The following is a 144,179-nucleotide window of genomic DNA, read 5'->3' on the forward strand; positions in this document are numbered from 1 at the left end:
GAAGATAATTAAAAGATTGCTTTTTCTGAGTTTGAATCTTTTCTGACAGCCTTATATGAGAAAGCCTCTTGTGTTGTCCAGGAATGATATTGTAGACAGATTAAGCCATTAATTCATTTTAGTCAGGAAGGAAATGTCTATTTTGATTGTGTTAATAGCTGGTCCAATGACGACAGATGGGTTCCTTCAGTTTTCAAGGATACGTGGGATGGTGGTTTTCAAAATGGAAAAAAATATGGAGTTCGAGTTGGAAAATCTGAGCTTGAGTCCCTCCTTCCTTTCCTCCCTCCCTCTTCCTGCCTCCCTCTCTTCCTGCCTCCTTCTCTTCCTGCCTCCTTCCTTCCTTTCCTCCTTCCTTCCTTCCTTTCTTCCTTCTTTCCTTTAACTGCATGGATTTGGATAATAAAAAATACTGCCCTTTGCATCACTTTCTGTAAGATGGAAGTGATAACCCCAGCCTAAACTGTCTCTCAAGAGCTTTTAGGAGGATTAAATGAGACATATAAGGTTTCACTTTATAAAGTATGAATTCTTATGAAAAAATAAATAGTGTTTATGTTTTATGTTCATGTCTTAGATGACTCTGGAATGAGAATATATAAGAAAAGGAAATAAATGTTTTCCCATGTATTAATATTCATTCATGTAATCATTTATCATTAAGCAAATATTGAGAAGCTATAATAGAATGTAGACTACTAAACCCTCACACTTCTATCATTTCATTTAATGTTTGCATCAGTCACGAAAGGTAGTTATTATTACCTTCATTGAAAATTTGAGATCTAAAAAAGAAGAGTAATTAGACCAAGGTCACACAGCTAGTGGCAAGGTTGAGATGGTATTCTGGGCCTTCCTGACCATAAATTAGATCGTGCAGTACACAAGCATGAAAATAAGTGATTTTTAAAAGGTGTTAAAAACTTGAGGTGCTTTGGATGTCTCAGCAGGATCCCTTATTGAGTATTAAGGATTTTTTTTTTTTGGGCTCTCAACACTTCTGCAAATTTCAACCTGCTAAAATTAGATATTTCTTAACCCTTGTCCTAAACCCGTGAAGTCATGTAGACCTAGTTTAGACTTGTGCTTGACAAGATGGTATTTTAGATTCTTCTGTCAGTTACAGCCTACCCACCAGTCACCAAGTAGAACAAAATGTGGAGTGATTTGGTGAAGAGGGTGACAGAGACGACTATGATACTGGGGCATCTGCTAATGATTCCATCAGTTTCTATCACTCTCAGAATGGCAGGGGGAGAAGCAGCTAGGTATTTAAGGCAAATATCACGGGACACTTGTGGTTTTACACTGTGAATTCAGAGTGACAACTTAGGCCCCAACCATTACCTGCTTAACTGCGGAACCCAGGCCACTCTTACTATTCTATTCTTTCTCTGATCTCCTTCATGTCTCGTGGTGGGATGAGAGGGGAGGAGGTTCTCACAGGAATTTATGCCAATCTAGGTCATGACTCACAGTTGGAATCTGCCTTCAAATTCCACTCTCACTACTTCCCTTGGACCGTCCCTCCTATCACCCTGTTTCTCTTCTACTAAGTAAGCTCTTAGCTTCAGCACCTTCTGGGCTTTTGATTTTAAGAGTGTTGTAGCTTCTCTATGTGGGGTATACATGGTTCCTGCTTCCAAAGCTATGATTCCTTTTCATCAGCACTTAATGGATTGCTGGGTGGATCCATTCATCCAACACCCCGTTGACTGTGATATCTAAGAGAGCCAGCCATGCTGGGGTTCTTGGAATGATCACAGGATAGGAGTAAGTAAAATAAAGCAATGATTCAATCATTTAATTTTGTCCCACAGATTACACCTTCTGAAAAAGGTTCCATGGCATCGTTGCTTGGGATTTGTCACCCTCTTTATAAAACAGCCACAAGGGCTGGTTTAAGTTTGCTTCAAGAAACGTTCTCAATAATGCACCCAGAAGTTTGGTTTCTTACTTTTTTCCTATTAAAATCTTTTCTAATGTTTGTTTATTTTTGAGAGAGAGAGATAGAGAGAGAGAGAGAGAGAGAGAGAAAGAACATGAGCAGGGGAGGGGCAGAGAGAGAGGGAGACACAGAATCCTTAGCAGACTCCAGGCTCTGAGCTGTTAGCACAGAGCCCAACGCAGGGCTCGAGCCCATGAACAGTGAGATCATGACCTGAGCCAGAGTTGGATGCTTAACCAACTGAGCCAACCAGGTGCCCCATGATTTCTTACTTTAACTCTTAAGGTCCAATGTGGACTTTTGTTCCTATTGTGTCAAACCTACTTCTTCCTTAAAATTTTACATGCTGACTAAATAACACTAAACAGTTTAGACCTTGAAAATACACCAACTCGTGCTGTTTTATTTAGGAGGTTACATTTGGAGCCTTTGGGTGATATGAAGTGAGTATCCTTTGAACTTCCACTAATTGAGAAAGGAAATAAAATAGACCTTGGGGCTCGAATGTAAGCTTTGTGAAGGCAGGGATGATTTTCTGTTCATTCTTGAATTTTGAGCGTCTAGAATGGTGCCTGGTTATTACCAAGTGCTCAATAAATATCTGTTGAGTAAATGGTGAATCATCAAAGGAGAGAGGGAGATCAAAGTAATTATTGTCTTAGAGGTCAAGGACAGAAATATGGGAAGATAGACATCAATCCTGGGGGTCATTAAGAAGGTAGGAGAGAGGCAGATAAATTGCTCTTGATCTCATGGAGACAGGCAAGGATGAGCTCAACCACTTGCAGCTGAACGCAGTGGCAGAGGAACTAACAATGGCAGCTCCAATGTGGTGAAGCCCCAGATTCTTAAGGAAAAATCTTTATTTACTCTCACCTTGCTAGGAAATGGTAAGAAGATATGAGGCTGACCTTTTGGAGTGGGATAAAGTTGTAGTACACCTGCCTCCCCACCTTAGTAGAGATCTAGCACTAGGTACATTGTGTGGCTGACGGTAGACTCTTCTCTAATCTTATCCACCTGCCCTATGGATGAGTCTCACAAAAATATCCATTAGTATATGTGGATGCAGGCTATGAGACCTTGAGCTGTGACATTGGACTCAAGGCCACTCATCTCATGTAACCATGGCAGATTACCACACAAAGAGAGAATGGCTCGCTCCCGGAAACAGTATACTTTCCTCTCAAACCAATAATGGTGGGCATGTCTCAGTCACTGCTATAGACAGTTGAACTCTGTGAGGGATGCTGTAGACCACTGACAATAACAACAGCTAAGGAGAAAAGGGTGTTCAGCACAATGGACAGCTTGTACATATTCTTTCCCCAACATGATCATAATTCTTTGGACCGAAGCCAAAAAAGCAATGCTGAAATTCTTGGAGTGATTATGGGAGAAGAGGACCAGGAAGAAAAGAAAGTAAAGAAATGCATTTTTTTTTTTTGCAATCTAGATAGATGCTTTATAATCTCAGAGTCATTCACTGTTAATATTAAAAACAATTTGTACCCAAGATGATGATTCAGAACCTATTAAGTGTTCAATGAATTCTCCTAGATGGTCCCTGCAGCCTTTAGTTAACCTCCCTGTAGTTCAACCATCTGCCATTCTATGTCAGTATCTCATTATTGAACACAGTTTAGATTTTCATCCTGCCCTAGAGACCCTTTAGCACCCACTTAAATCATTGGATACAAGAGGTAGTTGGGGTAGAGCGTTGGGGCTGCAGTTAATGGCTCCAAAGGTGCTATCCTCACGTACTTGTCTGCATACTGTATGCAGTTATGTGCTTCAGCCCCTGTAGTGGCTCAATCTGTGAATTAAGAAAAGGTGGTGGACCCTCACTTCTTCAGTGGAGGAGACAGAGGCTTAGTAGGGCTCAATGACTTGCTTGAAATCATTCAAATAATGCTTCCAAGGCAATATCTGAGCCCAGGTTTTCTGACTCAAATCCAGTGCTGCTTCATCTATTGGGGATGCTCCTTGGGATCTCTTGTCAAACCCATGAAACTGACTGGGTTCTTTGGGTTTCACTCTTACTCCCTGTAGCTCTTCACCGTCTTTCTGGGGCCAGGGCTCCAAGATGTACTTCTTGCCGGGTGACTTGCCTTTCCCATTGTTGGAATAGAGAAATGACACAAGTTTTAGAATCTTTTCTGACGCCGGTAAGGCCAACTTCACGAACCTACAACCTGTGCAGTAGGTTGGATCCCGTGCAGAGATCCCTGAGCTTGGCTTAATGATCTTCAGTCTCTGCCTTGAAATTCCGAATAATCTTTCACATAAGAGGCCCTGCATCTTTACTTTGCCCTGGGCTCTGCAAATTAGGTAGTTGATCCCTTTTTCAAGCTTATGACTTTGGTTATGTTTCTTAACTTCTCTGGACCTCAGTGTTCTCATCTGTAAATCAGAAACAATGTAGTTGTGTGTGTCTTAAAGTCTTCTTGTGGGGAATAAATCAGATATAACAGCAAATTGGCTAACAGAGCTTTTGTGCATGCATAGTCCTCAATAAATCTTAACTTCTGTACATCTACTCCAGGAGGGAAACCTGCTCGTTAATATCTTACTAAGTCAGCATGAAAAGGTTGGTTATATGTATTCTGAGTTTAGTTTTGTGCTGGATAATATAATCATTTTGATTTTTTCTGTTGTGAGATTAGATTAACTAAGAAGTAAAAGGGCTCCTTTTTCACCCAAAGGCACCAGTTCAGCCAAAGTGCAGACTTGGTGAGCAGAATGATGAGGGAAGCACTGTAATGGAAGCAAAGGCTAAGCAATCAGTCAATCCTCATTATTGCCAGGTCAGTACCAGGAGCACTCATGCTTCTCAGAGCAGCACTGCGCTTGATCAGCTGTAGTTGTCGGCCAAGGTGAGTGGTCAGAAAAAATTGTAAAGAATGCAGGAACTAAAGTTTAATGATACTTTTAAAACTTTATGCCTAGCACTGATCTAGCTGGTTCAAATATAGTATTTCATTTAATCTTCCTAAAGACTCCTAAAGAAGACACCCCATGAAGTAGATAACATTAGTAGTATCTTATAGTTGAGGAAACTAAGCTCACTGACTATTTACAGTTCTAGAGAACACCCTAGAATGGATAGTGTTTGGAGTGCATATTATTTGAGGACATAGCTAGAAGGGACAATAAAGATTATGTGGTGGCAAATGGATTTCATCTCATAAGTCTCATTCATTGGTAGGGCTGTGTTAAGAAGGATTATAGGATTCTACATGGGCTGGGTGGGGTAGTGTCTTGATCAATTAGCAATGTCTGCCTTGGGCTCTGGAAAAGTGGTGTAAGGCAGATATTCGCCATCTTTGGTCTAGTCTCCTCATTTTACAGAATACATAATGACCAAGAAGTTAATATTGTTACAGTTTATACTATAAACTACTGCCTAAGCTAGCTTTTAATCCTGAAGTCACTGATACTTACAGCAAGGCTGTTTTACCAAACAAATAAGCGATAGAGAGACAACAAAAAGCAAAATAAAACAGAAAGGAATATATTCATTGACATTACCAGCATCAGTAGAAAAAGTCTTAGAGCTTACAGGATTCTTTTTAAGATCCATAAAATCATAACCGAAAGAGCATTTCAAACCTTAGTATGCTTCAAAAACTAGGAAGCTTTTAAAAAACAAGTTGCTGGATCCTACCCACAGAATTTCTGAGTCAGTAAGTCTGGGGTGGGGCCTAAGAATCTGCATTTCTAGCACATTCCCAAATGAGGCTGATGATCCGGTCTGGGGACTATGCTTTGAGGGCTCCCTTTAGTAACTTTGCCTTGACCATTTATCAGATTCCTCTTAAAATGAATTATTCAAACATGCGGTTTTTATAAATTTGGGAGACTCAAGCTGTCACTCCCATGGGATTTATTAATAAGTTATGAAAATTATCTCAAAAGTTTTTGATTAGTGGTTGCTTCAGCAGCACGTATACTAAAATTGGAACAATACAGAAGATCAGCATGGCCCCTATACAAGGATTACATGCAAATTCTCGAAGCATTCCATATTTTTTGGAACCCTCATGCACTGTTGGTGGGAATTAAAAATCATGCAGCCATTATGGAAAACAGCTATGGAGATTCCTCAAAAATTAAACATAGAAGTACCATATGATCCCCCTTCTGGGTATATATCCAAAATGACTCAAAGTAGGATCTCAAAGAGACATTTGCATATCCAAGTTCATTGCAGCTTTACTCACGATAGCCAAGAGGTAGAAGTAATCCAAATATCCATGGACAGATGAATGGGTAAAGAAAATGTGGTATACACATGCAGTGGGATATTATTCAGCTAAAAAAAAAAAAAGGAAATCCTGCCGCTTGCTACAACATGGATGAATCTTAAGGATATTATGCTAAGTGAAATAAGCAGTCACAAAAAGACATACACTATATGATCCCATTTATATGAGCTATTTAAAGTAGTCAAACTCATAAAAACAGAAAATAAAATGTTTTGCAGGGAATGGAAGGGGGAGGAAATAGGGAGTCGGTGTTCAGTGGGTATAGAGTTCCAGGGTTGCAGGATAAAAATGTTCTCCAGATCTGTTGCAAAGTATGTAAATATATCTAACGCTGCTGAACTGTCCATTTACAAATGGTTGAGATGGTAAATTTTACGTGTGTATTTTACCACAATTAAAAAAATTGTTCATTTAAAGATAACACTTTCCCTGGAGGGCACAGTAATTCTTAGCTGGAGAGGTGTCTAGAGGGAAGCGGAGAGGCTCTTTGTGGCTACTCAAATATGAGCTGGGTACTTATCCTGGGTCTGGTGTTAGCAAGCTCCCCGCTATTATAGGCCTATGGATTCCCAACCTCTCCTACGTGACTCTTCAGAGTATTGGTACCTAAGTCCAACCCAGAGATTCTAATTTGGCTGTGATATGACCTGGATGGTAAGATTTTTGAAAGCTCCCTTGCTGGATGGTTTGAATGGTTACAGCCAAGGCTGTATAAATCATTATTTGGACCCGTGATTCATAAATTATGTTAAAAGTTAAAAAGGATCTCTTTGGAGCTCTGACAAGCTGTATATCCTCAATACCCCTCCATTCTGTTCCTCACTGAACCAGGTAATTCTCATTATTGTCCCCCTTCCCAACAAATTTGAGAAATGTAACATCAGATGATTTGTAATACCTCTTTGAGATAAAAATATGTCCATGTTATTGTTTTCTTTGGTAGGACTCTCCTGATCGGTGGATTGGGCTAGTTCCTATATTTGAACTGCAGTTACAGAGAGTTGAGTTCCTCATCAACTAGGTTTGCACATGACCGAGGTTCCTATTGAGGTTGGTGGGATGGTCTTAGTTTCAGCTGCATGTGTACACATGACCCAGTTATCCTTTTAAACCCTCACTCAAACCACACAGTCTAAACAGCATTTGGGCTTAAAATTAATTTGTTGGGGGCAGCTCGTGTTCAGTTGGTTAATCGCCTGACTCTTGACTTCCGCTCAGGTCATATCTCAAAGTTTGTGGGTTCAAGCCCTGTGTTGGGCTCTGTGCTGCCAGCACGAAGCCTGCTTGGGATTCTCTCTCTCCCTCTCTCTCTGCCCCTCCCCCGTTCTCTCTCTTTCTCAACATAAATAAATAAACTTAAATCAACTTGTTGAAGTATAACAAAATTCTCTTCTTTTGTTCACCCATTGTTTGTCAGGCTATGAATAATTTAAAGATGATCTGAAGAACAGAAAGATAAAATTTCATGGAGTTGACATTTGCATGAAGGGATTAGGCCCCGCCAAAGGGATTTTTCTTGACTCCCTAAAATTCAGCGGTATATCAGCGGGGACACAGGCAATCCTAAGGCATTACTATCCGGGTGTGCTCATTACCAAAGAACCCCAAATAGAAAAAAAAACTCCTCACATATTCAGCCATTGTAAGCCACTTTAGATACCCACGAGATCAGAAACCAGGCAGCACAGGAATCAGGGGACTTGCCAACTTAATGCTGTTTAATATTAATTAAACTTAATATAGCTCAGTTATCTGTTTTTCAGATGTTCCCAGGCAGAATACCAGAAAATAAGAAATAAATCTATATTCATATTATATGTATCTTTAAATTATGTAATCATAAATGTGTTCATAATTATACATTCATATTATGTAATGTATTATCATATATTCTCCATTTCCGAATATTTCTAGAATAACTGAATAGGAGAAATAGGAAGTCAACAATTTCCATGCAATCAGTTACCTGGGAAAATTCATTTGAGAATGTACAGGTGTCATCATCCAAATACACATTGTTAGTGCACCGTGAAGAAAGCTAAAATACTATGTGCCCTACACGTTAAGCATTCAGGGGTGGAAATAAGTAAAGCCACCTAGAATTTTATGAGAAGACATCACGAAGAGATGACTACCCACCTGTATTTTAAAACATGTCTAAGAGTAACCAATACCATTGGGCAATACGATTATTGGAGTGGTATTATCTTGGGAAGGAATCCAGTAACACATAAAGGACAAAAGAGAATAGAAATCCTGAATAGAAACAGAATAGAATATTCGCTGCATCCAAACTTTGATGGCTTCCTCTTTAGGAAGATGATTACATATATATAAGAGAACAATTTTTGTCCTTCCTCATCTGATAACAAGCATGTAATATTTACCACAGTGCAAGAAATACCCAATTTCTGGTGAGCAACCTGATTTATATTATAGTTGGTTTTTTGCACATGTAGATGTTAAGCCTTACTGAAATGTGTGTAATTAAATTAGCCTTCCCAGCATTAGCACTAATGTAGCAGACATTACAGTGGTTGTACACACGGGGGTGAGAAGAAACCGAGGTTAAAGAGGCAGAGAACTTGGATCCAGAGTCCTTGTCATGCTCTGAAACTTAACCTACAGAACAGGTTTCAGGAGATATAAAGTAAGGGTAAATCTGAACTTTACAAGCCAGTATTGTCAATAAATTCAGTGTGGAGTTTTGAAAATGTACAGATTCTCAGGGCGCCTGGGTGGCTCAGTGGATTGAGTGTCTGACTTCGGCTCAGGTCATGATCTTGTGGTTGGTGGGTTCGAGCCCTGCTGGTGGTCGTTCTCTGTGTTGACAGCTTGGAGCCTGGAGCCTGTTTCTGATTCTGTGTCTCCCTCTCTCTCTGCCCCTCCCCTGCGCACACTCTGTCTCTCTGCCTCTCTCAAAAGTAAGTAAATTAAAAAAAAAACACACATTTGAAAATGTACAGATTCTCAAGACCTAGCCCGTGATTTCTGTATAGATTAAGGCCTAGGATTGTACATGTGTAGAAACTCCCCAGGAAAGATTGCTGCTTCCACCTGGAATAACAGGGACTCTGATACTAACTGTCCCTCAGAAACAACTAAAACACTGGACAAAATATATGAAACAATAATTTTTAAGACATGGGACATCACACAACAAAGGGCAATAATCCTCGAAAGACAGAAAACCAATAAAGTGAGCTCTATGCCATCCCATATTACTGCCTTGAGAGTTTCCAGCTTATGTCGCTGGCAGGAGGGACTGAAGCTGAGCCTGCTGGTCTCCCCATGTTGGCGAAATGGACGTGGGAGTCCAAGAAAAAGTGGCTAGAGTTGGCATGAGTGGGGTACTGAAGAGAGAGAGAGAGCAGCATACTCAGGGACCCCTGGAAAGCTTCAGAGGTTTCCCTCTCCAGGCTTCAGTTGAGGACGGATCAGTATATGTAGGTAAGAAAACTGCATGCGGGCAGAGAAAAATGCAAACAGCAACTCCTTATAAAAAGCTGTCATCAGGGGCGCGTGGGTGGCTCAGTGGGTTAAGGATATGACTTCAGCTCAGGTCATGATCTCACAGTTCGTGAATTCGAGCCCCACGTTGGGCTCTGTCCTGACAGCTTGAGCCTGGAGCCTGCTTCGGATTCTATGTCTCCCTCTCTCTCTGCCCCTCCCCCACTTGCTCACTCTCTCTCAAAAATAAATAAACATTAAAAGAAAAGCTGTCAGCAAACTAGGAAAAGAAGATAACTTAACCTGATAAAGAGCATCTATGAAAAAACCTTACAGTTAACGTAGTGATGAAAGACAATTATTTCCCTTTGAAGGTCAGAACCAAGTCAGGGACATCTGCTCTCATCCCTTCTATTCAACATTTTACTGAAGGTTCTAGCAAGTGCAAATAGGCAAGAAAAATAAAAATAATTGCATCCAGATTGGAGATGATGAAATAAACTTATTTTTACTTGTAGGTGGCTTTGTCTATGTAGAAAATTTGATGGATACAAAACATATATTAGAACTAATGAGTTTAGCAAAGTTGCAGGTTACAAGAATATACAAAACTCAGTAGTATTTAAATATAGTAGCAACAAATATTTGGAAATAGGAAATACCTAGGGATAAATCTAACAAAGATGGGTAAAACCTGTATATTGAAAACCGTAAAATATTGATGACAGAAATTAAAGAAGACCTACATAAGTGGAAAGATGTACTTTGTCTGTGGGTTGAAAGATTCAATATGTTAGATGTCAGTTATCTCCAAATTTGTCGGAAGACTCAACACAATCCCAATCAAAATTCCAGGAGGCTTTTTTTTGGGGGGGGGGGGGCGCAGAAATTGGCAAGCTGTTTTGAAAGTTCATATGGAAATGAAAAGTTTCTAGAATCGCAAAACAAAAACAAAAACAAAACCCTTTGACAATGAAGGACAAAATCAGAGGGCTAACGCTACCTGACAGACTTGGCTAGCTCAGAATTCTACCCTGAGGCAGACAATTAGGAATATCCTGAAACTGTATTAAGTCATTGCTTTCCTATTTAGCGAATGACTAGCTTGATGAGCTAAACAGTATCCTGGAGGTATATGAGTTATGATTTAGTTGCCAGATTATCTACAGGAGGAAAGGAAATATGAAGTATGGGCACTAAGGAGGGATCAAAGACTTGTGTTTTAACAGAACCCATATTTCTTTTTTTTTCAATATATGAAATTTATTGTCAAATTGGTTTCCATACAACACCCAGTGCTCATCCCAAAAGGTGTCCTCCTCAAAACCCATCACCCACCCTCCCCTCCCTCCCACCCCCCATCAACCCTCAGTTTGTTGTCAGTTTTCAAGAGTCTCTTATGCTTTGGCTCTCTCCCACTCTAACCTCTTTTTTTGTTTCCTTCCCCTCCCCCATGGGTTTCTGTTAAGTTTCTCAGGATCCACATAAGAGTGAAAACATATGGTATCTGTCTTTCTCTGTATGGCTTATTTCACTTAGCATCACACTCTCCAGTTCCATCCACGTTGCTACAAAGGGCCAGATTTCATTCTTTCTCATTGCCACGTAGTACTCCATTGTGTATATAAACCACAATTTATACCCCAATGTTTATAGCAGCACTCTCAACAATAGCCAAAATATGGAAAGAACCCGTATTTCTTAATGCATATAAACAGAGAAGCAGTTGGGGCACCTGGGTCGCTCAATCGGTTAAGCTTCCGACTTCGGCTCAGGTCATAATCTCACAGTTCGTGGGTTCGAGCCCTGTGTTGGGATCTGTGCTGATGGGTCAGAGCCTGGAGCCTGCTTTGGATTCTGTGTCTCCCTCTCTCTCTCTGCCCTTCCCCTGCTCACACACACACACACACACTCTCTCTCTCTCTCAAAATAAATAAACATTAAAAACATTAAAAACAACTTTAAACAGAGAATCAGTATTCATCTGCTTGCTCTTATTCATTGTGAGGATTAAAACATGCAAATATGTTTAAAAAGGACACAACACTATGCATGTCTGAAATTGCCAGCATGTGAATGCAGATCTTTTGTCATGTGTATTTGGAGCTCATAAAGGATGGGAAAACTACCCACCTATTGCCCATTGTGGGGAGAAAGTACCCAAAAGGTGGGAGATTAGAGTTGTGTTTGAAACGCACGGCGTATGAAAGCTTGGTGCTCGGCCCCACATCCTGATCTTTGAGTTGGACATTTAAAGGAGGAGCATGTGGGAAAGAAGGATGTATAATCCAGGTAAACACTAATTACACTATTAAGCAAGGTTCATATAGTACTTTCTACTAGCTCAGTAGACTTTGGGCTTTAGTAGTGAGTTGTGAGGATTAAATGGGAAAAAAAGCATGTACAGAGCATGACATAACCGTATGGCACTTGTACTAGGACTTTTATAATGCTAAGTATGGTTTTCAAACAACCACCCCAAAATAATGTTAGAATTTAGGAGAGTAAAAGCATTCCCTTTTGTGAGCAGTAATGTAAACCATACAATTTGTTCTACTTCCGTTATTGCCATGGTTACCTGGAAGCTCAGAACCAATGATGAAACTTCGTTCTAACATTCTAAACATCCTATCAATTTTATATCTGATTCATCTGTGATGCTAATTTTGTTTCAATTAACTTCCATAAGTTGCCTATTTCTTTCTGGGAAGAGGGAAGAAGAAGGAAAGTGAATGAATGAATGAATGAATGAATGCATGAATGAATTATATATAAACAAATATATAAATATAAACATATATGCATGCATAATGTAAATATATATTTGTATGTAATATATACATTTATATTATATATAACATCTATAATATAAATATATAGAGCATTATAGCTACATGTTTATTTACATTTATTCAGTAAACATGTATGAACTACTGAGGCAGATTCTATGTCAACCCACCTGAAAACTAGCCTTGTATTATAATTAAATCCCAGCATCTGTGAGTGCACATGTGTATGTCTATCTCGTGTGTCTGTGTCTACCCTCGTTCCATTGAATCTCATTCTCTAGGGACTTTGAGTTAAAGGAAAATCCATCCTTTTTTGGCCAAAGAGGCTGAGGCGTTAGTTAATTAAATTCCTCGTAGGCGTCTTTCCTGATGCAGTAGGTACTAAATCCAGAGATAAGTTGTCTTGGCAACTGTTTTGGCGACTGTTACCAGCCTGCTTTTTAGGCTTGTGAGTAAAGATGTTTGAGAATGTAAATCACCAGCTGAGGTTTAACAGATTTTATTCTCACTTTCCCAAAGAAGCTGGACACTAATTGATAATATAGTACACTTTTATTTATGTTTGAACAATAAAGCAATGCTCATAGCTCAGCCCTTGGACGATTACATATATTATTCATGTTTTCAAAGTGTCATAAAGATACATAATATCAGTTTTCCAATTAAAGTTTATGACCAAGCTTGGTGATGGTTATAGTTTTTGGCAGAGATTTTTAATTTTCTTCAAATGCTTTCTTGGGATTCACAAAACAGCTTCAAGCATAAACATGTTTCGCTTGGGGGAACAGGAGGGGCAGAAACTAACACACATGCATATGAAGATCCCATATATATGCAGACATTTTCCAGGTAATGAATCTGGCAAAAATGGACAGTAGTCCTATTTTTAAAAAATAATTTATTTTTAATTAAAATATCCTTTTAGGGTTCACATGCACTGGAGAAATCGGCTACTGAGTTAATTTGTTAACTATCAATTTTGTGGCTAGCTAATGTGCACTGATGTCCGTTCTTAGCACTAAAAATATATGTGCCAATAAAACCATTTTTACTAGATAATAAAGTAATCCTCACTTAAAAGGCTTCACATTGAATGCTTTATAGAAATATAGGGTATTAAACAATTATGTAGGGTTGAAAGGAGCTTAAGATCTTTTGGTCCAACCTCTTTACTTTACAGAAGAGGGTACTGAGACCCAGAGAAGCCATAAATATTGTGTCTCCCGTAACTATGATCAGGCCACAGGTTCCCCAACATTGCCAAAGCAATATAGAGGATTTTTCCATCGTGGCCTTCCCTTTACTTATTTCTGTCCAAATTAAGATACCCTTTCAGGATATTTTTTTCCTCCTCATAGGAACAGCATGATATGATTTAATAGTTTAGAGTTATGAGTCACATACACCTGGGTACACCTGGGTTCAAATTCAAATAACTTACTTAAAAAAAAGAATCTAGCCTCTTTAATGTTGATTCTTGTATAATCCTTATGGTCAGGTAGCAGCTACCCTATCTATAAAATACGTGGCCAGGCTGGGGGCGGGGGCGGGGAGGTTCTATAACCTTGAAATTATAAGGATGACAAAGGATCCCACCAAGCCATGAGAACTTCATATTGCACACAACACATAGTTAGAGTCTTTAGCTCTACAGGAAAACGTGTTTCAGTATCAGTCTCCATTTAGTGTCCACAGGTGAACTGTTCTCATTTGGGGCTGCTTAGGAAGAGACCCCTAGCTTGCTATGGCTACATCTTTTTCCCTGTGACCCATCCTGTCCTTTTCCCCTGTAAGTTAGTCTGCAACAAAATATCCGCTTCTTGGTTTTTTTATCTTAATACAGAAAAGCTAAGAAGGGCTACAAGATAGTTTTTCTCTAGTAGAATCCACTTGTTCAGCTGTTTTTAAAACCCATTGCTTCTCAAGAATATGATATGGTTCCCCTGTAGGACTCATTCACTAGGGCAGTACTGTCTGATAGAAATTTCTGCAGTGATAGAAATGTTCTGTTTGACAAAAATGGTAGCCACTAGCCTCACGGGGCTATTGAGCACTTGAAAAAGGACTAATACGATGGGTGAGCTCAATTTTTTATTTTAGTTAATTTTGGTTAATTTAAACTTAAATATCCACGTGTGAATAGAGGCTACCATATAGGACAGTGCAGGTCTAGAGGTTGGATGGAGGGATATTACCATCTCAACCTCTCTTCCTTTTCTTTCTTCCCTTTCTTCCTGCTTTCCCGAACTCTCTCCACATCAGGTTTTTCCCTCTATACATGATAAAGTAACCCAGGCCAAATGGGGCTTCTTCCAAGGAAACATATTTTTCTTTTTACTGGAATCTTTTTTGAGACAGTCCTTAAACTGGGAGAAAATCAGAATATCAGGCTCTGTAGAATCCTGGTAAGTAAGTCCTTTGAGGCGAAGGAGGTCTGTGATCATCCTGTGCCCTTCAACCCACACTTTATAGGTAAGTATCCGCTCTGTCAGTTTAGAACACCAACTGCGTTGAGCATCTCCTATGTTACTGACATTGACATTTCTTGATATGTTGTAGTAATGTCTTATCCCCGTTAAATAACCTGATGTAGATCTTATTGCCAATAGCTTTTAGTGATTTAAGTCATTAAGTCTAGACTTCATTCTTAAAACAGGTAGTGATTTCATGATTTTATTTTTTATCATTATTATTTTTTATTATTATTTAATTTTTTTAAAAATTTACATCCAAGTTAGTTAGCACATGGTGCAACAATGATTTCAGGAGTAGATTCCTTAAAGCCCCTTACCCATTTACCCCATTCCCCCTCCCCCAACCCCTCCAATAACCCTCTGTTTGTTCTCCATATTTAAGAGTCTCTTATGTTTTGTCCCCCTCCCTGTTTTTATATTATTTTTGCTTCCCTTTCCTTATGTTCATCTGTTTTGTATCCTAAAGTCTTCATATGAGTGAAGTCATGTGATATTTGTCTGTCTCTGACTGACTAATTTCACTTAGCATAATACCTTCTCGTTCCATGCACGTAGTTGCAAATGGCAAGATTTCATTCTTTTTGAATGCCAAGTAATACTCCATTGTGTGTGTTTGTGTGTATATATATATATATATATATATATATATATATATATACCACATCTTTATCCATTCAGTGATTTTATTTTTTAAATTTTGTTTTATTTTTGTTTCACATTTTTATTTAAGTTCCACTTAGTTAACATATAGTGTGATTTTGGCTTCAGGAGTAGAATTTAGTGATTCATCACTTATATACAATACCCTCACCATGACAAGTGCCCTTTTGAATACCTTTTGCCCACCCCCCACCCACCACCCTGTAAGTTAGTCTGCAACAAACTCAGTTTGTTCTCTGTAGTTAAGACTGTCATGTGGTTTGCTTCCCTGTCTCTTTTTCTTTCCTTCCTATATGTGCATTTGTTTTGTTTCTTAAGTCCCACATATGAATGAAATCATATGGTATTTGTCTTTTTCTGACTGATCTATTTTGATATATATATGTGTGTGTGTGTGTGTGTGTGTGTGTGTGTGTGTATACACACACACATTCACTTAATCTGCTTGAAAAGTAATCCAGTGTGAAGACTAAAATTCATATATATGTATACACACACACACACACACACACACACACCTTTGAATCAGTATTTTTGTATCCTTTGGGTAAACACCTAGTAGTTCAATTGCTGTGTCATAAGGTAGTTCTATCTTTACCTTTTTGAGGAAGCTCCATGCTGTCTTCCAGAGTGGCTGCACCAGTTTACATTCCCATCAACGGTGTTAAGAGGGTTCCCCTTTGCCCACATCCACACCAACATCTGTGGTTTCCTGTGTTGTTAATTTTAGTTATTCTGACAGATGTGAGGTGGTATGGTATCTCATCCTGTTTTTGATTTGTATTTCCCTGATGATGAGTGATGTTGAGCAATGATTTCATTTAAAGATATTTTTTTAAACATTTATTCATGTTTGAGAGACAGAGCATGAGCAGGGGAGGGGCAGAGAGAGAGGGAGACACAGAATCCGAAGCGGGCTCCAGGCTCTGCGCTGTCAGCACAGAGCCCGATGTGGGGCTTGAACTCATGAGCCATGAGATAATGACCTGAGGTGAAGTCGGACATTTAACTGACTGAGCCACCCAATGATTTCATTTTTAAAGGCTTTGCTCATCTATCTCTAGGCCCTCCATCCCCATGTGTTGTGTAAGGATAGATGTCACAATCTTTTTTTTTTTTTTTAATTTTGTGTGTTCATTCATTGCACAACCACCATGCTTCCCTCATTCTACGAGTGCTGGAGGGAAACAAAAAAGAAACAGGATGAATACAGGCCTTTGTATTCTAAAGTAGAGGACCAAGTATTTCACATGTAGCCCCGAGGAAGGTTTCCTAGTTTCAGTAGAAATTCCCCTCTTCCACCTCTAGTGTCTAGTGTGTGGCCTAGAGATTTTGTTTTGGGAAGTCTTTGTCTCTAAGCTTCTGAAGACACATCATTTGGCAGTAATTTCTGAGCACGTGGCCAATGGTTTCTGAGGCTTACAGCCTGTTTCTTCAAGATTTGCTTTCTGGACACCAGCTGGCTCATGACACAGTCAGGTGGGAATCAAAAGGTGGGTAGGCTGAATACAGTCAAATGTCCATTGACTGATAAAGCTATTGTTCCAATAAATTACTTCCTAAAACTGCACTCAGATTTCAATTTAACCCACTGTGATGACCATGCGAATCTATTCAGCAATTTCCCCAACTTCTCTTCGCTGTCTGAAACCTCCTTTTCATATTTTTTTCTGATGATGTGAATGGTTTGTTTCCTGCACCCTGCTAAAATCCTTGACGTCTAGAGTGGTGGAGTACCCCATTGACTAGCAATGAGATCAACTAGACAAACATTCTAAGAAAATCGTAGTGAAGATAAAACTATTCACGATTCATTTACTATTTGGGTACTTTCTGTCTTAGGATCTCTGGTTGGAGTTATTTCTTTTATTTAACAGCCGTAAGAATTATTGGCAAGTTGTCCTTGCTATTATTACTTGTCGGTGAGGAAACTGATGCCCCAGAAGTTCAAGCAAGTTCTGCAGGGTTTTGTAGCTCATTGTTGGGTTGACACACAAACCCAGGTCAGTGTGGACCCAGGGACAGCTCTCCGCACCTTCATATATTTAATCTACTTGAAAAGTAATCTGGTGTGAAGAATAAAGTTCATACCTCATATTAGTTTCCGGTGCCCTTTTGGTGAATCTCACGTATCCATTACAGCAGGTCTGACAAAACTTGAAAATACAGATACTAGTTTGTGTCTTTGAAAAAAATATTTCTTAAACAATATCGTAAAGTAAAATTTTTCATGAAGTGAAATTTTCTATCATTCAATTAGTCCTCATTATGAATGTTTTTTAAAAAATATGTGGGTTGGGGCTGATCTCGTGGTTAGTGAAATGGAGCCCCGCCTTGGGCTCTGTGCTGTCAGCTTGGGATTCTCTCTCTCCCTTCCTCTGTGCCCTCCCCCCCTCATGCTCTCCCTCTCTCTCTCTCTCTCAAAATAAATAAATAAGCTTAACAAAAATATACACATGGGTCTGTGTATATGCGTATGTGTGTATATTGTTTCCTACATACACACATTTACATCCAGTCTTCACATTTGAATTTGTGTAGAAACTCAAATGTCAAGACTGGATTTTTCCTTTTAGTGTAAATTTTTCCTTTTAGTATAAAAAGGAATCTCATTTTCTGAAGACATTGGTTTAAAAGGTTGGTTGTTGGGGCGCCTGGGAGGCTCAGTCAGTTAAGCATCTGACTGCGGCACAGGTCATGATCTCGTGGTTTGTGAGTTCGAGCCCCGCCTCGGGCTCTGTGCTGACAGCTCGGAGCCTGGAGCCTGCTTCGGATTCTGTGTCTCCCGCTCTCTGCCCCTCCCCCACTCATGCTCTGTCTCTCTCTGCCTCTCAAAAATAAATAAAAGTTCAAAAAAATTAAAAATAAAATAAAAGGTTGGTTCCCAGCCTGAGTTCATGCAACTCTGACAAACACAATTAACACCTGGGGCCTTGTTCTCTCTGTCAAATGAGAATGATGGCTCTGTTACTCTTCTATTTTTTTCTCATGAAAGTAAAGATTTATAAATGGGTTTGACGTAACCCATACCTTCCCCCTAGAAATGAAGCCTGGATTATTTTGAGTACATTATCCTCTCTCGACCTCTATCACTCACTATTCAACAGTGATAAATAAATCACCCACTCATATAACCGCTATGTCCTGCCTGGTGTTAAAATTTGAAGCCTTCTTTTCACCATGGAGAGCCGAGAACCCTCTCTTCCTTATTTCCTCTTTCCAGAAATATCAGAATACATGCCAGCAGGCTTTGCATATGATTTGAGAAAGAGAAAAGCCAACAGCCGCCTGAGATAAACTTGTTTTAAGGAAGGTGCTAAAAAGCGTACAGCTTTCACTGAAGAGTGACCACAAGGTGGCAACCTCTCAGAACATCTGGGCTCACAGAAGTCCCGAGCGATGGCCCTGGTGGCTGATCTCGCCTTCCCAGCTCAGCCATATCCAGGTCAAGTGTCTGCCAGGGTGATAGCTGCCAAGAGGTCCATCAGCCAGCACGGATGGAAACCACTTCTTGACAGTGTTTTCTAAAAAGCAGTACCCACATCACTCTTCCATTTTAGAGTGTGATAGCTTTCAGAATACTTTATTTCCCTCAAGAATCTAAAACCTAGAGTGGTTAGAAAAAGAAGTGTGGGGGAGGACTCTTCCTTACATTTTCCTATTGTTTGAAGTGATTGGTTCTCAACCTTGATGGTAAGTTAGACTATCCCGTGGAACTTTTAAAAATCAATCTCTGGGGCAGGGTCCCAGAGATTGATTTTTAAAAGCACCCCAGGCGACTCTAAAGTGCATTCTGAGTTGAGAACGATCTTTTCAGCTCCTCGCAATTTATTCATTCATTCACTCATCATTTATTGCACACTTCCTCATGTCAGCTCAGAGCAAGGTGATGGTGATGATGTAAAATGAGATTCTACAATTGCCCCCAAAGACGGTGCAGGGCACCGTCTCAGTGATTCAATTCAATGGATGTCAGTTCGGCAAACATTTATCAAGTTCTTATGCGTGACAGGGACTGTGCTAGATACAGAGGGGGCTGAGATGACAGCAAGTCCTGCTGTCTAGCATTTATTTTCTAGTGGGTGGTATGTATAAATAATTCTATGAGGCAGGATTTGGTATTATTAATGTCTTACCGTTCTATAACCCTTCACAGTAACACAAAGATTGTTCCCCAACCTATATAACTCGAAGCTCAGTAATTCTTGAGATGTAAGCAGCTGGCTGTCATTATCTGAGGTTCAGAGAGGAGACCAACGTGCTTTGCCAAGAAAGAGTGAGTCGGTCCTCACACCCATGTCTATGGACTCTGTGGTCAGTGCTCCCTATCTCATTACGTGCTATGCTGTGGGGCTCAGGGAAGAGGGGTTGCTTTTGACTGCCTGAGCGAAGGTAACCATCCGAGGGTGTATTCGTGTATTCGTCTTAGGAGCTTGACTTCCTGGAGAGTGAATGGAGGACCATTCCTGTCCACACATTTCCTGAGATCCTTCCTCCGTCCAGTCAAAGGCCTCTTCTGATGCTATCCTTATGCTCCTATCCTCTGTGTATGATTTCTCACTTTCACCAAATTTCTCTTCTCTCCAATGTTCTGGATGTCTACTGTCTTAAAGAGAAAACTGAAAATATTTAGTTCCATCAGCATATCTGCTTGTCATGAGCTTCTGTCAATCAGAGAATGGTTTAATTAGGGGATTGAAAATTAGTCCAAATGTATACAAAGAAGAAGCCAGACAAGTCTCATTTTTAGAGGTCGCCATTCTGTTAGCTAATGAAGTGTTAAGTCAAATGCCATCTGGATTGGGACTGGCACATAAGATAGTCGATGATGAACATGTTTTCAGAATTAACCTCATGGCTGATTTGGAAAGTTAGCTCTTAAGAGAGTGAGGTGTGGGTGAAAACCTTCCTCATGTGCAGAATCAACGTGATATTAATATCCCTCAGGGTCAGTCAGTGTAGGTAGAGATTCCTGGGTCACTATTTTATTTCCCCGTAATAGCAGAGAATCCACTAAGTGATTGATTCCCAGAGGGCCCTGAAATTTCTATTGCACAGAAGACTTTGCTGCTGAAAACCTCACTGGGGACCGTGGAATTATCTATCCCTTCCTTAACGGCTTGGCAATCATTTAAGATTGTCCAGATTTAGGTGCCATAGCCTAATGGAAACACTAAAAAATTGGAGTATATCCAGGAGGAGACATTCATATGATGAGGAACCTGAACATCCTTCTAAAGAGCTGCATCTGAGGAAGTATAAGATTTTAGGCTGAGGAAGCAAAGATCCAGAAATGTGAATGGAAACATGAGAAATGTTCAAATATGCAAATATCTGTTTGTGGAAGTGAGGTTGGGTTCATTCTATCTGGATTCAGAGAGAAGGACAATGACCAGGGGTGGTAGTGACAACTTACCCTGATGTGGAAGAACACTAGAATTACTCAGCAATAAAAGGGGTTGCTTCATAACTCCCTTTTATGCAGAGATGTTCAAGAACACTGCAGTGGGAGTGTGGAAGTAGGGACTCCTCAACTGGGTAAGTAGATGGTTTTAATGAACTTTTTCCTGGAAATATTCAACAGGTCTGGCTATATCCTCAACAAGATTAAATTCTCATGTCTCTATGCTTATCACACTGTGCACTGAACTTTACTCTTTCAGGTGGGGGAAGACGCTTGATGGATGCTAAAAATTGACCATGAATGTGAAGTGGACAGGCAATCCATTACCCACACTTCTAGGTGTATAGAAAACTTCAGGAGTCCTTGTTAAATGAGCATATGTATAATGATTTTTCTAATTTTTTGATGCTTATTTATTTTGAGAGAGAGAAAGAGCATGAGCAGGGGAGGGGTAGAAACAGAGGGAGAGAGATGGAGAGAGAGAGAGAGAGAGAGAGAGAGAGAGAGAGAGAGAGAGAATCTCAAGCAGGCTCCATGCTGCCAGCACAGAGCCCAACATGGGGCTCAAACTCATGAGCCATGAGATCATCACCTGAGCTGAAACCAAGAGTCAGACGCTTAACCGACTGAGCCACCCAGGTGCCCCAATATAATGATTTTTCTAATGTCACATCACCTGTGTACTAGAGGGGGCAAGTTGTCCCATACAAACCTGATTCTAGTCTGTCCGTCAACCTCACCTTGCCCCTGATCTCTCACTCTTTTCATTAGAGTCAGACTCAACTTCTGAACACACGCTTCTTATGTCTGGGAAATATTCCCTTCTATTCCTCCACTGGCACCTTTACCTGCCTTACCTGACCATCTGCTCTTGCTTCTTCAGGGTCATCTCAGACGTCACTTTCCATAGGAAGTCTTCCCTAACTCCGAGGGCTGTGTTCATAGTCCCTACTCTCCCGTAGTACCTCCTACATTGTACTCCTCTCCCTTACATTCCTGGCACACATTACTAATTAGTGATGGCACACTTTCTTGGCTGAGCCTGGATTCCACTTCAGAATCCTTTTTAAGTCATTCCAGGAAGCCACTACTAATGAACCAGAGCGGATGATCCAGATGAAACCTGCCTGCCAGTCCCAATTTGGGGCATGCCTCACTCATGACACTTGCTGTGTTGTATTGAAATAGTTCATGAAATTGCTTTTTGTACGAGGCTGCGGTCACCATCGAGGGAATTGCTGTCACTTTTAGATTTTTTAAAAATTCTCACTACCATGCACAGTGCTTGATATTGGTCTTCACAAAAAGCTCCTTGCTATAGAATGAACTGGGGGCGGGGGGTTGGCTGGGAGAAGGTCGGAAAGGCAGAGGGGAGCTCCCAGACTCCTTCACGGTCCAGTCTCAGTGGACCTGCCTGACAGCGACCCAGGGCATCACTGTCTTTGAATGGGGGGGTGGGGTGGGCCCCGTGACCTCTGCCCGCCTGGAGGATAGGCTGGAAACACGCTACTCAGCGCCCCTGTAGGTGCCTCTAAAACCCTGTCCTTCGCGGTCTGAGGAGTCATCAGGCAGGAAGGGTATCGCTTGTCTTTGAAGACCTTGTTTCTTTTTAAACAGCAATTCGATATTCAGGCCTTTGTGTGGGTGGATTCCCATGCCCCCTGCTCTCACTGCCTCCACACAGGGCCCTACGTCTCTTTTCTTTTTCTTTCTTAAGTTTTTGTTTAACTTCCGGTTAGTTCACATACAGTGTAATGTTAGTTTCAGGTATACAATTTAGGGCTTCAACCCTTCCATGCAACACCCAGTGCTTGTGCTGAAAAGCGCCCTCCTTAATCCCCATCGCCTGTTTAATCCCCCACCCACATCCCCTCGGGTAACCATCAGTTACCAGGTCATTCTCTGTAGTTAAGAGTCTGTTTCTTGGGGCATCTGGGTGGCTCAGTCGGCTGAGTGTTCGAATTCGGCTCAGGTCATACCCTCACGGTTTGTGAGTTTGAGCCCCGCATAGCACTGGCTGCAGTCAGTGCCCACTTCAGATCCTCTGTTCCCCTCTCTTTCTGCCCCTTCCCTGCTCACCCTCTCTCTACCAAAAATAAATGAATATTTTAAAAAAGGCTGTTTCTTGGTTTGTCTCTCTCATTCTCCTACGATCATTTGTTTTGTTTCTTAAATTCCACATATAAGTGAAATCCTATGGTATTTGTCTTTCTCGGACTGGCTTATCTTGCTTAGGATAATACTCTCCAGCTCCATCCCAGTGGTTGCAAATGAGCCCTGCCTTTCCATTTCAAAGTGCCCCCTCCTTCCTGAGAGCCCTTTGGACCTGACTCGCGTCACTCCCCTGTGTGCCACCAGGGGGCGTCAGCTCAGCGCTGGTCCACCTTGTGCTTGTCCTGCCTGTAGCCTCCTGCCCTCTCTCCATGGCCTCCATACAGCGCCTGTCTGCGTGGCTCCTCCTGCTCCGTGCAAGGAGCTTGGCCTCCAGGAACTCGTCCTCAGTGTCTTTTGCTTCTGGGCCTCCCGCGCTTCAGGAGCGTCAGTGAAGAGCAGAGCCTGGGGCCTGATTACACAGACCCTGGTGGCAGATAGAAACGATTCTACCATTCACAGCCCACGTGATCATGGCGCCCAGACTTAGCTTCCTCATCTATCTGTCTATCTATCTATCTATCTATCTATCTCTATCATCTATCTATCTAAAGATTGTAAACTATTATACCTGCCTCATATGATTTTAGGGAAGATTATATACTTGCTGTACCCTTAACAGACCCTGCCTTCTAATAAGAGCTTACAGAACTTTTGGAGTGAATAACCGAATGCCAGAAGAGATCCCCAAACAACTAACCATAAAGATGATAGTGAGGTGAATTCATTTGAGACAGGGGAGATGTCGGAGAGCCTCCTGGGGGTGCTAGGCTCTGAGCAGGCCTTCGTGGCACAAGTGGGCCGGAAGAGTGTTGCAAAGAGAAATGGCATTCACAAGGCTACTGATCAGCTGGGGGCTTGGGGAGCGGGAGGGGGGATGTGGTGGGAAATACGGCTGGGCAGATAAGGAGGAACCAAGCTCAGGGAGCCTTGAAGGGAACGCTGTGGGGTTAGGACATCACCATGCTTTTCTCTCCGGGCAGGAGAGAACTGATACCAAGGACAGTCATTGGTCAATGCCAGCCCACGAACCCCGTCTACAGCAGCGGTGAGCAGTCACTGGGGAGGAGGTACAGGTGAACTGAGCAATTCTCCTTTGGAAGAGGACGCATGATTTTAGACCAGACTGCTTTGGCCTTAGCTGACAGGGAATGCGTTGAGGAGCCCCACTGGCCCCGTTTTGGGCCCAGAAATCTCTGCCTTGGTCACTTTTTTGGCTAGTAAATCTTTGAAGTCCCCAAAGGCAGATTTGGTGGCAGCTCCTTTATGCAGAGGCTTGACACTGGAGCACAGGTTAGGCCACCAGTAAAGACTAAGGGCTTTCATCACAACACATCTGCAAATGCAGCTTAAAGAAACAAAGACGACCAGAGAGTTGGACGTGGGGTGGACGTGTGAGAAGGTCTGTGGGGCGGGGAGGGGTCACACCGATTCTGCCCAGCTCCAGAGGAGGGACGGTGACCAGGGGTGGACATTTCAAGGGGACTGGGTTTCAGTGTAAGCAGTAGGTAGATGAACTTCGGAGCTGTCTGTCAGGCAGTGGAAACTACTGTTTTACAAAGCGTCCTGTTTGTAGGGAGGTTAAAAGACAGGGTGTCACTTGGTGGAAAGAGAGACCTCGTTTGTTCATTCCTGAAGTGACCCTTCAGATTAAACGAACTCTTACCTCGGGGAGGAAGGTGGATAAAATGTCTTTTCCTGAGACTTCATGAACTGCAACATACTTTATTTCTTCAACACTCCTGGATGCCCTGGGACAGAAGTCTTCTCAGTCTGCCCTCGTGTCTAGAGATCCTTACCCCATTGTCTACACCGGAAGACAATTCTCTCAGCTAAGGGCATGAACTATGTGATTATTTAGGTCTGAATAAATAGGACAGCCCATAGGACACTGCCTATTATTGAGTGGGTGTGCAATGAAAGTTTGTTGATGAGGTATCGAGTTAATTTTTTTGTATCTAGGATTCAAACGTGGACCGAGTCCTTTTTGTGTGCCAGATACACCTCCTTGGAATGGATACCAATGGCTAACATTTATCAGCCCCTTGATATTGGCCAGGTGCCAGGCTTAATGCCTTACATACATTGTCTCGTTCAAACCCCACAAACAACCGTGTTAAAAAGACAAGCAGATGTTATAATCACACTCTTTTTAACGATGAGGAAACTGAGGCACACAGAGGCTGAATAGCTCTCCCATGGTCACATAGAGAGTAATTAGATGATGCAGGGTTGAAATTTAGCTAATTAAATTTGTGGCTGACTCCACAGCCAGCAAAATTCATCTGTGCACCATATCTTGAGTGAAGGAGTGATCATTAGCAATCATGAGTAGGACAGTATATGCTTAAAACATAGCTAACAGTTATTGGATGCTTTCTACGTGCCAGGCCCTAAGGTTTTGCTCACTTAATCCTCAGGGAAGCTTCATAATGTAGGTGCTATTACGTTGCTCATTAAATTTTTTTAAATGTTTACTTATTTTTGAGAGAGAGAGAAGAGAGAGTGCAAGCAGGGGAGGAGCAGAGAGAGGAGACAGAGACTCTAGAGCAGGCTCCATGCTGTCAGCACAAACCCCGACATAGGGCTTGAAGCCATGAACCGTGAGAGCATGATCTGAGTCAAAGTTGGATGCTCGACCTGAGCCAGCCAGGTGTCGCTCTGCTCGTTTTATAGATAAGAAACATGATCCAGGATTTTCAAGTTTTCCAGATCCTGAGGCTAATCCTTCCAGTATTATGTGGCCTTCCCTCTTTTGTGATCCTGAAGAGGCACATAATGAATCTTGTGCTGCTCTAAGAAAATTGTGTTTGGATTTGACCTGGGCCTGGAACTCAGCTTATCAAGTACTTTGTTAGCGTAGTCACATTCCAGAGTGCTTTACGTTTGCCCACTGGCCATCTCTTAACTAAGCATTTAGAGGCAGGATGGAAGGTGGCCAGGAAACTCATCGTAAAAGCAGTGTTGTGGGAAAAACTAAGAATTTAAGATCAGATAGAGATGGGCTTAGGGCCTGGTTCGCCAATTTCCTGACTCCGGGACCTTGCAGGCCATGTAACGTCTCCATACCTGAGTCTCAGCATCTATAAAATGGGAATGGTAACTATACCCCCTTCATAGAGCGGCTATAAAAACTGAAGGCACCGAATTTCCTTCCCTTTCCTTGCCTTCCTATCTTCCTTCTTTTCCCTCCCTTCTTCCTCTTTCTGTACCTCTCCACTCTCTCCTGTCTTCTTCTCCATTTTCTCATTGCTCATAAACTTTTAATGTGGATTAAATTACTACGTACAAGATATCATCCATTGCTTTTTCATATTTTCACCTAATCAAAATCAACTACACTCCAGGAATAATGCTAAACCTTACAGCTGGGTTGAACCCAAAGTTGCGAACCGTGTTCTAAGAAAACAAGTGTCTCGCCCCCCCCTTCTTTGGGTCGGTATGTTTGAGATCAAAAGCCTTCTTGCTGAGAAAAAGGGCAGAGGCTGAAGATACGTTCAAGAGCATGCGTGTACCTGGGACAGCAGCTCCGTGTGGGGGGCTCCCAGGGACAGCCAGGCTGAGAGGCATGAATTCATCAGGAGGAAGCCAAGACTTCATCACATTCACCTTACACAGCACCTGGGCAAGTCACTCCTTGAGCAGGAAATCCTTCTCCCCTTGCCTGGGGATCCCTCCTGTGTGCTTTGAAAGCAAGAGTGTCGAATTGTGCTTTGGACAAGCAAAGCAGGAAAGAGGATTAGCCATTCGCATCTCTCGGCCTTTTTCTTCTCCCTCCACAAAGACATGTTCTGCCTCCTGCCGGGCGTTGTGGGGAAGATTAATTAGCTAATATTGGTAAAGGGCCTTTGATGATGACTGCTAAGTGTTCGCACCGTGTAATTGCCATTTTTTCCAAGAAAATGTCCATGTAGTTACTAATTAGGCATTGTTGAAGCACCTCTTGCCCCATTATTTTACAGTTGTCTTGCAATTAACTGGCATCAGTACCATTTCAAATGACATTTATTGCCCATTTCCCGGGTTTAATTTTTGGCAATTTTATGGGAAGCCTGGGCGTTGTTTCTTATTCACTGTAACTTGAATAATTAACAACGTAAATATGGCTTTGGGTGCTGATGTTGCCAACAACAAGAGTTCTTGAGAGATTTTAATTAAGAACACTGCACATTGAACTTCACGTGAAGGTTTATTATGGTACCAGAACGCACTATGTGCTTCTTCCCTGTGGGCCCGTGGCTCATGCCTGAGTGTCCGTGCACATGTGTGCATGTGTGCCATATGTGTGTGTGCTCGTGTGTGTGTTTGCAAGTGTGTATGTGCCAATGTATGTTTTTCATGATCAGTAATGTGAGATCTGCGGACAGGAGCAAAGTCCCCCTTTGGCTTAGTCTTCTTTAAGGCACAAACTAGAGAAACGGACTAATGAACTTTTCTCCATTTTTTTAACTATAACCTAGAGATTTGTGTTGGCTCAAATCAAGCATCATTTGTTAATGTCCACTGTGGTTTCAGGTATTGGACTAGATGTGTTTCATACTTTCATTAAGCGTTACAAAAAGTCAATGAGGTCTCTCATGTTGACAAAATGAAGGCCCAGGGAAGTTAAGAAAGGTGTCCAGGGTCACACGGCTAATAACAGATGAAGACAGGACTCTGAAGGACTCTGAAGCCTGGGCCCCTTCTGCTCTTTCTCTGAAGCAAAATTGCTGAGCTTGCTGTCTGGAAGGGAGCCTTGGTCACTCCAAAGGCCAACTTGTTCCTTCTCCAGGAAGGCTTAGATTGCTCACCTAAATGTATCTTCTTTCCTGTGTCTGATAGTAATTCCTATCATTTCTCATAATCTGACTTTCATTTTAGCTGTGTTCTGATGGGGAGAGCAATGCGATACAATGGTTAGGAGAGCATGGGCCTTGGGGCATTATATTTCTCACTCTGCCTCTTCCTACCCGAGTCATCTTGAACAAGTTCTAACACCTCCTAAGCTTCATGTTATTGATGGAAGATGAGTGGAGAGCATGTGTGGAAAACTTAGAATATTTCATGGCACATGGAATGCACACAATATATAGCGGTTGGATGGATGGATGGGCAGATGGATGGGTGGATAGGTGGCTAAAAAAATATAAATAAGTGGGTGAATGGCAGAGACTATTCATTACTCATCTGTAGGATTAACTCCCCCAAATCCTGATCACTCAAGCTTGGACTTAGTATTAGTTCAATAAGATTATTTTTTAAATAAAAATGAATCTCAGGAAGACTTTTTTAGAAAGTTTAGTGTGTCTGACTGGAGCCTAGGCTGTCCATCCCTCTGCGGTCACAAAACTGGACCAAACCCTGATTATGAGGAAGCATCTAACTTCTTGACAAAAATTATCACTAAGACCAGAATCTGGTGACCACCAATGGGCTGAACTATATGGGTCTGTTTGTGTGTGGCTTCTTCCACCCGCATTTCATGTGTAGGGACAGAAGGACAGAGGTCAAGAGGAGGGCTGGACTTGAAATCTCAGGATTCTCATAAGAATTCCAACCCCACCGTGTGTAGTTATCTGTGTGACACTTGAGACTCTGCAGAATTGCTGTAAGAGCAAAATTCACAGGCACTATCCAAAAAATGGACTCTGAAAGGGAGACTTTCTTGTGGAAACTTACCTAGTGAGTCTTCTCTGTAAAAACACCTGTCAGGGAGGGAGAGAAACAGGACTGGGTAAAGGTGACTGCAGCAAACCTGAAGCTGATCTTCTGGGCATTTCTGGAGCTGGGGGATTGGAGGCCTTCTGGCCTCAGAGCTGCCCTGAATTGAGAAAGAGGCCCACACTTTCAAATGCTTGCATGTTGTCCCTGGAAGAGGGATGTGACTTTGGGCAAGGCCAGGGGAGAGCAGCTCCTGGGGAGGAACTCATCTGTGAGCTGTCAGCACCCCACAATCCCAGCAGCTGCAAGAATCGGTTTCTGAGTCCTGGGAAGGAGGACTCTGCGTGGAGCACTCCAGCATCCACCACAGTGAAATGGGTTTGAGCTCAGGATGTCTTTCCCCATATGACTGCATCATGATTCTTTCCCCTGCCACTCGATGACTATGATCATTTCCACTTCTCTGCTGGAGATAGAGTTTCAGAGCTAAGTAACTGCCCAAATGACATACTAGGAGATTGTAGGGTCCATAATGTGCCACCAACACCCATGCACATTCCCTAGGGCCGTGTGTCTGCCTACTTTGACAGCAAATGAGAAGTTACTCAATAGCTTGCTAACCTATTCAACACTCTGTTGCTTGTTAAAACTCATAAGGAGATCGAAAGGTACTGTGTGTGTGTGTGCGTGTGTGTGTGTGTGTGTGTGTGTGTGTGTGTGTGAAAGAGAGAGACAGAGAGATGTTCCAGAACAAGCAGAAACCTAGCTGGTTCCTCCGCGTGTTTGGCATCATTCAGAACTTTAGAGGAGAAGTAGAAGGCCATTACAACACATTCCGTATCGAGAAGATTCTGAGTCAGGTCTTACTGCTTATAAATGAAACTCCATGAAGTCAAACCTAATATACACTTTTTGAGTTTCATTCATTACTTCCCTATTATTTTAGGAATTATTTATGGCACATCTATGATGTATTCCCTAGGGACATGGAGGTCAATGGAGCTAATGGGTTGGTGTCAGCTTGTGTTGTCCCTGGACTCCAATGCTGTGAAAGGATTCTGCAGACATGGCGGCCTAGGGACTGCAAACAGACAGAGAATAGTCTCCAAAGCCTCAGTCTGTTGCATCATCCCCCACTCCGAGGTGTAGGCTGCAAGTGGGAGGGAAGGAGGAAGAGGCATTAGGGAAACATCGGAGCGATTACTCCAGCCTTGAAATGTCCTCAACCCCAGAAGCTGTGAATGTGTAGTAAGTGGCCGTCTCTGGAAGAGTAAGCCCCTGCGAGGGTTGACTGGCATAATCACCAGCCCTGTGCACCTACAGACGCCAGCTTCGAGGTGATGTGAGCTCATGGAGACACAGTAGGCACCATGAGGCTTCTTTCCAGAGCAGGACCAGCTCAGGCGTGCATCCTTGCCCCTTACCGTCCCTGCTGCTGGGAGACACAAGGTTTCCTCTCACCATCTCCTTTTTAAAACATTTACCCTTACCTGCCTAGGCTTCCTCGGGGTCTGTGAGTCTCCAGTAGGCACAAAGGATTCTTGGAGCCTCTTCTGACTAAATGTGAGACGAGAGTCTGGCCGGTCACTCGGTTTACGAGCAGAATGAAGGGAGCTACTGCCGGCCGGCAATCGGCAGGCTACTTCCGTAGTCTGAGCTTTGGTTTTTCCGTCATCTGCAAAATTGCTTGGCGGGGGCTGGGGGGGAGGACGACAGCCATCCCGTATTGGGAGGATCAAACGGGAGAAAGATGTAGCTCCAAACGCAAGGCTGAATTCAGATTAAATTGTCACTTGTGAGACAAAGGCTGAGCATGGTGCTGGAAACATTTCTACCTACGTCATCTTAATAATCAGTTGACATCACAGTCGCCTTCTGTGCATTCGAAGAATGGAGCTCGTAGAGATGATTTCACTTGCTGGAGGCTGCCTAGCTATTAAGCCTATGCTGGTTTCAGATGGCTAGTTTTGCGGAGATTAGAGACTGCCTGGGCCTCAGAGGGGACAAGATAGGGCTTACCCAGCAGGTGGTGGGACTAGATAGATGCTGTCTAACTCCCTGCTGACACCAAGGTTCTATGATCTGGTGGCTTGGTGACGACCCCTGCTGGCTGAATTTTGCGGGCGGGCGTGAACTCAAGTGAGGCTGGAGGTTGGGAGGAAGAGGACAAAGGATCTGAGTGTCATTATTTGTGTAGTCTCTTTTCGGGTGTATCGGGTGCTCCTGGTTTCATGCCACTGCTTTGTTAATGCCCTTTGCACAAAGATCATGATGCTCTCAGACGCCGCCTGGCCTGTCTCTGCCTCCTGTGGTAGCCTCACCCAGACCCTGGTCCCTTGGGCTTTCACACCAGCAGCTCCCTCTGGCCTTTTCAAGTGCTGCTTCTCCTGCCTGGAACTCTCTCCCTGTGGATCTGTGTCACCTTTTCATCCTTCAGCTCTCAGCCAGGCATCTTTTTCTCAAGGCTGGCTATTGTGCTGCCCTGGGGCCAGCTCAGCGTCCTTTGTGAATCACTAATACAGCCCTGTCTTCCTTTCCTTTAGAGCACCTCACTCACTCTGCAGCTATACATTCTCTAATGGATTAACTTACTGATATTTGTCTTTCCTTCTATCCTGCAAGCCCCATAAGAGCGGGGCAGTCTAACATGGCTGGCGCAGACGTTTCCAATCACGGACCACTGCTGTAAATATTCTCTAGTCCCGGTCAGTCTCCGATCTGTGAAGCTAGTGTATGGTAGGTGTGAAATAATATCTGTGGTTCGCTCTGAAAACACTGTCTTCCATTCCTTCAGAACACTAACTCAGTTCACATCTATATGTTTCTTAATGTGTCACGTGATTAATAACGAATGAGCGGGGGAAGGAAGGAACGGGTATCGTGGTACTCGCCATCGACTTAGCTGTGTGCAAGGCTTGCAACATCAGTGGGGACCTGTCATTATTTTATGGGGTTTCAACCCCATAAAGACCAGAATTTGAGGTCTGGTCTGCCTATCTAACTAGGAGCTAGGGTCCATAGTAAAAGCGATTCTTTGTATAACGTGGGCGACATAGACTTTGGAACCAGACTGCCTGCATCTAAAGCCTGACTCCACCACATATTAGCTCCATGAATTGAAGTGAGGTACTTAACCTGCCTTTGACTCAGTTTTGCCACCTGTAAAATGGGGATGATAATAGTTCTTATGTTGTGAGGTTGTCGTGAGGACTGAGTACTTTCATATTCGTTTTGTGAAGTTTTTAGGGAAGCACCTGACTTAAAGTACATGCTATGTATCTGCTTGCTGTTGTTTTATGTGTTTAGGAGGAGGTAGATCATGTTATGCCTCCTCAGATGCCAGCCCCTCTAATCACTTCTTTCCTACTTCTTCCTCCCTTCTGACTAGAGTTGCTAAATTCTGGCCATTGCCTGAGCCTGGTTGATTATGACAATGTTTTTAAAATTTTCCTCTATACAGAGCTAGTTATTAAGGTTCACTAGAGTTCTAGAGAGTTGAAAGTCTAAAATCTGGTCTGGCTAAGGCAGAAAACATGATCTGTGGGGAGGACAAACCCCAGAGTCCAGAGATATGACTTGAACCCAGGTTCTACCACTTACGGCTTTGGTGACCTTAGGCAAGTCCCTTCCTGCCTCTCGGCCTCCTCCTCTGATAAAGGAAACACATCAATCATCTATTCAATAAATATTTATTGAGCTCTTCTGGCATTTCAGACCCTGCTGGACTAGATGAAGTTTTAGATGTTTTATGGCTGAACCGTCCATCAGGTCCATCTAGGAAACCTCAAAAATGGTGAACTCAGGGGCCGGAGCGCGATGGACCACGTTGTTTTAATTAACATAGAGCATCTGGGGTGGCACATAACATTCACTCTGGCAATTTTTGCTTCTCTTTCTAAAGATCCACCTTTCAGCTTTCTTACTCTCTGTGATGTTTGTTTACTATTTCATTGATTTAGATTTCATATTTACTAACTCCTTCCCTCTATTTGCTTTGGGTTTATTTTGCTGTTCTTCTATCCTTTTATAGTGGAAACATGAATCACTCGTTTTTAGCTCTTTTTTTTTTCTTGGTCTGCATATAAATATTCAGAGTTGGAAGTTTTCCTCTAGCACAGCCTTCGATGCTTCCTAAAATTATTGACATGGTGCCTTTCCATTATGATTGCTTGAAATAGTTCCACGTCCTTTGTGACTTCTTTTTTGACTGTGTAGCATTGAGAAGAGTGTTGTGCAACTTCCAAATGTTCGCATATTTTTCTTTTGTGTTTTAGTTTATTGAATCGCTGATTTATTTCCTTTGTACTCAGAAGCAGAGTCTAGAAGCACTGTGGTATTTCCTCTTGCTCTAGAAGAAGCTCTCCCTATATATGTACTATCCAGCCCTGGCCAGGAATCCGTTTCTCCACGCAGCATTCTGGAACCTCCTGTCTGCACAGTGCTCTTCTCTTTTGGTCACGGTCCTGAAAATTCCAGTGGCTCTAGAAGTCCTTGACTCTGATTGCTGCCTCATCAGCTTAGCAAGAGTGCCGTTCTCTCCTTGGGCTCTTTTCCTGGTGACATATGGGAACCTTGAAGGTCCCCAAAGCAGAAAGTTGAGAAAATACTGAGCTTGCCACATGTGTCTGGTTTTTTGCTAGCACGAAGCTGTGCGCTGACATCACCCCTTTCCTCTCCCATTTCTCCATCAGAAATGCTTCACTTATTCTGTCCAGTTTTATAGTTGTTTACAGTAGTGGGGATGGGAGCGGTCTAGAACCCGTACTCTGTCATGGCCACACCCACAGTACTCCTTTTTAATTGAATCTTATCTAAGTTACTCACAGTAAACAGAAGAAAGTGGTTTTGGAAATTTAGGTTCTAAAATGCATGCTTTTAAAATTTAACACGATGTACTTATTATTTTTAATTTTTTAAAATGTATTTTGAGAGAGAGAGAGAGAGAGAGAGAGAAAATCCCAAGCAGGCTCCACGCTGTCAGTGCAGAGCCTGACACAGGGCTCAATCTCATGAACCGCGAGATCATCACCTGAGCCAAGAACAGACTCGGATGCTTAACCGACTGAGCCTTGCAGGCGCCCCCACAATATACTTATTCTTTTTTTTTTTTTTAATTTTTTTTAACATTTATTTATTTTTGAGACAGAGAGAGACAGAGCATGAGCAGGGGAGGGTCAGAGAGAGAGGGAGACACAGAATCCGAAACAGGCTCCAGGCTCTGAGCTGTCAGCCCAGAGCCCGACGCGGGGCTCAAACTCACGGACCGCGAAATCGTGACCTGAGCCGAAGTTGGCCACCCAACCGACTGAGCCACCCAGGCGCCCCAACAATGTACTTATTTTTATCAGCAGTTTTAACTTAATCTTTGTTTTATTTCTAATAGCAATTTCTGTTTATGAGCTTCGAAGAGAAAAATTATTGAGTCGTTTTCTTCTCGATCTCCAAGCTTCCGTCACTTTGAGTAACTAAATGGAACCTGTAACTGTTGCATAAAACCGGTTTCTAACAATACCTAAACAGTGCTTTTGACTTGATGCTTTTTAAAGGTAACACAAAGAGCGAGTCAGGAGTGACTCCTTTAATATGTAAGATCAGCGGTGGTTCACTTAAGCACAATGTTACGGTCACAGAGCACAGAGACAGTCCTGATCCAGTGAGTGATAACATAACTGGCTGACACCACAGTCCCCTGCCTCAGGTGATGGCGAGTCCTTTAGTCACACGTTAAGCCGCACTGCTCTCATGCTCCGGCCTGGGTGCTCATACTGATTCATGTCGGATTCTGTCTGTTTTGCTGATTCTCTTCTGTGTTTCATACTTGTCTATGCCAGATTTGCCAAATTATTCTGTTTCATAAAAATCATTACTTTGTACCTGGATTGAAAGTCTAGCTCCAGGGGCGCCTGCGTGGCTCAGATGGTTAAACGTCTGACTTTTTGGCTCAGGTCATGATCTCGCGGTTTGTAAGTTCGAGCCCCTCGTCGGGCTCTGTGCTGACAGCTCAGAGCCCAGAGCCTCCTACGGATTCTGTGTCTCCCTCTCCCTCTGCCCCTCTGATGCTCATGCTCTGTCTCTCTTTGTCTCTCGATAATAAATAAATGTTAAAAAAAATTAACAAAGTTAAAAATAAAGAAAGTCTAGCTCCAGAGAATTTAAATGCTTTATCTGTAATTCCCTGTATTAACCCATTATGAACAGAATCATCATTTATTGCATTTCTTTTAGCCATTCTTGTTCCTATTGCCTATTGCACATATCCGTGAAAATGATGAAAAATAAGGTTTTGGGTTTTGTTTTGTTGGGTTTTTTTTTTTTTTCGTCCCAAGTACATTTGGCAAAATTGCGGTGCTAAAACTCCTTGTCATCCAGGAACAGTGTCTCCTCTGTAGAGCAAGGAGAGAGATTTAGGCTGGTTGGCTTTTGATGAAAAGAAAAAAAAAAAAAACTCCAATGTCATGCCATCTGAAGAAATATCTGCGTCAAAACTTATTTACCCTATTCTAATTCGTGTGTCACATTGTTAAAATAATTCCTAGCTTTAACAATCTCAGGGTTTTCCCTTTAGTTATTTCACGCTCATTTAGGATGGTACAAATGAACTTAATAACACCCATTTTGGATGTTTGAAAGCTTTTCTTTTTCTTATGACTCTTTCACATGTTTCAAAAAGATAAGGCTACTGGAGCAGTGAGTTCTGGGTAGATGAGATATTATTCTGTCTTCCACTCATTTGTGTGGATTCATTAAGCAGTTACAGTTTAAAATTGCAAATACCACTAGTTTGGGGAAAAGAATTATGCTTTATACTCTGGAGAATGCAAAATAAGCAAACTCCCCGTCCTCAAGTTACTCCAAGCATAGATGGAAAGCCCAGGTATGGTTACCTGCAAAATTAAGTGGCAAGTCAAGATTTTGGAAATGCCAAAAATACAAGGAAGTTGTATGAAAAACAAATGATTGGGCAGGTAATAGGGACAAACCGAGGACCGGAATGGACTGAGAAATCTTTTCCAGGAGCGTGGTATAGTTAAGGAAAGTTTGTCCAATGTCCAGTTACCGTAGCCTAAGAAAATCTCCACACTTAAGCCGCATGTTTGTCTGCAGAGGTTTATTTCTTTATTAATTTTTTTTTAACGCTTGTTCATTTTCGAGAGATAGAGAGGCAGAGTGCAAGCAAGAGTGGGGCAGAGAAAGAGGGAGACAGAATCCAAAGCAGGCTCTAGGCTGTCGGCACAGAGCCTCATGCGGGGCTTGAACTCACAGACTGTGAGATCGTGACCTGAGCCAAAGTTGGATGCTTAACCGACTGAGCCACCGAGGTGCCCCTCTATGCAGAGGTTTAGAAAGTATTTTGTTCTTTGAAGTACAATAGGCTGTGCTGTCTAATTTGATGCTCGGTCTCCTTATTTAAAATGTAACTCACCTTCCTTGTGCTCTGCTCTCTTTTTCTCTGCAAAGAGCCTCATCTGCTTTCTGGAACCCTGGTCCTCCACTTGCGTTCTTGCCTCCTCACTTGGGATGCCGGCGGTAACGGGACTGGCTCCCCGTTCTGATTCTGAGCAAGGTTATAGGCCAGTATGGACTTCTCTGCCCAGACTGGAAATGAACGAGGATCAAGGGACTGGGAAGAGCATCTCCAAACACACCCAGAACTGCCGTTGGGTTATACATGGACTCTTGGAAGAGAACAGCTACAGGTACAGTTGTGCATGTTACTGGCTTGAGACGAGACCAGAGCATCTTCCCCACCACCCCCCAAGCCTGCAGGGACAGTTATATGGAGAATTTAAAGAAAAAAACATCGGACGAAGACTTGTAGCCATATTGAAGAAAAGACGTTCTTGTCTGTGGCTGTAGGTATCGTGTTCTAAATTGCATCATTTTGGTGTCTTATATATAATATATCCCCCTTTCTCTTCGACAATGGCACTGTAGCAATTGATTTTGTTTTCATCAATCAAGGTGAGCCAACCCGTGTGGTTTGCAAGGGGGTAAATAAACCAGGCACAAGGACTAAAATGTAATGATGTAACCACAAGTAGGGAAAGATGCATGTGCATTGCTTGGCTGGCCCTGTTCTCTAGACAGAAGCTGAACACTGGAGCTGGGACTTGATTCTCCAGCATCCATATCTCTTTGGGAACACTCTTTATCCTTGTTTGAAAGCATGGACTTAGAAGCGAAACTTAAGCTCCTTTGACAAAATCCTATTTAATCAGGCCTTTTGCTTATCTGCAGGCATAAGCCAGCCTCCCTAGAGCTGCAACTTACTCTGTTTGTTGGGCGATAGAAATTTATTCCCTTCTTCTTGCCACTTCCCAGGAACATGGTTCAAGAACTTGAACTGGACCCTGAACGGTGGATAGAATTAATGTTACTTTCAGAAATAGCTTGTCGGGGCACCTGGGTGGCTCAGTCGGTTAAGTGTCCAATTTTGGCTCAGGTCATGATCTCACGGGGTCATGATCTCATGGTTCGCGAGTTCGAGTCCCGTGTCGGGCTCTGTGCTGACATCTCAGAGCCTGGAGCCTGCTTCAGATTCTGTGTCTCCCTCTCTCTCTCTCTGTCTTTCCCCTGCTCGTGTTCTATCTGTCTCTCTCTCTCTCTCAAAAATAAATAAACATTAAACAAAAGAAATATCTTGTCTATCTTAACGTTAAATAACTATTCACCTTATGTTTTTTCTTTTACTGCTGTTTATAAAAAATTGAATCTTTTTTTGTATAAAATACAAATGGATCCCTTGCAATCCATTAGTCAGATGGTCCACTCACATTTATCGAATACTTGACCAGATGAGAGAGACGTTTTTATTATATGTAGTGCTTTTATGTAGAGTCAAGGCTGTACATGGACTTTCCAGTCTCTCCCATTATCTGTCCATTATTCCTCATACCTGCACAACCGTTTGGATACTTTAAGTTCAGTCTTAACCTCAGCACTATTGGCCTGTTGGGCCAGATGACTCTGTCGTGGAGTGAGGTCCTGTGCACTGTGGGATGTTCAGCAGCACCCTAGGCTTTGCCCTACCTGACGCCAGTAGCTCTCCGTGCCCCCACCCCAACTCAACTGCAGCAAAGAAAACTGGCTGAAAGACATTAACAAATATCCTCTGGGAGCCAAAATTGCCCACGGTTGAGAATTACTGCTTTGGCCCAATGTGTTTTATATATTAGATAAGGCAAACCAACTCCTTAGCAATGCTTGGATGAAATTCTGAGGTATTGATATCTCATTCATTGTAATCGGGCTCTGGTACTTTATTGAAAGGAGGAGCGGTGTGTAATAACAAGATGACTGATGTGCTCGCGAGCTGAAACTCCTTATGATCGGAGGATCATTTTTTTCTCCCTCTTTCTCTGTCTAGAACCTAGGAGTGGAGGAATAACTGGGAACGTGAAATCGTTGTGTCCAGAGATCTTTTTGACAAAAGCTCACTCCATTAATGTTACCTATGCATGATCACGAGGGAGAGATGTTTCTTTTTCTTTTGCCTCGGGATGTGTCTGTGAGGGACTTAAGTCACCAGGGTAGGATGTGGAAGACTAGGAGGTGTCAGAAACAGCCACGTGCCTGCCCAGGGAGGCCAGACAAGCTCGGGTGGCCAGATCAGCTGGACAAGAGGAAAGACCAAGATCAAATAACAATACAGTATCTGCGAAAGTGTCATAGAACATGGTAACGTAAGGTAGCAGGACAGGGGTATGCTATGAGAAAATGATTGGAAGTCCAGTGGCTTAACAGCACCAGAGAAAACTGTTCACCAGTAACCAGGCTCCAGTGTCTGAGCTAAGTTCAAGAACAGAGAGGGAAAGAAGTCAGGAAAGACTAAGCAAAATAGGACTGCGCTAACAAGAGTTTTACAGAAACCACATGATGGAGACGAGAAGCTAGCTCAAGCAACATGTCGGAGACGCAATTATCTGGGGTAGAAAATAAGATCCTAGAAGATCAGTAGCGAATATTTCTTTATCCTGTATCTTTATGCGTTAGATGGATATGCGTTCATCACATCACATGTGAGACTTTATCCCCTAAATTGACAAATACTTTTTGAGCGCCTGCAACGTTTGTCCTGGGTGATGGAAATTGAGTAGCCAAAATAGAAAAACATCCCGCTGTCATCCGGTTTGTGTTCTAATGGAGGAGGAGAGGACATAAACATAATAAATAGATAAATACATAGTGTGTGCGAAGGGAATAAGTGGTAAGAAAAAGTGGTTCAGGGTAAAAAGGATTGGGAGTGCTAAGTGTCAAGTCAAATTAAATACAGACTTGATAAAGAGAGACTTCATTTAAAAGACTGTTTCGATAGGCAGAATCCTCTGATCCTAGAAATCTGCAAATATCTCAAAATTAAGCAGAAATAAAAGGCTTTTGGGGGGCCTGGGTGGCTCAACTGGTTAGGCGTCCAACTTCGGCTCAGGTCATGGTTCCTGAATTCGAGCCCTGCCTCAAGCCCTCTGCTGTCGGTGTGGTGCCTGCTTTGGATCCTCTCTCCCCATCCCCCTCTCTGCCCCTCCCCCACTCACCCTCTCTTTCTCTTTCTCTCACTTCAAATAAATAAAAACTTAAAAAATACATCAAAAAAGAAATAAAGGGCTTTTCTTTTACAGGGTGGGGTGGGAAGAGCTAGCAGGAAGTCTGTGGGGGAGGAGGGCAAGCGGGTGGGGTGGGCAGGTGGCATCTTTGGGGTGTTTTCGCAGTGAAATGTTTTTCTTTATGGTTAGCAGATTCTCAGAATGAGGTGTGTTAGGGGCGGATGTTTTGCACCCTAGTGGTTTAGTGCTTGTCTAAACTTGAGGACAAGCCAATATTTAGGGGCCCATGTGGAGGAGAGGAGCCCGCCTAAAGTTTGGTCAAGCAGCGTTTAATGCGTATGCCGAGAGAGATTGTGCGCACTTGGTCCTAGGGAGGAGCATTTATGTACAACGGTAAACGCAGTGGTCAAGGGGGGAGCTCACTGGCATATTGTCAGAGCTGAAGTAAGTGAATAAGCAAAGACTTCAGAGCAGCAGGAGAACAAAAAGCTGATACTGAGAGAGAAGCATCGCGGCCAGAGGGAAGGCTAGCGTGAGGCGTTGCGGTGGGAGTGTCGCTGTTGTGTGTGAAAAATAGCACGGCAAATTCTGTTTTCCGAAGGTTGCCTCGGTAATATCTCCCATCCCACATGCGTTTCTTGCAATGCCATCTTGCCACCTTCCCACGGACAGGGAGACTTTGTTTCTCCAAGTCCTTAAGTCCCGCCAGGCTCTGGGACTGCCGGCACCCAGAGCACATGGCAGAAGTGTTGCCGTGTCAGTTGTACGTGTGGCCCTTACTTACCTGGCAGAAAACTTCGGCTTCCCGGTTCCTGGAACAGTTGTTCTTGGGACAGTGTCTGCGAACACCGACTCCCCTCCCCGGGCCACGCTGTGAGAAGCCCAGGGCGCGTAGAGAGGCCACATGGAGGCGCCCTGGCCTGCAGCCTCAGCTCAGACCCGAGCCTCGACCGTGAGTCATGTGAATGAGTCATCTTGGACGCCCGCCTTTCTGAGCCAGCAGGTGATTGCAGATCAGGCTGACGGTGGTCTGCAACCCCACAAGAAACCTTAAGCAAGAATGCCCAGCCAAAGTCAACCAACCTACAGAGCCACCAAGGGATAACAAAGTGTATTAGGCCACTTAATTTGGGGGAAGTTTGTTATGAAGGAAGAGGTGACTGGGATAAATAGCAAGGAGGAGACTGTGGGGCGAGGGGAGCGGGCCACGGGGAAATTAGTCTCCAGGGACATGAAGTCGGAAAAGTACATGGGAAGTCCAGTTGGGTATTGCCTCCTAAAAACTTTCGAGTTTTGCCCTGAGTGAAGTGGAGGGCCGGTACAGGGTCACGAAAGCACAGTGACACGATCTGAGTTACATTCTGAAAGGGTCTCCCTGGCTGCTGAGTGGGGAATCAAATGCAGCCACTGTTGTAACAACCCCGGTGAGCGATGATAGCAGCTCAGATCACACCGATGGACGGACGGGAGGTGAGACGTTGTTGGCATCTGTATGCGTTTTGGCGGTAGAGCCCCGAAGTGTTTCCTGGTGGATTGAGATGTGAGAGAATGAGGTAGTCAAGAATGCCTGTGATCCTGGGAGAACGATGTTCCCATTCTGAACCGAGATGAGGAACACTGCTGGAGGACCAGGTGCAAGGAGGGAGACTGAGGGCTCAGCGCAGGATGTGTTCCATCTGGAACATGGTTAGACGTCCAGGTGGGAATAGCAGGTAGGGATCAGGACGTTATAGGTTTGGAGTTAGTGAAGGTGTCAGGGTTGGAGTTTTAAATACAGCAGTTCTCAGAATATGGGTGTTTTGAAGGCATGAATGAATGAGGTCACCTATGGAGTGAGTGTTAGAAAAAGGAAGAGAAGAGAGGAGAAAAGAGGAGGGGAGGAGAGGAGAGGAGCGGGGAAGAAGGAAGGGACCAGGAACTGAGTCCTGAGCCATTGCAAGGTGGAAGAGGCTGGGAGAAGACAAAGGGACAGAAAGCAAGACTGAGAAGGAGCAGCTCGTGACAAAGGAAGAAAGCTGAGAAAGTGGATGTCCTAAAGTCTGGTGAAGGAGATGTTTTCAGTAGGAAGGAGCCAGAAGCTGGGTCAATGCCTCTGCTAAGTCAAATAAGGAGAGAACTGAGAATTGACCTCTGTGTGTGGTCTCAGCAAATGATCTCAGTCTCTCTGTTTCTCCCCATACACAATACAATAGTTATTGAGCATTTACTATATGTCAAGTACTTCCTAGGCCTTGGGGATATTAAGGTAAGTTAAATGTTCCCTTGAGGAGTTTCCAACCATCCGATCGATTAGACAATATTTACTGCATAATTACTATGTGTAAAGACACTGTACTAAATACTATGAAGGCTATAAATGTCGTATGGGATACGTGTTTAGCCTAATTGGAAATACAGACAGAAACACACAGACTGATATATTGCAGTGCCGGTAAAGCCCACAAGAAATGTCCCAAGGAAGAGTAAGATTTCAGTAAGTGGCAGTGCGTATTGTATGATGAAAGGATAGGTCGCGCAAGTTGGAAAAATCTGGGAAAGCTTCGTGAGAAGAAACCAATAGAAAAATGCGTGGGTGGGAGCATGTGGTGTGGTCATTGGAGGTCAGTTAATAGGCAACTATGGAGAAGTCAGAAAATGAATGTAAAACTAAGTGTGACAGCATGGGTGAACCTGGAGGACATTATTCTAAGTGGAATAAGCCAGTCACAAAAGGACAAATCGCGTGTGATTCCACTTAACAGGAGGAATCTAAAATAGTCAAACTCCTAGAAGAATGGTGGCTGCCAGAGGCTGGGGGAAGGGGCAGAATGGGGACTTGCTATTTAACCGGCATCGAGCTTCCATTACACGAGATGAGTTGAGTTCTAGACATTTGCTGTTACAACGTCGCGCCTGCCGTTAACCCTACTGAATCGTACACTTAAAAATTTGTTAAAAGAGTAAATCTCATTCTGAGCGTTCTACAATTTAAAAAATCTCAAAAACCAGTTATAAATTGAAAGAAGTAAGTGGAGATACCTGTTCACGACTTTGGATTTTTGACCTTTTTCTGTGCTATGGCAGGATCGGGGTCTGGTGGATGAGGAAGTTTTGGCCCAGTGGGTGCATCATAAATTTCTATTTTAGGATCATTGATCTGGTGGTGAAAGTTAGGATGGAGTGTAGTTGGGGGATGATAGGACTCAGAAATGATATCACTGAAATGGACCGGCGCTTAGAATAATACAGATATTTTAAAGTCTTTTCAATGTTGTGGAGACTTTATCTCTTCATCGATGTGTGTGTTCTTGTGCATTTAGGGTGGTGTGGTGTGTGTGTGTGTGTGTGTGTGGGTGTGTGTGTTGGATGAACATCTGTTTCTTAATGCATTTCTTCCTAAGTACTCAGTTTCTTTGCTGCCAGGAATGGGTTTCATTTATTTCATATTCTAGCTACCACTAGTGCCTAAGAATTTAATTGCAATGCTTGGTGTTTCCTTCCATCCTACAGCAAAAAGAGCTTAATTTGTCTTTTGGGTTTACTTTTCTCTTGTTTTCTAGTTATGCAATCGTATCACCCACAAACATTGATATTTCAATGTCTTCTGTTTTGATTCTCACACCTCCCTTTTTAAAAATGTAAAGTTTGAGCCTGGTGCCTGGCATATATTATCTCCTCCAGAATAATCGTTTGTTCATTCTTATCCTTCTTTTCTCTTTTTCTTTTTTTCAGATGTGTGGAAACATTGTCCACTAAATTTGTCAGACTCAAGCGCTTTTATTTTTAAGTTACTATTAACCTTTTATGTTGATTTAAATCTCTTGATCTTGTCCTGTGTCTTCAAAATCTCTTTTTTCCCCCCATTTTTATTCATTTAGAAGCATTTACCAGGCATTTGTTATGTGGGAAACCAGAGTCTGAGCATAACCCACCAACTATCCCCATGAAAGTCTCAATCTATTAGGGAGTCAGACACTGAACTGAATCACTGTAGACACAATAAAATAATAGAAATTATATAGGTACAGGTAAATGACTAGATTTCTCATTTCTTATTCCAAGTTTTATTGTTATACTTTCCAGTTTTTTAAACAGTGGTTAAATTCCAACATATACACTCTGATTTTTTCCCAAAGCATTATTAATATTGCTATCATATTCTCATACACATCTTAATTTATCTTTTCATTGTTTTATTCATGATTTTGTGTTGTCATATTCCTTCTCCCTTTTTATGGCTTTGAAATATTTATTTGTTTAATACATATTTGAGGGTAGGTTTTGTGCTAGTTAGTGATAGTAATAACATGATTTACCAGATTCTTGCCGGTTAATTACTCTTTGGCACTATTTCCTATACTTTGAATGCATGTTTTCATTTTGTTATATTAAACACATCTTTGTAGGTGTAGGAGCCAAGGGCAGTCCACCCCAAAATGTGCCGTTTTGGAATATTGATTATTTTACATAAAAGTTACTTAAAGACAGCCTGTGCAGGAAGGATACTCTGCCCCCCACACTGTTCCCCTCAAAAGCAGGAGATATATCTCCCTTGTGAAAGCTGTCCTCCTGTACCAGGAGGTAAAGAGACATCCTTATCACCAGAGATGGGGCATTTAGAGCAGAGAAGGCTGTATAAACAACTTTTGTTACTTTTTATTAAGTTACTACCCCAGCCCACCTGCTGTTTACAATTCCTCACTAACTGAAGCTCACAAAGTTGTTTTCTTTGTCCAGGCAATTCCTTACAGATTTCTTGTCTGTTTTCCTAAAAAGTATGAAAACTGCCCTCTCTGGTTATTTCTTTAGGTCTCAATTTCAGTAATGGGTCTCCATGGGCACATAATAAAATGTTGGGGTTTTTTCCTCCCGTTAATCTGTCTCATGTCAATTTAATTTTTAGTCCGGCTGGAAGACCTTGAAGGACAGAGGAAGGAATTTTTCTTCTCTACAAAGGCTATAATTAAGTGTATTTTATTTTGAAATTTAGAAGAGGCTCTTTTTAATAGAAACCGCCAGGTTGTTCACAATAAAAGGTACATTGGACACATGTTGGATTTCCTCTTTTACCCTACAGGTTTCCTGTTCCCAGAGTTTTATTTTCATGTATTTATATTATGTGCAACTTACGCATTTAAATTCTTTCTTTCTCAGGGCTCCTGGGTGGCTCCGTTGGTTGAGCATCCGAGTTTGGCTCAGGTCATGATCTCACGGTTCATGAGTTCGAGCCCCGCATTGGGCTCTGTGCTGACAGCTCAGAGCCTGGAGCCTGCTTCGGATTCTGTGTCTCCTTCTCTCTGCCCCTCCCCCGTGCGCTCACACTCGCTCTCTCTCTCTCTCTCTCTCTCAAAAATAAATAAACATTCAAAAAAAAGAAACGCTTTCTCTTTTAAACTCATTTGGAAGATAACTGGCGCTCACCTAATTTTCCTTCTATTTTAAAATATTAACGCGAGATTTTAGAACTCTGTTTTCCCTCATATTTTTTTCCATCTTTAAATCAGACTACTCCTCTACTCTCTGAGGCAGCCTTCTGGCCTAAACCTCTGTCGGTCAACAGTGTCGATTTTAACACAACTAGCTACAGGTGTCCTTGGGGACTTCCAACTGTCGCGATGGGATGGACACGGGGGCTACAGATCACTGGAAGGTGGGGCTCAGCCAGTGAGCTTTTAAACTCTTCTAGTTGTTCCAACACCTGGGGGACACACTCTCACTTCTATCCCGAGGTCCTTTTCGACATCAGCATCATCTGCAGCTCTGAACTCAATATTAGGGCGTACATCCCAGCTCACAAACAGCATGGACACAAAGGAATTCTGCAGAAAACACTGGCTGGCAACACGAGGGACTGTATTCTGACACGGATCTCTTGTCGAAGGATGTAGAGGTGAGAAAAGAAGAGGCTTTATTTGCTGCCAGGAGGAGAGTCAATCTAGAAGGGAAATGGCTGTGACATCTGGCAATTAGCAGAGATTTGATGTGTTATAGGTCTTATGGGCCCTGAGACAAGTGGACCAAGCAGTAGGAATATGGGACGGGGGGTGCCAGGCAGATGCTCTCGAAGGCCAATGAATTGTTACTAATTTTCCGAGAAGTGAATCTGGGAGTTAACCCTCAGCTCTTCTCAAAAAATCTGACATAAAAGTAAACAAATCTGAGAAAGTACCTTTTGCACTTTCTTGTGGTTTGGAGCTAAGCAGCATGTATGGGGGGGGGAGGGTGTAACCTTGAGGCTTACAGCTTCTGTTTTTGCAGAAAGATCTTAGCTCTGTACACTTTTGAGCTCTTCCAGTGCACGCACAGGCCACTGGGAATCCGCTCAGCCCTACACAGACCGCAAACCACATCCATATAATAAACGCCACCAAAACAAGGGAGCGAATTGTGGGTTCTGTCTTAACTCCCCAAAGCCAGAAAGGGGCCTGTATATCCACTGCCCATTAGCCTAGGAGTTCAAAGGAGAGGTTATCTTGTGGTGTCTGTGGGTGAATGAATGAAGTCTAGGACAAAATTTTGAAGAACCGCGTGCAGAGGCAAGAACAATAACTTTAGGTTAGTTGGTGTAAATGGGCAAGCTGGGGGCCTCGTGCCCCCTGCAGAATTCTGAGGGTTCACCTCGTTTACAGTTCTAGCTGGTAGCTGCTAGGCAGGAAGGCCACTTTCCCTTTTCCCACAGCCTACTCAGCTCGTCTCACCTCTCTTACAGTGCGAGGGAACAATTACAGTTCCTGGAAAGGTGAAGGCAGGGATTTGTACAGCCACAGAGAGGCGAGGCATCCATGGCATCCCCTGACCAAATCTAACTTTATTACACACGTCTCAGGCTACCTGTGGAAAAGGGGCAGTTTTACTGTTTACATTTCTAATCCATCACAGTCTGGTTCTTTTATAAAATACCGTAAAAATGAATCACTGCAAAAATTAAAAGGCATAATTAGATTCAACAGGCATGAGCTTTCTCTGCTAGACTGTTGTAAGTTTCTGAAGACTTACTCTCAATATCAGTACTCCTCGGAGGGGGGTGATGAACAGTTTGCAGACTTGCTCTGGTTTGGGGACAGCCTAGGAGTATCAATTTCCGAAGTTAAGCATTCTGAGAGAATACTGTGACCAACCTTTTTAAACATAAATTTATTGAAATCTCTCCACATCTATTTATTGTTTTAAAATTTTTAATGTTTATTTTTGAGAGAGAGAGGCAGAGTGTAAGTGGAGAAGGAAGGGGCAGACAGAGGGAGACACAGAATGCAAAACAGGCTCCAGGCTCAGAACCGTCAGCACAGAGCCCGACGCAGGGCTCGAACCCACGAACTGTGAGATCATGACCTGAGCCGAAGTTGGAAGCTTAACTGACTGAGCCACCCAGGTGCCCCTCTGTATTTCTTTATCTATCTATCATCTATCTACCTATTTATCATCTATCAATTGTCTATTTACCATCTGTCTTTACCTTGCATATTATTCCCATAGTTTCAAATTGTATCCTTGAATTTTGTTTCATTTCTATTCCATTCCATTCCATTCCATTCCATTCGGTTCTGTTGTGTTCTATTCTATTCTGCACTGCATTCACTCCATTCCATTCCCTTCTGAATTTGTTTAACTTGTGGCCACAAGGGCATATCTTCCTAGTGAATCCCAAAACAATGGCTGGAAGGCTGGGAAGAAGGTATGTGTATATGGTTTTGGTAATGACTGTAACAATGAGCTGCAGTGGGTTCAGAACTTGTGGGGAAGTAGTCATTTGGCGGCTGGTGAATATCCATTTTATATTTCCTGATGCAGATTTTTAAGTAAATGATAAAAGTCACCTTAAAAAGTGAATCTGTTTCTATGTTAGGTTTGGACTCATTTGTTTCTTGATCTAAATCTTTGTGGAGGGGGTTTGATTGTCAGAAATTGTTTTGGAGATTCCTTGATTATACCTTCAGATTTTCACAATGAAATGCCTACTTGGCTAGTTTTCTTCAGATACTTTACTGCTTCCTTTAAAAAAAATTAAGAGAGCTTATTTTTTAAAATAGTACTTCACTTAGGTTTATTCTTGAACCATTTCTTGCTTTTCTGTTTTAGGGAATTAGCAATCTTTTTCAGTCCCTATGTATTTTATGTTTTCTGTGTCCTCCTAGGGCCAAATTAGCATATCTGGGACCTAATGCTCATGGTGTTTGTTTTGTTTCTCCCGGATGTGCGTTAATTTTCATCTGAACCCTGGATTTCTCATAGTCTAAGAGGCAAGATCTATAGTCATTCAGATTCTTGTATCTGTTACTTACATTCATCCTGGACCTGTGTGAGATTATGACCTTGCATTTGTAGGGGAGGAACCAAATATTTATGTTTTTACCCTCCTAGGTTTTCAGCGAGGGCTTGATGGGAGAAAAAGGGGAAAAAGGCTGGACTTCGCTGCGGCTCATAGTCTCCAGGCAGGATTCTTGAAGCACACAGGTTGCGACACTCCTACAGCTACCTCGAGGACTTCCTTTGATGTTTCACCACCAGAGCTTTGCTCTGGTCAGTGTTCCCTCCCTCTGATAACCATATATATCCCCTCCACCCCATATATGTTAGCAATCGTCCTTCAAACATACGGCCCACTGATACGCATCGGAAGGGTCTCATGACTAATGTTTTATTAGATAGTAGTAAATAACCTTATCTTAACAGCAGCTAGCCCCTCAGGGTCCTGGAAACCTTGCTTCCAAATTCCTTAGAGACTTAACGCTATTCCTACCCCCCACTAACTAAAAAGCACCTAATCATTTATTCCTCACACTCCCAGTGTGCTCTTTCTGCCCACGGAGCCTTTTTGCAACAAAAATGGCCCAAGAATTCTTTCTTGACTGGTGGCTCTCCACCCCCACACCAGGGCTCTGTAACAAAAGGCAGATCAACAGGAGAGAAACAAAGAGAAGTTTTATTAAGGTGTTTACGTTATGTATGCGTAGGAGAGACGGGGGATGAGTGACTCGTAGTTTTAGTTAGAACCTGGTCTTAGCAAGGAAAGGTATTTTTAGGGAAGAGACAAGAGAAAGGAAAAGGACTGTGGGTCTCCAGGCCAGCAAATTGTGTGAGAACAACTCTAAGGGAAACTAATGGCAGATAAAGGCTCGTCACCACAGTCTGGCATGTGGATTTCTCTCATGCCACCTCCAGGCTGAGAAGGGACTAAAATGGTCTATGGTGATTAACTTTTGTCCTTTCCGGTAGAGAGGGGAAAGGAGACGCTTTTATAATTTTATGTCTTGCTTTTAGGCAAATAGGAGAAAAGCAGAGAGCTTTTTTTCTTCTTCTTTTGGGGGGAGGGAGGTCCGTTCCTTCTTAATTGCCTTCAGTCTGAAATAATCCATATGCTGAAGTGGCATATTTTGCGGTGGCCAAATGTTGCTACCCTTCACAGTTAAGGCTTTAAAGCTTGAAAATTAGAGGACGCCGTTTTTCTTTCAATGTTGCTCCTAAGAAAAAGATCAATGAGAAATTAGTATTAATATATATATGAGATTTAATATCTGTGATTTTTATTTTTTTAATTAAAAACATTTTTAAGTTTATCTATTTTGAGAGAGAGAGAGAAAGAGAGACAGCGTGGGCAGGAGAGGGGCAGAGAGAGAGAATCCCAGACAGGTTCCATCCACACCATCAGCGTGGAGCCCGACGTGGGGCTTGAACCCACGAAACATGAGATTAGGACCTGAGCCGAAACCGGGAGTTGGGGGTTTAACCAGTGAGCCACCCAGGTGCCCCAACATCTGGGATTTTTCAAATCGAGTGCAATGAAAATCACATCTGTGATTACACAAAACTAAAAACAGATCACAGAGTAAAAACGAGAGTGAAAGAGTCCAATGAAAGGGGAGACGAAAACCATTTAAAAACCTACTCTGAACTAGACGTGGATTTAAAAAGAAGTAAACTATTTTCTTGTAGACCATAGTCATTTTAAGAACATGGATTCTAAGCCAGATGATTCATCTGACATCATTTCATCTGACGTCTTTAATATAATCGTCTTTGGGGTCTAGTAACCTTCTTAAGTGTGAAATAAGTGCAGATAAAAATAAAACCTTCATTATGGTATTTTAAGGATTAAACGCGTCAATTTAAGTATATGAAACAGTGGCCTAGGAGCTATACGCATGAATATGGGCGTGACCTACTTCCTGCTCTTTGAGAGCTTCCAGTGACTCGTGAACAAAAAGCAGTGAAAGTTAAACATTCGAAGACAGACAAATGGATGGGTGGACAGGTGTGAATAACAGTCCGGGGTTATAGTCGGTAAGTGAAGAAATGGAAGCCTAAAGTGTTCGTGATTTACTTTTGGTCCCTTGGCTGGCAAGACCAGGGCTGAGAATACGCCTCAGTAAGTCCTCTCCAAGTAGAGAACCGGGGCTCTTTGCCCTCTGCGGTGTTATTTCAGCCTCTATACTTACGAGCTGTGTGAGCTTTGGGAAGTGACTCAGCCTCTCTGAGCCTTAATATCTGTATCTATAAAACAGAGCTAATAGCAGCACCTGTCTCTGGAACTTGCTGTGAGCATTGACTGAGATGATGTGTACTTTACAGAGTGCCTGGCCCACAGCAAGCATTCAGATGTACCTTACCTTTTATTACTAGTCATATAAACACTTGATTTCATTCCAGTACTGCCTGTAGAGAGTAGGTGACATACTTGGTGTCATATAGTCAAGATTAGTTCTATTTTTGTATACATTTTCTGTTTCTGCGTGCAGTATACAAGACGGAAACAATCAGGAATAATAAATACAGAGAGATAAATACAATTTACAAGGAAGAGCCTTCCCAGAAGAAGCAATTAATTGCAAAACGATGTGACTTGTGTTTTTCCCTCTCTCTTTAAGCTTCCACAAGAGGCTATGCCATGCTTCAAAATACTGCAAGAGAAAGAAGAGGGAAAAAAAAAAAAAGATTTCTAGACAATCCAGTCTGTACGAAATACCTAGGGCAATTCCTGGCACCAAAGAGGTGTTGAGTGTAAGTTAAATGGATTTTTTTATGTGATTATTGAAAATGTCTTCTACGCCTTCTTCACAAATGCTCACTACCCCCAAACAAACTACGTTTGTCAACACCAAGGTCGAAACAGTACCAAAGAGAAGATTTCTCTGGGGGGCTGGGGCGAGGGGGGAATGTATGGCTCGATCTGTCATTTGTAATAAAATATCTAAAAATATATGCCTCAAAATGTGAAAGAGTTACATTTATCAAAACTGTCTTTCTTTGTTCTTGTTTGAAAGATGAGTGTGGACTGAGTGAGAGTGTCGTTGAAAGCCAAATAAATTAGGGGACTCTGGGAAGCAAGACTGCTGATGAGAAAATCAGGGTCCAGTCCGAGGGTGCTGAGGTGTATACTGTGAGCTGTTCAGCTGCGAACTCAGCGTGTGCTCACTAAGCCCCGGGATGCACACAGTCCGTGCTGGGCCCTGGAGGTAGCCAGTAAACAGTGTTCAGGTTCCCACTGGAAAGACAAGACATACCCTCAGAAGTCAACCAAATGATACTGTCCCAAGTCAATAAAGACCCTGTAATGAGGAATCACAGTGTGAAATGTGATTCAGGCCAAACGAGAGACCTAAGGTAAGTTCTGCGAGTCATGGGAAGAAGAAAGCTCTGAGGTCTGCAAGCATCTGGAAGGCTTCATGGAAGAGGTGGGATCTTGGGCTGAAACTCAGCAGGACTATAGCATCAGGAGAGGGTGAAAGAGGGAAGTTACTGGGGCATAAGCAGGGGTTGCTGCTGTATAATGGGATCAGGCAGTGAGCGTTTGGCACTCAGGAAGCCCACTGGGGCATCTCTTGGTACTCCTGTGCTATGGTCTCATAAAACATGGCGACTGGGGGCCCAGGCTCCTCAGAGATGAATGTAAGAAGCATCCACCAAAGCTTAAGGGCAATCTACAAGAGGGATTGAGAAAGGAGAGGGTCGGTACCACCTGTGGTCTTAGGACCAAAGCAGCCACAGGAGATTAACTTATTCCACTAACTCTCTTTCCCCCAGAAATTGTGACTGTCCAGAAAATGCAAGACTCTGACAGAGGAGTGAACTGAATGTGCCCTCAGATCCCTTTTGCTGGCTCTTAGCCTCTTCCTGTTTGCTGGAGAGGACTGTGCCTGGGCACTGGGGCCTCACACTCCTTCAGGGCAGGCTGTTGCTAATCCTGGGTGACTGTAGGAATGCAAGGACCCTCCTCTTTCGTCTTAAGACAAGACCACCACCGGAGTGCGGCTTACACTCCAGAGCTCTCTGCGAGATCAGACTGCAGACTGGGACTTCATGGAAATCACAGCCTGCTTTGGATTCCTCCTCTTCCCTCCTCTGCTTCCTTTCCTCCCCTCCTGGTTTCTTGTGGGAGTACTTCCTTAACACATTCCCCCGCACTGGACTGCTCACTATAGGATCCGCTTCTGAAAGGGTGGGTTGGATCAAGGTTCCAGGGAGAGGATAAGCATGCTTAATTTGCTTGAGGGAACTAGACTCCCTTAGCTACAAAAGGAGGGCAGAAAAATTTGGAGAAGAGTTTAGAATTCCAGTTACTGCATGGCACCTTGCAGAAATGTAACGAAGCTAAAGAAATTCCTAATTCTTTTTTGCTGGGTATGAGCTCAGACAGCCTGTTACAGGTGCAGTTGGCTGCGTTCAACTGAAGTGCGACTGAGTCTAAGTTCTGCGAATGCATCTTGCGGTTCCGAACCTGACTATACAAAGTGTAGGTTACGGACACTGCCCGTGTTCCTCGCCCATGTCTCCTGAGGACTCGGTGGTTGGGGAAACTGCCTCAGGCTACAAGGACCGGTGGTGTTCTAAGGGCTTCCTCTGGCAAGCTAGCGTGCTTGGCCTGATGTCAGATGGGCTGTCGATGCTGCGGCATTAATATCCCCAGAGCCGTTCTCGTCCAATGGGAATTAGCGCATGACATATCCCAGATTTCTCAGTCCTCCCACGATCTCTGAGAAGTGTGCCACCGTGCCTCCTGGAGGCTGAGCCCCGGTCTCCCACAAGGATATTCTCTCGGCGGCTGCTTCTTGCCTGTCCCCATTCTCCATCCCCTTACTGATATTTCCTGGGATCTTATTCCACGTCTATTCGCAAAAAACCCTGTGTCAGGATCTGCTTCTGGGGGAGCCCAAATTAAGACAGACAGGTTCAACCTCAGGCCTTCCGTATTCTCATGAATATCTTCTGCTGAGATGCAGTTTCTTTAAAAGGCAGTTTACCTGTGGTGCCGCTCTGCAGGTTCAGAGCACGCTCCTTTGGAAAATGTTTCAGACTCCGTAACTCATGTTTATGAATATGGTTACTCAGGGTAAAGATTTTTTTTTTTTCCTTTTGACTCTGGTCTGAATAATCATGAGCGGTATTGCAAGCGGAAAGTTTCAGCAGAAGAAAACCAGGGAAATTAAGAAAATCACAATCATTCCCGAGGTGGTCGGGAAACTCTTCTGCAGGTCACTGATTCAGCAAGAAGTTACCAAGTCTTGTGTATGCACAGGGCACTGTGTGGTGCCAGGATCGTTGTCATTGTAAATTTGATCCTGGGGAGTGCCTTCCCTAGTCATGAAAGCCGGGAGGATATTCATGGTGCTTAACTAAAAAGGAGCGAAATGGATTTCAGAATGCAGCTTGCTCAGATACTGTTTCTGGAACCGGGATCTAGAGAGGAATTCCTTCCCGTTTTTTTGTTTTTTTTTTAATTTTTTTTTCAACGTTTTTTATTTATTTTTGGGACAGAGAGAGACAGAGCATGAACGGGGGAGGGGCAGAGAGAGAGGGAGACACAGAATCGGAAACAGGCTCCAGGCTCTGAGCCATCAGCCCAGAGCCTGACGCGGGGCTCGAACTCACGGACCGCGAGATCGCGACCTGGCTGAAGTCGGACGCTTAACCAACTGCGCCACCCAGGCGCCCCTTCCTTCCGGTTTTTGAGTGAAGAGAGGCCACTCCCAAATAAGCGCACATCCAGACCCCTAAGGCGGCTGGTTGGTGCGTGCACACGTTCATTAGGTCTTGTGAAAATGTGACACATTTTTTAAAAAAATAAATCAATTTCATATGCTACCCCATGTAGTCCTCAGCTTTTTCTAATTGCTTCACAGAAGCTTGTTTTGTTTCCCCAACACGGTTGTGCGATGTGTTGTATCCTCCCACCATCTTGTCCAATTGTAACGGCGCACGGTAAGTTCACCCACTTAATAATCTCACAAGGGTTCGCTGCATGTTTGTGATACATCAGGCACTGACTTCTGGGAACGATGCCCACTCACTACCGCAACCCCTCTCCCCACCCCCATCGCTCTTGCCATGAAAAATCAATAAAGAACACATAGTCTTGACTTTCAGGGATTTTCTCATTTATTTGCAGAGACAGGCAAAGAGCAATTTTCCAAATGGTACAGTAAGTGCTATGAAAGAAGAGAGTATGGAATGGAGAAGTTGCAGCCCATTCAGATTTGGGAAGGCTGAGAGAACAGGTGGGGCCAGGGGCGAGCCCGGAGTATGTGTCATCTAAACCTCATGTATACATGCAGGACTTAGCCCGCATGTCCTTAAGGATGTAGCCGGTTGGAGAGAGGGCATTGGAGGCAGAAAGGAAAACACAGACAAGGGTCTAGACGTGGAGAAGAGCATGGGCTGTTTGGGAACTGCAAGCGTTCAACAGAGCTGGAGAGTAGAGTCTGCTCAGGGCTGGCAAAAGAAGAGGTGAGCCAGAATGTGAAAGGCTTGCACATTCTGCTATGCAGTGTAGACCATTTTGGAAAGGTAACAGGGAGAGACTGAAAACTTTTGAACAGGGTAGTAAAAAATCAGTTTTCACCTCGTTTCGCTCTGACTGCTTCTTGGAAACTGAATTGTGGGAGAAAAGTCAGGAAGGCAGGAAACCATTTAGGTGGTATCGCAGTAGCCTTGAAGGGATCGGGTGATAGAGCGGGCTGGCATCTGGAAATGGAGAGATGTGGATAGAAGTGTTAAGAGGGGAAGAGAGGCTACATGTAAGGAGGTACGTGTGCGTGGCGGGGTGGGGGGCATGGAAAGTAAGTGTATTCCATGTAGAAGAGCCCACTGGGCTGAGGAAGGATTTAGCCTCGCTTGGGGGGGGCTAGAAGTCTCATTTCCTGTGTTGTTATTTCCCCTTGAAGCTCTTGGCTCCCAGATCTTTGATCACGTGCTGTTACTTCCGCTCGAAGCTCTTGGCTCCGAGATCTTTGATCACGTGTGACAAAACCCCACGCACTTTCCCCTTTGGTCTGAATGTGCTGACAAGGCAAAACAAGACACTTTCACATCCTGTTCTTTAGCTCATGGTTGATTAACGGAGATTAAAACTCTCTGCTCTCCGAAGGTAGCAAGCTAGCCATATTTGGGAAAAACCATTTCCTGTTTTGATAAATAAGGCTTATTTCTGCAGCTTGCAAAGCCAGGGTGTAAAACCACCTCATTTGCAAACGTCTATAAAAGTCGAGGTGCTCCGAAGATATTTAGACTGGGGTTGATACTCCTATTGTGATAGCCTCCCTCATTTTGGTCTCCTAACTTGTCTGGTTTTTGTCTTTGACAGTTTGCCTCAGGATGGCACCTTGCCTCCAGATTCCCATCTGCTCCAGCCAGGTAATAAGGCCATCTGGAGCCTTTTGTGCTCCATTCCTGGCTGGCAACCCAGGGGACTAAAGGTGAGTCCTGATCCTGGTCCTATGTCCAGACTCTTGTCTGTTGGAAGCATGGTAAGAATTTGATTTTGATTTTTTTTTTTTTTTTTTTTTGAGTCTTTGGTTGATTTCTGGTGATGGATTTTTTTTTTTTTTTTTTTTTTGGTTTTGTAGTTAGATAATTTGGCTATCTCTGTAAGTGAATTAAATGGCTTATAGATATTTTTCTCTTTTGAATGAAAGATGACAGAAAATCATGTTTGTTACTCTTTTCTGTTTGTTTGTTCATTTTTCCCCAATTTTGAACTCAAATCAACTAAGAATTTGTACCCATTAGAGAAGAGCTCTTTTTATATGAAAAATGAGTTTTGTATTTTTAGGTTTACCCCTGATGTATGGGCTAAAATTTTGGAATAGAAGCTATAAGTTTTCTAGGTTTTTATGTATGTTTATGTGTCTATAGATATGTAATATTTTCCTACTTCCAGATGGTATTACTAAATTAGATTATAATAAAATTGTTAAAGAGTTTTATTCTAATTGACTTAGAGTTAGCTAAAGGCATATACAAATAAAGGACTATTCCTAAAAATTCCCAGATATTGAAAAAATTAAATTTCTAATACTTTCAATGTCCTCAAAATACATTCTTATAGGCAGTAATTCAAATGTTCTAAGAATTCAAGTTTACATAATTTAGGTAACTCTAGCAAATGAGACTAATTTAATATTATTGGTTTAATAAAAACAGCTATATCTTCTGAGTTGTCAGCATTAAATGTAATAGAAACATATATTTTAATTTTATGCATGTTTTTCCTCAATTTATAAAGTTTGGCTGATTTAATACACTATCATTTCAGTTACTATATTTTAAGATTATAAAAATGTACATTTGTATTAGTCAAATTAAGTCATTATTTGGACAAACTTTATTTCAAAGTAATTATATTTTGCAGTATGTCAGCTTAAAGACAGTGTCCAAAATGAATTGGTAGCTTAAAACCTTGGACTGATGCTAAATTGACTTAATTTATGAATATTTATTAGACACCTAAATCCTATCTAAGTAAGAGAAAAAATTGACGCATTAATTGCTGAATACAATTTCATTTTATATACTTTTGGACTTTTACTTTTATATAATACAGAGAGGCTATCTATTTGGGTCTGTTAATGCACATGTTCATTTTTGCCACATTGAGAAGCTGTACCTATAAGGAACGCTTATGACTATAAAAATTATGAGATGTTGAGATGTATATTTATAAACTTTGCTAGTCTGCTAGAAAATACTGGTATATGAAAGACAGTTTACAGTTATTTACTAGCAGATACTCCTTCCTTGACCAAACTTTAGTTAGGCTCCTGTGAGCCTTCTTCTAGACTAGGCTCGACCTTGGCCTGCTGAGCCCCCACTTTAGCAATGAATCCTAAGCTAGTTAATTGACACTTGCCCCCCTTTATATGGGATCATCCTTGATATCTGATCAAGCTCCTCATACCCTGCCCTAGATATCTAAGTCCTTGGTACCTGCTTTTAGTAAGAATCCTGTTCAGCCAGTTTAGCAGGAATCCCCCGACTTTGGTATCTAACCAAGTTCTTCTTAGTAATTTCCTATCCACTCACCCCCTCCCTGGCCCTTTGGCTGAGATCTCCAGCTGTCTGTGCTGCATGGGAATGGGATACCAAAGTCTCTCTCCTCTACTGCACTAGTTCTAATAAGATCTGCCTCGCGGCTTTAACACATTCCCTGGGAATAACTCTTCTCTTACACCGTCTCCTGGTTTTCTATATGCAGTAGAAGTGGCTGTAGTGAAAACTTAGAATCAATATATGTGAATGAGACTCTAACAGGAGTGATAGTAGCAGAGAGGAGCAACTTTGCACATGAAGTGTGCAGGGGGTATTTTGTTAAGAAAAACAAGAGTAGCTTTGTTCCAAAGTAAAATAACTGCTTCCCAAATGAGAGACAAGTGTATGACAAACTTGTCTGGATAGAGAAAGTTGTAGATGGTTCATGGAAAAGGAATTGTATTTCTTAGAGTCAAAGCTGGCTAAGGCTGATGGGCTTATTTATAAGATTGTTGTTATGAATCTTTTTTTCCATTTCTTTTTTTTTAATTTAAATATAAGATTTTTAATAAGAGTGTTAGTACCAAATATGCTGTTTCAAAACTAGCATTTGGTTTTCTTTCTATTAAAATGACATTTTTTTCCCTTGGATTACTGGTGTTTTCTTAATAAGTGCTTGTAAAAAATATTTTTCTTTACCTTTAGAATAATCTGCCTAGAAAACAACTATTCAGGGTCTTATTAGACTCATTTCCTATACTTTGTGTTGACTTTATCATATCTTTAATTACTCGAGAGAACAAAGTCTTTTCACTTGAAAAGAATTGGAGTTCTTTATAGTCACGTCCCTTCTATGACTACTTTTAAATTTATATCTTCATTTTGGCTAATTAGGTAACCAACTATTATTTCTCAGTAATCCACTGTCCTATTTAATCAAGTGTTCAAATTTCCTGACTACTTTTTGTATTTTACTTTCCAAAAATCAAATCCTAAATGATATCTTTTGCCGAAGAAATTGTCAAGAAAAAAAAAAAAAGTTAAGTCTGGACCCGAGTAAGGAGAGGTATTATTGAATGAGACTATTGCAGAGAGATGCTCAAAGCCTGAGCCAGAGCAGTGTCAGGCAGGTGGGGGGGGGGGGGGGGGTGGAGCGGGGGGGACAAGCAAAGTTTCTGTAAGCAGAGACCCTGGGATAGGTGCCTGTGCAAAGCAGAAGGACGCCATGCTAACAGCTGGTGTGCGGAAGGTGCCTTGAAACATAATGAACTGCATCCAGTGTTGTACTAGTAGAAAAGTTGAGGCAGGAAAGTTGTGTCCTCGGGCACAAGGACTTGGGATTCTGGTCTCAGTTGAAGTAAACAAGCAAAAGTGCAGAAAGTTTGCAGAGTTGGGACCTAGTGGTTCTCAGCAAAGCAGCCTAAACTTATATGAAGCATAAAGTTGCCTCAGCCTTGTCAGTCCCTCTCTTTGTTCAAGGTGGGCTCAGAGAGACTCTTCATGGACAATTCAAGGATAAGGAATAACTCAAACAGCGGATGGCTGAGTGAGATAGACCTCAGGGCCACCATATTCTCAGTGATGACCCTAGAAGACCAATTGAATCATCTGTTTGGAGTGCAGGCAGAGGTCAATTGTTTCAGTGTTCTTAAATGGGATGCCTAAAATTAAAAAAAAGATAAATGTTAGCACAAAGGAATGTATTAAAGAGCCAGAAGTCAAACCCTAAGAGTATCCAATCTAGTGAAACTCAGGAGGTCAGTGGATGAAATCGTTTCATTGTGCAGCACTGCTCCCTGAGTCGTATCGTGATCTTAATTATGCTACTCAGAGCTCGGGTTATCTCCCTTATCAGGGGATACATGACCTGAGCATTTCACCAGACTTTCTTAGTGACCCAGACAGCAGCTTGTCCAGAGAGCAACCAGGTTCACGCCTGGACTGTTGCAGTGTTTCTTCAGATCCTGGGGGAAAAGGCCAGTGACAAAGCAACCTAGAGTCCGAATAAGGATCTGGGAAATCATGTTTTGGTTCTCAGTGACTTGAAGTCAGGAAAAAGGGAGAAAAGTTGTACAGGTTAGTTTGAAAAGTTATAGCCAGGTATTGAAGGAATCTGCAAGAATTGAAAATTTGGTAAGGGCTGACAATCTCTCTAAAGTAAACATTCAAATCTGATTTATAAGTAGGTATCACCACTAGTTTATCTACAGTGGGAAAAGAAGCTAATTAAGTGTCTATAAGACGAGATAGAGTTTGCATATCAATCAGCTACCTGCAGTTTACAGAGGTGCAAAATAGCTCAAAGGCAATGAATAGGGTCAGAATCCGGTAATCCAAAAGAGCATGCTATAGTTTCCCATTGAAACACCAAAGGCTCTCTACAGTCCCTTTCCCCTCTTGATCAAAGACAATCTCAAAGAAAGATGACTCTTGGTCACAAAATAAGGCTGGTCTCACTGGAGGTGGCCTGGTTATTTACATAGATGCAGCAAGAACGACGTGGTACCACGTAGGTCTTATACTGGCTTCTCTGGACGCTTTCAGAAAGAATCTCAGATTGGACTTTCCAGAGCCTCTTGAGGCTAGGAAGCCGAGCCAAACCTTCACCATCATTTTCCACCTGCAGTACCTAGTGATTTGGTGGGCATTCCTCTCTTCCTGAGGTCCTCAAAATAGCCTAGGATTCCTGAGCCTGCCAGGAAGTGACCTTCCTTGCTCACCTATAAGGCTGGGAACCCTATAAAGCCGGTTGCCAGGCCAGTTTTCCCAAGACGGACTTTGTAAGCATTGGCCCATCATGTCAACCTTAATTGCTGAAAAGCGTCTGGTCACATCTGACGAAACGAGCGTCATTCTCAACTGTGACATTATAGGCAGAGCCAGCCTTGATTAACCAATGCTTCCAGTTATGTCCTATTAACAAGGTGGACAGGCTCTTACTGAATCTATGCAAATAACTACAGTGCCACGAAAACAGGGATACTCCACGAGACTTCCCAGAATTTGGAAGGGTGAGGCAGGGCAGAGAAGAGGAATGTTTCCTTTGTGTTTCACAAGAGCACAGTCTACTAAATTGTTGTGAGTGCTAGATAGCTTGAGAGAAGAGAGAAAGTGCATCCTTACATCCAGAAAATAGAACACGAGAGCATCAGCACTGTTCCAAACAAAGCCCATAATCATGAATGATCAGTTCATTCAGTCCTATGTAATAATTCTTGTTCCATTTGATCTTGGATTAATAGTCCATAAATCTATATTCTCCCCTAGAGTTCCAGAAATCCTGACTTAGTCTACCAGGGTGGTCCCAAAGTTATTTAAGCAGTGCCATCAGAAGACTTACCCAAGAGTACCTGGCTGGCATAGTCTGCTTCCACGGGTCTCTAAGATAATCCTTTTTTGTTGAAGACAGAGCACTCAGTCGGTAGCTGATTTGCAAGGGCTCTTCGGGAAGCATCAGAGTAACATAAAACCACCTGTGAAGGACAGAAAACTTAAAATAGCCATGGTTAGTTCATTTTGATAATTTTCAAAGGTGAAAGATCTGAGCAGAGTTCACTATAAAAATAATACAATTGATGAAGAAATTTGATTTTTATGGGACACTGAAAAAGTCAGTTCAATCAGTTTTAGGCAAAACATGCTAATGTTTAATTAGCATCGTTAATCCTGTTTTCAAAGAAGACTGGATATTATATGTAGTTTATGAAAATGGATGAGTATAATCTTTAGAGGAAAACATGACAGATACAATATCATGGTTCTGAGACATGATATACCATGAACATATATCAAGCATATTGTTAAAATATAGCAATGGTATATCCAGATAATCAAGCAATAAGTAAACTTAACCTGAATGAGTTTAGGAAGAACATGCTTGAGTAAAATAAAAATGTGTTCTTACAAGGCTGATAACTCAAAAGGCATAACTGTATTTATTAAACCAACAACATTTAAACTAGCCTCGTTTGCCAAAGATTTACCTCGTGAGCCTGAATTTTAAAAACATATTGGTAAACTTTTATAAGAATACTTTTTTCCCCCACATTAAACATATTAGAGATTTAATTGTCTCGGTTTCTGGGAATTTCGGAAATATTTAAAATTCTATAAACTCCTATTTATCTCTTATCCAACCCAGAAGGAGCTCCTTTAAGGGACTTTAGAATTTAATGTGGTCATACCATTTGGAGGTAGGAAAATAGTACACGTGTATAATACAACATACATATACGCACATACAGATGGACACAAATAAAGAGCTTATAGCTTTAAATTTTAATTAAAAAATTTTAGAGCTGGTTCAGATATAAACGCAAAGACTCAAAACTCACTGGTTCATGTAAAAGAGCTGACTCTAATCCCTGCCTCACTTTTACCTTTTTACAAGGATTGTGTTTCTGGCAGATGGGGCAAATTGAAGTAACCTGCTCAATGTAAGAGCTGAAGCAGTCTCCCCAGTATTTGTGGAGGAGACCCTCAAGATGTACTTGGCCCCGATATGTATCCAATGGAGGCTGTGGACTGCATTTTGGGAGAGTGACAGAGGAGAGACCAAGTGGCCATTGGTGTCTCCAAAGCCCATCTGAGTAAAGAAAACTTGAAGCGTATTTCTAATTAGCTTTTTCAGCTGCAGGCTTTTGCTCCTGGGGTCGCTGGGCTCCTCACAGCCCCGACAGTGGTAAGGGACTTAAATATCAGGTGTCTACAGGACGAGGAGCCTGAGTGAGAAAGGAAAGGCCTGGCAGGGTGGATGACAGAGGAGGTAGAGGCGTTGAAGGGGGGAGAACGAAGGATTCTAGGGAGCTGAAGGGAAAGTTGAAGGTGGAAAAAGGGAGGCAGAGTTAGAGGAGGATGATGGGAAGGGATAGGTCTTAGAAAACACCGAGGAAGAGAAATGGCCTTGGAAGGAAGCAGTGGTCTCTGAAAATGTTTGTGGAAGAGACTTTGTTCTGTTTCTTTGTACCAAACAATAAAAGCAGGGCACCGTTTGGATGAAATCTTGGAGTCATGGGATTCAGGAGCCCTGCTCAGAATAAGTCAATGTAATCCAAGAGTCAGGGGCTTTAACTATACTCAGAAAAGCTGGAAGAAGGCAGAGAAATAGAAGGAAAAAAGACAAAAATGAAGAATAAAGCCAAGTCTTTACCATGCTACAATAGACACATGTGTGAAGCACTAGACCAGGATTTAGACTCACCACTGTGGATCCCAACTTCCCCGGCCAGGAAAGGAGCCAGCATCTGATCAGATGGCATTGACGCCTGGGTGAAGAAAGCAAGGTCCTGGGGGCATCTGACATTCTGTCAGAGTTACAGCGTCATCCCTGTGAAAGAAAAAAAATGCAGTGGATGTTACTATGAAGGATGTTACTATGTTCATATGAAGGGGGTTATTGCAATAGGGGGAGAGGAGTATCATAATAGGAAGATGCTCTAAGACTAAGTCAGAAATGTATCTGGGGAGGGATAGGTGGGCAGAGCTTTTAAATGCAGAGACGCCTGGGATAGGTGGCTGTGGAGAGTAGGAGGTGGGGAGCTGAAAACTGGTAGGGGAGGGGGTTCTTGAAACTTAACCTTCATCAAATATTGTACTAACAGGGAAGTTAAGGCAGGAAGTGTTGGTTTGTGGTTAAGCACATGGGGCAGGGGTTGCTCTTAAGAGGAGCAAACAAATTCAAGTGCAGAAAATTTACATGGGATTGAGGGCTTTGTGGTCCCGAAATTGTGTCAAGCTCAAAGTTTGATTAACCTCGTCAGCACTTAAAATTGTTTTTGAGATTTTGCAAAGGGTTCCCACTAAGATTTGTTTTGTCACCTTGTAAAGAAAGAAATGTTGGGAATAATTAGGGTTATTGATAGGTTACTAATGATGTGTTACGTGGGAAATACTCTCAAATCAGAAGAAATGCTTAGACCTCCCTAGGTTAAATTTGTTTGGGTAAAACATTATTAGTGTAAATATTTAAACAATTGTATCCTGTATGGGAAGGTTCTAGACAATGATCAGTGTTTTTGCTGACCATGATACGTTTCTGTGTATCAGAGTTTTAGTGTTGCTTTGCCTGTAAAACAAAAGCAGTATTATATTAGCAGTCATACTTTTAGTTATTTTTAAAAACATTAAGTTGGTTGCAACTTTACATCTTTAATGCGAATTCAGTGTATTTCCTGGCTAGTTTTCTACTGGGGATTCACATCATTTATCTATAAAGTTTTATTAATCTACTACTGATGTTTAAAAGCCTACTTTAGATGTATTAAATCTATTTACTTGATAGTCTTGACATATTCTTGATATATTCTAACTTTGTACTAGGTTTACATCTAATATTTCAGGATTTTTATCTTATACCTGAAAATGTTTTCTCTGTGAAGATTATGTTTATGTGTTTTCATAAATTAAATGCAATCTCTTCTTTGAAAATAGGCACGAATCTTTGTGTTTAAACATGTTTTGTCAAAACCTTTTTTGGATTGACTTTATTTTGTTCTCTGTGCCATGGACACAACCAGATACGCTTGTCGATTGCATGATTATTGTCATGAACTCTCTTCAGATCATTCTCTTTTGAAAATATCAGTAGGAAGTAAATAATAGACCTTCTAGTCTTTTGTCAGCTACAGACAGTTTGTATGCTTTGTTTTACTCCTGATGCTTCCATGAAAATACCTGGAATCAGCTGGAAGGCAGAGTGTTCCATATTTAACAAAGGATTGTCTTAAGAGCCTGGAGACTCTGCCAGATACTCTTGGGTGCAGGCTTCTGATGGCATTGTTTAACTATGAGATCATACCAGTGGACTGAGTCAGGAGTTCCAGACATCCAGTGAAGAAGTAGATGTGTTCCTGAGACTACTAACCCTGGATCAAGTGGAACAAGAATTATTACACAGGACTGAATGAACTGATCATTCATGATTATGAGCTTTGTTTGGAACAGTGCTGATGCTCTCGTGTTCTATTTTCTGGATGTAAGGATGCACTTTCTCTCTTCTCTCAAGCTATCTAGCACTCACAACAATTTAGTAGACTGTGCTCTTGTGAAACACAAAGGAAACATTCCTCTTCTCTGCCCTGCCTCACCCTTCCAAATTCTGGGAAGTCTCGTGGAGTATCCCTGTTTTCGTGGCACTGTAGTTATTTGCATAGATTCAGTAAGAGCCTGTCCACCTTGTTAATAGGACATAACTGGAAGCATTGGTTAATCAAGGCTGGCTCTGCCTATAATGTCACAGTTGAGAATGACGCTCGTTTCGTCAGATGTGACCAGACGCTTTTCAGCAATTAAGGTTGACATGATGGGCCAATGCTTACAAAGTCCGTCTTGGGAAAACTGGCCTGGCAACCGGCTTTATAGGGTTCCCAGCCTTATAGGTGAGCAAGGAAGGTCACTTCCTGGCAGGCTCAGGAATCCTAGGCTATTTTGAGGACCTCAGGAAGAGAGGAATGCCCACCAAATCACTAGGTACTGCAGGTGGAAAATGATGGTGAAGGTTTGGCTCGGCTTCCTAGCCTCAAGAGGCTCTGGAAAGTCCAATCTGAGATTCTTTCTGAAAGCGTCCAGAGAAGCCAGTATAAGACCTACGTGGTACCACGTCGTTCTTGCTGCATCTATGTAAATAACCAGGCCACCTCCAGTGAGACCAGCCTTATTTTGTGACCAAGAGTCATCTTTCTTTGAGATTGTCTTTGATCAAGAGGGGAAAGGGACTGTAGAGAGCCTTTGGTGTTTCAATGGGAAACTATAGCATGCTCTTTTGGATTACCGGATTCTGACCCTATTCATTGCCTTTGAGCTGTTTTGCACCTCTGTAAATTGCAGATCTATCTGGAAACTTTGTTTTGTCTGGTAACTAAGCTTTCTGTTTCCCTGTGCAAAAAGCAGTTTGATGTTTACTTCTAAATTGCACTGTGTTTTCTCACCTTGCACAACTTGTCAACCCTTAACCAGATTTTCAGTTCTTACAGTTTCCTTCAATATTTGGCTATAAACTAATCTTAGCCTCAAAATAAACTTTCCCATTTTTCTGCCTCCTTCTTGACTTGGAGTCATGAGAACTACAAACCGATTGCCAGGTTTTTATTGGGACTCTGAAATTGCCTCTGCTGGTCTTTGCCTCCAAAATCTGAAGAGTCACTGCAAGCTGAAGCCTAAGGACTTTTTATAAGATTGGAAGGACTCATCATCCCACCTGATCATTCATGGTCCAGCTCTTTCCATGCATAGGCCGCTGCTTGCACTACCAAGCAAGTGTGGCGAAATACTCAAGCCATCCATCCTTATTGGAGAAGAAACAATGCTGTGGACACCACCACCAATACAATTGACATCTCAGCTTCAAAAAACTCAGTCAGTGGTAAGAGACTGAATATACAAACAATCACCAGACCGGGTACAAAAATAGAGCTCTGACCCACAGCCTCTAGAGCAATTAGTCTAAGAAGCCCAATATAACCTATTCAATATCAGTCCCAAATCAGGACCTGGTCAATAATTGCCAGCTTCCCTAATTTTTGCCCTCACTTCTAACTTATATGTCTAACAAATATATTCTAATCAATCATATAAGATGGTCCACTTCTAGTTAGTTCTCTAGCTTCTGAAAGCCGACTGCCTCTAATTAGCATTCACCTAAGGTCGTCCTGTTTTCCACTCCAGAGCTTTCCACAACTCTACCTGCATTTGAGTTTCTGCCCATCTCAGGTGATGGTGGTAATTCTCTTGCTATAGCAAGTTCTGAATGAACCGCATTTGTTTGTTTTCATTTGAGTGATCTTCATTTCTTACCACAGTTTTCTTGGAAGTTCCACCAAAATACAGTTGGCACTGACCATCACCGTGGCCTCCAGTCTTAGACCAGGCACCCAGAACCTGTTGTGCCTCACTGCTCACTGCTCATCAAGTCCACAACGACGTGGTAAGTCATCACAGGCCTGAACTCTACACTTCGTGTTGAGTTCCTTGGTCTTTCTTCTGAGTTTTGTAGCCAGGTTTTGTTATTGGTGCCATTTGTTTGTATCATTGGTGGAATCAAGCCATTCTTTTCATCCCTTTTTGTTTGCATTTGTGTTACTGCTCCGTGGGTTGCTGTCTAAAAGTGCTGTAGGTCACAAGGAGAATCATATGGTAGAACACAGGCATATGCCTTCGGAGCATATTTTTCATGGCAGCCTCACACACCAATGAGTTTGCCATTCTTACAAGAACTGCCCATTTGGACAAACTTTGTTGTAAGTCACCCAATAAAACTGGATGAGGTTCTTTCCATCTCAAGATTTTGTCCTTTGGGCTTTTTCCCCCCTTTTTGATTCAGAGAGAGCATTCTCTCTGATATTCCACATGCCAGAGGGCACACATTGTCGAGTCTGTGTTTGAAGGTGACCAATCATGAGTTTGGGTTTTGGAATATGCGTTGCACACACATTTCATTTCTACCAGCATTGGCAGCTCTCATGGGATCATTTAAATCTAAATCATCTCCTCTTCTGGGAAAACTCTTGTTTCACATATCCACTCTCAAGACAGTCCTTACTCTTGTACTTATCTTTCCAAATGTTGTAATTTTCCCAAGTATGAATTAAGCCTTTAGTGGGCATTTGACTTGGGGCATTTGACTTCAAAACATTGTTCATTTGAAAGGTTCCTTAGAAAAGAAAGGAATACGATTTCTCAGTACATACGGGCAGCATCTTTTGATTGGTACACAGAGACCTCCAAACAAAGTTTAAATAAAAAATCACTTCACCAAAAGTTTCTTTGGCCAAGGCTATGAGGAATTTGACAAACTTAAGGAACAACAAAGTACTTTCTCTAGTAAATCCTCTTTCTTGTCCTTCAGCTGCTTCCCTATATCCTACTCTCCTTTTTCCCTCTTATCATTTCAATCTCTTTCCTCTGTCGACACCTCCATCTGCTTGTCCAGACCCTTTCCCCAACTCTTAAAACTACCAAAACCAGTTGCCTCTAAAAATCCATCCTTCTCATGTGCTAGGTATGCAGGGAACTAGAGAATCTAAACCTTGCACTCAAGCTCTAATTCTTAGAATTCTAAAGATTTCTCTAAACTTAGGTAAGACCAGCAAATACCCATAAAAATTTTTTAGAATTCAACTTGTACACATGTTGGTTGGAAACTCAGATGCTTACTTCCGTATGGCAAATGCTGATTGGACCTACCCAATAAGGGACCTATAAGAACCCCCTTTTCACATTAAGCTTGAGGCTCAAAAAGAAGCTCAAAAAGCAAGCTAGGTAAAGTCTCCTGAACACCATACATAAAACATTTTTAATAAACGGTCATTGGACCATAATTCCATGCGATAAAAGTAAAGATGAAACAATGGGATATTTTTTAGGATAGACTAGAAAATATCTTCCAAAAATGTGTGGGAGTGAGAGATGTTGATTGAACAGCAGCCCTTTCATCTCATTTTGTCAATGTTGCTGAACCTGAGATTGGGCACCTAATTCAAAGAAAGAAATTAGAATGGGAAATAGCCCCTTTATCTGAACTAAAACACCTGACCTAACATTTTGAAATGGCTTTAGAATAAAAATAAGACAAGACTTAAAATAACCTTGGGCCCTGAAGATCAAACAGCTAAGTAGACCACTACCTATTGATAAGGACATTTGTAGATATTGTAGAAAAAAAGGAGGGGCACTGGAAAAAAAATGTCTCATCTTAACAAAAGAAAAACCAAAATGAAAAAAATCTCTCAACTCAGATTAATAAGGAAGGAAAATGCGTTCAATAGTCTGGACTACTTTTAAACAAAGTGAATTATAAATATAGATGGTCAACCTCATTAATTCTTGGTAGATATGGGTACTGCTTTATGTTAAATCCTACCTCTTTCTCAACACATTCCTCAGAGAAAACATAGCACACACAGGAGCAGGTATCTCAAATAATCTGCAGCCATTAGCTGTAACCCTGTGTCCTTAACTGAAAAACAGTCTTTTTTGTCCTGTGATGCCACCCTTGCAAAGTTAATAAGGGGATATTTACTTTGCAAATGTGCACGAGAGGAGCTATATATTGAAATTCCAGAGGACTCCTCTATTCATAATCAAATTGCATCTGCTCTGGATATACCTTTGCCTTCTCCGTAATATTTAATACATACCTCTGATAAAAATCTTGACATCATAACTGACACTTTATGGACTAAAAATGCCAACATCAGAATTGGAATGGAATTGGAGGTGAATCTATTAAAATTCAGATAGATCATACCAAACCATTACCCTAACTTTCCCAGTATCCTTTGAGGCCAGACACACAAAGGAAGAGCTCAAACCTAGCTTTAAAAACCTTCTTCTCAAAGATCTTTTCATAGTCTGCACTAGCCCTTGCTACACTCTCATCCTGCCAAAAAAGAAACCAAATGGATGAAGATATAAATTGTTCAAGACTTCAAGACCATCAACAAAATTGTTATCTTTTGTTTCCGTGTAGTATGCAATTCAAATACCATCTAATCTGCCTACTGCCTCTGGCTTCATTGTTCATTTGAAAGGATCTTTGCTTTGCCTTTTTCAGCATGCCTCTAGACCATGCCTTCCACTGAGGAGGACCACAATATCCCTGGGCAGTCATGCCTCAGGGGTGCACTGAAGCCATCAACCACTTTTCCCCAGGTCTTTAATCAAGATTTATAAGATCCAAATTTCCCTTGTGATTTAGTTCTGATATAATATAATATAACATAATAATCTCTTACTTTGTTCAGAGGACAAGGAAGCTTGTGAAAAGAATCTTTTACTTACTCTCAGCCTTAGCAGAAAAGGAACATGATGCTTCAAAAGATAAATTACAAATGTTCCGCAATACAGTCCATTATTTAGGAAATGACCTACGTAAGAAAGGGAAATATTCTCCTGATAGATTAAAGACTATCCAAATTTATCCTAGACCTCTTTCAAGCTGACAACTGGGAGGATTTCTAGGTTTAATTGGAAATTGCAGGCAATGGGTACCAAACTTTTCTGTGATTGCAACACGTCTTTATGAATTGTCTAAGTCTTTGGTAAGAGACTCAGATCTGGGAGCCCAGATATAAATAGGCCTTGTGTACCTAAAGAAGGCCCTTCAATGGCCTCCTTCTTCAGGTATTCCTAACTAGAAAGCCATTTCATTAAATTGTGCATGAACGATTTGAAGAAGCCCTTAGGGTTTCAATTCAATTTCATGGGAATCATCAAAAGCCAGTTGCTTACTATTGTCTCACCCTTGACCCTATTGTAAAGGCTTTTTCCCTCTTGACTTAAGGTAATCGGTGCCATCACAAAAGTCGCCAGTGCTTCTGCTGAACTAGTTCTAGGCTCTCCACTTACTCTCATGGTTCCTCATGCGACACAGACATTACTATTGACTGAGAACACACAACACTTTTCAGCCAACTGATTAACCTCTGAAGAGATTCTGTTAACTCTCTCCTCTTTACTCTTCACCCTTGAGACAACCTGAATCCATGCCACTCTCCTGCTCCTAAAAGAATTGCAACAGCTTGATTGTCTTACTTCAGTTAGGGAGCTATCTGTACCTCACAGATGCACAATGTATTAAAGATCCCACTGAGAAATCTGACCTAATATTATTTGCTGAGGGAGCGTACCTCAACTGAAACTGGAGATTATCAAGCAGGAAATGCTATCAGTAATTTAAGAAGATGCTTCTTTAGAATATAGTCCTCTACCCGAAGTAAAATCAGTCCAGATGGCAAAACTTAACTGCCCTTCCTAGAGCTTTTCCACTCGCTAATGATCAGAGAATACATATGTGTATATATACGAATAGCAGATCTGCTTTTGTAGTACAAGACTCTGGGATGCCTTCTTCATAACAAAGGGGGTTCTCAGCTCTGCTGGCATCCTCCTAAAAATGGACAACAAGTTATGGAATTTTTAGATGTCCTCCTACTTCCTAGAGGGATGGCTACTATAAAGATTGAAGCCCATGTAAAAAGAGATAATACAGAAGCTAAAGAAAATGCTGTAGGAGATCATTATGCTAAAAACTCTCCTTAACCAAAGTTATAAGCCTACCGAAACCCTCAAAGGATATATCTCTGGAAGGATTCAAAGAGGCCATTAAAAATATCAACGTATGGCGTCCGATTTTGAAAAGGAAGGATCTGGTTGTATCTTTCACTCAGATAATCTCTGGAGTGCTCAAGATGGCAGTGCGGTTAAACCAGATAAATTCAAGTGGATATTAACTACATTTCTTCATGAAACTACTCATTACAGACAAATTGATCATCTTAACATAGGTGAGAAAATTTTAAAATGATAGCTGAGGTTATTTTCAGGTCATGTGTCACCTGTCAACAACCTAATCCTGGAAAATCTGTAAAGGGGAGACACAGCCAGGACCTCAGTGGGACTTTGAACACCTTGAGATGGATTTTAACTGGCATCAACTTCTATGATATTTGAATATTTTTAGTTATTGTACATCTATATTCAGGATGGGCTGCAGCATTTCTTTGCTGAAAAGCTACAGGTCTTATGGTCACTAAAAAGCTGCTTGATTTTGTATTTTCAGCCTGAGGCATCTCGACTTTTATATCAAGCGATCAGGATGTGCACTTACCAGACACCCTTGTGAGAAAATTCTGTAAGATGTTACCCTTACTTACAAACTATACTGTTCTTATCACCCACAATCTTCTGAAAAGGTTGAAAAGACTGATGAAAATCCTTGAATTTAAATTAACAAAACTTTCAGAAATCCTCGAGTTCTCTTGTCAAAGACACTCTCACTAGGTCTTACGGCTCTACAGTTCACTCCCTCTGGGACACATCAATTATCCCCCTGTGAACTGGTAACTGCAAGATCCATGCATTTGGGAATTTTATCTCTGATATTAGACTCCACCCTACTGCATGGTGACATGGCAAAAAATTTACAAGGGGCTCTTGTATTACACCCAGTTCTATCACCAGTGGTTAAGGGTACCTCCCCAAAACATTTTTCTGAATCACCTCTTCATGATCTTCCGCTAGGATATTTTGTCTGTTGGAAGAAACATCAGAGGAAATCTGCTGCCTTTGATCTCAATGGAAGGAACTTTATCAGGTACTATTAGCAACAAATACAACAGTGAAATGCCAGGGAGCCAATGTTGGTTTCACGCTTAACAATTAAGGAAGCAATTCAGAATTCTGCACAATTACAAGGCTACTTTAATAGGGGAATTTAAATTGAGGATACTCTGAGATCTTGTAGACACAAATGATCTTTGGAAGGAAACAGCTCACCTAATCTCTTTGGAACAAGCAGATGGCTTCAGACAATGAATAGTTTCTGCCCAGGGTGTTGGACCAAGACCTCTGTCTGATTCCTGTTTTACCTATCTACTACTAATAATTATCCTTATTTTCTATAGATCCTTGGTTGCTATTCACACATAAAAGCTCTTTCTCTCCTTTTTCCATCCTTATATAATTGTTAGGCCAGAACATACTCATTCTAATGCCATCATTAGACTATCTCAAACAGTAGCTACTGCCTGTGGTCTTACTGACAGCCGGATATGCCATCTATCACTGTATCCCATTATAAAACCTCTGAGGAATTCCATTCTCACCAAATGAGACTATAAGGAATGGTCTAACGAGACTATAAGGAATGATGTTTCCATTTGCACTTACATGGAAAAATGACCTTAAACAAATAAGCCTGTGACTTTATCAGTGTCCATGTATGCAAAAGAACCAATTATTGCAATCAGTCAGACCCTATATAATTTTAAACTTTATTTCCCACAACTTTCTAAGGGCAATGGACCAAATGCTTGCCATCTGGAAGAAATTAACAGGAACCCAAATATGTACCCCAACTGATAGAAGGCATTAGTTTTGACCTCATGATACATATAACTCATTATTTCCTAGATCTCACGTATCCCTACCAAGTACTACTTTCTTTGTAACCAGGATTCCTGATTCTGTTTGTTTCAGACTAACACCTTTAAGAACAGTAGTCCAATGCTTGTCTGTGGACCGAAACCTTAATTCTATAAATCACCATGGCTAGAAATTCCAACTCAGACATAGGTTGAAAAATGAAGCCACTCTTGATTATTCAGGACACTACCTGTAGGAATTACTGATTCATGGTTCATGATACTATTCCCATCAGTGGGAATCATACAAGTAGAAAAAGGTGTAAGAAACCTCACTAATTTGCATAACTTACTAATGATACCATCTCTCGCTTAGACGGAATACAGATCACTTTCAACTCATTGGCATGAGTGACATGTCTACTCATTGGTGGCCAATTGCATTGCTGTAAATTTCTTTTAAGCTAGTCATAATGGCACTTGTGCTATTGCTAATAGTTCTTACTGTACTTGGATTAACAAAATAGGGTGGAACAGGCTATACATTGCTTAAGGAGAATGCTATTTGGCTATCTAAAGTTAGTCCTCATGGCCTATGATATTTGTTCTCTTGGCTTGGGTTGGGCAACTGGGATTTGTTTTGAAGCATTTTATAGGGACTATTAATTGTTTTTGTTTTTGGTCATGCGATCATTATGCTGAACTGTTGTATTCTATCCAGAGTCTTAAATGTTCTCACACAGCCGTTCTCTCATCAGATGATCCCAATGATGACAAAACAACTGAAAGGTCAGGAAGATCTCGCATACAGTTGACTATGGAGGTGACTAACAATCTCTGAGCAGCGCAGATCTGGATCACTAGCTTTCTCTGAATTGGCCAACTTCTTGCAAGTGAGTTAATGATTGAAATGAGGAACTGGGAGACTGACTGTACATACAGGCAATGGCCAGACTCTCAGACTATAAAAACAGAGTTCTGATCCACAGCCTCAGTAGCAATCAGCCTGGCAGGCCAACTCACCATTTCTGCAGCAACTGCCCCAAATGGTCGAGTCTTGATTAATAACCACCTGATTCCCTAAGTTTTGTCCCTCATTTCCAAAAAAAGTAAAAAATGTTCCCCTAATTAGTTAGGGGAACTAATAGCATGCCCTAACTCGAGTTAGTCTCATTCTAATTTCTTCATGCCAACAGCATCCTATCAGGGCGTACCTAGTCTTTCTTCCCTTTTATTTCACCATACAGCTGGTCCACTAAGTTGTGCCTTGAGTCTCTGCCAAGTATAAGTGATGGTGGCTGACTTCCATATGGTCGCAAGTTCTGAATAGTCTTTGCTTGTTCTCATTTGGGCGGCCTTCATTTATTTCCGTAGAAGTGCTGCTTAATCAAAAGATTTTCTTCCACCAGCCTTTTGGAATCCACTAAACCTGTGACTCACAAGGTTGACTCCTAGTTCTTTGCTTTAATTCCATCTTTACAAAAAAAGTTGATTTATTTATTTTGAGAGAGAGAGAGAGCATGTGCTGAAGGGTCAAAGAGAGAGGGAGAGAGAGAGAGAGAGAGAGAGAGAGACAGAGAGAGAGAGAGAGAGAGAATCACTAGCAGTTTCCACAGCATAAGTGTGGAGCCTGATGCAGGGCTTGAACTCATGAACTGTGAGATCATGACCTGGGCCAAAATTGAGAGTCAGACCGACTGAGCCACCCCATTTTTTAAAAATGTTTATTTATTTTGAGAGATAGGGGGAGGGGAGGAGGGGAAGAGAGAGAGGGAGAGAGAGAATCCTAAGCAGGCTCCGCACTGGCAACATAGAGCCTGAGTCGGGGCTCAAACTCACAAACCAAGAGATCATGACCTGAGCCAAAATCAAGAGTCAGACGCTTAACCAACTGAGCTATCCAGGTGCTCCAATTCCATCTTTTATATTGATATTTTTTATTTTTCATTTCAGATAACCCTGTTTAAGATGTCCGGACTTCAAGATTCTAAAACAATTGACCTTTGCTATAACCTCTCAACAGATGGTCCAGCTTATTTTACGGGAACAACACCAACAAAAGTCCTAGACAGATCCTGCTTTGTCTCACTCAGGAGGTTTATGCTGGTCTTTTACTTGTTTAGCTTAGTTTATTATATTCATTCTTATTGAACAAAAGGAGGGTTTGACAGTGTCAGCTCTGTATTTATCTGAGCTCTGTATTCCTGGAAAACATTGATGGTTAATAAATCCCCCATCTTTTGTGTTCAGTTTCTTACTGAAAAGAGCCACCACCCTTCTGCATACCATTTATGGAAGACTCCTCATCCATTTTTTCTCGTGACTCCAATAAGAGTTGTGTGTCAAGGTGTCTATGGAAAATTGATTTTTGGCAAAGATGCCAGCACCATTCAAAGGCAAAAGCATAGTGCTTTCAACAAATGATTCTGGGACAACTGGATACAGTCACACACAGGAGAATGAAGTTGGATCTTTACCTCACCACTATATAAAAAATAACTCAAAGTGAATCAAAAATCCAAGTCTAAGAGCTAAAACTGTGGGATTCTTAGAAGAAAACATAGAGGTAAATGTTCATGACATCAGGTGTGGCAATGGAATTTGAGATATGACTCCAAACACAAGCAACAAGACAAAAAAACAGATAAATTGAGCTTCATTAAAATTAAAAAATTTGTGGGATGCCTGATGGCTCGGTTGGTTAAGGATCAGATTTCAGCTGAGGTCATGATCTCACATTTCGTGGGTTCGAGCGCCATGGCGGGCTCTGTGCTGATAGAGCACAGGCTCTAAGGAGACTGGAGCCTGCTTCAGATTCTTCTCCACCTCTCTCTGCCCTTCCCCTGCTCACACTCTGTCTCTCAAAAAAGAATAAAAAACATTAAAAAATAAAAAATATATTAAAACTTTTGTGCTTCAAAAGATACTATCAAGAAAGTGAAAAGACAACCTAAAGACTATAGCTATATTTGAAAATTGTGTATCTGATAAGGAGCTTGTATCTAGAATATATAAAGAATTCTTACAATTCAGTAATAAAAATGACAAATAACCTAGTTTAAAAAGGCAAAGGATTTGAATGGACATTTCTCCAAAGATGACATACAAATGGCTGATAAGCATATGAAAATATGCTGTAGATCATTAGTCATCAAGTAAGTGCAGATCAAAACCACAATGAGATATTACTTCAAACCCACTAGCCTAGAATCAAAAGGTAGGTCAATAACAAGTGTTGGCAAGGATGTGGAGAAACTGAAACCCCTCTAGATTGCTAGTGGGAAGGCAATGTCACTACTACAGAAAACAATCTGACAGTTTCTTCAAATGATTTACCCTATGATCTAGACATTCCACTCCTAGAGATACGGCCAACAGAAAAAACAAAACAAAACAAAACAAAACAAAAAAAAACCCCTATGTCTGCACAAAAAGTTGTACACAAATGTTTACAGCAACAATATTCATAATAGCCAAAAGGTAGAATCAACCCAATGTCCAGCTGGATATTTGGATAAACAAAATATGATACATCCGTACAATGAAATATTATTTCGCCATGAAAAGGAAAGAATGACTGACATATGCTATAACACGGACAAATCTTGAGCGCATTAAACTAAGTAAAAGATGCCAGTGACAAAAGACCACATATTGTATTATCCGTTTCTATGAAACGTCCAGAATAAGAAAATGTAAAAAGATAGAAAATGAGATAATGGTTGCTTAGGGCTGGAAAGGATGGTGGGTGGGGAAGGGATGGGAGGTGATAGCTAAATCCGATGTTCTTTTCTTAAATTGAGATGACAAAAATATTCTAAAATTGATTGTAAGGATGGTTTCAAATCTGTAAATAAAAATAATTGTGCCTTTTAAATGAGTGAATTTTATGGTATGTGAATTATGTCTCAAGAGAGCTGTTAAGACACAAGGAGACAAATGGCCCGTGTTTGCAGATGTTTAGTAGCCTGTTTCCTGAATACAGGAAGTTGGGAGCCCAGTTTGAACTACCTTTGTCCCTTGTGATTCACAGTGCCAGCATTTTCACTAATACGATTCTCTTAATTCTGTGGGTTTTTACGAAGTTGAGAAGTTCACTCTATTGCCACAAAACTGCATCCATAATTATTTTTGAGTCAGATCTTCTAATTCTGACTGCCTAAGCGAATTCAGAGGGCCGAGGCTTTTGTCTTCCTGAGAGCGTCTACTGGGCACCACTTTCAGTATTTAAAGATCTTAACAAAAATGTTACAGTTACTGCTATACAACAAACCATACCAAAACCTAGTGAATTAACACAATCATGATTTTTAATATGTCTGATCGTTTCGTGGATCAGCCTGGAGATTCCCAAGCCGATTCTGCCTGCGCTCACATATGTGTTGTTTCAGCTAGAGATTTGGCTGGACTGGAAGGTGCAAAATGACCTCACTCACACGTTTGACCCTTGGTTCTGGCCTTTGGCTGAGATTCTTCAGTTTTTTCTCCATATGACCTCTCATCTGTCAGTAGGCTAGTTCAGCTGCCTTCCCTGGCTAAGGGAAGTTTTCCAAGAGAACCGAAGCAGAAGATGCAAAGCCTTTTAAAGCTCAACCCCGGAAGTTGCATTATGTCATTTCCACCATATTCCATTGGCCAAAGCAAGTTATACTGGTCTAGATTCAAGAGGATGGAAAAACAGATTCCACAACCAGACGGCGGGCAAAGGGAAAGCCGCTCTGCAACATATCTTTGTCTTACTGAGATAGGAAGGGTTAGGGACGTTAAACAACTTCTGCAGTCCTTACAAGGATTTTGGACTTTATTGCTTGGAACATCTCTAAAATATACTAGTAACAGAGAATTATATGATCAGTTTGTGTTTTAGAGAGATAACTCTGAGAGCAGTGTGGAAGATGAACTGAAGAGAGGAAAAACAGAAGTTAGGCACAGTGTATTTAGAAAAATAATGCAGTTGTCCACCTGGAGATGACAAGGGCTCGAAGAGAGATTGAATGAGGAGATGGCTTATGGATTTTTAAATCTGACTCAGTGTTAGGCAAGTGTCAAGATTTTATATAGCATGACAACTCACTATACCATGACTATATGTATATGTAATAAATTACATATAACATCTCTAGTAATACATATATGTGTTGTAAAACTGTATCAAGTGAAAGGAAGGGAATGGTGAGCACAGAGTTTGGGATGATGACTGTCTTAGATGAGGGATGTAAACTATTATAAAAGTTTTGGATTTGTGATTGGGTAGTAGATTCATATGTGCTTATTATATTGCTACAAAAAGAGAAAGCAAAGAGAAAGAGTTGTAGACCAAAGGTGTAAGCATAGTGTGAAACAGGGATTGTTCTTTATATATCTGATCCATGAAGGAAAATGATAATGCTGATCTGCTTTGTGGATCTCCAGTGAGATGGGTTAGTATGTACTATGCAGCATTTCTCCACCTTGCTTGCTCCAGAATCATTTGTCCACAGATGAAGTGTGGAAGCTGCCAAGGCACTTATTTCACAGATGAGGAAAATGAGTTTATGAGATGTAAAACAAACTTGCTCTTCTTTCTTATTCTGTTTTCTTTCTCCCTCCCTCCCTCCCTCCCTTCCTTCCCTCCTTCCTTCCTTCCCCTCTTTCCTTCCCTTCCTTCCTTCCTCTCCTCCCTCCCACCCTCCATCTCTTCTTTCTTCTTTCTTTCTTTCTTTCTTTCTTCTTTCTTTCTTTCTTTCTTTCTTTCTTTCTTTCTTTCTTTCTTCCTTTCGGTGATTTGTCTTATCTTTTTTAGTTAATAGCTAGTCAATGCCATTCAATAAGTCTGAGTACTTTAAAAGGTCCTGAGAATACCATAAAAGAATACAAACCACATTCTAGTCTCCAGAGATGTGATGTCTAGGACAATGGCTATAAGTTACCTGTGGCTTTAAGCACTTGAACTGTGGATAGTATAACCAAGGAACTAAATTTCCAATTTTATATAATTTTAACAATTTGTTAACAATTAAAATATTTTTCCATTAAATATAACCATTGTTCCAGGGTGACTGCACTTCACTTAACATCTTGAAAATTTAGCATCCAAGTTGATATGTGCGATAAGATACACATTGAACCTGGAATATGGTTAGACAAACAGATTTTAGAAGCAAAAAAGATCCATTATGTTTTGGACATGTGGGAAGAGGATTTATTATAAGGAAAGAATTTAAAATATTGCATTAATAATCTTTATATTTATCCCCTGAGAAAACGATACTTTTTAACATATTAGGCCAAATAAAATTTATGATTAAAACTAATCTCACCTTTCTTACTATTTTTAATACGGCTGCCAGAAAAATTAAAATTCCATATATTGCTCTTATTTGCTTGTAGTTGACAGCACTGCCCTGGGATCTTTTGATTTCTTAGGCAAAAATACAAAGCATGAACTTTGAAAAACCGTACCTGCCATGAGACCTCATGAACATCAAAAGAGAAAAATGTCCTTCTCCGGCTCTCTGACTTTTTAAGTTGTTAGCCGTCATTGACTCTCCCTAATGTGGGTGGTCACAGCCCGGGGTCGGCGAGGTCTATTCCCAGCACCAAACAGAAGCTATGGAGTAGGAAGTCAGAGGGGTCTGTTTGTCTGTGGCAGTGTCATCTAGACAGACAGCTCTCATGACTGAGGAGAGGCCGCGGCTTGGCTTCTCTGTTTAATCAATCTTGGCAGCCTTTTATCACTTGCTTGACTAAAACACGGCTGGGATTATTGCTTTAAAGGACATTTCTCTATCAGTTCTTTGCAGAGCAGAGAATTCTCGGGGCCACACAAATTACCTGTGGATATACCAATGATGCAAAAGGCAGGAGTGATGGGTGGGAAGAATAAAACAGAAATGTAAGAGCTCAAAAGCGACCCAAGCCCTCTCGTCATGGGGTCAGGATGTCACTCAGAGTACCGGGTCTCTCTTTAGAGTCTGAATTTGATCCTCTCAGAGAGGAGACACGTAGGGATAGAAGAAGTAGTCCAGACAGGGTGTGCGTGTATGCAACACAAACATATATAACCTAAAAAATTGTGCCCTTCCAAATGAAGACCCACACCATAAATGTCTGATTTCATTGAACAAACATTTACCCAGTGCCTGACACAAGTCGGTGGTTTGGTTGTAGACGGAAGGCAAAGAGGAATCGAGGATAAATACTGGCCTGAGTACTCAAACTGGCCAGTTTCTGGCCTGAGCAACTTGGTTGTGTCATTTACTGAGATGCCGAAGGTTTGGATCCAAGGTCGAGGAGATAGAAATGAGAGCCGCTGTGGACCTGTAAATTCGGTAAAAATCTCTTGATCTGGTTGAGCTTTCATTGTGTTTTGTTTGAAATCTTCTCCAGATGACTCCACGGGGCAGCCAGGGTTGAGAACACTGGGATCTCATGGGTCTGGAATATGGTGGGATAAATAGGTTTCAGAAGAAAAACGATCCACTCTATTTCGGACATATGAAAAAGAAGAAATGAGTCCGATTCAGGGATCCGAACCGAAGCCTCAGCCCTGTAATCTTGCAGAGGTGCTACCCCATTTAGCCTGTTTGCTCACCTGTGAAATGAAGAGGCTGGACTAGTGCAATCTCTTAGCTGCTCCTAGGTGACTAGAGATCCCCATCTTTGCCAATATCCTCAGAGTGGTACAAGGTATGGCACAGTGGTTAAAAACATGGATTTGAACCCAGCACTACCACCTCCCACGTCTCTGATACCAGACATATCAACCTGTCTTATGATGGATTTCCTTGGCTGAAAGAAAACAAAAAGGATCGCAGTACCTAACACCCCAAGTCCTTACAAAGGCTGAACAAATCGATACCCATGAAGTACTTAGCACAATGACTCTCACCTCAAAGCTGGTCAGTGAACGTGGCTCATTACTGTTATGCCCTTTTACGTTCTTGTTATTTACCTTGTCTGATTCAGTTGATTTTACATACTTGGCTAATTTCTCTACAGATTCGCAAGGACATATTTTACCCCATGCTCGAACTAAAACAGGAGATTACAAAAACCTCCACAATGAGTGGTTAATTATCATTCATTCTCCACCCTCAGAATCTGTAAGACTGTACTTGAATAGTGGAATTATCCCTGGGAGCTTTCCAAAGCATTTCAGTACAAAATCTTTACTTAAAAAAGAGAAAATAAATCTCCCGTAAGAATACATTACTTCATTTGGAAAGTACAACAGTAATAATTGCTTTATTCACTTATAACAATTTCACCGTCCCAAACTTACCCGCAAACACGTATCTTTTGGTCTGGAAGTCTCACTGCCAGAGAGCTTATTTACACATTTTGCGAGGAGGGGAAGAGAAGGAGTAGACATTCATCGTGCTAAGCCTTGTGCTGTGCTTTTTAATTAGATTTTTAACAGCCAGGCAACGTTTCGAATGCATAGACTCTTTTGACCCTTAAAAACATCTATTTTAGGTGTATGTAATTATTTACTTCTAAAAGTGGGTGCTGGGTGCACAGATTTGTGTTCTGTTTTTCTACACCTTTCCCTACGTCTGAAATGGTTCATTAGGCTTTTGTTTTGCAGCGGCATCTGCTGCGTGACCCCAGTCTCACAAAGAACCACGTTGCTTCTTGGTGCTACGTTCAGACCTCTTGTGCCTTATTTTGTCTTTTTCCACACTTATTTATGTTTGGGGGATAAATGCTAAATGCACATTTAGTGCCTGCCCAGGAGGCATTTCTGGCCTGCTGGGCAGTTTCTGAGGCCACTTCAGTAATCACTCCTTCTGTTGAGAACACACTGGGAAGTTGCATGACCCGGACTGCCGTCCGCCAAGCTGGAGCCTGGTTGGACTAAATCGTTTTGGATTCAGGAGGACCGTTTCCCATCAGGAAGACTGGAATTAACTAGCCACAGTCAGCATGTCCCCACAGAAGACAAATGCCTCTCCAGTAACAGCCCTTTCAGCCGGTAAATAGACCTGACATTTAGGCATCTATCGCTCCTTTTGCACTAATAAGTCTGACTGGAGGCCCAGAAATCATTACAGGAGTGAGAGCTTTTAATGAGCTCTAGGAGAAGAATATGGCTGAAAAAACACATTACCTGCAGTTAAGCAGCACCAAGGATGCTAATGTTAAAATTTATGAGAAAAGTGCTTGAGGAAGGCCTGAGCCATTATAAAAGCTAGGCATAATTTCTGTTTTAGAAAAAAAAAATCAGATCATTCTTTTAAAAAAGGTCTACCCTAGAGTTTACTGAAACCTCATATTAGGTTTTATTCTAGATTTTTTTTCACCCTTTCATCTCCACAATGGTTAAAGCTTAGGCTGAAGAATGGGCGGTGGGAGCATGTGGTGAGCTGATAAATGTATTCACTGGCTTATTTTTCTGCAAAAAAAAAAAAAAAAAGTGCATGGTCTCCCCAGCTGTTTTACCAACTAAGGGCCACAGATTCTCATCCGTTCTTTAACCCATCCATGTATTTAATTATTCACTTAACAAACACTTTTTAATTTAGTACTTACAGAGTGCCTGGTAATCTGATGTGTGAAGAGATTAATAAAACATCTCATTTTCCCCAGGGAATTTAAATGCACACACCATTTACTCTCTTACATAGTGAACTTACGGTTCAAAGCACAGATACACCTGGGTTTGAGTTCGGGTTGTCCCGGTTGTTCATACTTCCTAAACGCAGGTTAACCATGCAATGCCTTGTCCACAGCAGAACACTTCTGAGAGACAAAAGAAGTCTCGTTAATGTTTTTGTTATCGGTTACTGCAGAGACAAACTTAAAACCCAGTGGCTTACAGCAGGCATTGTCACCATCTCTCATGATTCTCGTGTTGAGCGAGCTTGGCAAGGTGGTTCTCACTGGTAGTCTTTCCTATGTTTTTTGGCTGACAATGACTGCAAAGGCAGTATGGTACACACAACATTCTGTGACCGAAGGAGTCGTAGCACAGCCTGGAGTGAAAGGGCTGGATGAAGAGACTCTACCTCTTGATGGGAAATGACAATTAGAGTCGGGGGAAATGAATGACAGTGGGTGGCCCTCTTGGAGAGAAGCTATCTCAATGACTACGCTAGGAAAAGAGAGAGAGCCCAGGGTTTTTCCAGTGATTGTCATCCAACCTCAATCTCCTTATCTGTAGAATACGGTAATAATAATATAACTCCCATCGGCTTGTAATGAGGATTAAACAAAATAATCCAGGTAAAACTGGAAGACCGTATCTGGCACAGAGTGAGCAGGTAAGGGGTTCCAGCTGTTACCTAGCCTCAGGTTGACCACACTCGTCTCCATTTCCATGGCGACAGCCCTGGTTTAGGCCCTTTGTCACCTCTCATGTGGTGGCACAGTTTTTGGACCAGTCTTGCTGTTTCCATGTTCATTTCTCATCTGTCTGTCTGTCCTTCAGATACATAGCAGTTCATTTCTGCAAGTACCATTCTATCGCTGCCCCCCCACACCCCTGTCTGACACCTTCAGCAGGTCCTCACTCGTCACACTGTCAGAAAAATCTAAATTTCTGACCTGTGCCCAAACACACTGACCACATATAGCTATAGTTGCTGTGGATGTGTGCTTCCCTGCTCCCTGCCTGGCTCCCGGCTGCTCTTTCCACCAGGAGTGCCGTTTCCTAGGTCCTGAGTGTCCAACTCCCAATCCTTCAAGGTTTCTCCGGAAGCTGACAGTGTTCTCTCCTTCGTCTGCATCCGCATTTCATCTGTGCCTGCCGTAAGGCTCTGGAGACTTTCTGCTTTGCATTATGATCATGGGAATATGTGGATGTTTCAAGAACTGGAGGGAGAGGAGGAGGAAAGACAGATTGAAGTGGAATGCTTTTGAAATAGCTAATTTTGTTTCCAGCTCTGTCGTCATTTGGTTCTCTTTAAACTAAGCCGTTCATTGAGTGCCTTGAATAAAGGATGTGGCAGCAGAAAGACGGTTTTGAGATTCAAAATCCTAAAATGTGATCGGTAGAAATTACTCAAGGTGGGCACAGTAACTCTGGAATATATGAAGAGAGGAGCAAGGCTTCCATCCGTGACGTGAGAAAATAATTTCTCCAGGCTTTGTCAAAGGGAAGGGTGAACAATGTGCAAAGGGGGACAGAATGTGTGGCCCCAGATGAGGGCCTCAGAACTGGAAGGACTGTATAGGAGGAGTAGACTCAGAATTTGGGGAAGGCTCGGGCGCCTGGGTGGCTCAGTCGGTTAGGTGTCCGGCTTCAGCTCAGGTCATGATCTCACAGTTCGTGGGTTCGAGCCCCACATCGGGCTCTGTGCTGACAGCTCGGAGCCTGGAGCCTGCTTCGATTCTGTGTCTCCCTCTCTCTCTGCCCCTCACCTGCTCACACTCTGTCTCTCTCTCTCTCAAAAACAAATAAACATAAAAAAAGAAAAGAAAAGAATTTAGGGAAGGCTCAGTTTCTCTTGAGTGAGCACTGTTCTGTCCATCTGAGGGGCTACACCCATGATGCTGTCATTAGTGTCCAAAGCACGTCCAGGACTGCCTATGGACAGATACCCATGTCTGCCTTACCCTTTGCTTGGTTCTTGACTGAACAATTACCCTCACTGTCCTTGAGTTCTCCTTCATGCATGAGAAAGGGTGAGCCCTGGTCATTGATGGATGGTGGATGTATGGAAAGAAATAATGTCTGCAACTGTGCTTGGTGGGCACAAGCAGATTCAACGTAAGAACTGGGCTGAGACAGGGACCAATCAATCTTAACATTGCACAATTATTGTCATGAATAATAATACATAAATACTTATGGAATGAAAGCCTACCACTGAAGGCACAATGGCATTATTTAGTTTCTGCACCAGAGATTTGCCTCTCCTCTCCCATTCATTTATTTAACCAATCTTTTGTTTATGTTCATATACACTTATTGACATTTCTTTTATGCCTTGGGTTATAATCCAATGTTACCTTGTGCATTTTTTTTTTTTTTTTTTTTTTGCTCAAATTGTTTTAGCTTTGGCTGTTGGGAGCTTCTTCAGTTCACTCCTGTGTCCCTTTGATACACCCCCATTGTTGTTTTGAGCACTTCCCTACTTTTTGGCACAAGGTTCTTCATGCCTAACTTGTATTCTTTGTACTCCAATTCTAGAATAAGCCATTTCTCCTGGGAGCCCTTTTCTCTTTTACTGGAATGGCATTAGAAACCAAGATCTGGACACTAAGTGGGCTTTGTCTTTTAATTTAGGAAAGGAGGTTCTTTATAGAAGACTCCTATTTCAATCTCAACACTGCGCTAGGAAATAAAGTATGAGTCCCCTTACCTTCAATAGTGGAAGAAGGTATAGTTAGGGATGCATGTTAAGTAAACCAACCTACAAGATTTGCTACCATGAGAGAGCCAACCATCACACATCCAGATTTTCAAACCAGACTACAATGAACACCTCCCTGACTTACTTGGAAATTTGGGACACTTCATTATTGCGAAATTGTATGTTCCTATTTCAGCCCTAAGTGCAGACTAGTAATCAACATGATATAAATGTATTTGGATTTCAGCCACTTATAATAATGATGATGATAGTAACCAATGTTTATGAAGTGCTTAGATAAGCCAGGGACTAGAGCAAGTATTTTGCATGCATTATCAGCTTGGTTCCTCAAAAAAATCCCTAGGCACAATTATCATCCTCAGAGGAGGCAGCTGAGGCTTGGGAACATCAGCGGTTTGTCAAAGCTAACAGCTAACAAAGTGGAGCTGAAATTTGAAGCTGAGCAGCCTTTAACAAGGACCTCAGCCTCAAGGACTCTGTGACCGCCTTGGCCATTTATAAGGAAAGACACTGCATATGGGGGTATGGCATCTGCAGAATCTGTTGCAAGACCCATTGCCGGATAGTCACATAGAGCACATAAAAGCTGTTATGTGCTCTATGGGGCGTGTGATATCCATGTGCTTAGACCTGTCATGCCACAAGTGATTTCACCCCATCAGAACTCAGCCATACTCGCCTCATGCGTGAGTCACACACGTAGAGTGGTTTGTTTATGAAAGGTATGAGACCTCAGACTCCAGTCCAAGATGATATAGCAATTCATAAACAACATAAACTGGTTGAAAAAGCAAGGACCCATTCGTTTAGTGACTACTAAGATGAGGTTATACCTATCGCAAAACTGTCTGTAAGCGACAAAGAATATGACAAGAGCAGGGTATTTGGATCAGGCTCTGCAGAAAATGAACAAGTAGAGGTAGAGGAAAACAAGTTATTTCATGTGTGGCTTTCGCTTAGGACTTCTCTCAGTCTGGTAGAGCCACCCCTGATTTTATATCCTGCGTTTCAGTCCCAACTAAACCCCAAATCTGTGGGGCACCTACATCACGCGCGTCTTGGCAGTCCATCATTAATGACATGGCAATGCACTGGTATAAGTGAACGCGATCCTGACTTAGCCTGAGTTTGAACCCTGCCCTGACCAGGTGTGTCATTTTGGGCAAGATATGTAATCTCTCCCCGTACCTCAGATTCCCCATCTGTGAAATGGAGACGATAATGGTTCTTGCCTTCGAGGATTACTGTACCATGAGCGATAATATTTCGTTAAATGTGTTTAGAACATTAGTCAATTCATTCTGATATAAATTTTAGTAATAAAATAGGTGAATTATTTCTGTATAGTTTATTGATCATGAATATGTATTAAAATTAACTTTTTGGGTAAGTAACACTGTACTTTTTAAGTGAATCTCTTCCATCAGAATATGCCAAACATAACTTCACTTAGCCTTTGCTTGACGATGTCATCATCATCATGGATGTCATGAATCTTCAGTTTGAGATATGCAGTTCTGTCACTCCTGACACTCCAGGACCCCTGCCTGCCATTCTAACCTCATCTATTTCCTCTACACACACCCAGTGTTTCAGAGAGTGTGGCTCCCCTATTTACCCAACCCTGTCTCCTCTCTATGAGATTTCATGGAAACGCTCCTCTGCCTCAAATATTTTACCTTCTGTCCTTTATTCTTCTGATCAAACTTTGTATGTGTCATTCAAGACCCATCTCAGATATCACCTTTCCCAGTCTTCCTTCCCCTGGCTGTCAGAGTTAGATATATCTCCCCTGTGCATCTATGGAAGACTGAACATACCCATAGAATGATATCTATCACAAGTATCATAGTTCTTTGCTTTTTTTTCTATACATATCCCCATTGGATTCTTTTTTTTAATGTTTTTTATTTATTTTTGAGAGAGACAGACAGCACAAGCAGGGGAGGGGCAGAGAAAGAGGGAGACGCAGAATCTGAAGCAGGCTCCAGTCTCTGAGCTGTCAGCACAGAGCCCGACATGGGACTAGAACTCGTGAACTGCAAGATCATGACCTGAGCCAAAGTCAGACACTTAACTGACTGAGCCACCCAGGCGCTCCTCCCATTGGATTCTGACCTCCATAAAGTATTTTACACTCATCTTTGGATATCCAGTGCCCATCAAAAAAACTGCAATTTAATAGTCTCTTTATATATGCTTACATGAATAAACAGACATAAAAGCACATTGAGATTTCCCTTTTATCTAAGCAAAAGTGAGACCACACTGGGTCCAATAAATGGATAGCAGTTACATATTTTATGTGCATCATTTGAAGTGATTTTTGTATTTCCATAGGCAGTTATTGAGTGCCCAACTACATGCAAGGCACTGGTTCAATTTGAAGAGCAGAAGGGAAAAGACCTTGTTGTATTCTTTTCCATGGTAGGAAGATTCTACTCCTTACCACTGAGTTCCTCATTCCTCTCCAAGAAAGAAGGAATTGCTCCTTCAGTCAGAGTCTATAATTTGTCTGCCTTTCTATCCCATGACTCAAAGGAAGGAGGGAATCAGAAGGTCCCACCTAAGCCTCAAACTTGATATATACACTTTACTCAAGTTTTATTGGAGCTTTGCTCTAGGAATTGCATGGTGCTATGCCACTAAATAAAGTAGTACTTTGTTTTCCATGTGACAATGGCTCTTTTATATATAGCTCTCCAAGAAACTGTCTTTGGTTGGGGTGGGGGTTTTGGGGGCTGGAGAGAGGATGGAGAAAGTAGAGATAAATTATGCAGCAGGATTCAGGCTTTTCTGTGTTTCTAGCTGTACCATCAAAAAAACTACTGAAATTCATTCCTCCATGAAAGAAAAGACACATGAACCAACATCATCTCACCCTTGCCCTCTAAAGATTGCAATTTAATGACCTTATGAAATCTACGTGAATGGGAAGAGCTGGTACATTAGTTTCCTAGGGCTGCTGTAATAAGGACCACAGCCTGGATAGCTTAAAACAACAGAAATGTATTGTCTCGCAGGATAGGAGGCCAGAAGTCTAAAACCAAGGTGTTAAAAGGATTGGTTCCTTCAGGGGATGGTGAGGGAGAATCTGTCCCATACCCGTCTCCTAATTTCTGGCTATCTTCCATTCTTGGCATTCTTTGGTTGTAGATGCACTATCCTGATCTTCACGTGGGTGTCACATGGCATTCTCCCTTGTGTGGTGTCTGTGTCTTTCTGTGTTCTCTCTCCCTCTAAGAACACCAGTCATTAGATTGAGGACCCACTCCAAACTCAGGATGATTCAATTTTGAGATTAATTACATCTGCAAAGACCCTATTTCTTTTTCTTTTTTAGTTTCAAGTTTTTATTTAAATTCTTGTCAAATAACATACAGTGTAATGTTAGTTTCAGGAGTAGAATTTGGTGATTCATCACTTACATACAATACCCAATGCTCATCACAACAAATACCCTCCTTAGTACCCATCACCCATCTAGCCCCCCACCCCCACCCTGCACCTTCCCTCCATAAACCCTCAGTTTGTTCTCCATAGTTAAAAGTCTGTTTTATGGTTTACCTGTTTCTTTACCCTTCGCGTTCATCTGTTTTGTTTCTTAAATTCCACGTAATGAGTGAAATCATATGGTACTTGTCTTTCTCTGACTGACTTATTTTGCTTGGCATAATCCACTCTAGCTCCATTCACATCATTGCAAATGGCAAGATTCCATTCTCTTTTTTTATGGCTGAGTAATATGCCATTGTGTGTGTATGTATGTGTGTAACGAATATATACCGACTCCTTTATCCATTCATCAGTGGATGGACATCATTTGAGCTCTTCCTATAGTTTGGTTATTGTTGATGATGCTACTATAAACATTGGGCTGCATGTGCCTCTTCAAATCAGTATTTTTGTATCCTTTTGGTAAATACCTACTAGTGCAATTTCTGGATTTGTAGGATAATTCTATTTTTAAATTTTTGAGTAATTTCCATACTGTTTTCCAGAGAGGCTGCACCAGTTTGTATTCCCATCAACAGTATAAGAGGATTCCCCTTTCTCTGCATCTTCATTAACATCTGTTGTTTCCTATGTTGTTCATTTTAGCCATTCCGACAGGTATGAGGCCGTATCTCATCGTGGTTTTGATTTGCGTTTCCCTGATGATGAGTGATATTGAGCATCTTTCCATATGTCTGTTAGCTATCTGTATGTGAAGACCCTATTTCAAATAAGGTCACACTGTGAGGTTCCGGGTGAGCAGAAATTTCTAGGGGACACTCATCAACCCACCACAGCTTCTTAAGACAAATGATAGAAAATGGTGTTATAAGCATGCTGTATGTGAAAGAGACATTGATCTGGGAATCAGTAGATGTGCCAAAAACAAGCTGTGCAACTGAATAATTAAATTAAACTCTCATTCTCTGAGTTTTGGTTACCCAGTCAGTGAAATAGGATATTTATTTATTTACTTACTTCCTTATTTACTTATTTATTACTTATTAATTATTTATTTTTTTACATTTATTTTATTTTTGAGAGACAGAGAGAGTGTGAGCAGGGGAGGGGCGAAGAGAGGGACTCACAGAACATGAAGCAGGCTCCAGGCTCTGTGCTGACCAATGGAGCTACCCAGATCCCCCAGCGAAATAGGATATTTAAACCGGGATCTCAAGTTTGAGAGGCTCTAAAGACTCATGCAGGCAATCCTTTACCACAGTAATCCTCACATCTCTCCACATTTGACTGTCCCTAAGGTCTCTTATTAAATCTTATTTTCTGTAACCTCTTATGTAGATTCCTAACAAGAGCCTCAATCTAATGCCTCCTCATTCAGTTTCTTGCATTCTATTACTAGGGTAGCCATACAACATAACCTCTTTATAGGATACCTTTGAGAGTAAATGATACTAAAAATTACTACGAAAAATTACACGGGGACAGTAGGTCAAGATCGGAACTATCTCAGGCAAACAGGGTCATGTCATTTATCTATCAAAACTGTTCCCAGATTTGTCACTGCAACTTAATTGTAAGTTACTATGTCTAATGATAGCTTAGATCATGAATGGTAAGATCCATGCCCATGACCCAAATTACCAATTAACCATAGAGTTTTTTTGGTTGTTGTTAAATCTATAACTAACTCGCGAATCCTTCTCAATACAATGTTCCAGGTAGGCACTGGCAAAGGATAGGACTTAGCAAACAACATGGAAACTATTTTCTACATCTTACTGTGAGAATTACCAGTTTTTCTCTATGTAAGTGTGCTCCTTACTAAACATTAAAACTGTAATTTTTAAGGGTGAAATTCTAAAAATTAAGATTCCACACATTTAGTGGCATAATATGTTAGGAGGGAGTAGCCAATGAGATGCTTTTCAAAACATTTTTAAAAAAGATAAACTAAAGAAAAATATGTTCTATGTAGATAAAGAATGATTCTCACAACTGCTCTATTTCTGTACTTTTTATTTGAATTTTCAAGGGGATTTGAGGAAAGAATTAAAAAAAAAAACAGTAACAATTTAGGTTCTTTCTACACCTGCTGAATTAGAATAGAATGCGACAGTGGCCCACATGAGATAAAACTGATTTCATGTTGACTGTTTGCTGGGAAGGGAAGAGAGGAGAAGCAAGTCAACCCATTGACTCCTTTTATGGAGGGAGTGGTGGAGGGGCAACTGGGAAGAGACATTTCTGAGAAAGAAGCCTTGTGTCCCAGTCTAATTGCCTTTTAACCTGCTAATACTAGACCTCCAGTCAATCAAACAATGGCTTCTGCTAGCAGAATACTTATCTAAGGAATGTTTTTAGTAGAATGTGCCTGGTTGTCTAGGTTTGTTTACAGCAAACAAATCTGGGATGCATGGATTCATGAGAGGTGCCTCCCTGGAAGAGGTTGGATAAACTAGGTAAGTCTCTGAGTATAAAGTGAAAGAGCTTTGAGAGTTAGTGACATTTTACTTAGAAACCACATCAGTCAACCTGGGCCATAACTCATCTGATGTAGGCAGAAAGGGCCTGGGAAGTAGCACTGGGGGCCTGGGCCTTTCCCTGCTCTGCCTGTGTTTTTGTGACAACTTATCTTCTTGAAGACATTAGTAAGGTCTGGTAGTAGATAGAAATCTCTGATTCTTGAGTCTCATTACGCAGTTTGATCTTTTGGGTTGTCTCAGCTTCCTACAATTTAAACTCTCCTTTACATTTAATTGTTTTTTTACTGAACAACAGTACTGGGAACCATGAAAAAACCCTGAAAGACATGAAATAGACAACATAGAATTGAAAATGGAAACCACAGCGAAAAACACCGAAGGAGGTCTGATAACAAATTTGAGGTTGGCAGCAAAAGTTTGCACACCTGGGAGTGACCTAGACTCAGAGTAAGAACCAACTCCGTGGCAACCAGAAAAGCAATGCACTCGTTTGGCCCATAGGAATAGCTTGGCCCTTGACCATACAGCCACATAACCTCACCTGGATGTTTGCCTGCAGGTGCAAGCAAAGGGTGTGGGAGCTTGTGTCACATATAAGAGACAGTACCCTGGATGTCTGGTCACTCCAGGAAAGAATGGTTGGCAGTCACTCTTGGACACGTAGTGTTCTCAGTGAAGACAGCCCCAGAGCCACGTTCTGTGGTTACCTCCAGCCGACACTGCAGAGAGATGCATCAGACGGTCTGATGGGAAACTTCACATACAAAAATTAACATACAACTTGGAATCCCTAAACATCTGGGGAAAGACAACACTTGAGGAAAACTGAGAAGGAGCTTAGGAGATCCAACAGCTTGGTGTGTTGGTCAAATGTGCTGCCTCAGAGCTACAATTAGGAGAAAAGATTCCGACTTAGGAGCCTCCTAGAGGAGAAACAGTCTCCTTAGAATAATGTGGGGCATATTCCGATCCTTTGGTTTGTCATTCATGCCCTTGGTTCTCAGAAGCAAGACTATCTCAGTCTGCACTAGAGCCCAAGGAGAAAAGACGACAAAACAAAACAAAACAAACTCCAGAACAATTAGGCCACTGCTCAGCCTGGCTAACATAATGAGTGAGAACATTTTGCTAAGAGTTTGATGTCATTAAGACCTTCCTTGGTTCTGGTGGGAAAATTGGGGCAATTGTTATAGAGGTCAGAGAAACCATGTTTTCTCAATGGATGTAGTGCTCTCCAAATGGATCAAAATTGATTACATTTCTGAAGAGTTCTTGAGATTAAGGGGAAAAAAAAGTATGCAAAGAGATTTTCTTTTCCTTGACATTGGAAGGAAAGAAAATTTGTGAAGAGGGTTACCAACCTCAAAATGTCATGTATAAATAATGCTTCTGAACCTCCCAAGGAGAAAAACTCCAGGCCAGAAAATAATTACAAAGATTCAGGAACTACATTGCTCAACTGTATCATTCAATGTTTTCTGGCTAAGGCAGGAAATTCCTTTATGGGGGCACAGAGGAGAAAAAAAACAAGTGTTCCTCAAGGTTTGGTTAAATGTCACCTTAATAAAAATATTTTTGAAAACACAAATTTCTTTATCAAAATTAATTAGGGAAGACACAGATAAAAAAAAAAACAACATTGTCTTTAACTTAAAGGCCAAGGAGAAACCAAAACAAAAATTACACACTTTAAAATTTTATAATTCAAATTCTGCTTGCATTTTCATTATCCTGTTCTATTTTGCGAAATTTACTTAATTCCCTGAGCCTTTCTGTCTTCATCAATAAAAGAGGGATAATATAGACCTGGTATGGTTTTGAAAAATAATTATAAACTAATACATATTTATTTTGGAAAAGAAACTGGAATAATGAAAATCTAAATCTATAAAATTCCATCTCCACCATCTTTTCCCATCAGAATAAAATTTACTCACCTAACATTTGATGTAGTACCTAACTCATGCTAGATGTTCTATCACTATTTGTTGAATGAATGAGTAAATAGTCTTACGTCTCTGAGTTGGGGCAGTAGATAGGCACCAGGCTGTGGATGGTTTGAATCCCACACTGAAGAGCCCTTATTTTGATCTGACAAATGTTTTCATAAGATTTGATATGATCATGTGGAATTGGGAGCTAAATGTTTGGAGATTTGCATGATTCATGCTGGGTGTTTCCAAGTATCTGGATAGTTTCTTATCTTACTGACAAAACAAGTCTATAATCTGGACACTGTTACCTACTATCCTTCCTAGTGAGGGAATTGAGGCTAACAATAGTTAAATACCTTTTGAAACCTCCCCCAGCTACCGAGTATTACCGTGATTTTCAAACCAAAGTTTATATGACTACAAAGTCTCTTTTCCATCTGTTAAGTCATACCTCCTTTCCAGATAGGAAAAAAAAAAAAAAAAGTCACACTTCTTAGTATTACACTCAAGGCTCCCCACACTATGCAGTACTGGGATGACAATGAAAAATGAATCATGACCTTCAAAGGGCTTTTTTTTTTTCAATAAAGCTGTCTCTGCTCCTTATCCCTTCCTTCCCCTTGCTGATGTTGGAATTGATGTCTATTTTCCTTTGTTTCTAATATTTTGTATGTATACAAATTTATTTTTATATTTTAGTATTATATATTGTATATAAAATATATCTCTAATTGTTACATAATTGACATATAACATTATTTTAGTTTCAGGTGCACAACACGATGATTCAATATATGTGTATATTGCAAGATGATCACTGCGATATATTTGGTTCACATCCATCAACACACATGGTTACAATTTTTTTTGTGTACTTTATATATTATCATCATAAAATCTTTGGTGCATAGAGAAGGACCTCAGGATTTGCAGCAGAATTATGTTGATTGACTTTTCTCCAGTAGCCCAGTAACATCCTTTCAATCCTTCTTGTCTGAGAGCCTGAGATTTTCAAGGAGTCATAGGTATGGAATCCCAGTCAGCACTGGGGCAGGAATGAACAGATTATTCTTTTTTTTAATATTTAGTTAAAAAAATTTTAATGTTTTTATTTATTTTTGAGACACACACACACAAAGCACGATCTGGGGAGGGGCAGAGAGAGAGGGAGACACAGAATCTAAAGCAGACTCCAGGCTCTGAGCTGTCAGCACAGAACCCGATGTGGGGCTCAAACTCATGAACCTGGAGATCATGACCTGAGCCGAAGTCGGGTGTTTAACTTACTGAGCCACCTAGGCGCCCCAATGTTTATTTTTGAGAGAGAGAGAGAGAGAGAGAATGAAGGGGAAGGGGCAGACAGAGAGGGAGACACAGAATCTGAAGCTGGCTCCAGACTCTGAGCTCTCAGCACAAAGTTTGATGCAGGGATTGAACTCATGAACCACGAGATCATGACCCAAGCTGAAGTCAGATGCCTAACCAACTGAGCCACTTAGGCACCCCTGAGCAGATTATTCTTGAGAGAACAATCCTGTTTCTTCTAACCTCAGGCTCCAAACTCCACCATGGAATCAGTCTTCTAATTCCCTCCTCCTCCTGCCTCCTCTTTCTCCAAAGAGGCGGGAGACCTCTTTAGAGAATACAGAAGCTAATTGGTTCTTTCAGCAGATCAAATTATCTGGATAAGTTCATGGGGCAATGTATGAATGGAAGTGAAAGATAATAACCAAGAGCACTGGGTTATAATAAAATGAGAAGAAATTAGATGAAAAGAGCACCGTGTAACTAGAAAAGTGGAATCGCCTTCTATATGGGGTTGACAGCGCCTTTTCTTCTGGAGTCAAAATAGAACAGAACAAATCACGAAAGAGCTTCCATGTAAGGCAGTCCTGAGTGTGACATTGGCAAATACGTTGACCTCTTCAGTTCCCTAATTTCTATGGCTCCGAGAGCAAACATTCCCCGCTGCCTCACTGAAAAAGAGGTGTCTCTTAATGATATTACTGAATGCTGACCTTTTCAAGAAAAAGAAGCCCAGACAGTTATTAATTAAAAAGAGAGAGAGAGAGAGAGAGAGAGTAACTGCAGTGTCAGCTCGAATTTGAACCTGGAGATCAAACACCCAGTTTCAAGGCTGTGACAGGAGTTCCCTCAGACATGTGCAGGTTCAACGTGTGTTTCACAGAAGAACAACTTCCTTCTGGTCTCAGGGCTCAGATTTGTTACACTGGCAGTAATAGTCATGAAGATTTCAATTCCATAATTTGTGCTTGCTGTCATCTTCACTGCCACCTGGTATACTAAAAATATTATTAGGCGTTGTGTTTTGAATTTAGAAATAAAAAAGCGTGCAGCATTTCCATATGGTGTATTACACTTTAAAAATGGTCTATATACTACAAATGGAGTAAGGTATTCTTTTTATTTTTAAAATTTTTAAAGTTTATTTATTTATTTTGAGAGAGAGAGAAAGAGTGCACAGGAGGGAGAGAGAGAGAGAGAGAGAGAGAGAGAGAGAGAGAATCTCTGCCAGCACAGAACCTGATGTGGGCCTCAAACTCATGGACTGTGAGATCACGACCTGAACCGAAACCAAGAGTTGGACGCTTAACTGGCTGACCCACGCAGAGGCCCCTAAGTTATTCTTTTTAATGGAGGGAGGACTAAAGTATATGATGTGTGTGTGTCTGCTCTGTGAAGACTGATCCGGTCTGAGAGATGGGCGTTTTAAATTCTCATCCATACCCAGCCAAGATTAGAGTTAGCTATGTGATTTGAGGCAGGTCAGCTCTTTTTTATTTATCTCAGATTCCTGATTTATAAAATTAGGGGCCTCTCTTCTAAGAGCCTGTGGCAGGCTGAATAATGGTCCTCCAAAGATGTCTGTGTCCTAATTTCCAGCATCTGCATATGTTAGGCTCCGTGGAAAGGGGAATTGAGGTTGCAGGTGAAATTAAGGTTGCTAATCAGCAAACCTCGAGACGAGGGGAGTAGCCTGGATTATTGGGGTGGGCCCAATGTCATCGTAAGAGCCCTTATATGTGGAGGAAGGAAGCAGAAGATAGAGAACCGGAGAAAAGTCAGTGTGAGAAGGACCTTGCTGACTTCAAAGTTGGAGGAAAAGGCCACTAGTCAGGACCCGTGTAGCTTTTGCAGTAGCTGGAAAACGCAAGGACAGGGATTCTCCCCTAGAGCTTCCAGAGGGAATGCAGCCCTGTGGACACCTGATCTTAGCCCTGCCTTCTCCTTTCATGCTTCTGCCCTCCAGAACTATAAGATAATACATGTGTGTTGTTTTAAGCTATTAAGTTTGTAGTAATTTGTTACAGTAGAAATTTAGAGCCCTTTGAGAGCCACTTGTTATGCAGCTGATATGAAGTTTTCTGGGTGAGCATCCAGGAATCTTAGCTTTCCCCATTCATTTCCTTACACTGACTGGCAGATCTGCCCTCACGAGGGCTAATTGGCAAATTGTGCAATCAGGAGGATGTGTGATAGCCTTCAATTTAGGGGAAGCAAATTAACTTTGGGCAGGCAGTTAGGGCTTCAAAGCAAAGTGGCATCCTGGCCCTTTTCCACTGTCACTGGCAAGCCAAATAGGAGTGGTTTGCTCTAAAGATCCAGGCCTCGTGTGGGTGTGCTGACAGCAGAGGGTCCAAAAGAGAAAAGGAGAACTTCCCTGATTTTTCACCGTATCGTTAGTAAATAATGATTGACTTACATCTTATTTTCCAAACCAAATGCCACTGTTTCCTTTTATCTCATTGTGTTGGCTAATAATGCCTTAAATGTTCTGCTAAATAATAGGGGTGATAGTGGGTAACCGTGTATTTCTCCTAACTTTAGTGGACAAGATGATACAGCCTATAGTGTTTCCCATTAAATACGATGTCAGTTTGGGGGGCAAGGTACTTATTATCATGTTAAAGGTGTATCTACCAGTTTATATTTTATTTGATGTTTTAACATGAATGGGTGTTGAATTTTGTCAAATATATTTCTCATCAAGGGGGATGTTGCAAAATTTCTGTACATAGTTCTATTAATACGGTAGACTGCATTCATCAATTTCTAATGGAGTTTATCATTTAGGAGTATGCTAGAAGACAAATAAACAAGTAAAGTGTATGTCACATGGTGATTGATTCTGGAAATGGAGGCGAATCACGGCTTGCAGGTGGGGAAGAGTAGGGGTGCAAATACTTTATGTGCAATAAATGCTAAACTCATTTTTTCCTTTATTTATTCAATAAATGTTTGGAGATCCAGTTTTTGGACATCCACATTCATTAAATCTATACTCAGCAGACATTATGGGTACCCTGGAATACTTAGTCTGTGCCAGGGATGTAATTTGCAAACAGGAATAAGATGAAATGTCCACCTTCAAGGGCTCCCTGGATGGTGTGGAAGGACCTATTTGAAGGAACAACAATCCAGGATACGTTTCAAAAACCAATAGGAGAAAGATGCACACCACCTTTCCATGCAGGAATATTCTTGGACTGTCAAAATTCACTACCTCTTGTCACTCTGCTTGGAGATATGTCCAGGATAGCCAGAGGGGAGATTAACTGATCCAGAAGTCACATGCATTTAAAGATAAGAAAGGATATGTTTGTTCACCAAAACATGTCAGTTACATATTAGACTTGTCTTCTTCATGTCCCCCAATGTCTGTTCTGGAGCTGTGGTAGACACTTGTTTTGACTGCCTTACTCCTTAGCTGTATACATTTCTCAAGGGAAGATGGAGAGAATTGTAATCCATCTTCTAAATCTATGGAACGTGTTTCCACAAATCCAGCATCAAGGGAAGATTCACAGACATCTACCTACAGTAATTTGTGACCTACTGGCACTGGCCTGCAGCAACTAGGTGCTCTCTATGTTAAAGGAAGACAACACTAATGGTCTTCCTGGTCAGTTGACAGTATTCATTGTTTTCCCTTTCTAAACAGGTGGTGCAAATCTCTACATTCATTTAATACCATTCCAAAAGACGAATGAGTCATTTCTCTCCCATTTTTCAGGATAGCACCAAAATAATCTATTTTCTGTGTTGGATTCAGAGAAGCCTGCTTTTCTTGGACAGTGGAGCAGTGGCTTTCACATACTGACATCTGGCCGGTCACTTTTGGGGGTTATTTTGCCTTGTTATTGGCTGTCACTGCCTTTCTGACTCTTTCTTCAGCATATTTGACTCAAAGTATGACCTTGACTCCTCCCCAGCGTTACTATCCCTCTCATAGCTTAGACCCGGCATGAGCAATATATCCTTTCAGACAAGTTTTCTCTTTTTCAATTTCTATTTTAAAATTGCAAATAGCTAGCAGCCCCTCATGAAGCAGGTCCCAAGTTTCCATTAAAAAGAATCAAGAAATAAGAAGAAAAAGATGAGAAAACCAATATTAGGTGAGCTAGATGGATGAACATTAACCATCATAGTTCACTCTGTCTCGTGGACCTTCTGCTGATCTCCTCTTACAAAGGAGCGCATGCTTAAAAATGTAGGGGTCAACTCATTCCACCATATATACCAAGCAGGATTGTGAATAGCTACTCCTATAATACCTTTATTAATTCCTTGTTATTTATGAAGCATCAATCGTGTGCCATGTAATCTAGGTGGTGCGGATAAAGCAGGTAGTAAGACAAAAGAAATAAACCACACCTTCATGGTGGTTACATTCTAATTATGGGATAACACAACAAATAACAAGTGTCAGTGATGTGGGAAAAAATAAACATGATAGGGGGGAAAGGAAATGTTGAGAGTTAGTCTTTTTATTTAAGGCTATTAGGGGATTTCTGAGGGTATGAGTATGGGGATGTTTCTGATGGATGGTGCAGCAAACCATAGATCCTTAATGTGGGGGCTTGGTTCAGATGCTCAGGAAATAGCAATAAAGAAAAGGCAAGGTTGGTAGGATTGAGATCATCGAGGCACAGACAGCTGGATTGTAGAGAGTGAGAGTTCATTGTAAGGACTTGACTTTTACTTTAAGTGAGATCGGAAGCCACTGGAGAGTGTTGAGAAGAATGCTATAATCCTGCTTACCTTTTCCAGTGGTGACCCCAGCTGCTGTGTGATGAAGGAACAGCAGAGAGATGGGCAAGAACAGAAGCAAAGAGGCTCTTCCTACACGGAGAATTATGGCAGCTGGCATAGCAGGCATGGTAGTGAGAGGGCTGCAGACTTTAGAAACATCTTTAAGGGTTAAGCCAGAAGAACTTGCTGGCAAATTGCATATAGAATATAAAAGGAACAAACAAAAAAGAAGTCAAGGGTATTCTAAGGTATTTTGATCAAGCACTTAGATGAATGAAAATGTCATTGTTATGAACTGAATTGTGTCCTCCCAAAAGTCATATGTTGAAGCCCTAACCTAACCCTCACTGTGTGGCTGTATTGGAATCAGGGCCTTAAAGAAGATGATTAAGGCTAGCTAATGAGGTCATAAGAGTGGAGTCTTCATCCCAAAGGGCTGGTGTCCTTTGAAAAGAGGAAAAGGCTTTGTTTCTGCCATGTGTGGACACAGTGAGAATGCAGCCATCTATAAGCCAGAAAGAAGGCCCTCACCAGAAATCAAATCAGTTGACACTTTGATCTTGGACTTCCCAGCCTCTGGAACTGTGAGAGATAAATTTCTGTCATTCAAGGTACCTAGTCTATGATATTTTGTTACGGAAACCTGAGCAGATGAATTTAGTCATTAACCAAGAAGTAGAAGGGTATTTTTTGGGTCAGATATGAGGGAGAAAATAGTTGAGATGTATATGGTTTGATATTGACTATTAAAATAAAGATACTGTACAGGCAGTTGGATACATGACTGCCAGTCAGGGGAGGACTCAGGGTAGATGTAAAAATTTATATGTGTATAAATTGTATTTAAATTCATGAGGCTAGTGATACTAGGGTGTGAATGTCTATGGAGAAGAGAAAAATTCTGTGCACTGAGCACTGCATCACTTCAACACTAAGAAGTCAGTAACATGAGGACCAATGCAAAGGGACAGTGAGGGACACCAACCTGAGAAGAGAACTAGATGGCAGAGCTCTCTAGAAGGCAATTAAAGAAGCCTTTCAACAGGGAGACCTTATCAACTGTGTCAAATTCTACAGATGTCAGGTAAAATGAGGACTAACGGTTGATCACTGGATTTGCCATGGTGGAGGAAGGTCACTGGTACGTTATCATGAATGGTTTAGTGCAGTGTTGGGATGCAGTCTGAAGGGAGTGGATAAATGGCATGGAACGGGAGATTAAAGACAAAGAGTAGAGACTACTATGTTGCGGTAAGACATAGAGGTGTCAAAGTCCATTGGACGGGGTGCATAGCCATTCTGAGATTAAAGGTCTAGTGAGACAGGACATGCCGGGGATGACAGATTTTCATAAATTCCATTCATTTAAAGTAAACAAAACAAAACAAAAGAAGAAACACGTAATAGAACGGAGAGGATACCACTATGTCCTCTTCCTGTCTAAATGTAGACGAATTCCACTGAATGAATGGCCGCTCTACCTGGGAAACACTGGAAGCTAAAAACACTAACCTGTCCAGTTGGTATGGATGTGAGAAGAGTGAACGGCCAGAGCCCCGAAAATTCATATACCCTGCCTGTTGGCAAACAGCGACACTTGACGGCTCTCAAAACCCTATCTCATTTGAGTACAGAGGACAGCCGATGTACATGACAAAATAATAGAGCATAAGAATTAGGAGAAAATCCTGGAGACTAGAGAAAGATAGATCTGAGAACTATCTACCGCTGGACTCAGAATGAAATGTGTGGACTCTGTTTGGAATCCTAGAATGCAGAGAGAAGGCTCTAGGAGGCAGGCACAGAATGCCATTAGGATAGAATAAGCTGACTGGGAACTCTAAGAAAATAAATCGCCAAGGGGAGGCAGAGGATATAAAGAAGGACCACAGGAAATGCAAATGATATGAGGTCAAACGCTATCATGGAGAAAGTGAAAGCCAAACTGAAAGTATAAAATGTGAGCTCGGATATGTGGAAATAAGCTTTCCAAAAACAATGACAAGCTTCCCAGAAATATTGAAGAAAAGGACAAACGGATGGAAAACAAAGGCTGCCGACATTGAGGACAAGATTGGAAATGTAGAGTGGCAAATGTTCTGAAACATTGATTATCAAAGACTTAAGAAAAGCATCCTGAACTGAATTCCTCCCCGCACCCCCCCACCCCCCGCCGACCCCTGTATTCAGACTGAAAAGAGTCTGATCAAAATTGATGTGAGGGGATGCTTCTAAATTTTTGAATTGTCATGTTAGATATAAGCTTTATTATCAGATATCAAAGTGTATTATGATACATAATAATGAAGCAAGTCTAAAACTGTCCCAGAAATGGATACATAGATCTAGATCAATAGAATAGGATAAAGAGGGGCGCCTGGGTGGCTCAGTCGGTTAAGTGTCTGACTTTGGCTCACGTCACGGTCTCATGGCTCCTGAGTTCAAGCCCCATGTCAGGCTCTGTGCTGACAGCTCGGAGCCTGGAGCCTGCTTCGGATTCTGTGTCTCCCCCTCACTCTCTGCCCTTCCTCTGCCTGTGTACTCTCTCTCTCTCTCTCTCTCTCTCCCTCTTAAAAATAAATAAACATTTTTAAAAAAGAATAGGATAAAGAACTCAGGAAAAGACCCACAAATATGCAAAAATATGGTATATGACAGAGGGGACATTAAAACTAATAAGGAAAGAGTAGACTAATTCAATAATGTCGTTTTAATAATTTGTTAGGAACATATAGACATGCTATAATTCTACTTTACACGATACCCAAAAATATATTCTAGGTGAATTAATGACTTGATGTGTAAAGTAAATTTTAAAAATGTTTGAAGACAGTATTGTGACCTTAAGGAGGAAGGGAAGAAGACTCCACAAAACCCAAGTCACTAAATAAAAAAGGATACAGTGACTATTTTCAAATTTTGTACCTTTTTTTTCCCAGAAAACATTATAAAAATGACAAGCAGGAGACTTGGAGGTGTCAGTAACACATAACTGACAAGTATTTTGTATCCTGAATAAAAAGCCATAAAAATTCATAAGAAAAAAGCAACCAAAAAGAAAAAAAAATGAATAGGTAATGCACAGGTAAAACAAAACCTTAATGGACGAGAAACTAATTGGAAAAGATGCCCCACTTGCTAATAACGAGGGAAGTAAAACTAAAACCTTAAAACCCATCATGAGATACATTTTACATGCAGCAGACAAGCAAAAATGAAGCATTCTGACAAAACCAAGTGTTCACAGGGACATAAATGAAGTTGGAAAGTACACCTGCTCTGGGGATGTAAATTGCTGCTGTTATTTTGGGAAGAAGTCAGTACTGTCTACAAAAAAAAAAAAAAAAAAATCAAAGCCTACGTAAAGTCAAACCTATGGTTCGATAATTCCATTCTGAGTTTTGGACTCTAGATGCCCTTAGACAAGTAAACATGTACAAGAATCTTTACAGCCACATGGTCTGCAATAGTAAGAAGGGAACTGAATGACCATTTACAGGAGAATGATCATATTAGTTGTGTTCTATTCAATACTACTTTTAAGTTATTCAAATGAAGACACATATATGAGTATAAATAATCTCAAAAAGCATAATGTTGAGTGAAACAAGCAAGTGGTAAAATAGTCTGTAGAGTATATCATTTTCATAAGGCTTAAAAACATGCAAAGCACAAATACATAGTTTATGGATATGTATTGCGTGTATATATGTATATATAAACACATACGTACATACACACAGATATATGTATAGTAAAATGTATGTGTAGTAAGTTTTAAATGTGGGGAAAGATAAATACTCAATTGCAGATGGTAATTTACACTGGTGGTTATAGAGAAACCTTCATTCGTCTTCATAAACTTTTATTTCATAAACAAGGGGAGGCATATTGGTGTCTTTATGGTTGTTTATACCATGTGCAAGCATGAAATATTTAAAACAATAATATATGACTACAACAATAATACCAATTTACATTTCCAGATTACTTTTGCAAACAGTGTGCAAATATACTATATACTGTAGGGGTGGGATAAAGGTGGAAGTGAATAAAATGTACTGACTTTCTATATCTTACTTTTATTTTTTTAAATTTTTAAAATTCTTTATTTTTGAGAGAGAGACAGAGTGTGAGCAGGGTAGGGGCAGAGAGAGAGAGGGAGACACAGAATCCAAAGCAGGCTCCAGGCTCTGAGCTGTCAGCACAGAGACCGATGCAGGGCTCGAACCCACAAACTGCAAGATCATGACCTGAGCTGAAGTCGGACGCTCAACCGGCTGAGCCACCCAGGCGCCCCAATGTATCTTATATTTTAGAAATAAAGTATAGCACTGATAGAGAAATAGAGCTTAAGAGGCATTTTTTTTTTTTAAATTTGGCAATTTGTATGTGTAGAATTACAAAAAGAAGACATATCAATGCTCCAAACACTGGGAAAATAAAAGCAAACGAAACTTTGTTCTTCTAGAAAAACACACATAGAAGGTCAAAAAGAAGCACAAAAGAGAATAATAGAAAAAACATCAACCACAGCAACTGAACAGAAAATCGTTCAACTGGGACATCCAATACTTGCCCTGTTTGGATTCAGAATTTTTTCTGGGGTTTAGAAATCTGAACCTCAAAATATGTATTATGTGTTTCAGTGATTCTGCCTTAGTATAAATTTAGGATTTAAAAATGAAAATAAATTTAAGAAGGATATTTGGCTTAGAAAAACTTGTATTTTACCTAAATATGTCTTGCCCATCCATTAAAGAATGAAAATATCTGTTACAGCTTTGCTTCTGGGTTGATCTACATGTATGTGAAACTTTTTTGAAGAAAAAAAAAAAAGAACATAAATGCAGTCTCTTATCAATATTTACGATAAAAGAATAGAACCTCAAATGTGCACTAATTCTCCTAAAAAGGAAACTTAGTATCCTGCAATAACATTAAAATGACACATTAAATAACAAGCAGTGGAAAATAACTTAGCAGAATGATAGCTTGACAGGCAGTAAAACGTAGTGGTTAAGATCAGAAATACCAAAGCTGGTCTGTCTGTGTTTGAATCTCAGCTCTGATACTGACCAGTTTATAACCTCGGCAAACTACTTAATAACTATTCTGTGCCTAGTTTGTTCATCTGTAAAATAAGAGGCAGATGCAGTATTCAAAATACTCACTTGCTAGTAAAGTAGCTGAAATTGCTATTTAAAGAAGTACATAGATTCAAATATATTTTCTTTTATTTTCTAAATATGCACATAGAGTATATAGTAAAGTGTTACTAAGTAAAACATTACAAATTCTTTATCAGATCATTTTATTAATTCCCAAAACATTTGTTAATGTTTAAAAATTATTATTGTGACCTTTTGCTTAACTGAGCTGTCACTATTTAAGGGAAACTCCTGTCGAGCCATAATTTGACATAGGAACTGAATCAAAATTTCCCAAAAGCCCGATCGATTACATTGTCATTAGGTCCTTGGAACCTAGCGCTTTGCTGCGGCCAGAAGGTGGCCGGACGCAGTGCCTGTAAGACATAACCAGCTATTCACTTAGATGTTGATGCATCCTATATTGCTTGAACCTTGGTCCATGCTGACAATGACAGCTGGTTTTTCCACCTGGTCAGATGTCCCTGCCAGTGGTGTGCTTCCCAGGGGCAGCAAGCAGGTCCTGAAGATACCCCTGCCGTCACACCCATCCCTGTAGCCCTAGTTGGGCTCAACAGCCATCTTGTCTCCTGCCTCCCAGCGTCACTTCCAGGTCCCATTACCCATCTCTCCCCCCTACTGCTGAGGGACATCTTTTGGTGACCTGTGGTCTCAATAATTAAAGAGCTGCTCTTTACCACTCAATATGAATAGATTACAGTGTTTCTCTGACTTATGGCAGCATCATGTGTCAGTATTGAAGCTTCTAGGACCTTATTGGATCTTTGTGAGGATGACACAAGTTAGTTCAGGTAAAGCTCTTAGAACAGTACCTCACCCAGAACAACCACTCAATTAATGCTGTTATTAGCTAAATTTATTTTAACATTTTTAGAAGTTCCACGAGGGTGCAACAAATTCTTAATAGAAAAAAAAATCCCGCTTAGTGTGAAATCCTTGCCCTAGCTGTAACTTTGTTGATCAAATTTCTCTTCCAGGGTGTACTGCCTGAGTATCTGTAGTTCAGTGACACATGATATTTATTTTGTGAAACTTAGGATATTTTCAATATCATATGACAAACAGAATGGCTGTCAGAGTATCAGTTGTTTACCCTCGTAGACAGGGCCAGCTGGCTGACTGGGAGCTGTGGTCGCTGTCTACGCCCAGCATCACGGAAGAGGATAGTACTACCCATCCCCAGCCCAGGTCGAGATCAAAACACACAATCTGAAGTATGGTTTCTACTGAATGTGTTTCGCTTTCACACCACCACAACGTGGAAAAATCATAAGTCGAACTGACATTGAGTTGGGGACTGTCTGCACTCAGATTGTGTTCATAACAACAACAATGACAAGTATGTAGCAAACTTCTATTTCAGCATTGATTTCTGTAAGAGACATTCTTAATGGACATACAAGAGTGAAAGACAGAGTTGATTTTAGCAAAGTTAAAAACGTGATGGGAATGTAGATCAAGAGAAATCTAGAGTAGGAATTTTAGTAGAGCACAGGACAGACTTTAATGGCAGGGTATAATCAGTGACCAAGAGCAACACTGCTTACTAGGAAAAACAGTAATAGATCCAGAAGACAGATCAGCAAATATATGCATGCAGCTACATATGTAAACCCAAGATACATTAGAGCGACAAGTGAGAGATTAACGTAGCGATTAATCTTGTACTGGAGATTTTAACAGATCACTCTCAGAAATTGACAGAACAGACAAAAACAAGCAGGATCGTAGATTTGTGCGAGTCGATTAATGAGAACAATTCAGAGATACACAGAGAACTTTCTGTAACAATTGGAACAGTCACAAAAATCTATCATACCAGACCACGAATATATCTTTATTGTTTTTATGCAGAGTGTATTTTCTTTTTTGAAATTTAAATTCCAGTTAGTTAACATGCAATGTTAACTATCATTTTCAGGTGTACATGTGACACCTGGTGCTCATCACAAGTGCCCCCCTTAATCCCCATCACCTATTTCACCCACCTCCCTACCTACCTCCCCTCTGGTAAACATGAGTATGTTCTCTGTACTTAAGAGTATGTGGGCAGGGATGGGGGAATCTATCTCCCTAAAAATGCAAGCAATGGGAGAGTCTATTTGTTTCTGCCCCTGCACCAGGTAAGTACTTTCAACAAAAACCAGTAGTATTTTTCCAGTAGTATTTTTTACAACTTGTGGCTCTAGGCATGTCCTCACATGTAACTCATGTGTGCTCTCCCCAGGGGCAGCTGTGGTGGGGCCCCGTGCAAAATGAAAATGTGAGATTCTTTGCGTAAAAATTAAGAATTGTACTGGTAATCGATAGAAGGAGAGGCTTAGGGGGATGGATAAAATGGGTGAGGGGGAGAGGGAGGTATAGGCTTCCCGTTATGGAATGAGTGAGTCATGGGGATGAACTGTATAGACCAGGGAATATAGTTAACGGCAGTGTAATAGTGTTTTATGGTGACAGATGGTAGCTATACTTGTGAGTACAGCGTAACACATAGAGTTGTCAAACCAAGAAAGAGACCCTTAACTACAGAGAACCAACTGATGGTTACCAGAGGGCCGATGGTTGGGAAGATGGCAGAAACAGGTGATGGGGATTCAGGAGTGCACTTGCGATGAGCACCGGGTGAGGGATGCAATGCAACAGTTGAATCACTATATTGCACACCTGAACATAACACCGTATGTTAATGATATTGGGACTAAAATAAAATAATACAAAGTAACAATATAGAGTTGCTGAATCACTATGTTGTACACCTGAAACTAATGTGACATTGTCAGCCCTACTCAAAGAAAAAGAAAATGAAATACAATAAAATGACAATTTCCTTTCTCTTTGTCTTCTCCGGCACTTGATATTAATAAACTTTAGTTTTTTGTCAGTATAGTGAATATAAAAGATTTAAGTATTCTCTTAACTTACACATCTCTGGTTACTAATGAGATTGGGCATCTTTTCATTGTCAGTTTCTAATAGTTTCCCCATTTAACCCATCCCTCAACCCCCTCCCCGCTGGCAAACATCAGTTATTGCCCTGTATTTGTAGCTACAATTCTGCTTTTTGTTTGAATGGCTAGAATTAAAAAGGCAAGAAATAGCAAGTGTCAGCAAGGATGTGGAGAAAAAGGAACCCTCTTGCAGCGCTGGGGATGTAAACTGGTGCAGCCACTGGGGACAACAGTCCAGAGGTTCCTCAAAAAATTAAAAATGGAAATACCATATTATCCAATAATCCTACTACTGGGTATTTACCCAAAGATGATGGGAACACTAACTTGAAAAGATACATGTACCCGCTATGTTTACTGCAGCATTATTTACATTATTTATAACAGCTAAGATGCATAAACAACCTAAGAGTGTATCTGAAATGCGTGGATAAAGAAGATGTGGTGTATAAACAATGAAATATTACTCAGCCACAGAAAGGACGACATTCTGCCATTTGAGACAACATGGGTGGACCCGGAAAATATTATCCTAAGTGAAGTAAGTCAGACAAAGGAAGACAAATACTGTAGGATTTCACTTATACGTGGAGTCTAAAAAATAAAAAAAAAAAAAAGAATTTACTCACACTCTTAAGAGTATAAACTGAAGTGGCTGTTAGGAGAACCGTCTGACAATAGAAGTTTATATTAAAACGAGGAACAACTATGTGCCCCCTGCAGGATCTCACTCCTAAACATATATGCACCTTGGAGAAGGTATAACGTAGGAACAGAAGGGCACATGCACGAGGATATAATTTAAGCATTGCTGTTTGCAAAGAGCTGAGATGACCTAGGTATTATCCTTAGAGGAAAACGTGCATGTATTGTAGTCCCTGGCTTGGTAGCATACTATGTATTGGCCAGATGAAATGAGCTATATCCACATGGGAAAAGCAATAAAGTAACGATACTTAAAGGGAGAGGAGAGTGTGATTGAAAGCCTGATAATATTTACTGAAAATTCAAGCAAGAACTTGCATATGTTATGGATACTTTTAAAAATATATACATACATAGGAAAGATACATATTAGATATTGCATGGGGCATACTTAGACTGAATGTGTATCTTGAAAACAATTGTTACTTATCTTAAATTTGAATGTAAGTGGGTATCCTGCATTTTATCTGGCAGCCATAACATGGAGAGAAACAGTAACATAGTAAGAAAATAAGAAAGGGGGCGCCTGGGTGGCTCAGTCGGTTAAGTGTCTGACTTCGGCTCCATCTGACTTCAGCTCAGGTCATGATCTCCTGGTTCATGAGTTCGAGCCCTGCATCAGGCTCTCTGTGGTCAACACAGAGCCTGCTTCGGATCCTCTGTCTCCCTCTCTCTCTGCCCCTCTCCTGCTCTCTCTCCCTCTCTCTCTAAAAAATAAATAAAAGCATTAAAAAAAAGAAAATAAGAAAGAAAGGTCTTATACCAACAAACAATGGCTGTGTGCTATGCCTGAGAACTATTGCCAAAATAATAATAATAATAATAATAATAATAATAATAATAATTACTGCCAACTCAGTTCTGACATGGGAATTAAAAAAATAAATCAGCAAATAAATAATCAAATTATATAATTTTAGGTATATTATTTTAGTGTACAAATTGTAGGTTGAAAGTATCTTACAAAATCTTGGCAGAAAATGCTTCTATTATGTCAAGTAGTTTAACATGTGGAGAAAAATGATCTGTCCTTGGTTTTATTTGCTTGGAAGAAACAAATTGCCTGCTGAGATAGTCATATTCCACTCTAAGCTACTCACCACAACGTTCTTCTTGAGCACCTCTATTAAATATTAAACACAAAGGTTATTTTAGCCTACCAGAAATATAACCTTATTAAATAAGCACCATTTGTTATTCTACAGATTGTATGTGTTTATTAGAATTTGATTATTTAAGGGGCACCTGGGTGGCTCAATTGGATGAGCGTCTGACTCTTGGTTTCAGCTCAGGTCATGATCTTGGCTCAAGTCATGATCTCATGGGTCTGTGGGATCAAGCCCTGTGTGCAGGCTCTGTCCTGATGGCATACAGCCTGGTTGGGATTGTCTCTCTCCTTTCTCTCTGCCCCTCCCTCACTCTCTGTCATGTTCTCTCTCTCTCTCAAAATAAATAAACTTGAAAAAAATTTAGAATTCAATTATTTATGGGGCACCTGGGTGGCTCAGTTCGTTGAGCATCTGACTTCGGCTCAGGTCATGATCTCAAAGCTCGTGAGTTCAAGCCCCACGTCAAGCTCTGTGCTGACAGCTTGGAGCCTGGAGCCTACCTCAGATTCTGTCTCTGTCTCTCTGCCTCTCCCCTGCTCACACTCTTTCTCTCGCTCTCGCTCAAATATAAAATAAAACAAAAAGAATAGAATTCAATTATTTAAGCTTTAAAAAATGTTTTTAATGCTTATTTCTTTTCTTTCTTTCTTTCTTTTTTTTTTTTTTTTTTTTTTTTTTTTTTGAGAGAGAGAGAGAGAATATGAGCAGGGGAGGGGCAGGGAGAGAGGGAAACACAGAATCTGAAGCAGGCTCCAGGCTCTAAGCTGTCAGCACAGGGCCTGATGTGGGGCTTGAGTTCATGGACCCCGACTTCATGACCTGAGCCAAAGTCGGACACTCAACCGACTGAGCCACCCAGGTGCCCCTCAATTATTTAAGCTTTAAACAACTGTCCTAGTAATGCTTATTGCTGTCAGTTACTTAAACCTTCCTTCTATTCAGGAAAAAGGAAATTTAGATCACCTGATCTGCTTTATTTCTTTACGAATAATTGCCAATAAAATGAAAGGGTTGCTGTACCCAATTTCAATCTAACATGATGCCAAGTTTTGTCTCTTCAGTAAAATAATGTAGACCAGTGGAGATCTTTTCCTCTACCGTTTAGGTAGTATCTCTACATAATTGTTAAGGAACCTCCAGCATGCCAAAATGAAGTGTTATTGTAGTCACTCTGCATGATGAGGAAGGACCTCATCCCACAATTTGGGTCAGATGTTGAGAATGAGGCTACTGCATATGCCCCTAGCGGGTAGACAAAGGTTTATTTATTACTCGCGTAATGCGGCTCTCTGGGGAGCAGGCCAGGAAGCCCAAGCTGGTCCAAAACTGGCTTGAGAGTATGGAAAGAAGTCTGGCTTGGGGTTTTTTTGATATTTGGGTGTGTGTGTAGAGGTAAGGGCCCCCATGTCCAGGCCAGAGCTTGTGTGGCTTGAATTTGCCGTTCATGCCAAAGGAGAGAGAATGGGGCTTTCTTATCAGTTTGGCCAGATGTGGGGCAGAAGGAAAGAAGAAGTGTGGCTTAATAGCAGTCAGCAATTGAACATCTAAATGGAGTCAGATTCTTTGCTACAAGTGCTAATAAAAGGAACAAATCTCACTGACTGAGGGAATATGATGGACTAGCATTTTATGTTATCACTTTGTATTATAAGCAGTTGAAATGTACAAAGTAACTCAGTCACGAGTTAAAAATACAAATGACAGAAGAGTAGGCTAAACATGGCTCTGCACAAAAGGCCTAATGGAATTAGAATAATAGTATGATTATAAGAAATACGAGTATGCATGGCAATACCAGTTAAATTACAAACCTTGTTAATTTTTAATAACGGTGCTTTATGTAGTATGTGGCAGATGCAATGGTGGTTTCTCAGAAGATTAGAGACACATTGTGTTATAATTCAAACTCAAAAAATTGCTGAGAAACTCTGACATGATCCACGACCTTTTTTTGTTGTTGCGATTTCAGATTAAACTGAGTGAGGATTTCAGACAGAAATGAAACTGAATAAAATCCAATCCGGCTTTGTTTTAACTTTTTGACATGCCTAGAATGATGTCATTCATTCTATAGCGTTCAAACTGGGAAGTAGCATTATCAGAATCTGGATGGTATTCGGAGATAGGCGAAACATTTTTGTTATTTTGGTTTTTGTTTTTTTAATTAGCCACACAGCACAGCTCAATCCTTGCCGAAAAGTATTCTTATAGTCACATCTTACTTTTCTCCTCCTTCCGGAGCCGCAACGACCTTCCACTGTTTCTCAAAACATTAGCCCCTCCCCCAAAATGTGATGGAACATCCAGAGACACCCCCACCTCAACACCATACTGTTTTTCACTTACCGAATGGCACTGGATAAGACCCTCCTCCTTGCCTTCACCTCTGAGATGTTTCCTCTGTAAAATGTTAGGATTGGGCTCCTCTCTCTCTCTGCATACATACATATTAACTAGAGCCTCTTCCAGTTCTGAAATTCTAAGCTCCTTTGCACTATGTCTCAGGTTTTCTAATTCAAGAAGAGGGAATTATGAGCTTGCATGTCTTATGCTTCTTACTCATTCTCCAAACGTCATCTCTTTGCAAATGAGCCTCAGAGCAGGTAGACCAGAGCTCAATTATTTTGACTTCTTAAAGCTTATCTTTATTTCTTTACACAAAAGAAAATCTGTATGTTACACATATATGAGGGAAAAAAAGCAAACAATCTGCAAAAAGAGATGAAAAGAAAAGCCAGGAGTGACAGTGCAATGAAGAAAAGTAAAGTAAGGTAAGGAGATAAAGATAACCGGGAGAGGAATTTCTAAGATCATGGTCGGAAAAGGATTCTCCAGGGACACCTGGGAGGCTCAGTCAGTTAAGCATCTGACTCTCGGTGTCGGCTCAGGTCATGATCTCATGGTTCGTGGGATTGAGCCCCATGTTGGGCTCTGCGTTGACAACGCGGAGCCTACTTAGGATTCTGTCTGTCTCTCTGTCCCTCCCCCCACTTGCTCACTCTTTCTCTTTCTTGAAAATAAACATTAAAAAAAAAATAGAAAAGGATTCTCCAAAGTAGTGACTTTTGAGAAGCTCCTAAAAGGAGGAAGAGAATGCACTACTAAGTTGGAGAAATACCGTCACAGAGGCATAGTGTGTGCAAAATCCCCAGATGAGAGGAGACTTGGGCTGTTAAGATACTGACCAGGAGACCACTGAGACTGGAGGGCAGTGGCCTGGTGGCAATGTTGAAGGATCCTTAGCTTACCTTGAGGACTTTAGATTTTAGTCCTAGGTCTGGTGGGAAGTTATTTGGGGGATACTGAGCAGGGTCATGTTTTTACCTGGATTAGATATTTAAAAGATTCATATGTCCATTGTGTAAAAAATCTCCTGGCAGTGAAGTGAGAGTATAAGTAGGAAGGCCAGTTAAGTTAAGGAGAGGTGACAGAGGGGGTAAGTAAGTAGACAACATTTTATGGCGCGATTGGGTACAGAATGAGAGAGAAAAAATAAATGCCAAAGAAGGTGTCAAAGTTTGGGGCCTTAAATATTGGGAACCTGGTGCCTTTTGCAGAGATGAGAAAAGATGGGGGCTGCAGATGGGGTTGAGAGTTGGTTCAATTTGAGATGCCTATTAGAGAAACACCTGGAAATGTTGAACGAGCAGGTGGAAGTGAGAATCCAGATTTCAGAGCAAGGTAAAGGTGGACGTAAATTTGGGAGTGACTGAATTCACAGGTCTGGATGACATCACATAGCAAAGTGAGTATACTAGAGAAAAAGCCCATGGAGTGGACCTGGGGACACACTGACATCTAGAGTTTGGGAAGGGAAAGCAATCTGACCAGAGAATTTCAAGATAGAAAAAAAAGATGTTAGTAGAAAAACTAATGCCAATGTCTATTTTAAGGACAGGGATATTCCAAAAGGCAGTTTTGCTAAAGGAAGAACCGAAAGCCTAGAAGTCCTAAAAAAAAGCAAGTTTCAAGGAACTAGAAGAAGCAAATGAAGATTCCCAGCCCTCACTAAAGGTACTTGGGGTCACTTCTGAGGATGGCTTCCTGACCTCACAAATATGAACTGCTCTTCATTGGGTGGTTACCAATTATAGTGACACATATTTTCATTTTCCAAGGTCCCTTCATATCTCATCTCACTTTATTTTCACAGCAACTTTTACTGAGGAGACATGATACATTTTTACTAGTCATTTTATAGATGAGAACGTTGAGATTCAACAGTCAAGTGGTTTCTCCAAAGTTACATCACTAATTAACGATGATGTCAGCTCTGCAATAAGGTCTCTTGACTTTGCATCCCACTTACTCAAGCATTTCATTCATTCATTCATTCATTCATTCATTCATTCATTTTAGAGAGAGAGCACACGAGTGGGGGAGAGGGACAGAGGGAAAGAGAAAATGCTAAGCAGGCTCTATGCTCAGGACAGAGCCCTATGTGGGGCTCAATCCCACAAGCTGCGGTCATGGGATAATGACCTGAGCCTAAATCAAGAGTCAGATGCTCAACCGAGCCACCCAGGCACACCTTAAAGTTTATACTCACAATGTGTTTCCTCACAAACAGCATTTTAGACAGTGAGTTAAACATAAAAGACCAAAAATGCCGAGGAACTTTCTTCGTTATTTATCTATCCCATTTAGCATCCACAGATTTATCAACCCATTTATCAACTTAGTAAATAATTTTTGAGCACCTACTATGTATACCAGGCACCATTTTCCATGGATATACAAAAAGGAAGATGGTCTTAACTAAGGGCTATTTTTTCATATTTTTACTTGATATGCAATAATGGTAATTCAGATTACTTCTTTGTGATTTGTTAGTGTCCACATTGAGAAATAGTTTTAGATTTCATCAGGTGATTCAACTTCTCTAGAGTAACAAGTTCTAACTTATGGGGATAGATTTATATTTTATTTCCTCATTTTAAACTATAGGTTATAGATTGATAAGATGTTGGAAATGAACTTGGATATAATTAATCCACACTTTCATCTTGTGGCTGGGAAACTAAAGCCTGGAGAAATGAAGAGTGGTTTGACCAAGCCAGGAAGCTAACCCATGGCATTGACATTGAAAGTTATACTGTTTGTGAGAGCAGTTTCTCAGATCTTTGAGTTCTGGCCAAGGATACTTCCTGGTTGCCAAAAGTTTCCAAGAAGTTTATCTTGGAAATTCCATGAGTTTCTCACCCAAGAATTAATTTTACCAAGCCAGATGGTATTGTTGGCAAGAAGGGGTGTCGCAATCCACTTTGTTTTTTCTTTAGGCTTCATATCTACACAATGAGCATAAGCCACATTTTGAAATCAGAAAAGGAGCTTGCATTTCATTATAGAATTCAGATGATTTATGTTCACTATTTGAGATTTTAGTCAGATATTTTCATACTTGGGAGAGTAATGTATTTCTTCAGATAGCACCCAGATATTTTCCCTTTATTTAGCTTGAGCATGAGGTCCCTTATTAATAATATTATATTAATCTTATTAATCTTGTCTGAAGACTGATTATATATGTGAGGCTACCAGCAATATTTTTTTGAGGTTTATTATGATAATCTCAATGTCTTAATTAAAACAACAAAGCCTTATTTCTTACTTGTTCTAAGTCTGTTATAGGTTTGGGCCTCTCTCTACAGTAGCTGCTTTTATGTTAGAGCTTAGCCCAGAATCTCCACATGAAGCCACAATCACTCCAGCTGAGAGGCATAGACTGAAGGTTCAAGTATCAACAACTGAATTTTTCCACACGGAAATGTCACATATCCCTTTTGTTTCTACAGCCATATCCAAAAGTTGAGGGGGACACCAGCTACGTCTACTATAGTTACCTCTGTCTAGCTGAATGGAGAAATTTTTTAAAAGGAATAATTAATTAAGATTGTTCACATTTTGGCCCTCTTAACAAAAACTTGGTGACTAAGATCATAAATGCAAAATCAAGGCCACATAGTCAACCTAGATGCGGCTGAATATTTGCTCTGTGCCTATCACTGTGCAAAGAGCTTTTCAGGTGTTATTTTATTTAAAATAGTCTCTCAATAATCCTAAAGAGTTGGTATTATTGTTGCTACTTTATAAATCAACAAACTGAGGTGCAGTGATTTGTCCAGGGTTACACAACTAGCTTAGCGATGGGGCAAGATTTTATAAAAGCAGAGAAAAACAAAAAGTAACAATAATTTGTGTAATACCATTCTTATAAATCTAAACCTAGTAAATAAAAAGCATAACAGTCAAGTAGAAGTAGAGTCTTGCCTTTTGCTTTCTAAGAAATGTTCATCTTCTTTTCAAATAACTCTCCCAAACAACCAGGAATGTTGTAGCCCCTCAATTCTTAGACTTTTTTTTAAACTCCAATATTTCCCTGACAAATGTCTTCCATTGTTATCTTAAACTGTCTTTTTACACCATTTTGAAGGTAAGAATCATATCTGCTTTTATCCTGTGTTCCCATCAACACTGAACAAAGTAACTGGGACACAGAAGGTGCTTCATGAATTTATTTTTTAAGGGGTTGCCATTGCAGCTTTGAAGGGAACAACAGTATAAAAAGAGCATTGCAGGAATATTAAAATGACAGATAGGACACATTTGATGATTCTCCCTTTGTTTTTACATTATGCACACCATTACCTAGAATTTTAAATGTTTCCTCTCAGCAGAATGCTTATTACTTAATCATGAAAAACATAGGAAGGGAGAATAGGAGTTGGGGAAGCCTTTGCCTTGGAAACACTCATCTTAAGCCCATGTAGTACTTAATTTTCATCTCGGTGGATGTGAGAGCATCCAGGTTAGAATAATATTTGAATTACTTGTCAGGCCTGTTAGACAAGCTGGCATAAATCTCATTTCACATTGACATTTTTCAACTAAGATTTAACAGTCTAAAAATTCAGGTAGATGCTGCCCAAAACACCACAAAACCTGAAGGCTTGGAATGTCTTCAAGGAAGGACGAGCAGGAGTGACAATTAATTTCCTTCAAGGTCACAGTCTAAGAATGATGCAGTGTCTTTAGAATTTTGACAACTTGGCTGCCCTGTAGAGGCCTCCAAAGGATTCCTAGCAAATACTTAATCATGCTTCTCAAAATAGGCCTTGCTTTAGAAAATTTAATAGAATAGAGTTTTGGCTTAAAATAGTTTGCTCCTTCCCCACCCCTCCAGCCCCCTTTCTGGTTGATCTAGGTAATGGAAAGTCAGTTAGGGAATGCATGCTAGGGAAAGAAAATCCTAGAGTAAGAGGTCATGAATAGAAGTCATTATGTATGACAGTAATTTATTCTAATTTTCCTCATCTGTATTTTCTATTCTTCTACTTGGTTCCTAGGCATGCTTCCTTTTTTTTTTTTTTTCACATTTTCTCCTCTCCAGACCCAAGTGTCCACCTCTTCCTCTATGTAAAGTAGGTTGTCCTTCCCTTCTTTGTCTAACTAACCCCCATTCATCAGTGAGATTTCAACCAAAGCTAAGTGAGAGATTTTCTCCTCATCTTTGATCCCAATGGTACCCTTGACAATGAAGGAAGCACTCACCGACATGAGTGTTGTGTTTACTTATTCTGAGGCATGGATTATTGACAAGGCATCATATAGAGTCCACACAGATGGGTTTTCTTGTAAGAAAGTACAAGAAGGTAGGAGAGATAATCCACACTGGGTACCAAATATGTGTAAGTGGTTTTCTATATGGTCACCTAAAATGGATCTCAAAAATGACACCATGAAGTAAACTCTATCACCTTTTCACAACTTACAGTTGATAAAATTGAAACTCAAGTAATTGGCCTATGTCCAAAGAAGTCTAATGCCCAGGCATGAGGAGAAGATTTTTTTTTGGTCAAAAGAAGGTAAATTGCTTCCAGTGTCAGGGATGGGGTATTAAACTTAGTTCCCATTGCAAGAGCGAGTTTTTGAATGAAAAACTCATTCAAGCAATGAGTCCAAAGGTGTTTTTTCTCCTTTGTCACTAGCTCACCTTTGTTCATGTTGCTGAAGCCCCTGGTTTCAAATAAAGCAACAATCTTGTAAGAGAGAGGAGGTAGAACAATACTGTCCAGACGGAGACAATTACTATATGTTTGCTCAGTGCTCAAGTCTATAGGAGCATTTAAGATTCAAATTTATACAAATGCAAGAACCTTTGTTCTGTGCTTATGAGCCCTGCTGAGGCAGAGGTGAGGTGGGCCACACAAAGTGCCAGAATCAGAGAGTAGTTATAGTGAACGTGTTACCTCCTGACTTTTCCATAATCCCTGGTCTTCCTAGTTATAGCCATCCTTCACACAGAAACCCTTTAAGGTACATGTTAAAATTTTACCTCCACCCAAAAGTGCCATGGCTTAAGCAAAGCAGGAATGGCAGCCCTCATTTGACAGATGAAAAAAGCAACATCTAGGAATTTTAAATGCTTCATGAATGTAACAAACTGTGAAACTATGACCCAAATCCTGAAGTGCTGGACAAAAACATATGCTTTTCACATTACCTAAAAGGGGATCATACTTAAAGAGGACTTTAAATCAAGTCAAATTTAAAATCATAGCCTTGATACATATAAAAAAGCAAAATTTCAGATGTGAATCCAGCTGAATGAACACTAGCATTAATATGAATGGATTAAATATTTCATCAAAAAGCAAATATGTCAAACTGAAAATATGATTCAACTATATGCTACTTATAGGTGGTAAGTTTTAGGTTCAAACATGCAATAGATTGAAAGTAGAAGGATGAAAAAGTTATAACATGCAAATGGAAACCACAGAAAAGCTGGAATGTTTACCTTAGATCAGACAAAATAGATTGCAAGAGAAAAAAAATATGACAGGAGACAAGACAAACATCTCAAATGATACAGGAGTATGTCCATTAGGAATAGATAACAACTGTGAAGATACACTTAACTAAAAATAGAGTCTTTAAAACATAAAGTGAAAACTAACAGAATTGACAGGAGAAATAAGCAGCTCAACAGTAATAGTTAGAAATTTCACTACTCAACTTCAGTAATGAATAGAACTAGATAAATTACCATGGGTATAGAAGATTTAAACAACACTATAGACCTAACAGACATTTCTAGACCACTCTACTCAATAACAGTGGAATATACATTCTCCCCAAGCACACACAGAACATTCTCCAAGATATTCTACATGGTAGATCATAAAATAGGCCTTGAGAAATGTGAAAGAACTGAAATAAAATAAAGTGTGCTCTCTGACTACAATAGGATGAAATTAGAAATCAATGGTAGACTTATTTCGTACAAATATGTGGAAATAAAACAATATACTACTAACTTACCAATTTGTCAAGGAGAAATTCAAAAAAGAAACTAGAAAATGTTTTGAGATGGATGAGAATAAAAATATGCCAAAGCTTAGAAAATGTGACAAAAAGCAGTGCATAGGGGAAATTTTATATCTAAAACACTTGTATTAAAAAAACAGCAACATCTCAAATCAATTGGCTAAACTTGTACCTTAAGAAACTAGAAGAAGAAGAGCAAAATAAATCTGGCCAGGAAATGGAAGGAAAACTAAAGAATATATGGAAATTAATGAAACAGAGAATAGAAAAACAAAGGGGAAAACAGTGAAACCAGAAGTTGGTTAGTTGCAAAGATCAATAGATTCGAAAAACTTTGGCTAGCTTGACCAAGAAAAACAGAGGAAAAAAAGTCAAATTATTTTTTTTTAATTTTTTTAATGTTTATTTATTTTTGACAGAGAGAGAGAGAGAGAGACAGAGCATGAGCGGGGGAGGGGCAGAGAGAGAGGGAGACCCAGAATCCAAAGCGGGCTCCAGGCTCCGAGCTGTCAGCACAGAGCCCCACGTGGGGCTCAAACTCACAGACCACGAGATCATGACCTGAGCCGAAGTCGGACGCTCAACTGACTGAGCCACCCAGGCGCCCCAAAAGTCAAATTGTTAAAATCAGGAATGAGAAAGAATATTACTATTGATCTTGCAGACATGTATTTTAAAAAATTATAAGGGGATATTATAAACAAGTATGACAACAAATTAGATAAGTGAAATGAAATGGAGAAATTCCTAGAAAAACACAAGTTACACAAAACTGACTCATAAAAATAAGACAATCTGAATACACCTATCCCAACTACAAATATTGAATTAGTAATTTAAAAACTTTTACAAAGAAAAACCCAGGGTAAAATGTCTTCACTGGTGAATTCCACTAAACGTTGAAAATAGAATTAACATCAATCCTTCACAAATTCTTGCCAATAAATAGAAGAGGGAATACTTCCTAACATATTCTGTGAGACCAGTATTACCTAAGTATCAAAACTAGGCAAGATATTATGAGAAAAGAAAATGGGTGGGAGGGAGGGGAGGGTGGGTGATGGGTATTGAGGAGGGCACCTTTTGGGATGAGCACTGGGTGTTGTATGGAAACCAATTTGCCAATAAATTTCATATATTGAAAAAAAAAAAGGAAACTATATGCCCAAATTCATTACTAACATAGATGTAAAAATTGTCAACAAAACTAGCAAATTGAATCCAGCAACATATAAAAATTATCATACACACAACCAAGTAAGACTTATCCCAGAATGCCACATTAGTTTAACATATGAAAATCAGTGTAATACATTGCATCAGCAGAATTAAGGACAAAAACCGTATGATCATCTCAGCTGATGGAAATCTTTTCACAAAATTCAACACCTTTTCATGATAAATACACTTAACAAAATAGGAACAGAAGGAACTTCTTCATGCTAATAAAGAGTAATTATGAAAAACCTATAGCTAACATCATAGTGAAGGACTGGGTGCTTTCCCCGAAGGTTCATAATAGAATAAGTATATCTACTTTGTACTAGAGATTCCAGCTAGAGTAATTAAGCATGAAAAAAAAACCTCAATACCCAAAAAACAAATAATCCAATGAAGAAATGGGCAGAAGACATGAATAGACACTTTTCCAAAGAAGGCATCCAGACGGCTAACAGACATATGAAAAGTTGTTCAACTCACTCATCATTAGGGAAAAACAAATCAAAACCACAATGAGATACCACCTCACACCTGTCAGAATGGCTACAATTCACAACTCAGGCAACAACAGATGTTGACAAGGACATGGGCAAAGGGGAACACTTTTGCACTGTTGGTGGGAATCCAAACTGGTGCAGTCACTCTGGAAAACAATATGGAGGTTCCTCAAAAAACTAAAAATAGAGCTACCCTATGACCCAGTAATTGCACTACTAGGTATTTATCCAAAGTATACAAAAATGCTGATTCGAAGAGACACATGCACCCTAATGTTTATAGCAGCGCTATCAACAATAGCCAAATTATGGAAAGAGCCCAATGTCCATCAACTGATGAATGGATAAAGAAGATGTGGTATATATATATATATATATATATATATATATATATATATATATGGATATATATATATGGATATATATATATATATGGATAAAGAAGATGTGGTGTATATATATATATATATATATATATATATATATATATATACATTCAATGGAATACTACTTGGTGATGAAAAAGAATGAAATCTTGCTGTTTGCAGCAACATGGATGGAACTAGAGCATATTAAGCCAAACGAAATAAGTCAGCCAGAGAAAGACAAATATCATATGATTTCACTTATATGTGCAATTTGAGAAATTCAACAGATGAACATAGGAGAAGGGAAGGAAAAATAAGATAAAAACAGAGAACATGGCAAACCATAAGAAACTCTTAAATACAGAGAACAAACTGAGGGTTGCAGTAGTGGGGGTGGGTAGGGGGATGGGTTAAATGGGGGATGGGCATTACGGAGGGCACTTTTTGGGATGAGCACTGGGTGTCATAGGTAAGAGACAAATCATTCGGTTCTATTCCTGAAGCCAAGACTACACTATCTGTTAACTAATTTGAATTTAAATTTAAAAAAAAGAAAGAAAAAGCATCCATACCAGAAGTTAATAAGTAAAACATCTCTAAAGATGACATGATCCTATCTAAAGAAAATCCTTTAAAAATCCACTAAAAACCTAATTTACTAGGGCACCTGGGTAGCTCAGTTGGTCTGACTCTTGATTTTGGCTTAGGTCATGATCTCACAGTTTGTGGGATCAAGCCCCGCATTGGGCTCTGTGCTGATAGCGTGGAGCCTGCTTGGGATTCTCTCTCTGCCCTCCCTCCATCTATGCCCATGCATGTGTGTTTGCCCTTGCTCTCTCAAAATAAATGAACTTAAAAAAATAACTTAATTTATTAGCACCGATAAATAAATTCATCAAGATTGCAGGTATAAGATCAATATATGAAAATCAAATGTATTTCTAAACAGTATTAATGAACACCAAAAAACTTAAAACTGAAAATAATCCCATTGCATTAAAAATAATAAGATATTTACAATGAAAATTAACAAAAAATATTTAGGATTAAAATTAACAAAATAAGCACAAGACTTGAAGGTCCAAGAAAACTACAAAACATCACTGAGAAATGAATTAAAGGAAATTTAGATAAACGGAGACACATATCACAGCCATGCACCTGAACTACTTAATATTGTGAAGATGACAATACTCTTCAAATTGATCTACAGATTCAATGCAATCCTTACCATCATCGAAATTGACACGCCCCCTGCCCCCCAGAAACCAATAGCAGCCAAATAGCTAGAATAGCCAAAACATTCTTGAAAAAGAACATATTGGGAGGATTCATACTTCCCATTTCAAAACTTACTGCAAAGCTACAGTAATCAAGACAATGTGCTACTGGCATTTGGGGCTACACGATTCTTTGTGGTGGGGGGTGTCCTGTGAATTGTAGGGTATTTAGCAACATCTGTGGCCTCTACTCCCTAGACATTGACAGCAGCATCCCAGTCGTGACAATCAAAAATGTCTCCCAACGTTATTAAATGTCCCTGGGGGGGGGGGGGGGCTGGGGGGGGGCAGAAAATCATCCTAGTTGATAACCAGTGCTCTAGATACTGTTCTTTCTCCAAAGAGAACCGAGGCCAAATAACCATAGCCTTCAGGAGGTTCCCAGGCCAGAGCAGTGGGCGGCAATGGCTATTCTGACTGAGCGGGGGCAAAAAAAGAAATATTTGGAATATTAAAGAAACAGAAACATAAGTAAGAAATTAGAAAACATGTGAAAGTTGTTAAAACATCGCTACCAACCCACAATAGAAACACAGCACCAGGAATGATTGATTGTGCCCTGGGGGGGGCGGGGGTTGGGGGGGCAGGTCTGCATAGGAACAGCTTAGCAGGGGATGTGAAATTTGACCTGAACCAAGAAAGCTGAGTGAGTAAAGAAGGGAAAGACATTGTAAGCTGGAGGGGAAAAGATGAGCAGAGGTGTGGATCTGTTTGGGTCGCAGGCAGAAGGGTGTACAGGGACTGGATAAGGCAAAGGATGGTAAGTAATGAAGCTGAGAAGGCCTATTATTTGCAGTCTTTATTTTAATTTTTCCTTATACATAGCTTGAAATTTGTATCAGGTCTTGGTTATGCAATTTTCCCTGGCTTCCCAGTGCTTGAATAAAAGTAAAATCAAAACTAGAGGGGACTTTTAAGTCCATTTTATAAAACCAAGAAAAATCCAGAGAAGGAGATCAACATAAGAAGCGGTTTTTCCTCTTTGAATTTCTGCCTGAGAGCAGAAAGAATTTTTTTCTTCTACTTTCTTTCTCTCTTCCTGATCCCCCGAGAAATTTAAAATCCTCTTGAGCAGAATGCTTGCTAGGGCATAGGAGAAAGTAATCTTAATTGGCTCTTTCCAATCCGTATTTATGGGAACGAGTGTGAATGTTCCTCATCCATTTACATCTGACGGTATTTTTAATTTGGGTAATTCTTTAAGTGAATGATAATAGATGCATGTAAATTTCTTTGCCTCTTGGAAACAGTCATACCTGGAGTTACTTCAACATAGAAAAATTAATGATGGTCTCAGAGAATAGTCATAGTCATTCTGTAGGTAGGCAAAGCCCCATTTCAACTGGCCACATAGATTTTGATCCTTTAAGTGAGAACAATGGTAGTTACCAGGTATTCAAGGTCTAAAGGACAGTAATCATTTAAATACTTCACATGCGTCATCTCAATCGATTCTGACAATTGTCCCATGAGATAGATAGTCTTAAAATCCCCCCATTGTAAATGTGGGCACTGAAGCTTTGGCAAGGCTAACAACCAAGTCCGGGCCACTTAGTAATAAGCAGGAAAGCTAAGATTATTTGAATACGGGGTCTGCCTATTTCAAGGTCTGTGGTTTTAACCCTGACTCAACACTGCCTCTTTCCTGGTCCTTAAATATAGCTGAATATACTGTTTTCTAATATACTGGCATGTGGGGCCACAGAAAACTGGTACTATTACATAATGTATAGCATTATTGCCCAAAGATCAAATGTCACTTTTCTTTTTTTTTTTTTAATTTTTTTTTAACGTTTATTTATTTTTGAGACAGAGAGAGACAGAGCATGAATGGGGGAGGGGCAGAGAGAGAGAGGGAGACACAGAATCCGAAGCAGGTTCCAGGCTCTGAGCCATCAGTCCAGAGCCAGACGCGGGGCTCGAACTCACGGACCGCGAGATCTTGACCTGAGCTGAAGTCGGACGCTTAACCGACTGAGCCACCCAGGCGCCCCACAAATGTCACTTTCCTAAAGGCGTAGGCCATGCTTTGTTCAAGAAAATTGGCAGTGTAGGAAGTATGTGGCTTGGAACAGGTCATGTTTAGATCATAAGCACATTTAGTAAGGACTCCAAAATTTTAGGATGAGAGAAGGGTCTTTTTAGTTGAGAGAAGGGTCACTGAAGATATGTATTTTTTTTTAATGTAAAATAGAGTTAGCTAGCTAGAATAGCATTTTGAAGATAGATGTTAGGACTGTATGTCAAAACAAAGATATGTAGTCACTGGAAGATTGAAAAGAATACAGTGGACAATGTAACAGTTCAAGGAATGACTTTTGGTATGATTAAGAATATGGTGATTGGCTGACAGCCAGCAGTAAGAAGCAGAACAGCAAACCAGCAAGTCATAAAAGGTAATGTTTTAGAGCAGGAAGAACTCAGCATAAGAATTTAGCCATAGTCTAGGAGAGAGAGAGTCTATGTGCTATTGCCAAAAATAAATTGGGCATGCATATCAATATGGGAGGAGAGAGAAGTGGTATATATAATTATCAAAGGATATGAAGCAAAGGTACAAGTTCCTCAACTAGGAAGTTCTAGGATAAACACAGGAAATGCTGTTTCATTCACATTCACTCCAAGGTGGTGGCAGTTGTAGCCTATCAGAAATATCCTCATGTCAGTGGAAATCTAGAGCCAAATGGCAAGACAATAGCAAGAGTTACTCAATATCAAGTGATAATTATGGGTCAGTCCTTGTGCTAAGTGCTTTACATATTATTTTTTTCCTTTAATTTCCATAACCACATAAGGTAGATTGCATTATTTCTTATATCCTATGGGCTCAGACTGGTTAATTCACTTGCCTAAGGCTATGCTGTTGGTAAGTGCTGGGGCACAGTTAAGTCAGGTCCTTCTGACCCCAGAGCTCTGCATTTTACATCTGTGTAATTCTTCCACAGAAGGAAGGAAGGAAGGAAGGAAGGAAGGAAGGAAGGAAGGAAGGAAGGAGGGAAGGAGGGAGAGAAGGAAAGGAAGGGAGGAAAGAAGAAAGGAAAGAAGGGAGGGAGGGAGAGAGAAGGCCAACAATGGAAATTTATTTTTTATTTTTTATTTTTATTTTTAATGCATTTGTCTTTTTTTTAAATATGAAATTTATTGTCAAATTGGTTTCCATAAAACATCCAGTGTTCATCCCAACAGGTGCCCTCCTCAATGCCCATCACCCACCCACCCCACCCTCCCACCCCCCATCAACCCTCAGTTTGTTCTCAGATTTTAAGAGTTTCTTATGTTTTGGCTCACTCCCTCTCTAACCTTACTTTCTTTTTTTTTTCCCTTCCCCTCCCCCATGGTCTTCTGGTAAGTTTCTCAGGATCCACATAACAGTGAAAACATATGGTATCTGTCTTTGGATGGATTATTTCACTTAGCATAACACTCTCCAGTTCCATCTACGTTGCTACAAAAGGCCATATTTCATTCTTTCTCATTGCCATGTACTATTCCATTGTGTACATAAACCACAATTTCTTTATCCATTCATCAGTTGATGGACATTTAAGCTTTTTCCATAATTTGGAAGTGCTGCTCTAAACATTGGGGTACAAGTACCCCTATGCATCAGCACTCCTGTATCCCTTGGGTATAATTCCTAGCAGTGCTATTTCTGGGTCATAGGGTAGATGTATTTTTAATCTTTTGAGGAACCTCCACACTGTTTTCCAGAGCAGCTGCACCAGTTTGCATTCCCACCAACAGTGCAAGAGGGTTCCCATTTCTCCACATCCTCGCCAGCATCTCCAGTCTCCTTATTTGTTCATTTTAGCCACTCTGACTGGCGTGAGGTGATATCTGAGTGTGGTTTTGATTTGTATTTCCCTGATGAGGAGCGACGTTGAGCATCTTTTCATGTGCCTGTTGGCCATCTGGATGTCTTCTTTAGAAAAGTGTCTATTCATGTCTTCTGACCATTTCTTCACTGGATTATTTGTTTTTCGGGTGTGGAGTTTGGTGAGCTCTTTATAGATTTTGGATACTAGCCCTTTGTCTGATATGTCATTTGCAAATATCTTTTCCCATTCCGTTGGTTGCCTTTTAGTTTTGTTGATTGTTTCCTTTGCAGTGCAGAAGCTTTTTATCTTCATTAGTCCCAATAGTTCACTTTTGCTTTTAACTCCCTTGCCTTTGGAGATGTGTCAAGTAAGAAATTGCGGCGGCTGAGGCTTTTCCCTGCTTTCTCCTCTAGGGTTTTGATGGTTTCCTGTCTCACATTCAGGTCCTTTATCCATTTTGAGTTTGTTTTTGTGAATGGTGTAAGAAAGTGGTCTAGTTTTAATCTTCTGCATGTTGCTGTCCAGTTCTCCCAGCACCATTTGTTAAAGAGACTGTCTTTTTTCCATCGGATGTTCTTTCCTGCTTTGTCAAAGATTAGTTGGACATACTTTTGTGGGTCTAGTTCTGGGGTTTCTATTCTATTCCATTGGTCTGTGTGTCTGTTTTTGTGCCAATACCAAGCTGTCTTGATGATTACAGCTCTGTAGTAGAGGCTAAAGTCTGGGATTGTGATGCCTCCCACTTTGGTCTTCTTCAAAATTACTTTGGCTATTCAGGGTCTTTTGTGGTTCCATACAAATTTTAGGATTGCTTGTTCTAGCTTCAAGAAGAATGCTGGTGCAATTTTGATTGGGATTGCATTGAATGTGTAGATAGCTTTGGGTAATATTGACATTTTAACAACATTTATTCTTCCAATCCACGAGCATGGTATGTTTTTCCATTTCTTTATATCTTCTTCAATTTCCTTCATAAGCTTTCTATAGTTTTCAGCATACAGATCTTTTACATCTTTGGTTAGGTTTATTCCTAGGTATTTTATGCTCCTTGGTGCAATTGTGAATGGGATCAGTTTCTTTATTTGTCTTTCTGTTGCTTCATTGTTAGTGTATAAGAATACAACTGATTTCTGTACATTGATTTTTTATCCTGTGACTTTGCTGAATTCGTGTATCAGTTCTAGCAGACTTCTGGTGGAGTCTATCGGGTTTTCCATGTATAGTATCATGTCATCTGCAAAAAGCGAAAGCTTGACTTCATCTTTGCCAATTTTGATGCCTTTGATTTCCTTTTGTTGTCTGATTGCTGATGCTAGAACTTCCAACACTATGTTAAACAACAGCAGTGAGAGTGGGCATCCCTGTCGTGTTCCTGTTCTCAGGGGGAAAGCTCTCAGTTTTTCCCCATTGAGGATGATATTAGCTGTGGGCTTTTCATAAATGGATTTTATGATGTTTAAGTATGTTCCTTCTATCCCGACTTTCTCGAGGGTTTTCATTAAGAAAGGATGCTGAATTTTGTCAAATGCTTTTTCTGCATCGATTGACAGAATCATATGGTTCTTATCTTTTCTTTTATTAATGTGATGTATCACATTGATTGATTTGCGAATGTTGAACCAGCCCTGCATCCCAGGAATGAATCCCACTTGATCATGGTGAATAATTCTTTTTATATGCTGTTGAATTCAATTTGCTAGTATCTTATTGAGAATTTGTGCATCTATATCCATCAGGGATATTGGCCTGTAGTTCTCTTTTTTTTTGCTATGTCTCTGTCTGGTTTAGGAATCAAAGTAATGTTGGCTTCATAGAATGAGTCTGGAAGTTTTCTTTCCCTTTCTATTTTTTGGAACAGCTTGAGAAGGATAGGTATTATCTCTGCTTTAAATGTCTGGTAGAATTCCCCTGGGAAGCCAGGAAAGACCCTGAATAGCCAAAGCCATCTGGTCCTGGACTCTTATTTGTTGGGAGATTTTTGATAATTGATTCAATTTCTTCGCTGGTTATGAGTCTGTTCAAGCTTTCTATTTCTTCCTGTTTGAGTTTTGGAAGTGTGTGGGTGTTAGGAATTTGTCCATTTCTTCCAGGTTGTCCAGTTTGTTGGCATATAATTTTTCATAGTATTCCCTGATAATTGCTTGTATTTCTGAGGGATTGGTTGTAATAAGTCCATTTTCATTCATGATTTTATCTATTTGGGTCATCTCCCTTTCCTTTTTGAGAAGACTGGCTAGAGGTTTATCAATTTTGTTTATTTTTTCAAAAAACCAACTCTTGGTTTCATTGATCTGCTCTACAGTTTTTTTAGATTCTGTATTGTTTATTTCTGCTCTGATCTTTATTATTTCTCTTCTTCTGCTGGGTTTGGGGTGTCTTTGCTGTTATGCTTCTATTTCCTTTAGGTGTGCTGATAGATTTTGTATTTGGTATTTTTCTTGCTTCTTGAGATAGGCCTGGATTGCAATGTATTTTCCTCTCAGGACTGCCTTCGCTGCATCCCAAAGCGTTTGGAATGTTGTATTTTCATTTTCGTTTGTTTCCATATTTTTTTAATTTCTTCTCTAATTGCCTGGTTGACCCATTCATTCTTTAGTAGGGTGTTCTTTAACCTCATGCTTTTGGAGGTTTTCCAGACTTTTTCCTGTGGTTGATTTCAAGCTTCATAGCATTGTGGTCTGAAACTGTGCATGGTATGATCTCAATTCTTGTATACTTATGAAGGGCTGTTTTGTGACCCAGTGTGTGATCTATCTTGGAGAATGTTCCATGTGCACTTGAGAAGAAAGTATATTCTGTTTCTTTGGGATGCAGAGTTCTAAATATATCTGTCAAGTCCATCTGATCCAATGTATCATTCAGCGCCCTTGTTTCTTTATTGATCCTGTGTCTAGATGATCTATCCATTACTGTAAGTGGAGTATTAAAGTCCCCTGCAATTACCACATTCTTATCAATAAGGTTGCTTATGTTTGTAATTAATTGTTTTATATATTTGGGGGCTCCCGTATTTGGCTCATAGACGTTTATAATTGTTAGCTCTTCCTGATGGATAGACCCTGTAATTATTATATAATGCCCTTCTTCATCTCTTGTTACAGCCTTTAATTTAAAGTCTAGTTTGTCTGATATAAGTATGGGTACTCCAGCTCTCTTTTGACTTCCAGTGGCATGATAAATAGTTCTCCATCCCCTCACTCTCAATCTGAAGGTGCCCTCAGGTCTAAAATGAGTCTCTTGTAGACAGCAAATAGATGGGTCTTGTTTTTTTTATCTATTATGATACCCTATGTCTTTTGGTTGGAGCATTTAGTCCATTTACATTCAGTGTTATTATAGACAGATATGGGTTTAGAGTCATTGTGATGTCTGTGGGTTTCATGCTTGTAGTGATGTCTCTGGTACTTTGTGGTCCTTGCAACATTTCACTCACAGAATCCCCCTTAGGATCTCTTGTAGGGCTGGTTTAGTGGTGATGAATTCCTTCAGTTTTTGTTTGTTTGGGAAGACCTTTATCTCTTCTATTCTGAATGACAGACTTGCTGGATAAAGGATTCTCTGCTGCATATTTTTTCTGTTCATCACATTGAAGATTTCCTGCCATTCCTTTCTGGCCTGCCAAATTTCAGTAGATAGGTCTGTCACTAGTCTTATTGGTCTCCCTTTATATGTTGGAGCATGTTTATCCTTAGCTGCTTTCAGAATTTTCTCTTTATCCTTGTATTTTGCCAGTTTCACTACGATATGTCATGCAGAAGATCGATTCAAGTTATGTCTGAAGGGAGTTCTCTGTGCCTCTTGGATTTCAATGCCTGTTTCCTTCCCCAGATCAGGGAATTTCTCAGCTATGATTTGTTCAAGTACACCTTCAACACCTTTCTCTCTCTTTTCCTCTTCTGGAATTCCTATTATACGGATATTGTGTTTGATTGCATCACTTAGTTCTCTAATTCTCCCTTCATACTCCTGGATTTTTTTATCTCTCTTTCTCTCAGCTTCCTCTTTTTACATAATTTTATCTTCTAATTCACCTATTCTTTCCTCTGCCTCTTCAGTCTGAGCTGTGGTCGCCTCCATTTTATTTTGCACCTGATTTACAGCATTTTTTAGCTCCTCTTGACTACTTCTTAGTCCCTTGATCTCTGTAGCAATAGATTCTCTGCTGTCCTCTATACTTTTTCCAAGCCCAGCGATTACTTTTATGACTATTATTCTAAATTCTTGTTCCGTTATATTGCTTAAATCGTTTTTGATCAATTGGTTAGCTGTCGCTACTTCCTGGAGATTCTTTTGAGGAGAATTCTTCCGTTTTGTCATTTTGGATAGTCCCTGGAGTGGCACGGAACTGCAGGGCACTTCCCCTGTGCTGTTTGGAGTAAGTTGTGTTGGTGGGTGGGGCCGCAGTCAGACCCGATGTCTGTCCCCAGCCCACCACTGGAGGCCACAGTCAGACTGGTGTGTACCTTATCTTCCCCTCTCCCAGGGGCAGGACTCACTGTGGAGTGGTGTGGCCTCTGTCTGGGCTGCTTGCACACTGCCAGGCTTGTGGTGCTGCTTTGATGGGATCTGGCGTATTAGCCGGGGTGGATCCGCAAAGTGCATAGGGTGGGAGGGGCTAGCTCAGCTCACTTTGCCGTCTGTGGTCCCCTGCTGGAGGGGCCCTGCAGCACCAGGAGGGAGGCAGACCCCTCGGAGGGATGGATCCACAGAAGCACAGCATTGGGTGTTTGCAGGTGCAAGCAAGTTCAGTGAACTGGTTCCCTTTGGGGTTTCGGCTGGGGGATGGGAGAGGGAGATGCCATTGGCCAGCACCTTTGTTCTCCGCTGAGCTGAGCTCTGTCTTCCAGGGCTCAACACCTCTCCCTCCTGGTGTTCCCTCGCCCTCCCCGCTCTCCAAGAGCAGAGCTGCTGACTTATAACATTCCAGATGTTAAGTCCCACTGGCTGTCAGAACTCACTCTGTCCGGCCCCTCCGCTTTTGCAAGCCAGACTCGGGGGCTCTGCCTTGCCTGGTGGGCTGCCCCTCCACCGCCCTGGCTCCCTCCCGACAGTCTGGGTAGGGCACACTGCCTCTCTGCCCTTCCTACTCTCTTCCCTGGGCCTCTTGTCTACGCTTGGCTCTGGAGAGTCTGTTCTGCTAGTCTTCTGGTGGTTTTCTGGGTTATTTAGGCAGGTGTGGGTGGAATCTAAGTGATCAACAGGACAAGGTGAGCCCAGAGTCCTCCTATGCTGCCATCTTCCTAAGACCAACAATGGAAATTCTATTCACATACTATTGGCATAGAAAGGAGCTCTGTGACCCCCTTCGTTGCAGGCTATGAAATGTAGGAGTATGTTGGCTGTGGGGAGATTCTGGGAAACATTCTTAAAGGAAAGACATATCAAATATGTAATCTCTGCTGGATGCTTTTGAGTAAAGTTGTGGTACCTGGAATTTCTAAAGCCATTTTAGGACCACAAGGAGAGCTAGCCCTCAAGCTAAAAAGGTAGAGAGACTCTGGTCCATTGACTTGCTTAATTAACTAATTCTGGGGTTTCTTTACCTGAGATTTCTCTGAATCCTTTCATTGTTTAAGTAGTTTTGAATTGCTTAGTGGATATTTATCTCCATCTTGCTCGGGTGGGAAATGAAGATCAGACACTGGAAGTGACCTATTCTAGGTATAACCTGAGATGGCCATCTACTCATTCCCTCCTTGAGCCCACCGGTTCACACTTTTATGCAGAATACACCACTTCTCTCTCTCTCTGCTTCCCTCCTCGCTTAGAAATCCACCATAAACTATGGAACCTTTGCTTCTACTATTCCATTATTTCCTAGTCTTCTGTGAAGGTTTCACTCTTTTGGATCCCATCTTAAAATGCAGATATCTAAAGATGTACTCAGTATTCTACACTGTGCCAGGTACTGGTGAATAGAATAAGTTCACTTTCACTAATAATGTCATTCTCCAGTTTAACTTGACTCAGTTCAATTCTACTTATTTATAAATACATTTACGTGATAAATTCACCCCTAAGATTATTCACTGATTTGTATAACACATGCTCAGTGAGCACCTAAAGTACTATGCGCCTGGGGGTTTATGGACCTACACAAATGAACAATAACATTGTATTTAAGAAGCACCCATGACTTGGACATACAGCAGATTAATTAAAGTTCTGGAACAAGGGTTTGAAGGGAGTACTATGGGAGTAGAAGTCTGCATCAGATGTTAACCGGGGGGGGGGGGGGGGGAGGGATATGAAACCAAACATGACATGGTTTTTGCCCTAGGAAGGAAATAAACAACCTTAATATGTAGACAATCATAATATATCACTTCCCAAAATTATATTCCATGGCCTACCTAAAATATCTTTACATAACTATGAGATCCCTACTATGCATAAATATTTAGTATTCCCAGACACCTCATGTCTGGATCTTATCCTCTGGGAACTCATTATCTAGAGTCTAATAGGGCTTTCAGTGCTGACATCCGAGGCTTTTTTTGCATTTTTCTTAAGCTGCTCTTATTAGCCTCACTCAGAGCCTATTTAAGACCTGGAAAGTTAGGGTGACCTTGGGCAAGGTATTTAATCTCTCCAAGACTCTAGATCTGAGAATTAGAAATGATAACACTTAACTTGGGCATTTGTTAGGATTAAGTTACCTAAACTTAAGGGGAATAGTACAGTGCCTAGTATGTAGTAAGCACTCAACATATAATGGCTCTACTGCTGATCTTTCTGATCCTCAGATAATTAGATGTTAGCTGTTTCCTTCATATCCCCAGAACTTTTGAATTTTCTAAGTATTTTTGCTCACTTTATTCTTTCTTCATAGGGAACTCCATTTCTTATATATTCCATACACCTATCTATTCTTCAGAGCCCACAATGGACTCTCAGATGCAGTAAATGAAATTTAATGTATATCTCCCTGTCAAAAAAAAAAAAAACCCTCACAACAATATTTATTATTCAAGCAGTTCTGTGAGAATGGGAATTATGGGGAAGTTGTCTTGCATATTTGTTCTAAGACATGACATCATCCATGTGTACTCAGGAGGAAAGGGGTAGTTTTACCAAATGCCTGAGGTGTCTCAGTAATGGAAGAAATTTCAGGCAGATGAAACTGACCAATCTGGTGTTCCAAGAGTTCTATATTCTATTCTCTCTCTCTCTCTCTCTCTCTCTCTCTCTCTCTCTCTTTCTCTCTCTCTCTTTCTCTCCCTGCTTGTTATGCACAGACTGTTATAAAATAGAAATTAAGGCTTAGGTGAAACAATCCTAGAATTCTCCCTCAAAGACCAAAGTTTTCATTTGTAAAAGGAGAGCCTTCTATAGAAGTAAGATAATGCTAAGAACAGGGGCTTTTGTTGAGTAATAGAATTATAATAAACTGGAGAAATGGAAAGCTAAGGGAGGAAGGAGAACTAACACATATTGAGTGCCTATGAGGTGCCATGCATAATTTCGTTCAATCCTCACAGTACCCTAAACATGGATATTACTATCTCAATTTTACGGATTAAGAAACTGAAGCTTACAGAATTTAGTAGTGTTCCAAAAGTTTGCTGTAAGAGCTAATGAATAGTAGAGGCAGAATTTGAACCCAGGTCTGTAAGACTCTAAAACTCATAATTTTTATGCTGTTCTGTTTTTCTTTATCTTGTTTTCAACAAGAAATGGAGGGGCGCCTGGGTGGCTCAGTCGGTTAAGCGTCCGACTTCGGCTCAGGTCACAATCTCACGGTTCGTGGGTTCGAGCCCTGCATCGGGCTCTGTGCTGACAACTCAGAGCCTGGACCCTGTTTCAGATTTTGTGTCTCCCTCTCTCTCTGCCCCTCCCCTGTTCACACTCTTTGTCTCAAAAATAAACAAACATTAAAAAAAAATCTTAAAAAAAAACCACAACTCAGAAATGGAAAACCAAGTTGCTATCCTCAGTCTTCATAGTATATTGTTTTTGTACCTTCATAGTAAGCTGGGGGTGTTCAGAGGAGTGTAAATGGAAGAGAAAGGCACTTTCCATGCAGGAGGCACTTCATGGGTCAGAAGCACTCTCAGGATGTCTTTATGTTTGGTTGTGTCCCATTCTTTTCACTGGAATGTGATTTCGAGAGAATTGGAGACTGATGCTTTATACTAATTTTTGTTGCTGTTGGTATGGATAGAGGGATGTTTCCTTTGCACTGCATGCCTTTCTGCCTTTCTTCACCTCCTCCCTCCAAGAAAAGTCACCAATCCCATAGGTCAGCTTGCCAGACACTGATTAGGTCATATTTGTTAGAGAGCAAGATCTTTGTGGGGTAGAACATCCATACTTGGCCTTCTATGTTACTTCCTTGCATCTGAATATGCTGAGAATGCCTCTGCTATAGGTGTCCAGACCAAGTATGATAAGGCTATAGCATTTGGATTTGATCTGGAGGGTGGGGTAGGCAGAAGGCTTATTTATTGTTTGAGCTTAAGCCATATGAATAATTGAGTTCTGATTTTGGACTACCTGGCTAGGGTCTAGCTGTTACCGAAGGGTAGTGTAGATTCTCATTTGTTAATGTTCCTTATGTGTACCCCCTAAGTAACCTTGGGAGCTGGAGGTGGAAATGGTTGGTCAACACCCCAGTATTTCTGGGTACTTGGCCATAGTATCATTTTACTACCACTAAAAAGTCACCAAAACTCTGAACTTTTTCCAATATTTTATACACTAAATTTTATTTCCAGAAATAGATGTCTTTAAGGTCAGAGATTGACCTTTACATTTTCAAATCTCCTGTACATGCACACCAATTGATCTCAGCAGAGAGGGATCTAAGGTGAGGTAAAGCATTAACTCTGTCTCTGCACCAAATCCCTATGCTATTCCCTAGAGATATTTGAAATAACTTACTATCAACAGTACCCCCATTTTACAGATTAGCCTAATTTTTTGATCAGATTGGCAATAATAATAATAATAATAATAAAAATAGTTTCTACTTGTAACTGAAAAAAATTCAGAGCTAGAGAAAGCATGGTTAAGTCAGGGTATTGTCCTCTTCTGTGTTGGTTTTGACTTCAGGATTAGTTTCTTTATGGCATCAAAATGGCTCCAATAGTCACCTTATTCAAATATAATGCACAGCAGAATTGCTCCTAGGATGGGGAAGATGGAAACTTAGTAAGATTCAAGGAGCCTGGCTGGCTCAGTCAATAGAGCATGCAACTCTTATTCTCAGATTCATGAGTTTAAGCCCCATGTTGGGTGGATAGCTTACTTTTAAAAATTTTTTAAAAATTGGGGCACCTGGTTGGCTCAGTTGGGAGAGTGTATGATTCTAGATCTCGTGGTCATGAGCTCAATCCCCACATTGGGTGTAGAGATTACCTAAAAATAAATAAACTTAAAAAATAAGATTCAACAAAAACTTGGCTTGATTTATCATGATGGAGGGTGCCAAGGTGTCTTGCTTTCCAAATTCCCAGTTCTGTTTCTCGAATGGATAGTTTCTTAAATTGTATTAGATCTTGCTTCTAATAGCAACTATAAATGGTTGAAGTGATGTCTATAGGAAGTCTAAGCAACACCTTTCCTATTTGTAGTCTCTGTCTTAGTGACAATTTATTGACAGAAACTATACCTGGACAGCATAAAGGAAGTGAGTATTTAGCAAACATCTGGCAGATGTTAGAGAGTTGAACTGGAAAATTCAGATGAGCAAATCTCAGTAACTACAAAATCTCCAATTTTCTTTTCTTTGGGTAAGTGGCTCCTGTGGTGTAAATGAAAATTAATTCTAGAGCTTAGCAAAGCAACAGGTGTTAGGGAAAATGGAGAGATGTGAAATGGAACTAACATTTGTTGAGCACTGATAATGTGCTGGACAGTGTACTAGACACTGCGCATGTTATTCATTCTTTCGAGTAGACATTATGCAAAACCTATTGGGTGACAGGCAGTGCACTCTCGGATGTGACTGTCAATAGAAATAAGACATGATGTTTTCCTTAAAGAAGTTATAGCTTAGAGGCAGAGATGAACAACGAGGTCGGCATTCATGTTGTGATGTGATAAATAGTTCTATTGCTCAGAGAAGGACATCAAAACCAAATAGAAAGTCCACGGATGGTTCCCAAATTAAGGAGTACTTGAACTAAGTTTTGCAAGAGGACAATAAGGTCAATTAGTTGAAAAGGGAAAACTGAATATTGCTGACATCAAGTATAGCATGTGTGTAGTTGCAGGGATATGAAAAAGTGTCATAGAGGTGGAGGTTGGAAAACTTATGTAAATTATATGGATGAATAGCTGGAGATGAAGATAAACAGTTGCATATGGCCCAGGTCATGGAACATGGAAGCCTTAGAAGCCATGAGTGCACTCTTCATTTTGAGCGTTGTGGGAATCTACTGATAAGATTAATCCCAGAAATATCATGACCATTGTTGTATTGAAAACATTCATTTCAGAAGCAGCATGGATGATGAAGGAGGAAGGTGGAAGGACCAGTTATCTTATAATGCCTTCAGGCATTAATGATGAAGGTATTGGCAATAGAAGAGAAGATGTGGATGGTGCATGTGTAAGAAAAGTCTATAAGGTTCCCTACATCTGAGGCTGGGGCTACAGATACAGACATTTTCCAAGATGAGGAGTTCATAAAAGGAGCAGGTTTGGGGGGACAGACTATGGGTTCAAGTGGGCATATTGATGTAATGGGCACCTACTGAAATAGAGCGTGGATTTGGTTTACTTATTTGGTGAGACACTCTGTCAACATGTTCATATGGGTAGAGAAAAAAGTCATCTTTCTTCTTTCTATTTCTCCTAATGGTCATCAGAGTATACCTTCTTAGTTTATGCACATGCAAGGAGAGTAGTCATCCACTATGATTGGAGGTGGGTGTATCTGTGCCCTTTGAAACTCTAAGCACAGCACTAACGAGGCAAGCATCAGACATACTCAACTTCTCCTCTTTGAGATTGCAATTTCAAGAAACTCATTGGACTGATAAGACACTGACCAAAAACCTTGGGGAGGAAAGTACCTGGACTCCAAAGGGAAGGGGGATTGGTCCACTGACTGACTCGTTTTCCAGGGGTAACAAAATGGCCTGAGTTCATGGAAGAGGGCTGGTTCTGGCTTAACTGGCCTACCTGGGAAGTAATTTTTAAGTATGCGACTGGGTCAAACAGCTGTAAACTTTTGGCTATTGGCAAGTATTTAAACTAATAAAGGCATAATAGTGCAAGTGAACAAATGTCCAGAAGAAAGAGCAAGACCAGCTTCAAAAGTGATCCATGTGGCCAGCATGAAACGAAAATGCTATTAGTGGGGTAGGAGGGCTTTGTAACTCTTCTTTTCCATCTGGAGTTTGGAAAAGAGGACTAGATGTATTTGGGATGAGTGAACTTTTGAGGTTTTTTTTGCAATTATGTGTATCTATTAATGCATACATGTGAGATTTTGAACCATTAGTTGAAAGCATAAAAGATACATGGTTTCATCTGTATCTTAAGCTGGTAGAATGGGTCAGATAGATTACGTTGAATTTGTAGTACCTGAAGAGCAGTCAGGTAAAGATACTGAGGAGAAAGATGGAGACATGAATCTAGAGAGAGGTTAGAGTTGAAAATACAGATTGACGAGTCATTAGTATATAGATGGTAATTGGGCATATGTTTTCAGATGAGATCATTAAGCGAAAACATGGCCCCAAGGCCTGGAGACCACTAACATTTGGGTGGCTAGTGGAAGAGGAGGGGTCCATGAAGGAAAATGAATGATGTATTAGAAAGAACAAGAACAATGAACTCATTTTCATAGAAGTCAAGCAAAGAGAGAGATCTCTCAAGGGAAGTAATGGTCACAATTCAAATACCATAGAAAATCTAAATGTGCCTAACAGAAAAAGGATACTGGCTTATCTTTTTAATGTTTATTTTATTTACTTTGAGACAGACAGACAGAGAGAGAGAGAGAGAGAGAATGCCATGAACTGTGAAATCATGACCTGAGCCAAAATTAAGAGTCACTTAGTCAACTGAGCCACTCAGGAGCCCCTGATACTGGCTTTTCTAACATATACTTTATCCCTGCACCTTTCAGTTATATGAGCCAATAAATGCTTTTGGTTGTTTATATCAGTTTGGGTTGGGGTTTTGGTTCACTTGAATCCAAAAGAGCCCTCATTGGTGTTCAGATATTCACATAGAGTTTGATGTCTCCCAAAGGTGATCACATACTTAGGTATCCTGGCTCTAGGAGTCTGGATGCCTGTTCAAAGATTGAAGAGATAAGCTACACATGCAGGTGTCATATATACCATTTTCAAATATGCACCACTGGCTTTGGCACAGAACAAAGAGCTCCCAAAAGTCAGGAGTCTTTAACTACAGCAGATTTTTAAATAGAACCCTTGTTAATGGATGAAATAGATGGTCTTTCTCCATGTGTAGATTGGTTCACATGGACTATAAAACTCATACCATGCTAGATGAGACTAAAGCTGTTCTTCCTTCCAAGTCCCTGTGGCTCCACAATAGAGGAACTTTTTGCAGCTGTACACTGGATTAAATAGTCGGACAGAATCTTATTCACATTCCGAATGGTTCTCACTCAGTGTTCTCTACCTTCTTACAAAACTTTAAAATAATCTCAATCTTCAAAACGCTAATATAAACCTCTAGACTCCTTCTGATCTCTTGGGAGCTATGTGCAAATGTTATGCTAATATGCTCTGCTACAGCTGAGAAAACACATCAAATTTGCCAGTGAGCCACATTATTGACAGAGCTCAGGGAATTCAGCCCCATGAGCCTCAGAAGTTAGAAAGCAGAGCAAAGCTTATGCTGGAAAAATGAAGTTCTTTGACTATGGCCTTCACTTTTAATTATAACACCCTAAAAGTTACAATTCTATTCTGCTTTCTCACCAGGCATTTAGAAAATGGGATTGCTGCATCTTGCTTTTAAAGCGCATGCCTGCATCAAAAAATAATACGTCTCTACCTCCTGTGGAACTACCTAGTAATTCAAAGGCATATTTCATCTGAGTTGTCTGGACTGCCAGTGTCATTGGAAAATTAAAAATAAAAGTGTTCAGTTCTCACTGTGCTGTGTAACAAAGGGATGGGGATCCTCTAAGAGATCGTAATTTCAAAAGTGCAGGCGACCAGTCCACTCTGAAAACAAAACAAAACCAAGAGTGTTTGCTATGACTTTACCGAAGAGCTTTTAGAGATTTAGAGTTAAAATAAACCCCTTCTTCCAGAAATGGAGGTATGCAGTCTATAACCAGAGTGTCTACCATTTGTCTTGTCCTCTTGGGAGAGTTGTTGGGTTTTCCTGAGCCACATAAAATCTCAGTAGAATAAACTTCTTCGTTGTCCAAACTATTTGGTTGTAATGGGATTAGGGCATAATTATTGCACTTCTAGAAGTCACATCTGAAAACTCTTAGGGCCAGAGATGAAATAGTTTTTATACTAGCTTTTCTGTAGTGAAATCAATGGGAAAAGAATCCTGAGCCTAATTCGTTTTAGGAAATGATATGCCCAGTCAACGTGGGACTGACTCTAACTTTGGAGTTAAAAGGATGTGGGTTCATATCTTAGCTCTGTCAATTCCTAACAGGTTATTCAAACTTTCTAGGTCTTATTTTTTGCATCTGCAAAATGGAGGTACCTATTCAGGCACCTAGGAAGTCTTAGAATGTAGTGATAAAGGATAATTGAATTATACACTTAAAGATGATGTCTGGGTATCAGATACATAGTGAAAGCACATAAATGGTTGTTAGGGAACATGGATGTGACAGAAAGTTTAGTGATTTCCAAATATTTATCTTTAAACTTTTGGTTATTTAAGGGGAAAGATGTGATTTTGCTTAATCTTGAGTTCGGTATTTGGAGAAAATTTTGCTTAGAACGTAAAGAGAGGAAAGGAAGTTTGGAAGGTAATTGCTTCCAACTATTGGCCTGATTTTTAAAACTGGGACACTAGTTTCACTCAACTATATTTAAAAAAATTATTATCTGATTTCCTATTTTCCAGGCTATGTGCTAGTTCTGGGGATATAGAACTACCATCTTTGGCCCTTAGAACTTGATATTTATTATGGAGCACCTGGGTGGCTCAGTCAGTTGGGCCTCTGACTTCAGCTCAGGTCATGATCTCACAGTTCATGAGTTCAAGCCCTGCATCTGGCTGTATGCTGATAGCTCAGAGCCTGGAGCCTGCTTCAAATTCTGTGTCTCCCTTTCTCTCTGTCCCTCCCCAGCTCATTCTCTGTCTCCCTATCTCGAAAATAAATAAACATTAAAAAAATTAAAAAAAAACTTGATATTTATCATAAAACACAGACATTAACCAGGTAATTGTAGAAATAATTATGCACAATTATAATAAAATGTCATCAAGGGAAAATGCAGCATGCTTGGCCAAAATATAACAGGAAATTTAACTAAAATCATGGCTTTCTACTCCCTGAATAAATATTCATCTCCAGTGGAAATGTGAAGTTTGAAGAGCTTGTCTTCATTGTACTTTCCAAAATCTTGCTATTCTTTCCTTATTTGGGGAAACTAGTTCCTGTTAGTCTTTTGGTGATTCTAAATGACTTGTCTTTGTATTCCCCAAATTTAGTACAAGGGCATTTATATTGCACTGTTTTATTTATACCTAGTAAAACTTTCCTATTGGGTACTATCCTCTACCCAAAAAATCTTATCTCTATCCTCTCACCCAAAGAAGAGAAGTTCAACCCAACTATCCCTTTGTCTACACCCTCAGACTCATTCTGTTGAACTCCTACTGATTAGACAAGCCTAGAATCCTTGTATCCAGGCAGTAAACATGCTTAAATCATTTCTAAATTTGCCAAACTTGTCCTCCTATGGCTTTTTTAGGGTATGCTGCTCTCTCTAAGAATGGTAGACCAAAAGAAGGGGGAGGGACTATAGGACGAGAGAGAAAGAGAGAGAGAGAGGCTCCAGGTTATTCAGTTTTGATCTAGGTCTCCCCTGCTTAATATTGTATTTCTTTCCCACCAAAACCATCGCTGGCAAATTTCCTGAGTAAAGTAAAATGAACCATGGAACCCTAGAGTTTTAAGGAACCTTAAAGTGTGTATCAATTAGGACTCTGGCAAGTGACAAAAGCACAACTGAAATTGGCGTAAGCCCAATAAAGTGATGTGTGGACTGACTCAAATCATAAACAAAATAAAACAAAAACAAAAACAAAACCAATGTAGGTCCTCTGTAGTTATATGTAGCCTGGTCAGAGTTTCAGAAGTTGACTTATTCCATTTTTTTAATTCATACTGTGAAACTGTGGAAGATGCAGAGACTGACTTGCTCAATACTTAGTCATGCTTTCTTCTAGAATGTCTTATATTTCAGAAACTGTGACACCCAAAACTGCAAAACTGCATTTTTGCCTCCTTTGTGGCTGTGGAGAGGTGATTTAAGTTATCCCAACCCATAGCATTTGCATGAGGTACAGACTTAGAACTGGATAAGAAGTGGATAGTGTTAGATATCCATTTTCCTGGCATGGATCATGGCTAAGGCAATGTAGGTCATCAGTAGTCACTTGTCGTAGACTCTAAGTCTAAAGTTCTCTTTTGGCCAGCAAAAGAGCAGAACATAGGATGAAAAGCAAGAGATGTCCGGGAAAAGACAAGAGCCCCGAATAAGGGTTCTTGGCCCATTTTTATTAAGATCAGAAGGCTTACAAACATGGTGATGGAACATGCACAAAGAGACAATCAAACTGTGAACATTAACTTAAGGATGTGAGGGAAAGTGACTCTTGAAGATATTCAGGGTTAGGGGTTTGGGTTAATACAAAACAAAATATTGGCGCCAGGCAGTCGGGCAGAAGGTTGTTTACAGAGGAGATGAGGCACCACCTCTGTTTATCTTAGGTAGCCTAGGGAATGAGACAGGTATGACATGTGACCTCAGGGTTAACAAGGCACCTTTTCTTTTGTTAATCATCTCCACTCTGGGTTGCTTCACCTGCAGCACAGAGGTCTATAGCCCAACTTACCTGTTTACCTAACTTGGTCCTTTCCTCCTGCGAAAGCAGCTTTCTGCTATAGTACTAAATTGGGGGGGGCACTTTTGCCCTGATACCTAATCTTGCTTACCTCATATACTTTTGTATTGGGGGCCTTTGCCCCCTCTCTATTCTGGAGGCACTGTTGCCCTGATACCTAATCTTGCTTACCTCATATACTTTTGTATTGGGGGCCTTTGCCCCCTCTCTATTCTGGAGGCTTTGCCCCTCCTTACTTCATTCTAGGGGTCTTATCTTGTTCACCCAAGCTTGGGTGACAGCACCCTATGGCTTTGTAATTCTTTATGCCTTGTTAATCCATTGTTGTAAGCCCGGGAGATTCCTAAGCTTATTTCCCCACAGTCCCTCCCTGAGTCAGAGATTTTCTGTAGTGGAGGTGGCAGCTTTCCTAAATATGGCATATGCAACTTTGTTCCGTGGTGAGCAGCGTCTCAACTTGGCAATTTCCCACATTGTTAATGGGAATTCTCACAACCACTGTAGAGGTATTGTGACTCTGAAGACTAGGAATATTTTTTGGAAACTCAACCTAGAGCCTGCTCCTCCAGCTTTCCATTGACTTCCTTCTGAAATACCTTACCCTTGGTAGATATAAATGAAGATCAAATTAAAACTCTAGAGATGAAAAATATAATATTTGAAATGAAAAATCATGCCAGATAGAGTTATTGGAAGATTACACACTGCAGAAGATAACATTAGTGAACTTGAAGACATGTAATGTCTTCATTCAAAATGTACAATAAGAAAACAAAACAAAACAAAAAACAATTTAAAAAATGGGCAAAAGATGTGAACAGGTCCTTACCAAAGAAGATATATAGAGAACAGATAGGCACATGGAATCATATATCATTAGAGAATTACAGATTAAGACAATGAGACATTACACACCTATTGGAATGGCTAAAATCCAAAACACTGACAATTCCCAATGCTGATGAGAATGCAGAGCAACAGGGAATCTTTTTCATTGCTAGTGGGAATGCAGAATGATATAGCCACTTTGGAAGACAGTTTGGCACTTTCTTACAAAGTTAAACATACTTTCACCATATAGTCCAGAAATTATGCTCCCTGGAACTTACCCAAAGGAGCTGAAAACTTATGTCCACACAAAACCTGCACATGAATGTTTATAGCAGTTTTGTTTATAATTGCCAAAACTTAGAAGCAAAAAAGATACCCTCCAGTGGGTAAATGGATAAATAAACTGTGGTGCATCCAGACAATGATATATTATTCAGCCTAGAAAGAATTGAGATATCAAGCTATTAAAAGACATACAGGAACCTGAAATACATTTTACTAAGTGAAAGAAACCAACCTGAAAAGGCTACATACTGTATGATTCCGATGATGTGGTATTCTGGAAAAGGAAAAACTATGAGGATGGTAAAAACATTAGTGGGTTGCTAGGGGATTTGGGGGAGGAGGGGTGAATTGGTGAAGCACAGAGGATTTTTAGGGCGATAAAACTTCTCTGTATGATATTATAATGGTGGATACACGCCATTGCACGTTGGTAAATCTTATAAAATATAAAAAACCAACGGTAACACTTAATGTAAGCTATGGGCTTTGGGTAATAATGATGTGTCAATGTAGGCTCATCTATCATAATGAATGTCCCACTCTGGTGTGGGATGTCCATAGTATGACAGGCTCTACTTGTATGGGGAAAAGAAATATATGAAAACTCTATTTACTGCTGAATTTTGCTGTCAACCTAAAACTGCTCTAAAAAACAAAGTTTGTCAACAATATACAATGAATATGCAAAATATTACATGGTAATAAGTGGTATAACAAAAAATATTCAGAGTAGAGGAGAAGAGTGAAAGTTCTATTTCATGTATTTCACACCTTCCTTTCCCATTCAACCTCATACATCTCCTTTCTCAATTTATATTAACTTTTTTGGCTTTTTACAAGCACAACCCAAATATATCATTGATTCTTTTCAAGGTTCATCCATGCTATAGCATGCATCATTACTTGATTCCTATTTTTATTGTGGTAAAATTTACATCACATAAAATTAACCATTTTTTAAATGTATGATTTAGTGGCATTTAATGCATTAAGTCTGTGCAACCATCACCTTTGTCTATTTCCATAACATTTTTGTCATCTCACAGGATTTCCAGAACCCATTATGCAATCACTCCCCATTCCATCCTACCCCAACCATTACTAGTATGCTTTCTATCTCTAAGAATTTACTTATTCTGGATACTTCATTTAAATAAAATCATAACATATGTGATCTTCTGTGCCTGGCTTCTTTCAGTGAGCAGAATGTTTTTGAGATTTATTCACGCTGTAGTGTGTAACAATACTTCATTTGTTTTTTCCAATCATACCATATTCCATTGTATGGAATATGGCAAGATATACCACATTTTGTTTATCCATTCACCTACTGATGGACATTTAAGCTATTTACACCTTTTGGATTTTGTGACTAGTGCTCTTAGGAGTATCTGTGCACAAGTATCTGCTTGAATACCTGTTTTCAATTACTTGAGGTATATACTTTGGAGTGGAATCGTAGGGTTATATGATAATTCTATGTTTAACTTGTTGAGGAAGCACTAAACTGTCTGTCACAGCAACTGAACCATTTTATATTCTTATCTGCAAAGTATAAGGGTTCCAATTTCTCTATACTCTTGCCAGTTCTTTTTTTCTCTCTGCTTCTCTGATTATAGCCATCCCAATGAGTATAAAGAAAATCTCATTTTGGTCCCTTCAAGGGCAGTTTCTATTGTTTGATATGTTTTTTTTTTCATATATATATATGTCACATTTCTTGTATTTTTTTTTTCATTTGCACATTTTGTAGTTTTTGGTTGAAAACTCTACATGGTAGATAATGTAACAACTCTGGATACTAACTGCCATCCCTTGGATTGTTGTTTTATCTGGCCATTTGTTTATCTGCTTAATGACTTGGCTGAACTAGTCTTGCCAAGGTTATTTCTCCTGCAGTTTGCTGCCTCTGATATCTGTGTTCAGATTTCTTCCCCTTGATTTTATCTTTTAGCCTGGCTACTTGGAGTTTGCCTCTGGTCACCATAAGCCACTTATTGGTCAAAGATTGTGCTTAACCTCTGTTAGCCAGTTACATTTTTGCTCTTTACTATAGGATTCACATGAATCTTGAGGGCTGCTCTCACAGCTCAGGGCATTTATATATTTTGCCACAGAGCAAGAACTTGGAGATCCCCTTTCTGACTGCTCCTGAGAGGGTGAAGCCATGGGCACGCACATAATCTTCAAGACTTCCAGGGAAGAATGTGATTTTAGTTTTAAGCCTCACTTCTTAGGAGTCTCCCCTGGGTCACAGTAGCCTGTTGTTCAGTGAGTTTTTTTTTTTTTGGTCAGGGTTTATGCCAATGAGATTTCTACGCTGTGTTCATGAGTCTGTGTGTGGCTTGTGGAATCCTTTGAAATCTGCCTCACATCCTGCTCTGACTGCTTCTGCATTGAGTGCAGCCCAGTGTATGTGCACAGATTTTGGACCCCAAGAGTTGACTGTGATCTCAGCAAGGGTCTCCTTGTCTCTTTCCCCCATTGTCCCTGCTAAACTTCAAACTGCTCTGCCATTTTGCCTGTATCATGGAGCTACCAGATTCCTTCATTGCCCCCCACCAGGTCTCCATTGTTCTTGACAATGTCTTTAAGCATGGAGTTCCCCAAGCTCTGTTCCAAATTAAGTCATGCCAGCAGGACCTCCCTGTAGGGTATAGAGTTTGTGCGAGGTCTTTGGTCCAGGTTTGGGCTGCTCTAGCTTTACAGGTGGGCATAGGGCCTGGTTCTCGGCAAAGCCATTGTCATGTGCAGGAGGGGTGTGTGAGGACCGTGAACTGTCCAAACCCTCTGAGGTCCCATTTCCAGCCAATGTTGATTTCTTCCAGTTGTTTTATTGGTATCCCAACCAAATATTCAGAGAAGATTTCCTCATTACCTTGTGGAAAATCTTAATGATGAAGACCACTGGTTGATTCTCAGGAGATTCGGGAGCCAGCATACTGATTTAGT

General features: G+C 40.7%; 3 long non-coding RNA genes and 1 pseudogene across 4 annotated transcripts; 3 read left to right on the forward strand and 1 right to left on the reverse strand.

Annotated features, from left to right (window-relative positions):
• The first annotated feature begins 5,880 nt into the window (after positions 1-5,880).
• On the forward strand, positions 5,881-5,981 carry LOC128775397 (U6 spliceosomal RNA; annotated as a pseudogene).
• A 24,973-nt stretch (positions 5,982-30,954) lies between these two features.
• On the forward strand, positions 30,955-50,405 carry LOC109273150 (uncharacterized). Its single transcript, XR_002082856.2, has 4 exons — positions 30,955-31,520; positions 36,243-36,481; positions 47,663-47,821; positions 50,167-50,405. It is a non-coding gene; the product is annotated as an uncharacterized LOC109273150 (long non-coding RNA).
• Positions 50,406-53,651: 3,246 nt separating this feature from the next.
• Positions 53,652-62,041, reverse strand: LOC109273149 (uncharacterized). 2 transcript variants are annotated; one of them, XR_002082854.2, is made up of 3 exons: positions 61,743-62,041; positions 59,893-60,015; positions 53,652-58,203 (listed from the first exon to the last, which is right to left on the reverse strand). It is a non-coding gene; the product is annotated as an uncharacterized LOC109273149 (long non-coding RNA). The 2 variants fall into 2 exon arrangements; XR_002082855.2 differs by having other exon boundaries at positions 59,883-60,015.
• Positions 62,042-62,327: 286 nt separating this feature from the next.
• On the forward strand, positions 62,328-74,471 carry LOC109273267 (uncharacterized). The gene is made up of 4 exons (XR_008419925.1): positions 62,328-64,901; positions 65,338-65,462; positions 72,159-72,293; positions 73,354-74,471. It is a non-coding gene; the product is annotated as an uncharacterized LOC109273267 (long non-coding RNA).
• Positions 74,472-144,179: the final 69,708 nt, after the last annotated feature.

The sequence above is a fragment of the Panthera pardus genome, unplaced genomic scaffold (assembly GCF_024362965.1).
Source record: "Panthera pardus isolate Hobbes unplaced genomic scaffold, ASM2436296v1 HiC_scaffold_7, whole genome shotgun sequence".
Classification (NCBI taxonomy): Eukaryota; Metazoa; Chordata; class Mammalia; order Carnivora; family Felidae; genus Panthera; species Panthera pardus.